We start from the raw sequence: 139,751 nt of genomic DNA, 5'->3' as shown, positions 1-139,751 counted from the left end.
TCCCCAGACAGGGGCCTTGAGCCTTCTCTCCACAACCCTCCAGACCTCAATTCTCTCATTGACGTTTGGCAAATATTTAGGGAACGCCTGCTGTGCACCACATGCCCTGCTGAACCCTGTCCTTAAGCACTGTGAAACTAAAGCTCAGAAAGCCATGGTCACCTGTTCAGGTCACACAGCAAAAAGAATGGCAAAGCTGGAACTGCAAGCCAGGGGCTCTTGCTCCTGCCTCAGGGCCTTTGCACCTGCTGTCCTTGACCCCTCCCAATTAGCCCTGTGTAGATGATAGCTCCTATAAGAAACCTTCCTGAATCCATCAGCTCCCTAACTCCTGCATCACTGCCTTTTGGCCCCCACTGACCCACTGACCATCTCCCCATGTTGGTGCTGTATCCCCTGCCCCCAGCACAGGCTTGCAAACAGCAGGTACTTCTTAGATAAGATGAATAGAAGAGGGTTGCCTGGGTAGCTCAGCGGTTGAGCGTCTGGCTTTGGCTCAGGGCGTGATCCCGGAGTCCGGGAATCGAGTCCCACATCAGGCTTTTTGCATGGAGCCTGCTTCTCCCTCTGCCTGTGTCTCTGTCTCTCTGTCATGAATGAATAAATAAGAATCTTAAAAGATGAACAGAAGAATGAAGTCAGAATTTCTACCCATCCTCCATTTCAAAATTGGTCCCTTGATGGGAGGGGTCCCTTGGTGCCAGAGGTCTACACTGGGATTGAAGGGGATAGGCATGGATGAAGTCCTTCTTTCAGTTTCTGGAATACCCCTGGACTGGGAATTCCAGATAGGGGGTCTCTGTAGGTGTGTGCTGGGTAATCAATCAGGCGGGGAGGGGCACCGGGTGCCCCCAGAGAGGGGAAACTCAAAAGCTCTGGCTGTTCTAGTCACAAAATATGTAGGTGTTGCTGCAGTTGAGGAAGGGCCAGGGAGGCCCCATGGGCGAGGGGGGCCCATTTCTTTTTTTTTTTTTAATTTATTCGAGATACACACAGAGAGAAAGAGAGAGAGAGAGAGAGAGAGAGAGAGAGAGAGAGAGAGAGTGGGGGTCCCATTTCTATTTGGACTGTCCGAGAAGGACTGTCCCAGGCCGCCCTCTCCTCCGAAGGAGCTGAAAGGTAGGAGGGGCTCAGAAGGGGGATGAGGCCCAGAGTGGGATGGGGGTCAGGGAGGGGAGGGGCGCGGAAGGGGGAGGAGGCTCAGGAAGCGGAGGGGCTCGGGGAGGAGAGGGGGCTCAAGGAGGGGAGGGGCTCTGAAGGGCGAGGGGTCTCAGGAGGGAGAAGCTTTGGGGAAGGAGAAGACTCAGTGGGCGTAGTTCTCCGGGAGGGGAGAGACTCCGGGAGGGGCGGGCCCAGGGGCGGGGAAATAGGGGCGGGGCTCAGGAGGGGGCGGGTCGGCGCACCTGCCTCCTGGGTCTCTCCCCCACCCCCCCACCCCCGGGGCCCCTGGACTCTGGGGTTAGGAGTGGATCGTGTCACCGTGTCCGTATTTATAGCGGTAAGGACCCACGTCGCTTTACTTCCGAAAGGGATCGTGTCCCTCGCTCCTGCCTTCGGAGCCCCCACACCTGTTCCCAGCACGAGCCACGCGGCAGGGGGCGGGGCGGCCTCGCTTCTGGAGCCGCGTGGGGCAGGGGCCAGGCCGCCCCCTCCCTCCGAGGCCCCGCCCCCTCGGAGCCCCGGTCCCGAGTCCCCGGCCTCCCCCGCCCCGAACCCCCGTCTGATCTCAAGACCCGCTCCCTGCACACCAACCCCGAGCCGCCCGGTTCCCAGGCCCCCGAGCCCCCCCGGCCCGCCCGCCGCGGTTCTCCTCTGCCCCGCGCTTCGTCCCAGCTGCGGGCGCGGGGGCTGGGCGGGCAGGGGTCCGCGGGAGGGCGGGGGAGGGCGGGGAGGGCGGGCAGGGGTCCGCGGGAGGGCGGGGGAGGGCGGGCAGGGGTCCGCGGGAGGGCGGGGAGGGCGGGGAGGGCGGGCAGGGGTCCGCGGGAGGGCGGGGGAGGGCGGGGAGGGCGGGCAGGGGTCCGCGGGAGGGCGGGGAGGGCGGGCAGGGGTCCGCGGGAGGGCAGGGAGGGCGGGGGAGGGCGGGGAGGGCGGGCAGGGGTCCGCGGGAGGGCGGGGGAGGGCGGGGAGGGCGGGCAGGGGTCCGCGGAAGGCGGGGAGGGCGGGGAGGGCGGGCAGGGGTCCGCGGGAGGGCGGGGGAGGGCGGGCAGGGGTCCGCGGGAGGGCGGGGGAGGGCGGGGAGGGCGGGCAGGGTCCGCGGGAGGGCGGGGGAGGGCGCAGGAGGCGCCCCCCCCCCGCGGCCACTGGTCTCTGGGCAACACTGGCCAACCTCGAGCAAGCAATGCGGCCCTTGGAGCCTGGACCGAGGCGGCGCTGCCCCCGGGAGGGGCCTTAGCTGGGGGACGGGGTCTTAGGCGGCTGGCAACCCCGCTGCCCCCAGATGGAGAGTGGTGAGTGAGCGGGAGCCCTGGGAAGCCTTTTCCGGGTGCTGTCCCCACTGTGTCCCCTTCGGACCCCACACCCGTTTCCCTGAGGCCCCCACAACCTGACTGCTGGATTCTGCTGTGAAGCCCACACCACCCATGGGGAAACCTCTCCCCGCCCTCCCCAGCGTTTGGAGACTAGGCCCTGGGGCAGGGGCATTTGGAGACGGAGCCCTGGGGCAGGGCTGAGGACTAGAGCCCCAGCTCTGGATCCCCCCCAGCACGGCCCCACGGCTCTACTGAGCCTCTTTTCTCGTCTACACAACACGCAGGTAGCAGGACCCATGGGCTGGATTGTTCTGTGGGTCCCATGGCTTCCAGGAGGGAAATCAGACGCTAAGCCCACGCGGGGTCAAACTCGGGCCGCGGGGGGGGGGGGGGGGGAACACCACTTTACTGCTCCAGGCCTTGGTTTCTTCCTCAATAAAATGGGGATTGTCACAGCGTGCACTTCCCCAGATGTTGAAGCAGGTAGTACACACACCCGCTGGCCCCTGGCGACCCCGCGTCAGTGATAACTGCGACTTTTATTCTTCATGTTCCTTTTATTTCCCTCTTAGTTTGGGTCTTTATGAGGCTCAGAGGGGCTCATGTTCCCAGGGCGTCCCAGGCCCCCCGGGCTGGAGGCAGGGGTTCCGGTAGGTTTATGTGGGACTGCTGAGTGGCCGAGCAGGCTTCCACCTCACCCCCTCCCTCCACCTGTCCCTGCAGCCCCCACGGTGGGTGCCCCTGCCAGTGGCCACCCTCCCAGAGTGCATTTTCCCAGTATGGGGGTCAGGAGAACCCCATCGGAGCAGATTCTGGGGGGGGGGGCAGGACAGAGAAGGGAAAGTGGGAACAGTGAGTTTAGACAGACCTCTCAGAATTTGATGATAAAGAGCAGAAAAACAGAGTGGTCACTGGAGAGGAACGAGAGATAAACACAAGGTTGTTTTTTTTTTTTTTTTTAAAGACGCAAAGTGTCTTGAACAGTGTAAATGCTCACGGAGCGGATGCCGCTAAATATACTTTTATTAGATAATAATTAAAATCATTATCCTAATGACGGTTATTACCAGTTCCCGACGCTTTGGGCAAATCCCAGACGGCTCCGAAGTCTGTCATTCCCTTCAGCCCACAGAGGAAGGGCTCAAAGTGACAGCAGGTGCCAGGGGCCCGAAGCCCAAGGTCTAGACCCAAGGGTGTCCATGTGGAGGCGTCGTTTCTATTTTCATGCTTTGGTGGCAAAGCCCAGGAGGCTGCTGATTCTTGCCTCTCTGACGGTGTGGAGCAGTAATGAGGCTCTCCAGGGAGGGTGAAAGCTGGAACCAGCTTCTAGAAGCTGGTCAAGTGGGGAAGGCCCCAGACCAAATCAAGGCAGGGAGCTGGGAGGTGCCAGTGGCCACCTCCCCGCCCCCCCCACCGCTCCCACCGTCCCCACCGTGGACAGTTTGCAGGCTTGCAGGCTATGTCTGGGAGGGGCTACTCCCATAGTTGGGTCTGAATGCTGATACTTTCTGCCAATGCACATTTATTGAGTACCTACTGTGTGCCAGGCCTGTCTGGGGGCTCTGGGAACTCAGGGCCGGTTGTGCCAGGTATTACCAAAGAAGCTCCCAAACACGACACATACAACTGTGACCAAGAGCGTTTTAAGGAATCAGAGACTCACAAGGGGATGAGGGAGCCAGACTGAGGAAGAGACACCTGAGCCAAGAACAGAAGCATGGGCAAAGGTCCTGGGGCCACGTGCCCTGAACTAGCCCATTGTTTTCCAGTCTCAGAACCTCCTCCTCTACCCCATGTGTGAGATGGAAATAATCAGGCCCGCGTGCACTTGCGGCCACCCGTGCCCTCCTGACATGCTCCAACGTTGCCTTTGTTAGGCTTTACCCTCCTCCTCCTGGCCCAGGGACCAGCTTGCCTAGGACACGCATTTGTGCAGGTTCACGTGGTGGGGATGGCCCTGAGTCCACAGGTGGGCGGGGCCCCAGTCCTGGGGGCCGGAGACCCTCTCCGAGAGTAGGGAGGCCGCAGGGCCTCCTCCTGTGAAGCGCAAGGTCCAGCCCTCAGGCCTTCCTTCCTCTCCTAGAGCAAGGGGCCCCCCTCCCACCTGCCGTGGCCTGGCCCCCCGCCCAGCGCCGACCTCGAGAACTCGAGTCCCCCCGGGGATGCGGGCAATCAATTAGAATTGGCAGCCGCTGCCTAAGTAAAAGGCTTCCTTTAAGGAGGAGGCAGGAAGAGCTGCTGTGGGGCCGCAGCAGCGGACTGAGCCGGGGCTACAGGGTCCGGGCTAGGTGCAGGGGCACAGCAGGGCCAGGACGCACGGCCATGCCTGTCCAGGGCCTCACAGTCCCATGGGAGTGACACACATGACACCAGGTAACCCACATGGGGTGTGATGGGAACACACGGGCAGCAGCAGGGACCAGTCGGGACATCAGGGCGGCGGGCTTCCCGGAGGAGGTGATACATAAGCTGAGCTCTGAGGGACGCATAGACGTGAGTCCTGAACGGAGAAGGGAGAAGGCACGTTGTGGCACGGTTAGGAATTATCCCGCGCCTTCTGGTTGTCTAAAGTGGCAACAACCAACTGCGGGTGACAAGATCACGCTCCCCCGGAGATGTCCGTGTCCCGATCCTGGGGACCTGTGACTGGGTTACCTGACCTGGCAAAGGGAGCCTAGGCTGCGGGTGGAATTAGGGCTGCAAATCAGTTGAGGTTAAAAGGGAGAGATGACCTTGGATTATCCGTGGGAGCCCAGTGTCCTCGCAGGGGTTCTTGTAAAGAGGAGCAGAGGAACCCGAGGGAAGCGATGCGAGGAAGGTGCCGGGCCTTGCTGGCTGTGAGGCAGAGGACGGAGGAGGAAGGGCCGGAGCCCAGGAAGCTTGGCCTCCAGATTCTGGAAGAGGCTCCACGGGGTTCCAGAGCCTCCTCCTGGAGGACCCCCTCCCCCCGGGTTTCACCTGGTGAGGTCCCTGCCAGACCTCTGGCCCCAGGACCTAAAACTACTAAATGTGTGTGGTTTGAAGTCATAACTTTGAGGCAGACCTTGGGGGCCCCTGGCTTGTTGCTGTGACGCCCCGGTGTCTGCCCCCCCGTCGTCACACGGCCAAACCTCCGTGTGTCCGAATCTTCCTCGCTTTTCTCAGAGACCCCACTCCCAGCTCACTGGGGCCGGAGATCCTCAGCGGATGGCACCTGCGAGGAGCCTGCTTCCACATAAGGTCTCATTCTGAGGTTTCGGGATGGGGGGGGCGGGGGGGCAACAAACTTGACTTTTTGTCTGCTTCCTCCTGTGAAGTGCCAACCCCAGGAGGGGGGGAGCTCTCCCCCCTTGGATCCCACAGCGTCCCCTATGCCTGGAATACTGCCTGGCGCACAGTAGGCCCTCCGTAAGTGTGCATTCGTTCGGCAAGCGGTTATGAGGCGCCCATGGTGTACGGGGCCTGCGGGCCCTGGGGCTGATCCTAGGGAGCAGGCTACGGGGCCTTGGTCTTTCCACACCTTCTCTGCAAAAGGAGGAAATGTCCGATTCTTCAGTGATGCAAGGGTCCGAGGCAAAGAGTGAGGGCTGGCGAGAGCTTGACCTCTGGGTCTTCTCTGTACAGCCCTGGATATGGGGGACTGGGAGGTGGAGGGGGTGGGCAGGGTGCTTCAGCAGGAGCCCCGCTAGGGGTCGGGCCAGGATTGGGGGGCAAAAGTGGATGGAAGGGGTCTCCCGCAGGAGCTGAGGACAGAGGCTTCACGAGGAGTCCTGGCTTCACTGCAGTGGCCAAGACTATCTGGGGGCCCTGTCTCCATGGGGCTCCCAGTCCTGTAGGAGTGATGGACTCAGCACCAGGGATTTACAACTTAGGATGATGAGGGTCATGATGAGGGACCCCCCACCCCCAGGTATTTTGGGGATGTGGGTAAGGCACCTGGCCCATTCTGGGGATCAGGGAAAGGCTGCCCACAGAGCAAGGGTGATTGAAATTGGGAACTGAAAGCTGAGTAAGAGTAGGAAGCAGAGAGAACCTGGCCCAGGCGGGGGTTCAGCATGTACAAAGGGCCTGGGGTGAGAACCAGAGAAAAGAGTCTTTTTAAGAACTGAAGATGGGGGGATCCCTGGGTGGCGCAGCGGTTTGGCGCCTGCCTTTGGCCCAGGGCGCGATCCTGGAGACCCAGGATCGAATCCCACGTCGGGCTCCCGGTGCATGGAGCCTGCTTCTCCCTCTGCCTGTGTCTGCTCTCTCTCTCTCTCTCTCTCTCTCTGTGACTATCATAAAAAAAAAATAAAAAAAAAGAACTGAAGATGGGGTACGCCTGTGTGGCTCAGCAGTTGAGCGTCTGCCTTCTGCTCAGGTTGTGATCCCAGGTCCCATATCTGGCTTCTCGCAGTGAGCCTGCTTCTCCCTCTGCTATGTCTCTACCTCTTTCTGTGTCTCTCATGAATAAATAAAATAAAATCTTAAAAAAAAATAAGAACTGAAGACAGGAATATAGTAGATATGGTGGTGAGGGTCCACTTATGCAGGGGTGAGTCTGGTTTATTATTTTGAGGTCTTTTGGGGAGATTCATATTTGCCTGGTGAATCTTTTTCTATTCTTTGACTTTTAAGCTTATCTGCATCATTCTATTTTTTTTAACGTTTTATTATGGAAAATTTCAAACACATATAAAAGTAGAGAAAATACTACAAGAATCCCTGGCTGCTCATAATCAATGTCAACATGGATCAATTCATGACTGATCCCGTTTCACCTCTTTTGGTATTACTTTGATGAAATTTCTATTTACCACACAATTTCTCCATACATAGAACAGTTTGTATCTCTAAAAGATAAGGACATTTGGTTAACAATTTAGCAATACATCCCCCCAAGTCATCAAATATCCCATCAGACTTCAAATTTCCAACTATGTAAGAAATATTATACTTTTTCCTCCTACAGTTTGTTTAAGATTTTATTTATTTATTCATGAGAGATGCACACAGAGAGAGGCAGAGACACAGGCAGAGGGAGAAGCAGGCTCCATGCAGGGAGCCCGACGTGGGACTCGATCCCGCGTCTCCAGGATCACACCCTGGGCCAAAGGCGGTGCCAAACTGCCGAGCCTCCCGGGCTGCCCTCCTCCTACAGTTTAAAGCAGGATCCAAATAAGATCCGCACACACACAATTGGTTCATTTAAGTCTCTTTTATTCTATAGATTTCCATCCATCTCTCTTCTTCCTCTACAATTCACTTGTGGATGATGTAGCGTTTGGTTTTAGGTGCCTGCCTTCAAAAAACATAAGAGACGGATTTTGTTTATTTATTTTTTTCCATGTGTCCAATCTGAGAGTCTGGGTCTTCCAAGTGGTGAGTTTAGTCCACTTACATTTATTGCATTTATGGACATATTTGGATATATTTTCATCACCTTCTTTTCCTGTGTTTTCTGTGCAACATGATTTTTTTCTGTTGCTGCCTTTTTATCTCCTCTCTCACCTTCTGTTGAGTTCACTGGATTTTCTTTATTTCCTCCGTATTCCCTCTAGAGATTTGGAAATGATCCATTCTCTTCCTGTCCTCTGGGCAGTCACCCTTGTACCTTTCAACCTGCACTCTTAGTGCATCGTAGCAGAAAGTCGATCAATGTCTCTTTGTATCTACCAGCAAGACGAGGTCTAAGGATTTGTGCCCATCTCTCTCTCTCTCTCTCTCTCATCTCTCTCTCATCTCTCTCTCTCTCTCTCACACACACACACACACACACACACACACACACCTGCCTCTTCTCTGCATGTCACTCTTGTCTGGTATTTGAGTCCCACTGGGGCACCCCCAGTGATGGAGAGGAGAGTGGGGCGCCCACGCGAGTATTCACTAGAATGCCAGAAGTAGAGATGGATTCCGGAGACCCTAACTCTCTGTGTGACTTTGGGAAAGCCTTGCTTTGGGCCTCAGTTTCTCCATCTGTGGGAAAGCATTATGGAGTCCCTCCTGTGCTCACATCTGGATTTTGAGCCCTCTACCGTCTCCTTCGTTTCCACCACCCAGGCAAGAACTGTGTAGGCAACTAGAATGTCATTTTGAGATGAGGGGCTTCAGGAGCTGAAGGAGAATGCTAATGTCATTATTTACTTCACTGAGCTAAATAATCTCGGGAATTGCTCATCGGGGTCTGATAATTCGATTGGGTTTCATGCACAATTAGGCCTTCAGAGCTGAGGCATTTGTACACGAGTTCAGGGAAGAAGCCAGTCTCCCTGCCAGAGAGGCTCAAGGTGAGGGCAAGGCAGTGGCGGCCTCTGCCCGGGCCCAGGAAAGGGTCAGATGTGCAGGCCAGCAGGAGGCCTGGATGTCCCGAAGTCGGCAGGTACAGCTGGAGCTGGAGCAGAGACCAGTCAGGTTCAACTTGTCATTGCTCGTTTATTACCTGACTTCTATTTGGAGAATTTTTTTTTAAACCAAGTCCGAAAAAAACAAAACAAAACAAAACAAAACAAACCAAGTCCGGAGAACAGTATCATGTAAAGACCACCTCAGCTCATGAATATAGGTGATGTGTTGTTGTTTGTTTGCCGGAGGTTTGTGTTTTTCTTCTCATGTGAAAGAATTCAGAAAGATCAATTTAAAACGGACGCCTGGGTGGCTCAGCAACTGAGCGTCTGCCTTCGGCTCAGGGTGTGACCCCAGGTCCTGGGATCGAGTCCCACATTGGACTCCCGGCACGGAGCCTGCTTCTCTCTCTATGTCTCTGCCTCTCTCTCTCTCTCTCTCTCTCTCTCTCTCTCTCTGTGTGTGTGTGTGTGTGTGTCTCTCATGAATAAACAAATAAAATTTAAAAAAATAAAAATCTAAGCCAGATCTATCCCTCCTCTGTCCATAGCCCTCCAGAGCTCCCCCCAAAGGTAAAAACCCAAATCTTCCCCTCACCCGTGCTGCCCTGCTGGACCTGCCCTGTCCCCATCCTGTCCTCCCTGCCTCCCTCTCTCCCCCTCATTCACTTGGCTGTAGCCACATGGGCCTCCTTGCTGTTCCTCCCATATGCCAGGCCTGGTGCTGCTGCCCCAGGACCTTTGCACCGGGTGTCCTCTCTGGAATGCCCTTCCTCTAATCTTTTTGTCCTAGAGATTGGTCACCTATCCATCCTTTAGTGCCTCTGCTCTGAGTCCCTTTGGGTGGGAGATGCAGCCTTCACCCTTCCACCCAAAGCAGAGCCTCCTCTCTCCCTCCGCTCTACACAACCCTCCCCAAACAGCTCCAGCTTCCTTCCACCCCAGCCTGGGCACCAGGGCCAGAGAGTGGTCAATGGGGGAACCCCCTGGGCATGAACACCTGCCTAGGCACCCAAAATCTCTGAAAGAATCCCGGACAGCAAATGAAACACGCATGATCCAATGTCACTGTGCGCCTCTAAGGTGGCCCCGGCTGTCCCGGATCCCTGCGCGTCTGTCTGCATCACCCCTTATCTGTGCGTCTCTCTCCCCTCTGTCTCAGCCCCTCCCTCGTCTGCCTCCCTCTCTGCCCTCCCCCATCTCCCTCCTTGTCCCCCTCTGCCCTCGCCCACGCCGGGTGGGCCCCCACACCCTCTATCACCTCCCTCCATCAGCACCCCCTCCTCCCTCTTTGCCTCTCCTCTCTCCCCTGACGGTCTGTGGTCTGTTTCCGTGCTTGTTCACAGGGATCTCAGATGTGCAAGGTGTCTCCTTCTCTGCTGAGGTGGAGTCCCCCCCTCTATTTCCTCGTCCCTCCATCTGCTCCCCGCCTCCCCAGGTACTCAACTTAGAGCTGGGAGGCGGAATTGAAATGTATCCTGTGGCCTCACCTTCTCCTTTGCCAGGGGAGTGGGAGGTGGAGGGACCAGAGAGGGAAAGGAGCCTCCCCAAGGTCACACAGCAACTGGCCTGAAACCCCCTGTGCCACTCCCAGTGTCCCTGCTTGCTGTGTGACCCACCCCCCCACCTCAGTTCAGCTTCTTCATCTGTATGGGGACAGCAAGAGGGACACCGCACTGGGGACAATCAAAGGAGCCAGGACAGGGAAAGTGACTAAACATGTGAAAGATGGTGTCATGGGGACCTGTGTAGAAGGAGACATTCCCAGGAAGAGTGGCTGGGGGTGCACAGGCTGGGTGCTGGCAGGCAGACGGGGGGAGCTGGTCGGTCCTCCCCAGATGGGAGTGTGGACTGTGGGGGCTGGGCAAGCCAAGAGCATTGCGTTGCCTGGCAACGAAGATGAAGCTGACAGACTGGGTCAAGACCATTGCTGTCCCAGCATCGGGGGGTGGGGGTGGGGGCTTTTAAGAAAAGGGGGTGGGCATTTGGGATTCCGCTGGGAGGGGCTGACATTAATCAGAGAGAGAGAGAGAGAGAGAGAAAGAGAGAGACCAAGAGAATTCATTTGTGCCACCCTTATGCAGCACCGACTGTGTGCGAGGTGATGAAAACACCAGAGTAAACAAAAGACACAAAAGTCTCTGCCCTCATGGGATGGCTATTTACGGGGCCAGGGATGAGTAGGGTGGACGTCGGGGAGGGGGATTTTTATTTTAGACCGAGAGTGGTCAGGGAGGGCCTCTCTGAGGAGGTGATGTTTGAACATAGGCCTGGAGGAGATGAAGGAGGAGGCCATGCAGAGAGACGGAGGAGGAGCCTTCCAGGCAGAGGGCACAGTATGTGCAAAGGCTCCGAGGCAGTTACTGGATGATAAGGGATGACTATATATATATATATATTTTTTTAATAGTAACAGGATAATATTCTAAATCCAAAATCCTCTATCACTTTTAACTGCTGCATAGTATTCCATGGCATGAGCATAAAGTAACATCCTGAATAAAGCCCTGATTCTAGAAGGGCCCTCTGAGGACGCCCACCTCCTGCTCCGTCACACCCTTGGGTAATCCCCTCCCATCTGGTTCGGGAGGGGGGTGGTGGCCTACGACTCATTTCTAACCAGTAAAACATAGCAGAAGTGATGGCATATTACTTCTTTTTGTTTTTTTTTTAAGATTTATTTGAGTATTTATTTATTTATTTGACAGAGAGAAAAAGAGCACAAGCAGGGGGAATGGCAGGAAGGAGAGGGAGAAGCAGACTCCCCATGGAGCAGGGAGCTGGACGTGGGGCTCGATTCCAGGACCCCGGGATCATGCCCTGAGCCAAAGGCAGATGTGTCACCGACTGAGCCCCCAGATGCCCTGGAATGTTACTTCTGAAATGAAATAGGTGACAGATATTGTAACTTCTGTTTTTCTGTTTCTCTCCCTCCCTCTCCCTCCATCCCCCTTCCTTCCGCCTCCCCCACTTTCTCTCTCTCTCGCTCTCGCTCTCACTCTCAACTCTGCTTACCTGCTTCCCCCGATGGAGAAGTCCACCTGGCAAGAAACCAAATCCTGCCAACATGCATCGGGCCTACTTGAAGCTGAGCCTGCCCCGGTCACGCCTTCAGATGAGACCACAACCCGGTTCTCCCTGGAAGGTGGCCTAGTGAGACCCTGAAGTGGGACGCTTAGGTAAGCCACACCTGGGCTGTGGACCCACAGGAACCATGAGTAGTCATGTGTGTTGCGTGAAGCCTCTAGATTTGGGGTCATTTCTTACGCAGCCAGAGATGATAAAGGCAATAGGCAGGGTTTCTTCCTTGGGGTCTGTTTCTAGAAGGGGTGGGAGCGAGGTGGAGTGAAAGGCAGTGGCAGAGGCTTACAGGTGGGACAGGCCGGGAGGGGCTTGTCTGGGGCTCCGAGAGTAGGAGTTTGGGCTTGGGTCGCACGCAGGGTGGTGGGAGCCACGGGCGATCCCGCGGTAGCGTGGGATGGGATGAGTCTGGCTTTGGGATTGGCCTCTCTGGTGGGGGCTGTGTGGGGACTGAGGTGGCGGGGTGAGGGCAGGCCTGGCGACCCCAGGAGGCCCCCGGCCGGCAGCCCCACTCTGAGATCGGCTCTGACCACATCTGCCTCGCCCTCCAGCTACCCCCAGCTCGCCCTGCCCTGCTCCCTCTCCTGCCCGTGAAGGAGAATGGAATTGTATTTTTATAGCTTGTGTTGTTTTTCCCCGAACTGAGTTCCATGTGCACTGGGCTAAATTTAAAATCAGTTGGATGTAGGGTGATCATGTTCGCTGTCGCTCCCCCTGGGGAGAAAAAAACAAACGCCTCCATTCAGGTGCTGTTTCTCTCTGGGCGAGGGGTGCCTCTGGCTGAGGAGCTCCAGGGCGGAGTCTGGGACGTTCACACCTGGACCCCAGCTCCCTCCTCCCTGAAGCCTGATGCTGACCCCCTCTGTCTGAGCCAGGGGCCACCTCTGGGGTCCCCAATAACAGTGCTGGTCACACCCTGTCCTGGAACCACCCATTTATATGTTTGTCACCTCCTTGGGAGTTTCCCTTTGCTGTCGCTGTGCCTGGCACACCTCCGCTACACGTCCTAGGGCTGGCTCACCCTTCGATCTCAGCTCCAGTGTCCCCTTCCCTCGGAAGCCCTCCCTGACCACCTCAGCTCAGCAAACTGTCTACTCCCATTCTTCTTGCATTTTTTTTTTTTTATACATTTCCCTGGAATTCTCTTAGGCTCATGACGGCAAGTCATTAGGTACAATTACAGGAACTGGACTTTGCCCATCCCCTTTGACTTCTGGGTCGCCCTCCCCAAATAATTCATTTACCACTCACCAAACATGTTTTTTTTTTTTTTTTTTAAATTTTTTTTGTTTTATTTATTTATGATAGGCACACAGTGAGAGAGGGAGAGGCAGAGACACAGGCAGAGGGAGAAGCAGGCTCCATACACCGGGAGCCCGACATGGGATTCGATCCCGGGTCTCCAGGATCGCGCCCTGGGCCAAAGGCAGGCGCCAAACCGCTGCGCCACCCAGGGATCCCCCACCAAACATGTTTTAAGTGGCTACTGCACTAGACCGTGTATTCGATGATTCCCAACCCTGTGCACGTGTTAGAACCAGCTGGGGAGCTTCTAACTCTGTCCCCCTCCCTTCCACCTGCCCACCCCTTGCAACGTGAGAGATTGGGAATTGCTGCGCCTGGAGCTGGGAGCTGGGGTCATGATCGGAAATGTGCCACCACGGGGTAGAAGTTTCCAGGCTTCCTCCTCCCCCACAAGGCCATGCTCACTGCTGCCAGAAGGTCTTCACTGAAGCCAGCCCCTTTGCCCGACACACTCTCCCACTTCTGCCCCCAGCTATTTAAATCGTCCACAACTTTCTCTCTTCATTATAATAATGTATTTTTAATTTGGGAGAAAAAAATAAAACTGACGTGTAAAGATGAATTTAGCAGACACCTGTGTGTCTCCCAGCCAAGACGGAGGATGAAGGGTTAAGGCCTGCCCTGGTTGCTGCAGGTCCTTTTCACCTTAGAAAGGAGCCGATTAGGGATCCCTGGGTGGCTCAGCGGTTTGGCGTCTGCCTTTGGCCCAGGGCGCGATCCTGGAGGCCCGGGATCAAGTCCCACGTCGGGCTCCCGGTGCATGGAGCCTGCTTCTCCCTCTGCCTGTGTCTCTGCCTCTCTCTCTCTCTCTCACTGTGTGCCTATCATAAGTAAATAAAAATTTAAAAAAAAAAAGAAAGGAGCCGATTAAAACCTTAGAACTAAGGGGGGGTGTGTCTCGATTTGAGCCCCACCTTCATGTGTGCGCACCTTCAGGCCCTCAAAGTGAGGGTTATTTCGTGCATTAAAAATGCATGTTGGTTCGTGTACTCACATGGTATATAGCATTCTGCAAGTAGCTTTTTTCCTCCCCCCCCAAAAAAATGCTCTTTAAAGATTTTACTCATTGGAACACCTGAGTGGCTCAGCGGTTGAACAGCTGCCTTTGGCTCAGGGCGTGACCCCGGGGCCCCAGGATCGAGTCCCACATTGGACTCCGCATGGGGAACCTGCTTCTCCCTCTGCCTGTGTCTCCCCCTCTCTCTGTGTCTCTCATGAGTAAATAAATAAATCTTTTTTTAAAAAATTAAGATTTTACTAATTTATTTAGAGAGTGCGGGTGAGCGGGGGAGGGGCAGAGACTCCCTAAGCAGACTCTGCGCTGAGCGTGGGGCCTGTTGCCAGGGCTCAACGTCCGGACCCTGAGATTCATGCACGACCCGAGTCAAAAATCAAGAACCAGACACTTCACCTACTGCACCCTCAGCTCAACTCTGTGACCACACCCTGCCCCTCCGGTAAGTGGCTTCGCGTTTGTTCAGGGACCTTAATCACCTGCCATTTCATTATGTACTTTATTAGATAGTGTATTGTCGTCCCCATGAGGGCAGGGGACTTTTTGGTCTGTCTTTCCGCCCTGCTGTACCCTCGGTGCCCACGACAGTGTGGGTGCACAGTGGACACCCATGAAGCAGACGCTGCCGAGTGGGCATCGGGCTGCGATGTGGCTCTGTGGGGTCCTGACGCTTCTCTTCCCCAGGGTTCCGGCCCGCGCTCCCTAAGCGGTGGTCTAGGAGTCCGCAGGATGGCCCTCCTTCTGGAGGCTGCACAGGAGAGCCCATTTCCTTTCTCTTTCCAGCTTCTAGAAGCTTCCTGCACCCCTTGGACTTTGCTTCCGTGGTCGGTTCTTCTCAGACTCTGGTGCTCCCGCCTCCCTCCAGTAACAACCCTCGTGCTGCCCTGGGAATCCACCCTCGCCTCCCCCTGCTCCGGGCTCCTCATTCGATCCCATCTGGAGGCCCTTTAGCCACCAAAGCTTCAGGGGATTAGGACTCCGAGGGGGAGGCTACAAGGAGACTGGACACGGATGCATTCATTCAAGCTGCAAACACTTATTGAGCACCTCCTGTATGCCAAGCTGCTCTGAGCGCTGGAGACACAGCGGGGAGCAAGGCAGTGGTTCTGGCCTTCGTGCAGCACAGATTGTAGGGACAGGAAACACAACCGGCAGAGCGCAGTGTCTGTGGTTGGCTGTCAGCGAGGCTCGGCCTGGGAGGGTGACAGCTTGGCGCCCGGCCCTGGATACTGGCGGCAAGTCTTGCCCACAGTGCCACATGCGCCTGGTCGCACGAAGGGCAACTTCGAGGCTGCTTAGCGGGGCATGAAATAACTTCAAGGTCTGCCTGCGAAGACGCCCCTTAAACGTCATTTCCATCCTTCTCAAGTCTCCTGTGGGGGTGGGGATGGGGGGAGGCTGTGACGCCTCTCCCACCTGCCGACCCCGCCACCGGCCACAGGACCCGTGTCTGCAGCCCGCCGCAACCAGCCAGATTCAGATTAAATTGTATTTCCATCAAAAAATTAAAATTAAAAAATTAAATAAATTTTAAAAATTGTATTTTCAGCGAGCTCCCATCTACGACACGGAGGCTGGTTTTTCTCCCATCTCTGTGGTTCAAAAAGAAAAAAAAAAGGCTTTTAAAAACCAATGCATGTATTCATGTTCCAGATGTGAGTGGGGTTCAAGGAAAATGTTAATTAAACAATCGTGGCTATAGGGAAATGTAAAAGGGAAGAAGCCATCGACACAGGATTGGGACGTGTGATCTGTCTGTTTTACAGCTGGGGACACAGAGACTCCGGGAAAGGGAAGGGCTTCCCGTGACCACCAGCCACTGGTGGACTAAAGATCTTTCTCCAGGAGGAGAGGAGAGGAGGGGAGCTGCGTGTATTCCAAACTCCCCACCCCCTCACCAATCTTTGAGCACGAGTCTCCCCCAACCTCCTCACCCTCAGCTAATGAGAGGATGATGCTCTGTGATGATGTCCATGCAATAAGCTCGTGCAAAGGCCCTGGGGCAGAACCCACCTGCCAGGATGGAGGGACAGTGGGGAGACCCGTGGCTGGAGCAAATTGAGGGAGGAGGATAGAGAGGGAGGTGGGGAGGGCAGAGATGGGACGGGGCAGGGCCTTGGGGACCACAGGGTGGATTGGGGCTTTTATTCCCAGGGAGGTGGGAGCTCTGGAGGGCCTTGGGCAGAGGAGAACGGGACCTGACTCGGAGGCTCAGTAGCCCGAAGGGTAGGGCCATGGTTGAGGGGAGACCAGTCCTGGCTCTGTGTCTCACTCGCTGTGTGTCCCCAGGCGAGGAAATTCCCTCTCTGTGGGCTCAGCTTTCTTCTCTGGTAAAGAAGGAGCTCCCAACGCCTCCCTCCAGGAGCCTCGGCAGGGACTCTGAGATCACGCATGATGGTGCCCGTTGCCCTAGATTCTGGCTTTATGGTGTCAGGGCTCTGCTCACACACCCTCCCCAAGGTGGGAGGATGAGGTCAGCCGCACCCCCAGCTCAGGCCCCGATGAAGTCACTTAGAGGGGTGGGTGTGAGGACAGCCACAGAAATAGACTTCCCACCTGTGCCCTGGGCCTCTGGGAGAGGTGAGGATGAGCAAACGATGGGAACGTCACCCCTTCACAGGCTGTCGGGCGCCATCCCCAGCACAGCTCACACTGCCCAGGAGCTCCCTCCTGCAGGAAGCCCTCCCAGATTGCTTTGACCCTTCAGGGGTTTTGCCTGAAGCTGTTGGGAGGACCTGGCAGGGTGGGGGGGAATAGCGGGGGCCCCAGAGAGGACCTGGCGGGGGGGAAATAGCGGGGGCCCCAGAGACGGTGACAGACCAAGCTATGAGAGGGAAAGGTAGCCAGAAAGGACAGCAGAAGTGCCCAAAGGGCGAAGGAAAGTGCTGAGCCGGACAGGGAGTCAGGCAGGTGTGGGTCTGTATTTTGGCTCAGACCCTCACTGCCTTTGTGACTCTGGAGGAGTCTTTCCTGGGCTCCGCTTTCTCAAGTCTCCTTAGCAGTCGCCCCCTCGGGTGACCCCCCCGGGGAGTGAATGGTTCTCTGTGCAAAGAGGCAAGGAAGCGTGGCGGCGGCAGGTGCAGCCCCGACAAAGGTGAGGGAAGATGTGAGAGAGAAGTTCTGGAAGGCTCAACCCCCCTGGAGGAGAGCCCCCCCCCACCCCGGCTGGGACTGCTCCAAGCCATTGGGCAGATTACCCAAGAAAATCCTCCCAGGGGCGTCTGGCTCACAGCGGCAGCCCCACTAGGTGCTCGTTTTACCAAAGACGATGTTGAGGCTCAGAGAGTACAAGTCATTTGTCTAGAGGAACACAGCAGGTCACCTGCAGAGCCGGGATTTGAACCCATCCAGTAAAGTCTTACTGATGGAATAAGTGATTAGGGTTCATAGTCGGGCTCGACATCCACTGGAACTCCTTGGTGGCTGCCTTTTGTGTTGGGATTAAGGCTCGGGTCCTGGGATGTCTGGGGGCTCAGCGGCTGACTGTCTCCTTTTGGCTCAGGGCGTGACCCTGAAATCCTGGGATCGAGTCCCACATCGGGCTCCCCACAGGGAGCCTGCTTCTCCCTCTGCCTCCGTCTCTGACTCTGTGTGTGTCTCTCAGGAATAAATAAATAAAATCTTAAAAAAAAAAAAAAGACTCAGGTCCCAATCTTCACAGTCCCTCGGGATCCTCCGACTCGAATTCCATCTCTCACCTGCCCACCAGTTGCTGTTTTCATACCTCTGAGCCTTTGCTGTGGTATATTCCCTCTTCCTGAAACACTCTCCTTCTCGTTGCCAGACTACTTCTTCCTGGAAAACTCCTATTCAACCATCAAAACCCAGGGTCCCTCCTCCATGTAGCTTGCTTTACTGGGACCCTCCCAGGTAAACTCTTTCTCCCTTCTGCTCCCTGAGCTCTGGGAACTCCCTGTGCTCTGAGCATCTGTGTAGAGCTCCGTTTCCCCAAGACCTGAGGCCCAGCTCTGGAGGATAAGGTCCCTGGGTCCCTGATCTCCCAGCACTTTGTGCTGGGCACTCAGAGGGCTGGGGGGGTGCAGTTGGGGCATAAAACTGATCAAGAACCACAATCTTAAGGTGTTTTTTTTTTAATTCTGTGTGAAGGGGGATCCCCGGGTGGCTCAGCGGTTGAGCACCTGCCTTGGGCTCAGGGTGTGACCCCAGGGTCTGGGGATCGAGTCCCACATCAGGCTCCCTGCATGGAGCCTGCTTCTCCCTCTGCCTGTGTCTCTGCCTCTCTGTGTCTCTCATGAATAAATAAATCTTTAAAAAATAATAATTCTGTGTGAAGCTATGGAGCTTCTTTCCTGACTCGGAGCAGTCCCTGCGCTCCGCACACATAACCCCTGCACGCGTGCTGCGAGGTGCTGTGGAGGTGTCCTTGCTCGAGCCACAGAACCAGAAGCTGGAAGTTGGGGACTTCAGGCACAGCTTGATCAAAGAGCCTGGGAACTCACTCTCGGTCTCCATCAGAACTCAGCTTGGCGGGCCCCCGCTGGCTTCTGGGGCGAGAGCACCCGCCGGTCAGACCGGCCCTGAGCACATCCCAGCTGGTGTTGCCCATCTCCGGCCTCCTTTCCTGTAGTTCTGTCTCAAGTCGCAGGGCTGGCTCCCCCGGGCTCACGTGGAGCGGCAGGTGCTCCCGGGGTGGGGTGGGGGCCCCCATCTCTGAGGCTCTCGCCAACCCTCACAGGGCTCTGCCTCGGCGCGCTCCCTGCCTGGAGCCCACGTTCCTGGGAGCAGCCCTCCGCTCATCTGCTCAAGGGTTGGAGGAACCTCCAGCTCCCTCGCCCTTGGGCTGGAGCAGTGCTGGGGCCCAGGCAACCCCATCCCCTCCCGGGGGGTCCTCAGCACAAATGATGAGCCCCAAGAGTCCTCAGTGGCAGCTGCCCCACCGGCGAACGACATGCCACGTCCTGGCTGCCTTGCCTTCCCGCGTGGCTTTCCGCTCCCCTCCCGGGGCTCAGCAGCCCCCAAGGCAAGTCAGGGCTGCAAATACCTCATCCAGGAGGTTGTGGTGTTTTTTTGTTTTTGTTTTTGTTTATATTTTATTTATTTATTCCTGAGAGACACAGAGAGAGAGGCAGAGACACGGGCAGAGGGAGAAGCAGGCTCCCTGCGGGGAGCCCGAGGTGGGATTCGATCCCCGGACCCTGGGGTCACACCCTGAGCCCAAGGCAGGTGCTCAACCACTGAGCCGCCCTGGCATCCTGGTTGTGGTGGTTTTAAAACACGCCCACAAATTCTGTGGACACCCCCCCCCCCTTGGAGAAGTGACGTCTGACTCCCCTCCTCTCGCATGCGGGGCTGGGCTGAGTGACTCATTCCCAACAGAAAACGGCAGAAGCGACAGTGGGTGACTTCGAGGTGGAAACGTGCAGGCACCAGCCTCCTCCTTGCTCTCCTGCTCCTTGTCCCGCTCATCGCCCACGCGGGGGAAGGCCGGCCACCGTGCTGGAAGGACGCTCGAGCAGCCCGTGGAGGTGCCCACGTGGCAGAGGCCTGAGCACCGCCCCCCCGCCCCCCAACAGCCGTGCGCGGGAGGCCGCTTGGAAGCACAGCGCAGACGTGGGCACATGCATGCCAGCTGCCCGAGGGCACATGCACGGGGACACACAGGCCACATCCAGCCTCGTAACCGCCCTGTCGCAGAGATGATTGAGGTATTTAACAACCAAAGGGCCGGGCATCGACTACCCGGGGCAGGGGCTTGAGGGGCAGGGTCTGGAGGTCCCAGAGGAGCACCTGGCATTGAAAGGACTTGGAATAAAGGGAAACTGCCAGGGAAAGCTTTCCCTGAGCATCGAGAACACGTTGTCTACCTCACTCTGGTGCCACCCACCCCCACCTCTCTGGCTTCCTTCACCCAGGCCTCTGTCCCTCAGCCCAAGGGGAACGCCCGACCCCAGGAGGCTGCAGACCCCCACCCGCCATGGAAAGGGCTCCCGCCACATTATCCTTCCTTCCGTTGCACACACCATGGTCTGCCTCACCGCAGGACCTTTGCACATGCTATTTCCCCATCTGGAACTCTCCTCCTGCTTCACCTCACCTCACTGAAGCCCACACAGCTGATGACTCTCAGCTTTAATGCTGCCTTTCCTGAACACCCACCTCCTCATCCCCAACCACGTCGGCTCCCCCTGTTTTTTTTTAAGATTTTATGTATTTATTCATGAGAGACACAGAGAGAGAGAGAGAGAGAGAGAGAGAGAGAGGCAGAGACACGGGCAGAAGGAGAAGCAGGCTCCATGCAGGGAGCCCAATGTGGGACTTGATCCCTAGACCCCGGGATCACGACCTGAGCCAAAGGCAGACACTCAACCACTGAGCCACCCAGGCGTCCCAATTGGCTCCCCCTGTTAAAAGCACTCAGAATTCCCAGTTCTTCACCTTTCTCCCTCTTTGGGGGCGATTTTAGATTTACAGAAAAGTCACAAAAAGCCAGCTCTCGACTCCTCACCCAGCTTCTCCTAATGTCAGAACCTTACACAACCACCGTATGTCTGTCCAAACCAAGAAGCCAACCCCGGGCACCATATGATGGATTAAAACTCCGGACGCGTCGGGATGCTTCCCGCCTGCCCACCAGGGCCCTTTCCTCTGTCCCAGGGTCCAGCACGGGGCCCCGCACGCCCGGGCCCTCACTGCCTCTCCGGGCTGCATCATTATAACTTGTAAATGATTGCCTCGGCCCCGTTTCGTGCCCCCCACCCCAGACTCGGCTGCACGAAGGGGCAGTTTGCTCCCAGCTGGACCCCGGTGGCCACTGGTCACTTGGCACGAAGCTTGTGCTCAGTAAATTCCTATGTGGAACACATGACGGCCCGGGGGCGGGGTGGGGGTGCCCCGGGTGGGAGAGGCCAGCCCCCAAAGTCTCTGCGGGGGCTCCCATGGACACCTGGTGACGCACTGCAGGGCGTGGCACCGGCCCGCATGGGCTACCCCAGCCGGTCCCCCGATTGCCCTCAGCTCAGGTGGGAGGGACACGGAGGCCGGGGGCTGGGAGAAGAAACGGGCTGAGAGACAGATGGAGCCGCGGCGGAGCCCGAACCCGTGCTGCTGCATGTGGCTCAGGAGCAGAACTGGCTCCTCCTCGGAGCAGCCATCATGCTCCTAAACTGAGGTGTGCGAGGTGGGGTGAAGGGCTGGGGGAGCTGAGGTGTGGCAGCGCCTTGAGGACCAAGGAGAACGCTTTGGGTGGGGGGCACTGCAGGCTTTGGAGCAGGCTCCCATCCGAGCGAGCGAGCGAGCGGCTGGGACCTTGGCAGTGTCTCAGGCTCTCCCTGAGTCCGTCTGGATCCAGGGTGGGGGGGCGGGAAGGCAGCTCCTTGGGGGTGGTGCAGTGACATGGCCCTGTGGGGAAGCAGGTGTCCTGAGGGGATCTGCCTGGAGAGACAAGGCTACCCCACCCTAGGGAGTACCACTGGGACAGGCTTCACGGGGTACCCCCTCTTTCCCTACACCCCTTCCTCCCTGGCCTCCCAGCTCCAGTGTTGCCCACTGCTGGCTACTAGAGGAATTTCCCAATACCCTAATCTCTCTCGGGCTCTAATACCCTCCATGGCTCTAATACCCTCCATGCCCTCAGGATGAAGGCTGGATTTTTATACCCAGCCTTTGCTGTCCTGAGGGTCCCTGTGGTCTGATCAGGACACACACTGTTTCCTGTTGGCGTCCGGAAATTCCCAACCTCTGCACACTTGCTCGGGCGGCTTCCCTTTCTGGAGCACCTTCCCTCCATCCACACGTCCGTCCTTTCCGCAATGTCCTTATGCTACTTCTCACAGCCTGGGAGTGGTGGGCCAGAGGAAAACCCTTCCCCCAAATAATAATAGCTGGTCCTCAGGGAGGGCACTCACAGCGGGTTAAGGGTTTTCCTGCATACTCTCTGCCAGTTTTTGCACCCGCCCCAAAAGATAGGTCATGGGTCTGATTTACAGATGTGGAAACAGGCTCAGAGAGGACCCATGGTCTGCCAAGAATAAGCCAGGAATAAAAAGGGCCCTCCTGGGATGCCTGGGTGGCTCAGTGGTTGAGCGTCGGCCTTCAGCTCAGGGTGTGATCCCCTGTCCTGGGATCGAGTCCCACATTGGGGGGCCCTGCATGGAGCCTGCTTCTCCTTTGGCCTGTGTCTCTGCCTCTCTCTCTCTCTCTCTCTCTCTCTCTCTGTCTCTCATGAATAAATAAAATCTTTTTAAAAAGTCTCAGGTCTGGGATCCCTGGGTGGTGCAGCGGTTTAGTGCCTGCCTTTGGCCCAGGGCCCGATCCTGGAGACCCGGGATTGAATCCCACGTCGGGCTCCCGGTGCATGGAGCCTGCTGCTCCCTCTGCCTGTGTCTCTGCCTCTCTCTCTCTCTCTGTGTGACTATCATAAATAAATAAATAAATAAATAAATAAATAAATAAATAAATAAATAGTCTCAGGTCAGTTGTCACCTCCCCCTGGAAGTCTCCCTGGATTTCCGGTGGGGTCAAGGGACCAGCCTGGGCTTGTGCTCCCCACACAGCCCTGTCGCTGTGGAGGCGGTCCGTGGAGGCACAGGTGCCAGGGCTCTGCTGAGTTTTGCACACCTCTGAATCTGTTGCTGCGACTGCCCCCATCTTCCAGATGATGCGCCCGAGGCTCCAGGAGCCGCAGAAGGAGCCCCGGATCAGGCCACGCCCTCGGGACCCGCCCGCACCTGCGCGCACCTGCGGTGGGTCCCCGCCCCCGCGCGCCTCCCACACGCGGGCGGCCGGCGTGAATCCTCCGCTGCGCTGCTGGCGCGGGGGTGGCGCGGGCCGAGAACCCAAGCTGCTGTCGCTCCTCCCGCCCCACCTTCCTTCTCCCGCGCTGGGGGCCCGGGCCAGGTCCGCCCCCTCCCCGCGTGGCTCCCGGGCCTGCCCACCCCCGTGGGGGGCCTGTGCGGGGCTAGAGCGCGGCAGGCGGGCGGGGGGCGCAGGTGGACCGCGGCCCTTGGGAGCTTTTCCCCGGGCTGACGGTGTGGGGGGCTTCTGGCCCCCGCGTCCGGTCTCCCGAGGCGCCCAGAGGTGGTGGGGAAGCCGCGGCGGGGCGGGCCAGGAGGGCCTCCTGGAGGAGGCACGCTGCCCCCACCACCCCACGCCCCGCCACCTGGGCCCACCGCGCAGACGCCAGGCAGGCGCCCAGACAAGTGGGTTGTTTGTTCTGGGTCGCACAGCCCAGCGGGGTGTGGGGCTTGGTCTCGGGCTGCAGGTGACGCTCGATGCCGGTAGGTGACTTGGACCTAGCACCCTGCTCCTGCATGAGATGTCAGAGGTCACGAGCCCCCGCCACCCATCCCGGGGAGAGCGGAGGAACCGCGGCCCCGCAGCACGCGCAGAGCACGCCCCCTGCCGGCAGCGGCCGGAACCCGCGCAGCCGCGACCCCGCACCCGCAGGGGAGCCCGCGTCCCGCTGGTTCAGAGCGGAGAGGGTGCAACTCTTGATCTCAGGGTTGTGAGTTTGAGTCCCACGTTGGGTGCGGAGGTTACTTTTTTAAAGATTTTATTTATTTATTCATGACAGAGCGGGAGGCAGAAACTCAGGCAGAGGGAGAAGCAGGCTCCATGCAGGGAGCTCGATGCAGGACTCATCCGGAGACCCCAGGATCACAACCTGAGCCCAAGGCAGATGCTCAACCACTGAACCACCCGGCGTCCCTAGAGGTTACTTTAAAATAAAATCTTTTTTTAAAAAAATATATTTTTTTATTTATTCATGACAGACAGAGATAGACACAGGCTCCATGCAGGAAGCTCGATGCAGGACTCGATCCGGAGACCCCAGGATCACAACCTGACCCAAGGCAGATGCTCAACCACTGAACCACCCGGCGTCCCTAGAGGTTAATTTAAAATAAAATCTGTTTTTTAAAGATTTTATTTATTTATTCATGACAGACACACACACACACCACACACACACACACACACACACACACAGGCTCCATGCAGGGAGCCAGACATGGGACTCGATCCGGGATCTCCAGGGTCACACCCCGGGCTGAAGGCAGCGCTAAACCGCTGGGCCACCTGGGCTGCCCCAAAATAAAATTAAAAAAAAAATTTAAAGGGACACTTTGGTGGCTCAGCTAGTTAAGCCTCTGACTCTTGGTCTCAGCTCAGGTCTTGATCTCAGGGTTGTGGGTTTGCCCGCATTGGGCTCCATGCTGGGCATGGAAAATATTAAAAAAAATTAAGAATAAAATAAACCCAGCTTTATAAAAAAAAACCATGTAATTCATACACTACACAATTCACCCATTTGCACCTACAATTCAGCGGTTTTGGTATATTACATTATTCATTTTCTAAAATTGTGGTAAATATATAACAAAGTTTACCCTCATAACCATTTCTAGGTGTACAATTTAGGGTCATTAAGCACACTAACACTGTTGCAACCATCCTCATCATCACCTCCAGAAATTCTCCATCATCCCCAACACAACTCTGCGTTAAACACTAACCATCCTCTCCCCAGGGCCCCTGGTCACCTCTTTTTTTTTTTTTTTAAGATTTTATTTATTTATTCATGAGAGACACAGAGAAAGAGAGAGGCAGAGACACGGGCAGAGGGAGAAGCAGGCTCCCTGCAGGGAGCCCCATGCGGGACTCCAACCCAGGACTCCAGGATCATGCCCTGGACTGAAGGCGGTGCTAAACCGCTGAGCCACCCGGGCTGCTCCCCTGGTCACCTCTATTCTACTTTCTGCCTCTATGGATTCCCCTGTTCTAGATCCCTCAAGAAAGTGGAATCAAACAGCACTTGTCCTCTTACGACTGGCATCTTAAACTTATGTTTTCAGGGTTCATCCACGCGGCATGAACCAGAACTTCCTTCTATGGCTGATAATATTCCAGTGTAGCCACTTCTGTGTATATGTTCGTCTGTTGTTCCCCACCTTTTGGCTGCTGAGAGTAGTGCTGCCGTGGACACTGTGCAAATATCTGTTCCAGTGCCTGCTTTCAGCTTCTTCGGGTAGATACCTAGGAGGGGAATTGCTGGGTCACAGGGTCATTTCGCTTTTTTGAGGATCCACTGAACTTTTCTACAGTGGCTGCACTTTTTTACAATCCCACCGACGATGTACAAGCGATCTGGTTTCTTGGCATCCCTGTGGGCGCTTTATTTGTCCTCATTTGCGGACCCGTAGGCCTTCCTAACCCCATGCCACAAATGCAGACAACTGATGCTTAGGGAGGCGAACACACGCGGGGAGATCATGAAAAAGCTGGGTTTGAACCCACCTTGGTCACACTCCACCCACACCTACCCTGGACTCATAGAACCAATTTACTGTGGTTTGATGAGATGCTAAAAACAGTTTGCTCTGCCTCTGTGGTCTCATTAGCTACCACCCCGACCCAAAGAAGGGGTCTTCACCCCCTGGCGCAGAGGCAAGAAGCGACAGATGGCTAACAGCGGGTCTCAACGGGGTGATTCTGCCCCCTAGGGGACACTTGGCAATGATTAGAGACTTTTTTTTTTTTAAGTGACCACAGGTATATGTGAGGGAGGGAAGAGTACATTGCCTTTTTTTTTTTTTTAAGATTTTATTTATTCATGAGAGACACAGAGAGAGAGGCAGAGACACAGGCAGAGGGAGAAGCAGGCTCCCGGAGGAGCCCGATCCAGGACTCGATCCCAGGACCCCGGGATCATGACCAGAGCCAACACCACAGGCTCAACCACTGAGCCCCCCAAGTGCCCTGAATTAGAGACATTTTTAATTGTTGGGACCTGCAGGGGGGGTGGTGGTGCTGCTGGCGTCCTATGGGTGGGGCCCAGGGAGGCCCCACAGCAGGATCTGGATGCCAATAGCGCAGAGGATACACAGCCCTGGACCCGGGAGAGGGCAGGACCTGGCTGAGGGCAAGAGGAGGTGGGACCAGCACACCTGGGCTTCAATCCTGGCCCTGCCCTGTATGTCTGTGTGCCCTTGGGCATGTCACTGGCCCTCCCTGGGCCTCAGTTTCCCTCTCCAAAATGGGATAAAGACACGTTTCATTTATTTTTGCCTCACGAGCAAAACCCCGTGGCAGGCTTGTGTGTGCCCCGTGTGCACACAGCAGGAACTCCACAAACACTTGTTGTCTGGCCTGCTCTGGCCTCCCCTGGCCCTGGCTGGAACTGGGACCCAGAGCGGGGCTGCAGGGAGGAAACCGAGCAGCAGGGGAGCTGGGAGCCGCTCCTGGGCCCAGTTCCCAGGACTCACAGCTGCATCCTCCTGGGGGGGCCCCAGCTGGCCCAGCCACCTCACTCGCTGGCTCCTGCGTGTTCTGCTGGCTCATTCCCATGGAAATCGAGTCTGGATCTGGGAGTCCTCTGGTGGGGCTTCCAGGATCCGTCCACCCAGCGACTGTCTCAAATCTCACCTGAGAATTTACCTGAGCCCAGGAAGATCTGTCTTCAACCTTGGGTCAGATTCAGCCCATCTGGGGCTACAGGAATCTGCATTTTCTAAAGGGCTCTCAGGTGATTGTGATACAAAGGGTTCCTCCGGGCTGTACTTTAAGAAACACGCTTCAGCTTACGCAGGTGGGTAAACTGAGTCCCGGAGGGAGCAAAGGGGCTTGCCCAGAGCCAGAGTTGGTCTGTTTTTCTTTTGGGCTCTTTAGCCTCTTTCTCCCTGCCCCCTCCCCACCGGGTCTCTGTTTTTGATTCTGGATCTCCTTCCTCTCCTTTCTTTCGCTCACGCCCCCCTCTCCCCCCCAGTCAACAGCGCATCCGGCCCGTTTCACCATTCCGGAGGAATCCCCCGAGCCTTTGGCCCCGCCCCAGACCCCGCCCGCTCCCGATGGCGCACTCCCATTGGCCTCTTCGTACGCCGCCCGCCCTGCCATTGGCTGATTCCACGCCCGCGGCCCGCCCCCCTCCGCTGCAACCTTTCCGCGCGGGCGGGGCGGAGGGGGCGGGGCCGCGCCGGGGGCGGGGCGAAGAGGGGGCGTGGCCGAGCTTCCCGCCCCGCCCTGCCCCGTCCCATCCCTGCTCAGTCCTCCCGCGCGAGTCCCGCGGCCGCCGCAACGGCCCCTCGGAGGCGGCTGGACGGAGCCTCGACGGTCGGACCGACGGACAGGCCGCGGAGAGCAGGTGAGGGGGCGATGCCGGGGCGCCGTCCACCCGGGCGCGCCTCGGGGGCCGCCTGGACGCCCTGCCTGCCTGCCCCGGTGCCCCCGCGCCCCTGCCCGTCCGTAATCCTGCGTGTTTCCCTCCGTGTCCCCGGCACCCTCTTGCTCTTGGCTTAGGGGACGGCAGATTGGGTCTGAACTGCCCTCCCGAGCGTGCGGCTGTGTTGTGGGACCAGCGTGCCCCCACCCCCACGGGGACTCATGGACTCTGCCCCTTTCACCGTGCAGGGTGCCAGGTGCTGGGGCCTTCTGCCAGAGTCGGGAGGGCCTTCCAGGTGGTGGGCAGCCCGGCCAGAGGTGTGGTCACGGGGATGTGTGTGGCTTCTGGCTGGTCCAGGCTGCAGGAAGCGCCACTGCCAGGCCCACCCAGACTGGCCACCTGGGAGCTCCCCGGTGGCCTGAAGCCTTGGCCTCAGTGTTGTCGTCTGTGAACTGGGACTGTAGCTGCCGAGGTAATTGGCAGGTGACCTGACCCAGATCTGCATGCATCAGGACGTCCTCTGTCCTGGGGGCTCTCCAGGAGGAGGGACAGCCCCAGCTGCAAACAGGCCTCTGGGCTTGCTTCCCCAGCATATCTGAGTCCAGCTGCGGGACTCGGACGCCCTGGGGGGCCATGGTGGAGGGAGGGCAGTTCAGCCTAATGGTTGGGGAGTTCAGACCCTGGAATCAGACAGATCAGCTCCTGCTGCCCCACTCCCGGGCTACCCAAAACAAGTCGGGATTCTCTGAGCCTCATGTCCCTTTTTCCTTTCCTTTTTTTTTTTTTTTTAAATTCATGAGAGACTGAGAGAGGCAGAGACACAGGCAGAGGGGGAAGCAGGCTCCCCACCAGGAGCCTGTTATGGGAATCAATCCCAGACCCTAGGATCGATGCCTTGAGCCAAACGTAGATGCTCAACCCCTGAGCCACCCAGGTGTCCCTCATGTCCCTTTCCTGAATGGGAAGGGACATAACTTCTGAGGGGGTGGGTGGGGGGAGAGGGCTGTTTCCAGGTTAAGTGCAAGAATGTGGGCCCTGCCTGTCTCCTCCTGGCCATCCCTCTGCCCCTCCCTCACCCTGCTCCAGCCCTACCAACCTCTACGTCCCCCAACGCACCAGACATGGTCCTGCCCCAGGGCCTCCACTGCCACGCCAGGTCCGTGGGCACCAACTTTAAAGCATAACCAGTTGCTAGATGGGCTGGGCCACGGCCTGCCAGGCAAGGGCTGGGCGGCTGGGAGGAGCGGAGAGGGGCCGGCCCAGGGACACTGTGCCTATGGAAACCAGAACAAAGAGTTGTCGCCCCAGCCACGCAAACACCTGGGCTCTGCTTCTCCCCCTTGGCAGGCCTGGTGGCCTGGGATGCTGCTAGTGGGTGAGTGCCCAGACCCCTGGGGGGGGCAACGGCGGTAGTGGGGGGCTTGAGCCCTGCTCGGATGAGGGTGGGAGGTCCCCAAGTGAATAGATGAGTCAGACAGGTGCAGACTGGGGGCTCTGTGGTGTCCCCTCCTGTGGTGTGGTCTTGGGCAGGTCAGATGCCCTCAGGACCTGTTCCCTCATCTGAGGCCTGGGTACAACTGGGGCCTTTTGGTTGCTTGGTGATCTGATGTGGTGGGTTTGAGAGGCTTCAGCGTCCCTGTCTGTCCAATGGGCGGGGAGAGGGTGCCTGAGGACAAAGCTCCAGCTGTTGTGGGGGAAATGTCCCCGCCCAGAGGCAGATGCTGAATAATGGCTGAGGCTTGTCTGGGTACAGCCCCAGGTGTTAGGGAGGTGGGGGAGGGTCATAGAGATAAGCAGCACGTGCACCTCCCCTGGGCACCCCTCACCCCCACCTCCCACCGCGAGACAGCTCCCTGAGATCCCCCACCTGAGCTTTCCTGGAAGCTCCTCTGGCCAAGACCTTGGGATCCTCTAAGACTCCGTTCTCTGGGCCTCATTTTCCACTTCTGTCCAATGGGCTAGTGGAAGTTGGGGAACATTTACCTGGGGGAGCCCCCACTCCAGAGGAGCTCTTGTTGTACTACTATGTGACCTTGGGCTATCTCTGTCTCTCTCTGGGCCTCAGTTTCCCTGGCTGACAGTGGGGCCTTTGGATGAGCTCTCAGACTCTATGCCCCTCTGGTACTGGGAGGTCATTTCTTCATTCAACAGGTTCTGAGCACCTACTGTGAGACAAAGCCTGGCGCAGGGCGCCGCCGACCCAGCACTGACCAAGGCCGCGCCAGCGCCCTCCCTCGCGTGGCTTACGGATCAGACTTGGGAAACATAGGTGTTCGTGCGGGAACATCATTCTGCTTAATTGTAATGGCTTGAAGGTGAGGGAGAGACAGATGGATGTGGAAGTTAGCCTGGGGCATCTGGGAGGGACTCCTGAGGAGGTGACATTTGAGCTGAGGCCTGCAAGACAAGAAAAAACAGCCATGTGGAGACCTGAAGGGAAGGGTCTTCTAGTCAGAAGACACAGCTGGTGCAAAGGCCCTGAGGCAGGCCGGGGAGGGGGGGCGGCACCTGGAGTTTTGGAGGAATAGTGAGGAGGCCCATGTGATTGGAACCGAGTGAGTGAGGGCAAGAGGGTGCGGGGCAGGTCGTGTAAGAGCCTGTGGGCAATGGGAAGAATTTGGGCTTTTACCCCAGAAAGGGGAGTGGTGGAGAGCTGAGGGCCGAGGACCTGGGTCCTGCCGCAGGTGCTCACTCGCGCCCCCTGGTGGCTTCTTCGGGGAGGACGGATGGGGAAGTGTGAGAGCAGGAGCCCCGAAGGGAGGGCCCAGGTGTGGGGGGGGACTAGGAGGACTCAGGCAGGGGAGAGGGGAGCGGTGGGTGCAGCTGGGGCTCACCTGGGGCTGCGTTCCTGCCGTGGGACCCCGAAGCCTCCTCCACTTGCTGCTAAACATCTGCTTGGCCTGAGCCTTTTCCGTGGGCTGTGCTCCCCCAACATTCACGCTTGGCCCCCGAGCCCCGCTTCAGTGGAAGGAAGGCTGACCATAGGTGACTGTCCCAACTCTGAGACAGGTGGCCAGACCCTGCTCGTCCTTGGGGTGGCCCCCCCAGGGCTCTGGAGAACCCAGTTTGAGACCCACTGGTGCCCCCGAGCCCCTCAGACAAGCAGGTTCCTCTTCCTTTCGCCACATCCAAATCGGGCACCGACTGTGAGGTCCGAGCGGTGGTTAATGAAAATGGGATGCAGGGGAGGCCCCGGTGTCGGCAGGGGGTATCCCATGGGCACAAGGACGGTGGGGGCGTTTGCTGCTGTGGCCAGAGGCCTGGGGCCCCTGAGGCCACCCCGGGCCACCACGGCCAGGGCTCGGAGAGGTGAGATGGAGTGGCGGTCCCGGCCCTGCTGAGCTGGTGCATCAATTATTGACACCCTTTGTGTGGGACATGAAGAATTCATGCGGTGGGGACGGGCTGCCCGCGGAGGACGCCCCGGGGCTGCTGCAGCTGCTCGGCCTCGCGGAGCCACCACCGCTGCCTTGTCAGGAACTTTCCGGGCGGGTTGATGAACAGCCATGATTACAGATGACAGGCTATGAGCTTAGGTTATATTTAAAATGAGGATATAGACTATTATTTGGCCATAAAAAGGAGCGAGGAGCCCACACACGCCGCCACAGGGATGGAGCCCGAGCCCACGACACTGGGGGGGGGGGGCGGGGAGCAGACAGGAGAGGCCCCAGGGCGTGTGAGTCCCCGGGTGGGACACGTCCGGGACAGGCTCCTGCATGGACAGGGAGAGGGCCTGGGGGGGCCCGGGGGAGGGGGCTGCTGCTGTGGGATGGGGTTGCTTCTGGGGAGACAGAACAGCCTAGAGCTGGACAATGGTGAGGGTTGCACAGTCTGAGTATTGAGAGGCCACTGGGCTGTACACTTTGAAAGGCCACATTTTATGGCACGTGAATCACACGCTGATAAGACTCGGAAGAAAGCAAAAGGTCATGAATGGTCAAAAATCCTAGCTTTCCCCTTTCCCTGCCATGTTTTACTACGATCTGTGCTCCCGAGGTCGTTTTCGCCTGTCGCGTGTTTGGTGGGAAGGGTGGGCGGCTGTCCCCGGCTGTCCCCGGCTGTCCCCGCAGCCTCCGCTGACATCCACGCGGAAGGCTGTGCTGGCCGGGGCGCCGGGGGCCTTCCCGCTGGGGGCCGGGCCACCGCTGCGCATCCGGGCCTCGTTTGTTCTGCTGAGCACCTGGCCCAGGCGTTGGCCAACTTTTTCTAGGAAGGGCCCGAGAGCAAATATTCTGGGGGCCCCGTGAGCCGCCCGGTGTCCGCCCCGTCTGCTCCAGGCTGGCGGCGTCGCGGGGAGACAGCAAGACTCACCGCGGGCACCTTGCAAGAATCGGTGGCCTGGGTGGCATCTGCCCCAGAGGGTCTGGGTGGCTTCTTATGTTTGCAAATTGGGTGGCACACCCCCTGGAACTCAGGATAAACACGCGGATGTGCGTGTCAGCGTCTGTTTGCTTTTCTCTGGAGACCGGGCGGTTTATACACCGATTGGGCTCGTGGGGAGCGGGATGCGGCACTGATGGGGCCCCTGGGGGCTGAGGACCCTGGGGAGCAGGATTTCCTGCCCCCCATCCCCCCACCCCCGATCGCTGTCACCCCTGAGCCAGTGTGGACAACCAGGAATGAGGGTTGGGGGGGCCCCCCGCGGGGCGGCTTCCTGGGAAGGTGCGAGGACCAGGGCTGGGGGCGGGGTGCGGGTGCTGTGCTCCCTTGGGATGGGGGGGCAGGGGGGTCTCCCACCCCCACCGCCAGGGCCTCCCCCTCCGGGGCCGGGGCAGCTCTCCCACTTCCCGCTGGCGTCGCCGAGTGCGCTCGGGAATCGGTTAGTCACTCAGCAGTCACGCAGCGAGGCTCGGCCGCCGGCGCAGGGCTGGGTACTGTGCACCCCGGGCCTGGCATCGGAACCTACGTCCTGCACCAATGGGCCGCACAGGGGACTGTCACAGACAAACAGGGCGAGCGGGAGGGGACTGGGAGTGAGTGATGTGGGGTGTCGGGGAGCCCCTCGGAGCGAGCCCCCTGCTCCCAACCCCCGCAGAGCACCCTGAGTGCGGGAGCCCGCTGAGCCACCGCCGGCCTGGAGGACGGGTCGCCACCGTCACCCGGGAGAGCTTGGACTGGCTGCTGGGTTTGGGGGCCGAAGGGACTGGAAAGAACAGGGTCCACAGGGTGGGGGGATCTTTCCTGCTGCGTGCTCCTCACCTCTCGGGGGAGGCCCAGGGACGGCCCTGCCTCCTGGCTTTGCCCCCGCAGGTGGAGGATGCTGGGGCAGCGCAGAGGGCAGCTGCCAGGGTGTTTGGGAGCTGGAGGGGCCAAATGGGGACAAGGACAAAGTTCCTGGTCCCAAAAGGTGAAGTGGGGTTGGCAGGGGAGGTGTGCGCTGGGCTCCACAGTCCTGGGGAGGGGCAGGGCACGAGCCAGCAGGGCCAAGGACTCTGTACCTGGGCACCCAATTCTCAGATGGGAGAGCTGTCCCCAAGGGCATGGAGCCTGCCTGGGGCCCCTGTGGGGAGATGTCAGGGCTGCAGGAGGACAGGGACAGTGGCCTTTACTCTCTCGCTGCTCCCCTAACACACCAGGCGCAGTCCTGCCCCAGGTCCTTTGCACCAGCTGTTTCCTCTGCCTCACTCACCTCTCCCCCAGGCCTCGTCCTTCCCGTCCCAGCTCCGGCAGCTCCACCTCAGTGAGGCCTTCCTGACTGTCCCAGCCAAGGTCCCCTGCTGTCCCTGGCTGTCACCCCCCGCCCTTGGCCCTCATCTCTCCCCGAAACTGTCCTGTTTGTTTTTTGTGTTCACTAGTTTCTGGTGTCTCCTCCTGCCAGCAAGGAAGACGCCTCTTAGGGGGCTGCTCTGGAAATCTGGAGGGCTCTCTCTCTGCTCGCCGTGACAACAGGATGTCCCAGCGTCGGGGGCAGGGAGCGGGGACACTAGGCATCCAGCCATGAGCCTGGAGTAGCCCCTGACCCCACCACTTCCTAATGTGCCACCAGAAACATAAACTGTTGAGCAGGGTTTTGCACGGTTTGAATATTCAGTGACTCTTCCAGAAACGCAAGTCCTGGGTAAGTTGAGGCAAAGGTGGCCCTTTGTGATAGGAATTGCAGCTGCTTGCTCACTGCGGCGCCGCACGTGTGACCTCTGCGAGATGCACTCTATCCTTGTGCGGTGGGCGCGAGCTGCTAAGGTGGGAAGTTCTTTCTGGCCAACCATACGTTATCAGGCACCCACTATGTGCCTGCCCAGGTAGCAGTGATTCGCGAATCCCACCCTGCGTGATCCTTTTATTTCTGTTTGTGCTACAGTTTGGGCCAAATCCTGATTTTTCAAATGTTAAATTTGTTGAACATTGTAAATGCGAGGCATAAAAAAATGAGGCATAAAACATAAAGGGCATGGGGGTATAAAAATATATTTTTTGTTAAAATATTTTATGTATTTATTCATGAGAGATACAGAGGGAAAGGCAGAGACACAGGCAGAGGGAGAAGCGGGCTCCCTGCGGGGAACCTGATGTGGGACTTGATCCCAGGACCCTGGGGTCACGCCCTGGGCCGAAGGCAGATGCTCAACTGCTGAGCCACCCAGGCGCCCCTAAAATACCTATACTTAATGTATACATAGGGAGTGTTCAGCTTGATGACATATGACCCACATACCATAGAATTCACCACTTTAAAGTATTCAACTTCCAGAACATTCCCTCTCCCTAAAAAGCAACCCCACCCCATCAGGTGTCACATCCCCTCCCCTAGCCCCCAGCCCACACAAGCCTCTTTCCCGTCCATGGAGGAGCCCGTCCTGGACATGTCACACGCACGGACTGACACCCATGGGGCCTCCTATGTTTGGTCCCTCCCTGAGTGTCGTGGGCTTGGGGTCTGTCCCCAGGGTGGCATGTTGCGCTTTGCCCCTGTTGGCTGCCAAGGGACGTGCCCGTGCATGGAGCAGAGGCGTTATGTTTGTCCCTTCACCGTTGATGGACACTGGGTTGATTCCAGTCTGGCCGTATGAACCATGCTGCCGTGCACGCGCGTGTACAAGTTTTTGTGTGGATCTGCGTTCTCATCTCTTTTGGGTGGCTACCTGGGAGCGGAATTGCTGGGTCACATGGTGAGTCTGTGTGTTGGAGGAGCTGCCAAAAAACTGGCTTTCACAGCAGCTGCCCCACTTCCCGTTGCCCACAGTGGGGCTGGGGCCGCGGTTTCCACCCGGCCTGGCTGGTGCTCGTGACGCCCGTTGCTGGGCCAGCAGCCACCTTCATGGCGTGAGGCAAGGCCCTTATGGCGTTGACTGGCATTGCCCTAGTGGCCAGTGATGTTGAGCATCTTTCCAGCTGCTTCTTGGCCATTTATGTCTCCTTTGGAGAAAGATTCAATTTTTTTTATCGAGATATAATTCACATTCCATAAAACTCACCCTATGAAAGTGTACAATTTGCTGGATTTTAGCATAATCACAGAATTGTACGGCCAGTTAGCTTGATGGCTTTTTACATGTGTATAGACCTAGAACAAGATGCAAAGTGTGGGATGTTCCAGACCCCTTCCCTGGTCTGCTTGCCTCACACTACCACCTTTATACATTTACTTGTTTTTAAATATTTTTAAAAGATTTTATTTGAGAGATAGAGAGAATGAGTAGGGGGGAGCTGCAGATGGAGAGGGAGAAGCAGACTCCACGCTGAGCAGGGAGCCCAATGAGGGCTCGATCCCAGGACCTGAGCCATGACCTGAGCCAAAGGCAGACACCCAACCGACTGAACCACGCATGCGCCCTTAAAGATCTTATTGGGTGTAAGTGGGGTTAAGTGCGTTGGGTGTAAGTAATCTTCACACCTGACATGGGGCTTAAACTCACAATCCCAATATCAAGGGTCACACGCTCTACCCACTGAGCCAGCCAGGCACCCCCTATTTTGTGTTTAAGCTGATGGGTGCAGGCAGACCGTGGTGTCTGCGATGCCATTTCATTCAACTGAATGAATTGGGACCCAAATCATTGCGTAATAACTAGGTGGCTTGGGTCTAGAAGGCTGGAGCCCCCCAGAAGGCAGGGACAGGATCTCTTTGGGTCATTGCAGTGTCCCCAGTGCCTGGGACACAGTTGGTGCTCCATAAATGCTCACTAGTGACTGGATCTGGATGAGTGTTCTAGCCCAGCCCTGGACCCTCTGCCAGGCTCCTTTAGCTTTGACGACAGTGGGACGCTCAGGCACTGGGTGGATGGGGACCAGGGACGCTGAGTGTCTGGCCCGAGCCCCTCGGCGGCTCCTGGACGGCCGTGCCCCAGAAGGGCTGACGTGGCGCAGCCTGGCCACCTCCCGGCTTGCCGGCCCTCAGACCTGGGCGAGTGAGCAGGAAGGAAGGAAGGCCGGGGTTTATTTTCGTCTGCGGCCTGCTCCCCCGGGATGGGAGTCATCTCCTTGTCTGCCTGCCTGGGTGGGGGGTTTCTGGCCGAACAATGGGTCGGGGGGGGGGGGGTCATGCAGCTGGGCTGGCCCAGGTGTTAGCAGGTCTGGGGCCCGCTGGAGGGGTTAGGAGTGCAGAGGCCCGGGGGGAGGCTGCAGCTGCCTCCACCCCCCCCCACCCCCTGGCCTTCTGGGCGCAGGAGGGGGGGCCTGCTGGGGGCCCAGCCCCCCTCCGGAACCAACACACTCAACTTGCAGATTGGGAGGCCAAGGCCCTGAGAGGGACAGAGCCGCCCCGGGGTCACCCAGAGGCCAAGGCAGGCAGCAGGCCCTGGGCTCAGGGGGGTCCGCTTCCTCTCTGAGCCTGTTTGTCCATCTGTAAGCGGGGGAGGCTGAGCCCAGGGCCCTGGGGGGTTTGTGGACATCCTTTCCCTCACACATTCAGTGAGCACTTACGGAGCGCCTGCTGTGTACCGGGCCCTGGGCTGACCACCGGAGGCGCCGTGTGAACAAGGGAGACCCAGCCCCGGCCTCCCCATCAGGCGAGGGGGAGAACAGCGAGATCAAGGTGTGCAAGGCCAAGATGGAGCATGGCCAGGGTGCCATGGGAGCCAAGGGGCAGCTGGCCCAGCCTGGGACACCCAGGACGGCCTCCGGGAGGAGGTGACCATGACGCTGGCACTTGGATGAGCAGTTAACAGGATGAGTAATAGGGAGGTGCTGGGACAGGGAACAGAACAGAACTTTCTAGAGAGAGTGGTGGGAAGGCATCTGGGAGGCCTAGGTACTCCTTGTGCCAAGTGGCCAGCCTGAAAGTTAAATCCAGGCAGGCCACCCAGCCCCTCGCCCAGGGAGAGCTCACAGCCTGGGGGGCATTGGGGTTGGCCGCATGCTCCGGCCCCAGGACAGTGTTAGTTTGGACTTTCCCCCATTTTACAGATGAAGAAACTGAGGCACGGTGTAGTCGTGGTGCTTGACCAAGCGGTCAGATCTGGGAGCAGGCCCTAAGTACTGGGGACCTGGCACAGAAACAGCTCCCGGCCCTCGAAAACTCGAGCCGATTTGCAGGCATCACGTGGGGAAGGGGAGACAGGCACACAGAGGCAGGCCGCTGCCACCGCCGTGTGGCCTTGGGGACGTGTCTCAGCCTCTCTGAGCCTCGGTAACTTCTTCAGCAAACTGGCAGCCAGCCTGCTACCTGGTGGAAATGACGAATCGGGCACCCGCTGCCGGCCCAGGCCTGCCACGTGGTGCTGAGTCAGCGGCAGCCCGCTCTGGCCCAGGCCCCGCGCTCCGGGGGCCCGCGTGGGAGGCACGGAGGGCGGCCCCGTTATCCCCGTGCCCACCCCGACCTCTGAGGCCAGGCCACGGGGCAGCCCCGGGGGTGGGCCTGGTCTCGGGGCGGGAGCGCTTACAAAGACGGGCTTTGTAGGGGCTCTGGGGGCTGGGTGGGCACCCACGTGGCCTTCCTGGGCTGACCGGCCTGGGGCCCGTGGGTGAGGGGGGTGGGTGGGCCTCAGGCTCGCCTCGTTCGCTTTCCCGACGTCTCCAGGACACGGTGGGTGAGGAAGCAGGCCCCTTGCCTCCCCTGTGGGCCGGGCTGCTGCAGGCCAGGTGGGGAGAGGGGCCCGCTGGAGGGGGCAGGGCAGCGATGGGGGTGCCTGGGTGCCGCGTGGCCAGGGAGCTGCCCCATCGCCGTCGGGTCGTTCATGGACGGCCTCCTAGAGGAGGTTGTAGCCAAGCCGAGCTGGGGAAATGAAACTTCGAGAAGAGGCAGGGGCTGAGGGGCCGGGGCTTTGGGGGATGAATAGGAGTTTGCCAGGGAGGCTGCAGGCCCCCGAATGAGGCGTGGGGCGGGGTCCTGGGAACTACGGGAGCTGCCAGCGGGCACCCGGATGCGCGGGCGAGGAGGCAGTCGGGCACCGCAGGAAGGAGGCCGGAGGGGCGGCTTCAGAGCCCGGGCCCTCTGCAGGCGGGCCGTGGAGACCGGTGAGAACACAGCCCGCAGCCGGAGGCCCGGTCACGGCGCCCGAGAGCTGGCCTGCTGAGCCAGCCCTTCCTGGGCGGGAGCTGTCCCTGGTCAGGGTCACCCTATTGGGAGGCGTCGCTGAAGCAGTGTTTCTAGAAACCTCACGCGTGGCCCCCCAGCCCAGGCGGCTGCCCACCTGACCCCTTCCGCGTCCGCTGTGAACTCCAGGGGAGAGTAAGGCCGGGGGAGCGGAAGTAACGGGGCTCGTCCACACTAACAGCCCCGGGGCTGGGACCCCGTCCTACTGAACTGCAGGATGGCGGCTGGGGAATGACAAGCTGGACTTGGGGGGCATGGAACCTGCCCACGATAACTCGCCCTGAGCCCCTCCTTGGCCCACAGCTACGATGTGGCGGGTCTGGGGGGCTGGGGCCAGGGCCTGCAAGTAGTTGGCTTCAGAACGTGCTGCCCAGGTTGCACCGTTCACCATTAGGCACTAACTCCTTTGACTTAATCCCACCTTCCTCTTCCTTTTTTCTTTCCTTTTCCTTCCTTCTTTCAGGAACGAATTCCCTGAGATCCCTTAGGGCCCCTGGGTCACCGTCTTTTCAGTGTGACTGTGATCTTTCTCACAAGCCTTCTTCCTACGTAGGTGTCCTGCCCGGATTTGTGCTCTGCGCTCAACTACTCAGAGCTTCCCTCCTCCAGGCCGCCTGGGTGGGCCCTCCGCCCACTCTCACCTGTCCCTCCCTCCAGGAGGCCGGCCTGCGCCCCGGCACCTCTGGGGTGCCCCTGCATTGGCGTCTTGTCGCTTGAGGGTACAACGTGTCACGTGTCCCTGACCCACCCGGGCCCCGCACCCAGCCCTGGCGCCCAGCAGGTGCTTCCCCGCAGGCTCCCGCCCCTGGGACCGTGGGGACTGACGCCCGTGCGCCTTTCCTCCCGGCAGGGCCGATGGACGCCTTCAGCACCAAGAGCCTGGTCCTGCAGGCCCAGAAGAAGCTCCTGAGCAAGATGGCATCCAAGGCCACCGTGGCCGTGTTCATCGACGACACGAGCAGCGAGGTGCTGGACGAGCTGTACCGCGCCACCAAGGAGTTCACCCGCAGCCGCAAGGAGGCCCAGAAGGTGCTCAAGAACCTGGTCAAAGTGGCCGTGAAGCTGGGCGTCCTGCTCCGCGGCGGGCAGCTGGGCGGCGAGGAGCTGGCGCTGCTGCAGCGCTTCCGCCACAGGGCGCGCCGCCTGGCCATGACCGCCGTCAGCTTCCACCAGGTGGACTTCACCTTCGACCGGCGCGTGCTGGCCGCCGCGCTGCACGAGTGCCGCGACCTGCTGCACCAGGCCGTGGGCGCGCACCTGACCGCCAAGTCCCACGGCCGCATCAACCACGTGTTCGGCCACTTGGCCGACTGCGACTTCCTGGCCGCGCTCTACGGGCCCGCCGAGCCCTACCGCTCGCACCTGCGCCGCATCTGCGAGGGCCTCACCAGGATGCTGGACGACGACAGCATATGACGCCGGGCCCGGGTTTCCTGCGGGGCGGGGGCGGTTCGAGGATCTCCTTTCTCCCATCCCATTCTGGCCAAGGCCTCGGGACACGTCCCCTCGGAGAGGATGCGGATCCGCTGGAAGCAGCTGTGTAAGGCCCCGGGTCCCTTCCGCCCCAATTCCGGAGGAGCCCGGCCCGCCCCTCCAGCCACTGGATGCCTCTGAAAGCTGGCGCTCGCCACTTAACCACGTTAACGATGTTGCCTGTTCCTTCCGACAGGGTAACGATGAACCAGAAGCCAGGGAGTGTTAGGGGGTGAGCTGCATCTCCCCTTAGTCTTTGAGGTCCTAGCCCCCAGGATCTCTGAATGTGACCTTATTTGGAAATAGGGTCGGTGCAGATGTACGTCTAGTTAAGACACCACCACGCCGAGTCCAGCTGGGCCCCTGGTCCTTGTAAGAAGGGGGCGTTCGGACGCAGATAAGGCCGTGTGAAGATGGGGGGGGCGCTGCAGGGTTGTGTCTACAAGCCAGGGAACCCCCGGGACTGCCAGCAGCCTCCAGAAGCCAGAGGGACGCCTGGAGCGGCCGTTAGGAGCCAGCCCCGCTGACACCCTGACGGCTGACTCTGGCCTCCAGAACTAAGAGGGAACACATTTCTCTTGCTGCGCCTGCCCAGGGGGGCAGCGGGGTACACTCGGTTCCAGCAGGGAAGGTGTGTAGGGAGCCTAGAAAAGTGCTGGGGTGGCTGCTATCGGTAAGGACGCCTCAGTGGGGTTGGAATTGCAGCCCTGACTCCCACAGGGAGGGGACGGTGTGCCCCCCACTCAGGGCTCCAGCGTAAGGCCATCTGAGATGCACGCCCATTTTAAGATTATTTCATTTGCGTTCAGTCGGCCAACTTTTTTACGAGACCTCAGAAAGCAAACCTCAACAGATTTTGGCTTTGGGGACACCCAGAGAATGCAGGGATTCTCAGCTCAGGTGCAGATGGACACATGGGGTGTGAGCGTGTATTTGTGATTCTTGTCTGTCAGGAGGGGCGTGTGTTTTAGCAGGCCTGCGGCAGGTGGGCCGAGGCAGGGGTGGGAAGGTTATTCAGGGCACCCATGGGACTGGGGGGGGGGGCATGACGACGTCTCCTGACAAGTTTTGCAGACCCAGGTCTGTTGGGCAAAGCTTTCACAGAGCCCTGCAGGCCTTTTTAGGCAAGACGCCGGGACTGGTCAGCCCTGTCGCCCGAGGCAGCGGCATTATTCAAAAGCAAGGACACTGCGTACCAATCCAGGTGTGGAGCTCGCCTCCAACACTCGCCTGAGCCCGCACCGCCTGCTGGTGCAGCCGCCTGGCCGCTGCCCCTCTGGCCGCCGCAGTCCCCACCACACCCTTTCGCCTCTGCTGCCCCCGCTGCGCTGACGCAGCGCTACTGCCCCCGCGGCAGGACGGCCTTTCTCTGGTTTCTGCTTCCCCAAGGAAGCCAGAGTTCTCCTGCCCGGGAGCCAGCTGTCCCACCTCTGCCCCACCCCAAGGAGAACCTGCCCCCCCCATCTTGTCAGGAGACAGATCTTCACGTCCGAGAACAAACGTGCACTCTGAGCACCCGAGAGGCCCCAGGGGCTTGGAAAGCCTCCGTCCTCAGCTTGGCACACCGAACGCATCAACGTGCGTAACACTTTGTTCTTGTGTCCTGCTGGGCTGTCCAGCCTGTCTTGGCTCTTCATACGTTTGAAATTTAATTTAGAAAAACCAAAGCGCTACAGAACTATTTAAATAAAAGCACGTATCTTCCATTTGCATTATGTGGAACTAGCGATTAAATTGCTGGTGCCGCCTGACAGCTTTCCCTCGCCCTCCAGGGGCTGCTGCCTCTCGACTGAGCTCGTGGGTAACGTCACGCGCCTGTGGTCCCTGATGACAGGTTCAAGTCCTGCTCCCCGGGGCACCGGGGGGAAAGACTCACGGGCCTGCAGAGCTGGAGCTCGGCCTGTGCACGCCCAAACCAGGTTCGGTTCAGCTCCCCATCATGACTAAAGCCCGCGGGGCCAGGGTGGCTGCCTTCTTGAGTCTACCCGAAAGCTACCTAAAGACGCGCACAGATGGCTGGTGTGGGCACGGGCCACTGTGTGTCCAGATGTCCTGCCGCGTCCCGGGACACAGCACCCACGGGCTCTGCATCCTTGATGGGCCCCTGGGATTCAGAAGTGGTAAGTGGTTCCAGGCTGACCGTCAAGGGTCGGGCCCATGTGCCCCTCAGCACCCCTGGACATGACATCACTGCTGCCTTGTTTCCGCAGGGGGCCCCGGGCAGCTAACCACCTCCGGGGTGCTGTGGAGATGCACTGGGTTCTTCAGTCCACTGAACCCCAAAGCCAGGAGCAGCAGAGGCTCCTGGCCCTCAGTGGGGTGGGTCCCTGTGCTCACTTGACCTCAAAGTGCATCCGTTCCTGAGTGGGATGAACACCGCCCCACTGTGGACGTGTGTGCCCTTGACAACTTCTCTCACTAGATGGCATGGCATGTGCACGCGTGCTGGACAGGGAAGGCAGGCAGACTCTTTCCTCTCAGTATCTCCAGGGCCGTGGGGGGCTCTGAACTTGTTATGTGCTGTGAGGACAACTGTTCTTCAGGCTCCCGAGTCAGTAGCTGCCACAGGTGTGGATAGGGTGCAAGTCCCACTCCACTTCCGACACCCACTCCACTTCCAACAGGTGTGCAATCTGGAGCAGGAACCCTAACACCTGCTGCTTCTCTGACAAGTGGGATCACCGCAGGGCCCTGGTCCTTGGGCTGGCACGAGGGAGGCCAGGGGAGGGAAAGGGGAGGAGAATCCCCCATCGATCCAACACTCTGATGAGCAAGGACTCTGGTTCACAGCTGAGGGCTTCACAGTTTCTTCTCCCTTCATTTGCTTGCAAGAAGGTCCGGTCAGAGGGCAGGCCAGGGTCAGACGCCCAGGCTCCGCTGTGGGGAGACCAGGGCCCGTCTCAGTGGCTGGGGCATTTGGGAGTTGTATTTATTTATCTTGTTTGCCTCTGGGTGTTTGTGGTTGGAGGTGTCTCAAGTCGCCATGTGCAATCCGGCTTCAAAAAGATAAGCCAAGCCAGCCAGGTGCAAAAGAGGTCGGCCTTGGAGCGCTCACCCTGTGCTGGGGCCACCCGTGTGACCTGCTGGCTGTAGCCAGGCCTGCCCCACGGGCTCAGGGAGATCCAGGCCTTGGGACCCAGTGCTTCTGCGCCTGCAGACTCCAGGTGCCTGCGGTGGCACAGGTTGGCCGTCTCCAGCAGTGAAGGTGCGTGCGGGCGGCCAGCCCCTGCTGCTGCCCCTGGGCCCCCCGCCCCGAGTACCCAGACAGGCAGGCACCAGTGCCAGTTGCCAAGTCTGTGTGGTTGCTTTTCAACCATCTTATTTAAATGTGAAAGAACATTTAATTTCTTCCCAGTTAGTCTGGAAGAAGGTCCCCTGGGAAAACTGTAAGAAAACAGTTGGCTCGGGGTCAGGGCAGCAGGATTCCTCTCCCTGGGAGTGACCTGGAGCCTGGCCTGCTCCACAGGGAGACAACGTACTGGCTTCAGAGAAGCTGCGATTCCCCCCGGGAGCCCCTTCACAGGCCCCAGCGCCTCTTTTGACAAGAAAGACGGGCAGTGGGTCTCAGACCCTTGCTCCATGTTCTGAGAACATCAACCAGTCCCCCCTAGAAAACCAGTAACATGCCAGCTCTCCCCAGGCCCAGCTCCTTCAGCAGAGATGAGGAAGAGCCGCCCCCGGGCGGGGCTCCTGGTCACAGCTCACTGCGGGCTGCCTTGGCCACGATCACCAGCTTGGACAGCTCGGCCTTGAACGCCCCAGGCCTGTGGGACACTGCAAGAGAAGAAGCGCGCGGTCGGGCCCTCGCTACTCCAGACGCTCTGGGTCCTGGGCCGGGCCGGGGAGCAGTCCCCAAAGTGGACTCGACCTGGAAAGGTCCCCAGTCCTGAAAGTCTTATGGGTGAGGGACCAAAGAAAAGAGACGTTGGCAGGCCTGTCATGAGGGCAGCAGGAGGCCTCAGGAAAATTGAGCGTGGACAAGCACTTCTGCCACGAGGATGGGTGGGGGTCAGGGTGGGGCTGCGCACCTCCTGCTCCCACTGGCAAACTCATCTGAGGCCCCAATGGCACCTTTCCAGCAGGACCTGGGAATGCGGCCCCCACCTGCCGTTCCCCAGGGGCTCAGCCCTGCCCCTCTGCTGCGCACCCTGAACTCAAGGCTCTGCTGGCCACCCTATCTCCTGTCCTGGGAAACTCTACTTGGAACAGTCCCCACACCCCTGCGGACCTGCGGGGGGGCAGGGCTCCTTCCAGACCCAAGGCCCCTCCTCCCAAGAGCCCCGCTCACTGCACCCCCAACGCCATCCCCATGCCTGGTGATGCCCACAACCACAAGGATCCTTCACCTCAGGACCCCCAGGGCTCCCCGAGACATGGCTCCACTCCCACGTCCATCATCAGAATCACTCACCACCCCCTTGCTCTCACACAGAGAGCCTCCCACCCATCCATCTGCTCAGCATCTGCCTGGCAGGGCTGACCATGGCCCCCCAGACTTCGCAAGCATCGGAGCTGTTCCTAGTCACAGAACCCAGGACAGCCAGGCTGTGTGGATGTCACAGCCCCCTCGCCCCCTTCCAGGAGCAATCCTGCTGAGCGTCCCCAAGGGCCCCAGGAGATTTCACGCCCGCAGGTCCCTGGCAGGAGTTGGCAAAGTGTGGCCTGCGCCACGAGGTAAGGGTGGTTTCTACGTTTTAGATAGCTTTAACCAAAGTCAGTACTTTGTGACATGTAATTCTCCTTTCCGTGGTCATAAAGTTTTATCGGAATGCAGCCATGCCCATCCGTGACCTGTGGCTTATGGCCTTGGCCCTCCCAGGTTGAGTCGTCTCAGCAGAGGCTGTCGGCCCCACAAAGTGGCAAATGTTTACCAGGGGCCCTTCACAGAGTCAGTTTGCAGGCGCTAGAGGCCATGACCCGGGGCGCCGGCCCTCTAATGGGGGTGCGGTCCTTCCGTGCCTGACGACCCAGGGTCCATCTCCATGCCTTCCTTACATACCTGCTGTCTTGGTCACTTCAAATTCCTCGCTTTTCAGGGGGACATCGCTTTCTCTTTCAAACGCAGCTTTAGACTGAAAGACAACAAGCAGAAACTTCTCTACTTGGGAAAGAACACGATTCGGCCGCTCTTCTGCTCCGGGGGCAGCACAGGCTCCAGGGACATGCTTCTGCTAAAGGAGCACGCGATGTTCTCCTACACACTAAGAGAATCCAGCAGAAGCGGTGGTTAATCCACTTAAGGGATTGTCAACTGGCTTAAAGCTCCATGCCCGCGCTGCCGATCCCCGAGGAAGCTATTTTCCCCTTCAGCGAACATATGGGAACGACACGGGCAGGGCAGTCGCTGGAATGCAATTTTTAAAAATCAGAGTCGTGTCTCTTTCAAATCGGCTAAATATGAACTCTACAGTAAGACGGGAGCCCAGAGCACCAGCAGATGAGGGGTGTGGGGGTCGGCGGCGTGAGGGCTGGAGTGGCCACACTCCCCTGTCCTGTAGGCAGGCACCCGCTGGGGGGAAGGGACTCTGCAGACGTGACAAAGTCCATCAGGAGCGGACTTTCGGGAGGTCATCCTCTGTGACCTTGGTGGGCCTGATGCAATCAGTGGGAAGGGCCTTCAGAGCAGAGCCAGGCTTCTGGGAAGGAGAGGTGCCCCTAGGGGCAGTGCCCCCACCTCCCCCTTGCCGAGGGGCCTGGCTCGGGCTGTGGAACGGCCCTGCCAGTCCCCTGGGGTGAATCTAGTTCCTGGCAACAAATCTCTTAACGCCTATCCCTACGGTTCTGCTTCTTGGACTGATAAAGTAGTTTCCAATCAGTTTCTGACCCAAATGCAGATGCAGGGCCTGGGGGAGGGGCCCTGCCCTGTGGCAGGATCCTGGTGCGGGCCATGGGGGGCCAGAGTGTGGCAGAAGGTGCTGCGGGGGCTGTGAACCCTAGGTTATGGGAGCCAGCCCCCCCCACCCCCCGCCCCGTGAACAGGCTGCCTGCACTCCTGGGTCCCCTCCTGCCCTTGCTGTCAGTGCTAGTGTCCTGGGGCCCCTCCCCTCTGCTTCCTGCTGACCTTGTAGCAGGGGGCACATGTGCGAGGCTGGCAGGTGGTAGGACAGGGAGCCAGGTGTTCATCTCCTGCTCCGCCTGCCAGTCTCTAGGGGTTGGCTGGGGCCCACTCTGGGCTCGGTGCCACCCCAACCCTGGCACCTCTAGACCCGGGGTCTGTGTGGTGTCCCACGTCCTCTGTCACAAAATCCTGCTCTAAGGCTTGGTGTCCATCTCCTCACTTCCCCAGCCTCCCTGCCGCTGCCCCAGGGCTGCCCCCCTTCCACGCACGCCCCACACTCACGTAGGCCATGCCGTACTCGATCTCGGCGCCCCGCACCTCCGCCTTGAACTGCGTGAAATACAGGTAGGACTTGCCCTGGGGCCTGCGAGGGAAGGGCAGGCAAGGGGGTCAGCCCTAGCCTCCTCGACATCATCTCTTCTTCCCTCTTTACTAGAACATTCTCTTGGCTCATTTACATTCGTTGCACCTTCTGAGTGCAAGCTATTCTAGGACAGGGACCTCGGGGTCACTCACGGGATGCTTTTTCCAGTGCCAAAGACATTCCAGGTTTTGTGCCAGGGACCAGGGAATGGCAACATCCCGGGGGGGGGGGGCAGGAGTACAGGAGTTATCTAGGCAGAGGAAGGACAGAATTGTCCTTGGAGGAGGGCAAAGGTCCTGTGGAGAGTACCAATGGGGGCATTTAAAGAACCACCAGGTCAGGGACCCCTGGGTGGCGCAGCGGTTTGGCGCCTGCCTTTGGCCCAGGGCGCGATCCTGGAGACCCGGATCGAATCCCACGTCGGGCTCCTGGTGCATGGAGCCTGCTTCTCCCTCTGCCTGTGTCTCTGCCTCTCTCTCTCTCTCTCTCTCTCTCTCTGTGACTATCAGAAATAAATAAAAATTTTAAAAAAAAATTAAAAAAAAAAAAAAAGAACCACCAGGTCAGCATGGCCAGGGCAGAGTAGCGCTGAGGACGACGACTGGTGGCAGCAAGGGGATGACCGTGTGCGCGGTGGGAGCCCCATGTGGCCACATGCAGAGAGCAGTGCTGGAGGCAGGGGTGGGAGGCACCAGGGAGACAGGAAAGCCGTGCTTGGGGTGCCTCGGGGTGGGGGGCAGGTCGAGGGAGCCTCCTAGACCTTCTAAGCCCCAGCAGCTGCCCTGGGCCTGGTCAGTGAACAACTGAAACTGGGAGAACAGCCCATATAGGCATGACCTCCGCTGAGCAGGTGGCCCTGCAGTCAGCAGGGATCTGGGACTGAGCATGGCCTGAGGCCTGTGTGGCCTGGGTCTGTCCACCAAGAAGGCTGGTGCTCATGTGCCCCATGATTAGGGCGACCCCAGGGGCTCCCTGCCTCCAGGGTGCTTCTCTCGGTGGCCAGGGGTCAGCAGACAGGGTCTCCTCTCTGCGGGGCTGGGAATGGCCCGATTGAGATGCCCTGCTCCTGGCCCCTGGGACCCCTGCCTGCTGCCAACAAAGGCCAGTCCACGGAGTGGATGAGAATGTCCCCCAACACCGCCTAGGAAGAACCTGCTGTTTATAAAGCAGAAGACTGGGGTGGTGCCTACAAGTAAGATGAGAACGTGTGTGTCCTTTGAGTCCAAGTTGCTGCCACGGTCTCCAAGTGACCTGTCCCCTTATGCTGATCCCGACCCGAGGGTGGAGCCACGGCTTAGACTTCTGTGTATCCCTCAAAATGCCTGCACTATGCCAGATCCACACCCAACGCTGGAGGACTCGGTTCCAGGCCGTGGAGCCCAGGGGAACGGGGATATGATGTGACACTGCTGCGGTGCCCACCTCCCCCCTGGGCTGGGCACCCCCTGTCCTCTGTCCCTTCTCGGGTCCAGCGCTCACTCATGCCGCACTCCAGGCGGTGAGGCGATGACGGCTGGGCAGGGAGGCTGAGGTTGACGACGTCAAGGAGCCCGGCCCCTGCCCCTGGTGCTGCTCCCACTGCCTGGACAGCACTCCTCACCTCCCCCCACCCCCCAGCAGTGTCATACCCCCTCTCCCACCTGCACCTGCGTGATGTCTGCCCCAGGCTGTGCCCCTCAGGGATGCGGGACCCTGTGCTGTCTGGCCCCCTCTCCTCTGCTGCCTGGGGGTACCACGAGCAAACACCCCAGCAGACGTCATGAAGCGCCACCTCCAGTGGCGGTCCAACCACTGGGACCCCAGGCTCACCTCCAGATGGTACAGGTGAAGTGCTGGTGGTCTTCGCTGGTCCCCAGACTCATCTGCCACTTCTGGGAAGAGAAGGAAGATACAGGTCTGCCCAGGACCTGCAGGCTCCCTGAGAGGTTCACGTCTACTTCCTTTCCTGGGCCTCCTGGCTGGAGCCAACCTCAGGGCTGGGGAGACTACTCTGCGTGACACACAGTGGTGGGTACGTGTCCTCATACATCCATCAGAACCCTCAGGGGATGCGGCACTGACCGTGAGCCCGAATGTCAGCTACAGGCTTGGAGCAGCCATGACATGGGGTTCAGCGACTGTCACAAACGTCCTGCTCTAGATGGCAGCTGTCAATGACAAGGGGAGGCTGTGTGTGGGGACCCAGGGGTATATCAAAATTTGTGCCTTCTGCTCACTTATGCAGTGAATCTAAAACTGCTCTAAAAAAATCAAGTCTATCAAAAAAAAATAAACACTAACATTAGATATTTAGGTGTTTTTCTCTTTCAGAGATATGAACGTGTTAGCTTTTTAAAAAACAAACTAAAAGGATTAAAACATTCAAAGACTTGGGGCGCTGGGTGGCTCAGCTGGTTAAGCATCTGTCTTCGGCTCCAGTCATGATCCTGGGGTCCTAGGATGGAGCCCCCCATCGGGCTCCCTGCTCAGCGGGGAGCCTCCTTCTCTTTCTCCCTCTGCCCCTCCCAGCCCTGCTTGCGTGCTCTCTCTCAATAAATAAAATCTTAAAAAAAAAACTTTTAAAGACTGACTTACTTGAGAGAAAGCGCGCATGTGCTCATGAGCAGGGAGAGGGAGAGAGCATCTCAAGCAGACTCCCCGCCAAGTGTGGAGCTGGATCCCACAACCCTCAGGATCATGATCTGAGCTGAAACCAAGAGTCGGAAGTTCAGCTGAGCCACCCAGGTACCCCAAAACGTTAATACGTTTTTTTTTTTAAACTTTTAAGTGATCCCTGAACATACCACTACCAGTTTCTTCTCATTTTCAAAGCCTCTGAAAACCTGGCGAATGGAAACAGACAGCCACTGTGGGTTCTGGGGTGCCTCAGGCATCAGCATGATTTGCTAATAACGTGAGAGCGTACAGTTCCCTCCCTGGAGTAATCATATACTCCTGGCACTGGTACCCCGGGTTTAACATCAGAGCCTCTTTTAATAAGAACAAAACCATTTTTAGGTTAATTACAATGGGAGTAAATGGTCACCTAGATGCTGTCTGCCTGCAGCACAGATGTGGGAACCAGTGATTCTAGAATGACAAAGGGACGGATGAGAGCCACACCCGCACACTCAGATTTTTTTCCCTCCCTGTCTAAAAACACCTGTCTGTGGCTCCAAGGCCTGTGAGCACCTGGACACAGTTTTATGCTAGGAGACAGAGGAGAAGTTTTTCTACACCTCTGAAAAAGTTTTTTACAAAAAAAATATTTTATTTTATTTATTCATGAGAGACACAGAGAGGGAGAAAGAGAGGCAGAGAGACAGGCAGAGGGAAAAGCAGGCTCCATGCAGGGAGCCGGACACGGGACTCAATCCCGAGTCTCCAGGATCACGCCCTGGACTGAAGGCGGCGCTAAATCGCTGAGCCACCAGGGCTGCCCTCTGAAAAAGTTCTTGAAAATGAGGCAAATATTTAAACGTTGTTTAAAAAATGACGAATGCAAACAGATTTAAAACCGAGAGTTTCGGGATCCCTGGGTGGTGCAGCGGTTTGGCGCCTGCCTTTGGCCCAGGGCGCGATCCTGGAGACCCGGGATCGAGTCCCACGTCTGGCTCCCGGTGCATGGAGCCTGCTTCTCCCTCTGCCTCTGTCTCTGTCTCTGTCTCTCTCTGTGACTATCATAAATAAATTAAAATTAAAAAAAAAAAAAAAGAGAGAGTTTCTTAGCAATAGGGTCAACATCCCTCTGAGTGGCCTTCAGTTACATGAACTTGAGTGTGGTCTCGTGGCTGCAGGGCGTGGTGGCAGATGGTAAGGCTCAGGTTCGGGCATCAGACACTCATGTGAGTGTGTGTTCTGGGGCCATCCTGAACCCTCGGGGAGCTTGGCACAGATGACACGTAACTGGTAGCTACGATTAGTTCTTATTAAGATATAAATGACAGTGGGGAAATGCGCCCGTTCTAGTGACCATTCTAGGAGCTCTGACAGATGCTTCTAGTTGCACGTCCACCACCCAATCAAGATACACACCAGTTCTCTCTCCCTGAATCCCCGGCCCCTTCCCTTTGCAGTTAACCCCTTCCTGCAAATTCCTGGTAAGTGCCGACCTCATCTCAGTCCCCAGCGTTGTGCCTTTGCAAAACTGTCACCAGAGTGGAATCAGACGGTGTGCAGTCCTCCTGGGGGTTTTCACCTAGCGTGGGGCACTGCTGCTGCCTATGCCCACAGTTCATTTATTCAAAAGCTTCACTGAAAAATATTTATATCTACACAATTCACCCCTGCATAGTATACGATTCTGTGCTTTCTAGTGTATTCAGAACTCTGCAACCATTACCACCATATAGTTCCCGAACATTCCAACACCCTAGAAAGAAGCCCCATCCCTTCCCCTCCCCCAATGCCCACAAGCCCCCTCCCCATCCGTGGAGCCTATCCTGGACGTGTCACACACATGAACTCGCACACTGTGGGGCTTTCTGTGTCTGGTTCCCTCCCTGAGCGTCATGGACTCAGGGTCTGTCCCCGGGGCAGCACGTGTGGGAGCCTTTCTCCAGTTCACGGCTGAGGGACGTGCCCACATGTGGGGGATACACTGTGTGTGGCTGTTCACCTGCAGGGCTGTTTCCACTCGCTGGCCACTGCGATCCTGCTGCTGTGAACGATCACATACAAGTTTTCATGTGGGTGAGTTTTCGTGACTAGTGGGTAGACGCCAGGCAGTGGAAGTGCAGGGTTATGTGGTCAGGGTATGTTTAACTTCCTAAGAAAGGGCCAGTTTGCATTCCCACCAAGCACGGCCAAGCTTTCCAGCTGCTCAGCCTGCTAGCGGGCACTGAGAAATCATGAGTAACCTTGTGCCTACTAACGCCTGACGGCACTGGCTCTCGGCTGACCCTCTGCAGAAACAAACGATTATCGAAGGAGCAAGAGAGGCTGCTCTCCTTCAGAGGCCCTGGCTCCAAGCTGTGTGAGTGGCACACCCGCACACCCACACCGGCCGCAGGTCGTCCTGGGAGCCGACTGGGAGCTGGGGTTTCTCCTCTCTGATGACAGCTCTGCAGAAATGCCACCGGGGCCTCTCGGGACTTCTCTTCCGGATGCTCCGAGGGCCATCTACGTGATGCCTCCCTGTATGTCTCCAGGTAGGAGCCACAGAACGTCTCAAACCCTCCCTGCACATTCACTGAGAACCTAGCCTGTCATTTGCCTCTGAGAAGGCAACAGGGAAGCGGCCAAAGAGCCCATGGGTTCCGGGCGCCCCGTCAGGCTCCCGCAGCACCACATGCCCCAGCAGTCAGCTACCTGTGGTCTCTGTCACCGTCCTGGATGGCTGCTGCCAGAGCAAGGCTGTGCCACAACATGTCTGCTTTTCTTAGGTGACATCCTCAGGATGAACCTCCTCTTCCAAAACAAACGAATCCAGTCTCTTGCGGGAATTATGACACAACTGCTATTCCGAGACAAGGCCCCAGCCTGTAGTCGCCCCAGCCGGTGTGAATGAACTTGGCTCTCCCTCCCGCATTGCAGCAGCAGACGATCCACCTCCAAGTTTAGTCCGGGGGTGGGGTGGGGGAGGGGGTGTTCAAAGCTGCTGGTGACACTGGGTTAGGAGCAGAGCAGTGGTTAGGGGTCTGTGCCTTGGTCACTTCCCAGCTAAGGGAGCTTGGGTCTCCGTATCCTCATGTATGAAATGGGGTGATGCCAGAACCTTATGGCCTCTTGGGTTGTGGAGAGGGAGAAATGAGATGTGTGCATGGCTTAGCACAGCGCGGGGCACCTGATAAACATCATGGTAGTGCTGCTATTCGGTTTACTGTCCCATAAATCTATCTACACAGCAGAAGAGGCATCCAAAGGCAGCCAAGCGGAAGAAGGTGTTGGGACTGGTTCTGGGTGCTTGGGGGAAGGCTGGACTGATGGGCTCATGACCAGGACCATCATTTGGCTTCATCGGATAACGGAGAGGACTATCTGGAGACACGGTGAGGCCTGGAGTTGTGGAAGGACGGTGCAGACAACTGCAGGACGCCTGTTGTCCTGCCGACGGGCAGGGCTGCTGTCCCTGGCACTGCTGCCAGGGGTCATTGGCTGTTTTGCTACATTTTGTTAAAATACTGTCACCAGGAACCACTTACTTCCAAACAAGACGTATCTAAAACAAGTCACTCTTGCCCAGAGGTTTCCAACTAGGGACAATCCTGTTCCTCAGGGAACACTTGGCAATGTCTGGAGATGTTTTTGGAAGTCATGACTGGGGTGCTCCTGGCACTGAGTGGGTGGGGCCAGGGAGGCTGCTCCAGGCCCCAGAGTCTGGGACAGCGGCCTCAGAGAATGGCCCAGCCCCAAACTCGGACGTTAACGGGGCCGAGGAGGGAGAGAGATCCGCTCTCTGTCCATTTCAACATGCTGTCCTGAGTGGGAAGAGAGAAGGGTATAGAACTGGCCTGAAGTTCTAAGCACATGAGAGGTTCCCAAGCAGCCTCCATCTCTACAACTCTACACTGTCAGGCCACACAGACTGTTCTGGAAAGAGAGCAGCATTTTCTAAAGTCTGGTTGTGGGAAAGCAAAGCACAATTAGGAACAAAAAGATGGGGGGGCAGCTCCTGGGGGGCTCAGTTGGTGACATATCTGGCCTCAGCTCAGGTTGTGATCCTGGGGTCCTGGGATCGAGTCTTGCCCTGGGCTCCCTGCTCAGCGGGGAGCCTGCTTCTCCCTCTACCCCTCCCCCTGCTCATTCTCTCTCTCTAAAAGATGAAAAAAATCTTCAAAAAAAAAAAAAAGATGGCTTTCACCGATTTTTATAGTGATGAATTCTTTTCATTTTTCTTTTATTCTTTCTAACAATCTTGAGCAGGAAGTCCATTTGTGCATCTTCCCAAACACTTGCCACTTCCCCTTCTGATAAGACCGGGCAACAATTATCGAGACAGAACTCCACGCCAGCACTTTACTCTCAGAGCACTTCGTAATGGTGCGTCACTGCTGCGGCGGCCATCACACCATGAACCTGCCACATCACCACCACTACTATGTCTTCTCTCCCAATTCTGGAGGCTGAAAGTCCAGACCAAGGTGTCCCTGGGCTGGGCTCCCTCCGAAGGCTCTAGGGCAGGACCCCTCCTGCCTCTTCTGGTTTCTGATAGCTCTGGATGTCCCTTGGCTTGTGGCTGTGCCCCTCTGCCTCCACATGCCTTTTCCTCTGTTTCTTCTCTTTGTCTATCAAATCTCCCCCAAGTGTCTCTTGTAAGAGTAGCTGCCACTGGATTTAGGGCCCACCTGGATAACCCAGGATGATCTCTTCAAGGCAAAATCCTGAACTTACATCTGCAAATATCTTTTCTCTAAATAAGGTTACGTTCAGAGGTTCTAAGAATTAGGATGTGAAACCATAACTTTCAGGGAAGGGGGGTCCCGTTCAAGTCACTACCCTGTGTGATAAATGGCCACAAATTTAGCAGCTCAACTGCCCACTAATCAGCCTTCAGTCCCCGAGGTAAATGCTGGCCATGGCGGGTCCTCTGCTCAGAGTCTCACAAGACTGGACTCAAGGTGTCAGCAGACCACACTCACTCCCGCCTGAGGCTCAGGGTCCTCTTCCAACTCATGTGCTTGTAGCAGAACTCAGTTCCTGTGATTGTAAAACAAGCCTTGCCACCAGCCACGGGCTGCCCTCAGCTACGAGAGGCCACCTGCGCTCCTCACCACGAGGCCCCGCACAGCCACCAATGGGGAGTTATGCTTTTCTTATGCTTCGGATCTCTCTTATTTCCTCTCTGCCACCAGCTGCAGGAGAAAACAGCCACCAAGAAATGGGGACCTCAGTCCTACATGGGAAGGAACTGAATTCTGCCAACAACTTGAACAGGCCCGTAGATGAGAGCCCCGCCTGTTGACACCTTGATTTTGGCTTTATGAACCATGCAACTGAGCTGACTGGCTTCTGACCTCCAGGATTGTGAGATAACAGACGGGTGTTGTCTTAAGCTGCTTAGTTTGTCACGATTTGTCACACAGCACAGAAGGCAAATAAAATACCTGTCACAGAGGCTCATGGGCACAGCACATCCGCATCCCATGTGCCTCTTTCCATCCAGACATTTGTTCTCTCTGTGAAATTACAGGGGGAATCTGCCATCACTAGTTACCCAGAGCCCTATCTTTTACTGGTTAGGCAAGAATAGCTCAACGAGCATAAGTTAATGCAGGTATGACCCATCTCCACTGTTCCCCCGAGAGCACCTCTCCGTGCCATACAAAACCATGTGGAATTTTGAACAACTCACCTCGTTGGTCCCTCCTTGAGAAGCATAGGTGAACGCGCAAGTGTATTTGTCCTGGAGGATGGAAGGTGGAAAAAAGCTTGTTAGGAGGTAATCCTTAGAGCTTTCAGCAGAGGGTCTCAGAATGTCCTTCTACGATCCGAAATCAAGATCTGGCTTGGGGGATCTCAGGGGCAGGAGGCAGAGCAAGACTCCTGGGTGACGGAGGCCAGTCCCACAAGCCCTCCTGGCCTCCCCGACAGTGAGCTCCTGACTCAGGTGGCTTCTGGGGGATGAAGAACAGGAAGGAGCAGGTCCCATCCATCCTCCAAGCACACGGACTCTGGAAGCAGGACACCAGGAGGCCCATCTGTGCTCTGCTGCGGGCCTCAGACAAGTGAACACTTTCCTTTTTTAAAAGATTTGATTAATTTATTCATGAGAGACACACACAGAGAGAGAGACAGAGACACAGGCAGAGGGAGAAGCGGGCTGCCTGCAGGGAGCCCGACGCGGGACTCGATCCCACGACCCCGGGGTCACGCCCTGAGCGGAAGGCAGACGCTCAACCGCTGAGCCTCCCAGGCGTCCCTAGTGAGGCTTCTCTGAGCCTGTCTTTTTCGTCTGCGAAATGGTCCTGGCAAACCCAGCACTTGGCTCAAGACCCGGCTATAAGAAATTCCTCGAGAGACAGCAGCTATTGCCATGGGTCACAGAGAGGGGAAAACGAAGACGGAGGGGAAGGGCTTCTCCCACAAGCTGTGCTGGCCTCACACCTCCACGAAAGGAGGACCTGGAGCAGTGGAGGCCCGTCGGAGCTGCGGCGGGGCCCCGGCAGCTGGGGCCGCCTGGGCTGGACCCGTGCGAGGAAACAGGGGCTGAGGCCGCGGCCCCCGCCCCTCCGCTCCCAGTCCCCGACCCCAGGAGGCCGGGCTCTCCGAAGTCCAGCCGCCCCTCGGAGGGCGCGCCCCCCGAGTCCCTCCCCAGCCCAGCCTCCGCCCCCGACGGTCCGCGCCCCCTTCTCACGACCCGCCCCCAACGGCGCCACCGCTCGGGCTCCCGGGGCGGCGGCGATACGTACCCCCGGGCCCACGCTCTGGGAGAAGGAGTGCACGACGCCGCCAGGTCGCACGTCAAACGCCACGGTCGTGGGCTCGGACACCGCCCGCGCCGGCCTCAACGCCACGGCCGCCAGCAGCAACGCAGCCCACAAGCTCGCGCTCCCGCCGTTCCTCCTTGCGCTGGGCGCCGCCATCTTGGGAACGCTCCGCAGGGCCGGGGCGGCGACGGGACGCGGCGAGGGACACGTGGGGCGTCCGCTAGCGGCCACGTCGACGGCGCCAGGCCACGTGACCTGGCGCGCTCCGCCTCCTCCACGGCTGGGCCGCCATGTTGGGGCGGGGCCTGGACTTTCAGGGAGGGGCCCCGGGGTGAGTGGTCCTGCGGTCCGTCAGTGGGGCAGTTCCTACCCCTGACTGACCCTGCAGCTCTTCCAGTTAATAAACGTAGGAAGTTCCGTCAGGAAGGAGGGAAATGGACGATGACCAGTGGGCAAATAGCTCATTACTGTTGCAGCCGAGATCCCTGGATGGATCTAAAAATTAATAAACGGGACCCTCGTTTAGAATGAGTGGAGAGGCCGGCAGGGAAGGCTCTGCACCCTAGAACTTCCGGTCAGCGGCAGCCCCAACAGAAACCGCTACCTCACTGCCCTACCTGTAGGAAACAAGTTTTCCCCTGCCCAGGCAACAGCGCAGCCAATGAGAGCTCGTCACAGTCACAGCCCAGCCAATGAGGCACAGCCACAGCCACATCCGCAGCCAATGAGAGATAGTCACAGTCCAGCCATTGGGAGACAGTCACAGCCCAGCCAATGAGACACAGCTGCAGCCCAGCCAATGAAAGGCAGCCACAGCCAGCCAATGAGAGATAGTCACAGTCTAGCCATTGGGAGCAGTCACAGCCCAGCCAATGAGGCACAGCCACAGCTGCAGCCAATGAGAGGCAGCCACAGCCCAACCAATGAGAAGCCACCACACCTGGCCCTCCTGGGTTAGGGCAGTGGACTTTTTATTACAAGCCCCTCCCGCCTTCCTTGTTCCTCTGTTAAGAGAGTTGTCCTCTCCTTTGTTCTGCAGATTTGCCTGGTTTGCTGGTCCTAAGATGCAATTCTCTGCTATTCCTAAGTACACCTATTTTTACTGGTAAAATAACTGCAGTGTGACTGTGTAAGGTTAACAGATCTAAAAATTGGTCGTGGAACTTATGATGAAACCCCGGATATTTCCATAGTCTCAAGTATCCACCCCCACCCCCACCCCGCAAAGACGTTCATTAGTTGTAAAGGGAAAAATAGTAATTTTACAACGAAGACACCATCTGTAGCCCAATGACCAAAGTTAATGTCACCAATGAGACAGCAGTAACATGGAGTTGCTTGCAGGTGCCCCAAAGAAGGACATCTGCGGTGGCACCTCTGGACTCCTGCCTCAAGGGCGTGACTTAAGTCTAATTATAATAAGCAAGTATCATTCAAAATCCCAAACTGAGGGACATCCCACAAGATACCAGGGCGGTACTCTTCAGAAACGTCATGAAAGACAAAGGCTGAGGAGCCAGCACAGAATGAGGAGATCAAGACAACAAAACACAGTGTGGGATCGTGGATTGGTTCCTTGTCTGAACTCAGTCCGTTATAACAAAAAAAATACAACAGACCGGGCAACTTATGAACAAACACGTTTATTTCTCACAGTTCTGGAGGCTGGAAGTTCTAGATCGAGGTGATGGTACATGCGGTGGCTGGTGAGGCCTGCCTCCTGGTTCAGGGGTAGCCCTATGCTCAGATTCCCACTGGGGCCTCTCATAAGGGCTCTCATCCCATTCATGGGGCTCCCCCCTCATGACCTCAGCCCCACCCAAGGCCCTGCCTTCCCATACCATCACATTGGACTTGGCTTTCCACGTAGGAATTTTGGAGGGTGGTGTTCACAATCCTGGACCAAAAAATGGCCTCTACGTCTTTTTTTTTTTTAGATTTTATTTATTTATTTGAGAGATGACAGAGTGAGCGCACGAGTTGGGTGAGGGGCAAAGGGAGAAGCAGACTCCCAGTTGAGCGGGGAGCTGGATGTGGGACTCGATCCCAGGACCCTGAGATCATGACCTGAGCTGAAGGCAGATGCTTTTCTAACTGAGCCACCGAGGCGCCCCCAGCCTTTACTTATTAGGTAATAAGGTTGCATTGGTGCTAATTTCCCGGCTTCAATAACCTGATTGCACCATGGTTAACATAAGATGCGAACATTAGGGGAAGCTGGGTGAAGGGTATCCCGGAACTCTACTATTTCTGCAGCTTTTCTGTCAGTCTAAAATTATTCCAAAATATACGAAAAAGAAAATAATCCCTACCTCAGGGAGTTGTTAGGAAAATGAACTGAGGACACGCAGGTGAAATTTCTAGAAGTAAGAATTCTTAATACTAGCTTTGGGGTTTTTTCTTTTTTGTCACAAGTTGCTTAAATTTTCAAGAAAACATCAATGGCGAGGTCTGGAGTGTCAGGAGGTGAGCTTGTTTTCCTAGTCCTTCCTGACTTCAAAGAACATTATCCAGAAAGAAGATCGTTAGGAGCAGCGCTTGGCCACTAATTGGGGCACACGTAACCCCAAAGCTGGGCTCTATCGCAAACTTTCAGGACCTCAAATCACTCTAACCCCCTCGCATACCAAGGATGAAGGCCAATTTCAGGGAGGTCCGGTGGATCCTGACGGCTCCGCAGATAACCTTAACTCCAAAACTGATGCCCTTCTGCTATGGGCAGCCTGTCCTAAATTGGGATACCTGCTCACATTAAAAAATTCCCTTTTCTGGGTTGCCTGGGTGGCTCAGTGGTTGAGCATCTGCCTTTGGCTCTGGTTGTGATCCTGGGGTCCTGGGATCGAGTATCTCATTGGGCTCCCCACAGGAAGCCTGCTTCTCCCTCTGCCTACGTCTCTGCCTCTCTGTCTCACGTGAATAAGTAAATAAAATCTTTTTTAAAAAAGAAATTTCTTTTTCCTTGCAACTGCCTGCTCTGGACCATTAGAAATTGGCTCCATAAACTGGATGATCACAGCCTTATTCTGTGTTTCACACTGCATGGTTCTGTTGATGTCTTTCCCACTACCTCACCTGCTGTGTTTGACCTTCAGTCCATCACTATGAAGGATTCAATTAGTGGCCAAGCGCTCCTGCTAACAAGATATTTCAGTTGTGAGCTGTTTGGGCCTCCCACTGAAGGTTAGATCTGTGTGTGCATGTTTTCTTTTCAGAAAGACTGAGCCCAAACAGCTTTTGTTTTTTCCTTTTTTGCCTAAAAACAAAACAAAACAAAAAAAAACACACAACCCACACTGGAGAAATAAAAAAAAAAAACATCATTCCAAAGATCCTTTTTAATCACGATGTGAAATCTAGCAGTCCTTAAGGAAACTTAATGACATAAATATCAGTAGATCTCTCTCTCTGTTCGGGACGCTACAAATGGGGTGGGTGTGAGATACAACAGGATTGCATAGAGGAACACCTTTCTCAAGAATAAACAGTTCTGGATTAGGGCTGTGATGTTGGTTCCAGGAATCTATACAGGTGACAAAATGGAATAGACATCCACACACATCCACACTCACTGGTGAGGACATGTAAAAGCTGATAAAACCCAAAAAAGGTACGGAGTCTAGTTAGTTGCATTGCACTCAGGTAGGTTTCCTGATGTTGCACTAACAGTGTACTATGGTTAGGGTAAGATGGAAGCTGGGTGAAGGGCCCATGGGACTCTCTGTATTATTTTTGTGAATATGTGTCCAGAGTTTTTTTGTTGTTGTTGTTCGTTGAAATATCATAAACATGTTTGATAGACAAATGACAGACCGAGAAGTCTCTGCACCCAATATGACACAGGCATATGGGGGTTCTTGCCAATTAGGGAAGAGATGAGCTTTTCCAACGGGAAAGCCGGCAAGCATATGCACAGGCAACCTCCAACAGTGCTGGAGACCCCCACTCCACCAGTGGTGGAGAAGAGTGGCCCACGTCACAGCCTGGAAGAAACAAAATGCCTCCACCTGCCGCTTCTGAGACCTTGACCTTCTGCCAACAGACACTTACTGTTTCGTACCTGCCCATCATGCATCCTCCTTCCTGTTGGCACCCCACTTCCATTTCTGGGCCTCATCGTCAGGGTAGGAATGTGACCAACTGAAGTTAGGCCAATGAATGCTGTTTCGTGACAATCTACTGAGTGAGTGAGGCAGGAGTAGAATGTCCTGATGAAGAGCTCCTGCTTTGAGACAAATGCAGGTTCCTAGCTGCCAAGGCTCCTGGAGCAAGCCCAGTGCCCTTTGCCACCTGTTTCTGTCCTCCTGTGACTTGTGACTAGTTTCCTCTTCCTCTTTATTTCACAGTGGTTTAAGTGAAAGACATCTTATTCCCAAGACTGATTTTAAACATTCCTTCGCTGAGCTTCCTACCTATAAGACACACGGAGATTGATGACATTGTTCAGTTTGCAATATGGATGACAAGGGGCTGATTGCCTTCATATATAAAGGGAGTCCACAATTCAATGAGGCCAATAGGTCAAAAGAAAGGTGGGCAATGATTACTAGTAAACAAGAATCTTAAAACATGAAAATATTCCCACACATGGAAGAAATGGGAGTTCAAATGACAGTGAGATGCTACCTTTAACCCCTAAGATTGGCAATGATAAAAATATTTGATAGCAGGCAGTACTGGTTAAGGAATGGGGGGACAGGCACACTTCACCCTTCTTGGAGAAGTTTACATTGAGGTGTTCTCTTTGGAAGGCAATCCGGCAATCCTCTGTGAAACTAAAAACGAATATGCCTTTTGATAATTCTAGGAATTTACCCTATAAACTCAAACATATGTCCAAAATATGTATAAGACTATTTGTTGTCATATCACTTGTACTGGGGGTTGGTCAATTTCAGCCTGTGGGTTAAGTCTGGCCGCCTGCCTGGTTTGGTAAATAAAGTTTTATTGGCACACAGCCAAACACTCATTTACATATCATTTGTGGCTGCTTTTGAACTAGGTGGGCAGAGTTGAGTAGTTGGATTCTCAGGCTATCTGGCCCACAACGCCGAAAATATTTACTGTCTGGCCTTTTACAAAGTAAGTTGGCTGACCCCTGATTTATACTGATTTAAACAAGAGGCTCAGAATAACCGGTTATCCCTTGATAGGTGCCTGGCCAAATAAATTCTGGCACATTCACAAGGAGGAACAGAATTCAGGTGTTAAAAACAGAGACTGGGATGTGATCATCTCTCTGGAGGGAAGGCATCTTTTCTCTATATATCCTTTTAAAAGCACTACAGTTTTATTTGTTAAGCCATTAAAAATAAAAGCAGAACTTCCCAGAGTATGGAGAGGGTGGAGGTGCCAGGAGAGGCCATGGTGCTGTTGGGAGCTTCAGTACCAGAGTGCCATCTGCTCAGGCAGCTTCCAGTATCCCTAGGTGTCGGGTGCTAGGGCAAATGTGAAAAGGGAATGGCCTGCCCTCCTTGGTAGGTGGTCCCTGATCCTGGAACCACAGAGTCAAGCCTCTGGACAAGCAGAGATACAAAGTAAAGGCAGCCAGTGCAGAGGAACCAGCCAGAAGGACATGCACCTTGGCTGATGCTGTCACCCTGAGGAAGCCTGCAGCGAGGACCGGGCCAGCCATGACATCCTGGGCTGGGTCCCTAGGGGACTGACGGGGGCTGCATCGGGTCACCCCGGCATCCTCCCTGAGGCCCTCACAGCCCCAGCAAGCTTAGGGCTCTGGCACCTCCTGGGACCCCGCCAGGTCAGAGGAACCCCCACCCCCAGCCCCAGGCTTGGAAGGAACCTGAGGCAGGCGGCTGCGCTTCCATCTGGAATCGTTTACTGAGTCCACTTCTTACACGCATAATTATAAAAGAATAAGAATCGACAAAAATATTTTCTTTCCATAATATGTAGAGGTGGTTCGTTTCTGGTGGGGTGGTTTTTTTTTCTTTCTTTTTTTTCTTTTTTTGCTTCTTTTCTTTTTCTTTTTGCCCGCCCCCGGCAGAACTCTTGGCGGAAGGAACAGGGAGGAAGGATAACCCTGAGGCGGGGATGGGTCCGCTCCGAGGCGGGAGCCCCGGTGTGTGTGTGGGGGGGGGGGTGGCGTGCGCGGGGCGGGCCGGCCGAACACTGACCCACGGGGCTCAGGCCTGAACGCTGGGGGGCGGCGGGAGGGGGCGGCCCTGTGCGCACCGCTCCCCCCACCCCCCAACTGGGTGCTGGCTGGGTGGAACTCCGCGGCCCGGGAGCGGACCCCATTCTAGGTTTAGGCACCCTATGCTTTGTATTAAATAATCATCAAAAACGCCCCCCAACAAAACACAATATGAAGTGGGCGGGTCTGGAAGGGACGGCAAACGCATGCTTCCCTGTGGCCAGGTGCGGAGGGCCAGGCGCCCCGCCCAGTGTCCTCGGGCCTCCCGGGGTGCCTGGTGGGGTGGAGGCTCCAGCTCCCAGACCTCGTGTAGGGGAGGGGATGGCCTGAGGAAGTGCCTCTTGGATGGGGGACTCATCCCTCCGTCCTGGCAACCGGGAGGCAGCAGGCAAAAATCCCAGGAGCATTACAAAACTGAGAAAAGGCGTGGGGGGCAGCGAAGGCGAAGGCTGGGGGAGGGGGTGCTGTCCAGAGGGGGCCGCGGGAGGAGGTGCCGCAGGCCCTCCCGCCTGCTCCCCCAGTGGCAGCGGCAGCGGCGGCGGCGGCAAAGCCACTTGTGCTCTGAATGTGCAGCCCCGGCGGGCGGCGGGGGCTCAGAGGTATTCCTGTAGAAAGTGCAGCAGTGTGACTTCATAGTGCTCGCCGGACTCGGGGCAGCGGATACTGTGTCTCTCGTTGGGGTAGATCTGGGTGGACAGAGAAGGCAGGGCTGGTGGCACACAGGGACCTGCCCAAGGTGCTTGCCCCCCCCATTCTAACCCCTCCCCTCCATTCTCCACCCCCTTTCCCCCATCTCCCACCCCCCACCCCCTACCCCAGGCTCAGGGCTGCTTCTGGAGGGTTATGGAAAGAGCAGGCACCCTTGCCGGATAGACCTGGGCTCCAAACCCCTCTGCCCCTGACTTGCTTGCTGTGTAACTGTAGGCCAGTGACCACCTCCCTGACCGCAGCCGCCTTCCCTTTTGGAGAATCGGACCTCTGCAGGCCTTTTGGAGGGCTTGCCGAGCTAGTCTCTCAAACACAGAGCACTTGCACATACAGAATGGCACATTCAAGGGACTGTCTCTCCACCCCCCAAGCTAGGAGCCGCCGCCAAACCTGGGGAGGTGCAAGTCTGTGGGACCTTTGGTACTTGTTCACTGGTGCCACTTGCATTTTACCAAAAGGCTATGAGGACTACACATGCCATGGCTCCCATGACAGGCCTCCCACCCCAGGCTCTCAAAAAGTGTTTTCTGGGTTCTCTCTTACCACCTGAGGGGGGATTGTCCCCAGAGAAGACAAATGACTTGCTGGCGACACCCAAGGAATCACCCAGTCCCTGAGACCTGGCTGAGTGACATTTAGGCCCTTGGGTGATGGTAACAGGAGGTCAGGTCTTGCCTCTGACCATGAAATGAGGGCTCTGGCACCCTAGTAGGTCTCAGATAGACACTGGGGGTTCGTCGGTCAGGATTGAAAACCTGCTCCACACTCTCCCAAATTACCCGACCCCAGTCTCAAGCTGCGTGGGGCTGGCTCATATCAGGGCTGGGGGCCCATTCCTTATCTCTTCCGGCCAGCAAGATGATTTGTGAACTAAACCATTCCTTCCTCTCCAGGCCCACGGCCACTGCCCCAGTTCACTCTGGAATACATTCAAGTGCCCAGAGGTCTCTCTTCCTCCTCCTTTGCCTTCTTTAATCCATTTTGAATGAAGCAAGTCTGCAAGGACTTGTCAGTCTGTCATCAAGAACCTGCCTCCTGGGTCCTGCTGCCCTGTAGCCTCCCAGGCCTCACTCCTCCCCACCAGCACTGCCTGGGACAGACCCTTCGCACCACTCTGGGTTCTGGCTGCCTGTTTACTTCTTCCTCCTTTTGGCTGTGAGGGCAGAGAGAGGGTCTTGAGGATCCCTGCCATGCTCTCTGCCCTCAGCCCTCAGGTCCGGGCTGTGAATGGGCTGTGAACAAGGAGGACCTGGGGCCACCAGCCTCCCAGTCCATCTGTTCCAGGGTGCCTGAAACAAAAGGCGGGGTACGCCCCACCTCCCTCACAGGCTGCCCTGCTCCCACCCTCAGTGTCATCTCACCTCCAACTTCTCATGGGGAGGCAGGGGTGCAGGACTTGGGGCCCGCCCTGTGTGCTAACCCTTCTCCCGAGAGAACCCATTTGGCCCTCAAAGACTCATGGCAGGTAGGAGTTATCCTGCCCGTTTCACAGATGAGGAAGAGAGGCCTGAGGTTAATTGACCTGGCCTATGGCCAGGTGCAGAGCGAGCGGCTCTCCCAGCCACCCCAGCTCAGACTGTCTCGCTCATTGGGGACATTTCAGGTTCCATCCTGGCCCTGCTCACCCTGATCTGCAGCTGCCTCTGGCCTGTTAGTGCAAAGCATGTGTGGCTGGGGGGCCTCCATCCTGCCCTGTCTGGAAAGGTCCCTGAGGTCTGTCCCTCCTGCCCTGTGACCCTCAGTTTCTCCGTCTGCTTAATGGCAACATGGTACTCCCCTGAGGGCAGAGCGCATGGAGGCTTCTGGGAGGCAGAAACACTGAGGCTGGCAGGATAAAATTTGTCCCTCCCACCTCTCTCACTTGGCTGGCCCCTTTCCTGCTACAGCTGACTATGGCTCACATCCCACTGGGTCCTCTGGGCCCTTGTCTAGAGGGCATCCGAAGCGAGGGGGACCAGACACCGCACCCTTTGAAGGCCCCCAGCTGCGGCCCCGCCCCCACCGCTGAAGCCTGTCCTTCATCACCAAGGCCCTGCCCTTCACCTCCAGCAGCTGCCCTCATGAAAGACCCACCCCTTTTTGTGGAGCTACGCCCCTTGCCCAACACCACACCCCTGCCCGAGGCCGTGCCCAAGGGGTCCCACCCATTGCCTGGCCTTGGCCCCCCAACTCCTCTCCCTGCTCACTCCATCCACCCTGGCCTCCTGTCTCCGGGCTGCTGCCTCCAGCACTTTCCTGTGCCTGGTGAATACCCCCAGCCCCCCAGCCTCCCACATCTGGGCTGGGCTGGACACCCCCCAACTTTCCAGCATCCTCACCGGTCACCTCCTCAGGGAACCCTTCTCTGATCCCAGTCACCCTGAGATGCTCTCAGCGCCCCATACCATTCCTTCCAGGTAAATTTTTTGGCTTAAGGTAAAATGGTGTGGGCGCGATAATTTCTATAACACTAACCTCCCTCCACCAGGCTGAGCTGGGGAGGGCTGGCCTGGCCCCCAGTGTGCCCAGTGTCTAGGGCACCACCCACGATCAGTACATGATTGCTGACTGGAGGTGGGGACCCGAGGGCCTGGGGAGGGGCCTGGGGAGCCATGGAGGCAGCGGTGCGGGGAGCTGCCTTGGGGGCCAGCGCAGAAGCAGGTGACTCCGCTCCCACCCCCCCCTGCGGACTCCTGGGGAGGCACCACCCACCTGGAGCTGGTAAGGTTTTCCTGCTCGGATCAGCTGGGAGACAAGAAAGTTTGTGTGGAAAAAGTGCACGTTCTCATCCAGGAAGCCGTGCAGGATGAGCAGGCGGTTGGGCCTGGAAGACAAAGTTGGGTGAGGGTCTGAGGTGGGACCCTCTTCTCCCGCCCAGCTCCAGCAGCAGCCAGGACAGGCAGCAGCTCAGCAACGCAGCACGGTGGAGCACGCAAAGCCTGAAGGCTGGAGGTGCCACAAGCACGTCTGGAGACTCCCTCGCTTCCTTTCAGGCAAGGAGGGGAGCGAGGTGTGGGTGTGCTGTGCCATGGTATGCCGAGCTACAGAGAAGCTTCTAGAGCAGTGCTGCCCCACCGCACTGTGGGATGAGGGAATGTTCTAGACTGGTCCTACCCAATGCAGTCACCACCATCATCACCACATGTGGCTACTGAGCACTTAAAATGTGGCCAGAATGACCGAGGAACTGTAGTTTTTAAAAATCAGATTTTTTTTGGTAAAGAGAGTGCACATGTGTGGGAGGAGGGGGAGCGGCGGGGGGGGGGGTAGAGTGAGTCTTGAGCAGGCTCCAACCCCAGCGCGGAGCTGGGGCTCCACCTCACGACCCTAGGGATCATGACTGGAACTGAAATCAAAAGTTGGAAGCTTAACCAACCCAACCACCCCGGTGCCCCTAAAACATTGATTTTTCAAAATAATTTACTGAAATGAAATTCACATAAATAATCTAAAAATACCTCATTGCGGGCTCAGTGGTTGAGCGTCTGCCTTTGGCTCAGGGCATGATCCTGGGGTCCTGAGATCAAGTCCCACATCAGGCTACCTGCAGGGAGCCTGCTTCTCCCTCTATGTCTCTGCCTCTCTCTCTCTCTCTCTCTGTCTCTCATGAATAAATAAGTAAAATCTTTAAAAAATAATAATAATAAAATAAAAAAATAAAAATACCTCATTGCAAACTGAAGGATTTGGGGGCATTTGGTGGATTCCCAATGCTGTGTGACCACCACCTCTACCCAGTTCTAGCAAAGCCCCCTGACGTTAGCAGTCTCCCTGGACCCCCTGGCAACCAGCAGACAGTCTGTGTCTGTCTCGGCCCAGTTATTCCGTCAGTAGCTGTGAACCAGTGTGAGCTTCAATTCGGGGGTCACTATTGCTCCTTGTGCCCAGACTAGATGGCACAGACCCAGAGTGCTGGCTTTCAAGCTTGGCTGTGTCGTGTGTGTGTGTGTGTGTGTGTGTGTGTGTGTGTCCCCATACACACCCCCCCTCAGCATCTCCAGGGAGCCCAGGGCCACACTCCAGGTCACAGAGAACAGCTTCGCCAGGAGAGGGTCCTGGGTAGGGTCAGCATGCATGGAGAGCCCAGCACTAAAGGTGTGGCCCAGGGAAGTCCTTCACCAGATCGAGCCACACCAGAGGGGGGTGACATCGTTCTTTCCGTCAGACAAAGGAGCCCATACCAAAGGCTGACACCGGACGTCTAAGCTGGTCCCACAGACCCAGATGCTACAACCACGTGGACCTGTGCCCTGAACCATTGGATGTCAAAAGCCCACAAAAGAGGGGCTGATCAGGTTCGAGACCCAACAATGGCCCCACAGCTTATTAGGGATTGAGGGAGGCCCGCATGTACAAAGCAGTGAGATTCTAGAGCCTTCCTTCCAACATTCTAAGGGCAGGGCACCCTGGGGGCCTGCTGCTTCCATGAGGAGCACTGACGAGGGAGGGCCTCAAGGGGGTGTGAAGCGCAGGCAGAGGGAGGCTCGGTGGCCACAGGAGTACAGCGCCAATACGGGAGGCCCAGCCTTGCAGGCGGACACAGAAAGGGCAGGGGGACAGTGGCAGCAGGGAAATGGGGGTCATGGCGACCCTGAGGGCTGAGGGCGGGTGGGGGCCTTACTCATTGGGCAGCTTCTCCACGTGCAGAGCTACAGAACCCGCCTCGTAGCCAAGCTGGTTGTTCTCCGGGACGTCCATGTAGCGCTCAGTGTACCCTGTGTCGTAGGCCATCCAGACTGTGACCGGGGCGCCCGCGATGGCCACCTGAGGGCCACAGTGGACAGAGTGGGGTCAGGGAGACAGAGAGAGAGAGAGACAGGGAGAGAGAGGGAGAGAAGGAAGCAGAGGGAGCGGAGAGGAGAGAGGAGAGAGAGAGAGATACACACATGAGTCAGGTCTCAGGAGCCCTCGCTGGCCTGCCGGCTGTCCCGGGGCCTCCCCCGAAGGACGTGAGGAGCGGACATGCACACGGGGACTGGCAGGGGAGGGGCCCTCAGACCGTGTCCCCCGTGGATCGTGCGATGTCGAGGGAGGGCGGGTGAGCTGAACGAGTGCGTTCAGGCCGGGCTCAGCCCCTCCCTGGTCCCACTGCCTTCCTGCCTCCTCCTCCTCATCGCCGCCCCGCGGTGCCCTGCCAGTGGGGCCGGCCTGGGGGCCCCTCCCCCGACGCTCTTCACACCATGCCCCACCTCTGCCCATCCGAGGCCGGGGTCCCGGGCTCAGCCTCCCACAGAGAGCTGCTGGCGGGGTTTTGTGCAGCCGGATGCCATCCTGGGGTCAGCAGTGGCGGGCAATGAGGAGGGGGGCTCGGCCCCATGGGGCTGCTGCGGGGAGAAACAGCCACGTGGCAAGGCCCCTGCCGAGATGCCTCTCCGGGGGGGCGGGCTCCGAGGGGCACAGGCGGGTGCCCGCAAACAGGAGGGGGACGGGGTGGGACCCACCTTGAACACTTGGGGCTTATGGATCAGCCCCATGAGCGAGAGGAAGCCTCCGTACGACCACCCGTGGATGGCAACTCGGCTCAGGTCGATGAAACCATACTTCTCGGCCACAAACTGCAAGCCCTCCACCTGGTCCTCGATCTCCACCTGGCCCTGAGGGATGAGGCCAGGCACCTCTCAGAGGCCTCTTCCGTGTGCGAGCCCTGCTGTCCCACCTCTGTCCCTTGTGTACCAAAAGCAGGTCTCTGGAAGGTACCCATCTCTCCAGACCCTGTCCCAACCTGCTCTCGGGGGGCCAGTGGTCAGACAGGCCCAGCACCAGCCCCGCGCTGCCACCTCCTGGCTGACCTGGAGAAAGTCACATCTCCCCTCCTGGGCCTCAGTTTCCTCACCCCTAAAATAGGACGTCAACATGAATGGGACCACTTTACAGTGGGCATGAGGAGGAAACAAGGTGGTGAGTGTCCTGTACTCAGAGGCCTGGCACATGATAAGGCTCGATAAACAGCAGGTGTCATCACCGTCATCATCCTCATCACCTCCATCCTCACTATTATCACTGTCCTCCACCATCATCTCCATTCTTATCACCTCCATCATTGCCACCATCACCACCATCATCTCCATCTTCATCACCACCACCACCACCATCATGCCCATCATCACCACCATCATCCTCCACCACCACCACTACCCTCCACCATCATCATCATTCCCATCATCACCACCATCTCCATTCTCATCACCTCTACCACCATCCTCCATCATCTCCATCACCACCACAATCATTCCCACCATCACCATTTCTTCTCATCACTTCCACCATCATCATCTCCATCCTCCTCATCACCACCACCATTATTCCCATCACCACCACCCTCCATCATCATCTCCACCCTCACCACCACCACCACCACCAGCATTCTCATCATCACCACTATCATCTGCATCCTCATCACCACCGTCTCCATCCTCACCATAACCACCACCATCATTCCCACCATCATCACCACCTCATCACTTATACCACCACCCTCCATCTTCTCCATTCTCATTACCATCACCACCATCACCACCGTCTCCATCCTCGCCCACAACCACCACCATCATTCCTGCTACCACCACTATCTCTTCTCATCACTTCCTCCACCACCCTCCACAATCATCTCCATCCTCACTACCACCACCACCACCATCATCTCCATCTCCATCCTCACCACCACCACCATCTTTCACCATCATCCTCATCTTCATTACCACCACCACCACCATTACCATTAGTACCACTTCTACAGCCACCAGTCCCTGTCTGTTCCAGCTGTTGGGACTTCCTGCTGATGGCACTTATACTGTTATGTCTGGCTCATCTGGGCCTCAGGCACCAGGTGGGATGTGTGGATACCTGTCTTGCCATGGGCTGTGGCTCAGAGCAGAGCATCAGAGTGGACATTTTCCTTGGTTCCAAGAGTCCACCCTACTAATGCCTGCCATCCGGCCAGGACTGCCCTTGAGGAGGTGTTCCAGAGCTGCCCCCAAGCCCCAGGGCTCCCCTGACCATACAGGAAAGGCCCAGAGAAACTGTGAAGAGATGTTACCATTTGGTTTTTCAGGGCCCCTTCGAACCGAAGCCCTCGCTGACACGAGCCCCTGCCATCGATCACGACCACGGCATAGCCCAGGGACGCCAGCGTGTTGAGCCGCAAATACTTGATTCCTTTGAAGGAGTTATTCACCAGCTGCACCTTTAAGGGGAAAGTGAGGAGAGGACATGGAGCTTTAGGATGGGTGGCAAGGATTCCAGTGTGAGATACCAGGCAGGAGGGGCTGGATGGGCCAGAGGCAGGTGGGATGGGGCCGGGGGTCTCACAGTTTCATCAAGACTCTTGTCCTTTACTGTGAAGGCTATGCGTGGCCCTGGTAGGGTTCTAGCCACCTTGTAGCCTACGTCAGGCAGGGGCCCACTCTGTACCAGGTCTGTGCTTAGGATGGGCTCCCTCCTCAGCCGGGACCTCTGCCATGGGCCTGCCTGGAATTACTCCCTTATTTTTTGAGACACGTTTTGCCTCCTGTCTACTGCAGTTTTCTCTAAAAACATATAAAAACCAGTGGTGGCAGGCAGTTGTGTTCTCGGAGTTAACTTGACTTAAAGCAGTTCCTCATTTTGGCACTACTGATGTTTGGAGACTTATCAGTCTCTGCCATGGCAGGTACTGCAAGGGATTGACTGTCCGAGGCCCCCACTGTGGCCATGAAGACTACAAATGTCCCTGGACACCGGCAAGTGTTCCCTGGGGTACAGAATATCCCCAGGTGAGAAACCGCTATCTTAGATGGTCCCCAACCAATCTGCCTGCCTGGACCTGTCTTGTCTCCTCAGAGAACTGGGCCCAGGGTCCATGGCCTCTGCTGTCCCAAGATCAGTGATCAAGGGTGACAGTGGGTCACTGCTGGGCAGGTGGACCAGATGGGACACCTGGGGGCTAGGGGAGGTTTCCCAGAGGGACAAGGGAGCATCAGCAGGGGGAAGAGAGTTGTATGAGAGGGTGGGGTGTACAGAGACTCAGAGGCAGGAGGGCTAGGACCCCAAGAACCCTGTGATCAGTGGGGAGGGGACCCCCTGCTTGCATTAACCCTTCTTCTAGCCTGGCTGGCACTCAAGTCTTGGCATGAAGGAAGGGGGTGTGTGGGGAGCAGGGCTGGCACCCACCTGGGGGCCTCCATACACAAAGAGGACAGTGGGGTGCTTCTTTCCTGGCTGCACAGCGTGGGGCTTATAGATCATGCCGTAGAGCCGCACGTCTGACCGTGTGTGGAAATGGAAGATTTCCGGGGGCACGTAATCCGGGGGGCAGCCTGTAGAGACAGAGTGGCTATGGCTTTTTGGGCCAGAGTGCCCCAGAGAAGCACATCTGGCTGAAACCCACAGTCCACTGCCTGGCCCTTGACTGCAGAGGGTAGACAGGAGGCACTGTCTTCTGTGCTTTCTGATGGTTTAAATCCGAATCCAAGGGCCACAAAAGTCTCTGGTCCCAGGAGTGTGTGTGTGGCAGGCTGCAGTCCCCAGCAGCCCCCCGACACCTGCTGATCTGATCTCCTATGGGGGTGGCAATGCCTCTGGGATTTGAGTAACAGCCAGTCTTATCATCTGCTTCTGATGTTCACCTTTATTTCTGCCAAGCAAGAACATTGGTTTTCCAATCATGACAGTTTATTTAGGTAAATGGAGAAAGTCACTTTAAAAGAAAATTAAGGGGATCCCTGGGTGGCGCAGCGGTTTAGCGCCTGCCTTTGGCCCAGGGCGCAATCCTGGAGACCCGGGATCGAATCCCACGTCGGGCTCCCGGTGCATGGAGCCTGCTTCTCCCTCTGCCTATGTCTCTACCTCTCTCTCTCTCTCTCTCTCTCTCTCTCTCTGTGACTATCATTAAAAAAATAAATAAATAAATAAAAGAAAATTGGGATCCCTGGGTGGCGCAGCGGTTTGGTGCCTGCCTTTGGCCCAGGGCGCGATCCTGGAGACCCGGGATCGAATCCCATATCGGGCTCCCGGTGCATGGAGCCTGCTTCTCCCTCTGCCTGTGTCTCTGCCTCTCTCTCTGTGACTATCATAAAATAAAAATAAAAAAAATAAAAAAGAAAAAATAAAAAAAGAAAATTAAGTTAACTGTCACGTGGGTTGGGAGTCAGAAAATGTTTTCTGTAAAGGGTCAGCTGGTGAGTTTTGTCTGCATCTTAACTACATGGCTTTGCTGCTGGGGCCCCAGTGTAGCCGTTGAAAGTACCTAAATGACTGGGAGTGGCCAGGCGTGGCACGTAGGCCGTGTTGGCTGACTTCTTGTAGAAGTGGTCTACGAACATGCCAAGACTGGGAGTGTCCGGACGTGGTGCCTCGGTCCACCTGCCTGCAAGTCCAGGGCTGGGCACCAAGACACCGCACTTCCCACCACTGCCCTCTTGCTGGGTGCCTGGGTAAGACCCACCCTTCTCTTGGTTTTATCTGTAAAACTGGGACCAGGGTTCCTGCTCTGTCATGTCCTGTGGTGATGTGGGGAGAGTCCTAGACTGAGTAAGCTACTGGCTGGAGATTTATACCAGGTCTCAGAGGACGATGATGTAACAAGATGCTTTCCAGCCCACAAACGCCAGGGATTCTTATTTCCTAGAATGTTCTGGAAATCTAGCAAGTGGCAACTCTGGGGTCAGGGAAGGGTGTCCTTTTTAGTGCATGATTCCTGTGTGCCAGGCACTGTACGGAGTGTTCAGTTTTCATCCCGCAGACTGCCTGCCATGGGACTGTTTCATAGAGGACACACTGAGTGACGTGCCTATGGTTCTGGAGCCAGCAGTGGAATCTGGGGTCACCTGAGCAGAGTCCAGGCCACCCTTCAGGCTCCAGGACAAACTGGCAAGTTGCCTCCAGTTTCCCGAGGCTGTGCTCATGCCCAACCCCCCTGGCTCCTTCCACAAAAGCACCGGAATATGTGCCCTGTGCAAATGCCCATGGAGACAGCTGCCCAAGGATGAGGAGAGGCCCCCTGTAGGGACTCTCTGTGTCAGGCAGCTGGTCATGAACTGCATCTGTGCTGTGTCACACCGTCCTTAACCACAGCACAGGAGTTAGAGACTGTCCCAGGTGGCAGGGCCCACAGGACAGATGGGGCCACTGGGCCACTTGCTGCCTTGAAGCTGCTAGAACGGCCCCTGCTTGCCAGTGTTTTTTAACAGGGCCACACCCTATTTTACAAACAGGCAAGTGGAGGCTCCCAGGGATGCTGGGCAGGGGAGACTCTGTCAAGGTCCCCAGGGGTGCAGGGCTACTCACTGGCCGCCTCCATCATGCTGGCCCAGAAGCGGGGCTGCTTGTGCAGAGGGTCATCATCAGGGCCGCTCAGCTTATAGACGTGCACGCAGGGTGGTGTGCCCACGCTGCTGTAGTGGCTGATGAACATGTCGAAATTCTGTGGGCAGGACGGGGCGCTGAGCACTGCACGATGCATCCTTCCTGACCTCCCAGTCTGCTTTGGCTCCCTCCGCCCCCATCACCCACAAACCTATGTACTGTCCACCCTGTGTGCTCACTTGTTTAAACTTCAATGCTCTTCTACTCACATGGGTGCTAGTACCCCCCACCATTTCACAGATAAGCAAATGGAGGCCAAGAGGAATCTGTTCCCTGGCCAGGGATCCCCCACTTCCCCTGATCCGTCACCCTCGATGGTAACTGACCAAACCAAGGTCATACCCTGATCCTTCTGATGTCAGAGCCTGCTCATGTTGCTGGTTCTACAGTGCACAAACTGCTATCAAATGCTTGCCCTGGACTGGAAGTAGCCTGGTACACATTCGCTCCTTGACATTCTAGAATGTTCTGACAGGCTAAGGGTGGGTGCCAGAATGGTGCCATCAGGCACATCTAGAGAGTGCCCACCTGGCTCATGGAGCAGCTGTGAGAGAAGCCAGGTGTGGTAAGGCGCACGATCTCGCCTGCCGACTCATAGCTGACCACGTAGAGGTGGTGCTCCAGGGGCGTGTCCTTTGTACCTTGGAAGTACACCAGCTTCGTCTCCTCGTTGACCCAGATCTGTGGGGGCACAGGGGCTCCTCGTGAAGCAGCCCCAGGCCCGGCCTGGCATTTCCCATGCCTTTGCTCCCACGGTGGCTGGGGGAGGAGGCGGACACCCAATGGAGGGACCCAGGCCTTTGTCCCTGTCCCCACAGGGATGGCTCAGAGTTCTCTGGCAAGATTTGATCTCTCCACTGGCTTTAGCCCACTGGCAGGAAGAGTTAGCTGGGAGAGAAGCGCTCCTCAGCCTGGGTGGGGCGGGCGCGGACGGCGATCTAGCTGCGCTCACTGCAGGTCCCCTGGTAGGACTTAAAATCAGAAGGCCAACCCCAGACAGCCCTTCTGGGAGTGCTCAGAGCTACGAGTGCAGAGCAGAGGGCACAGTGCCTGGGACCGAGGCTGACGGAGGGGCTGGCCTGTGCTGGAGGACCCACCAGCCCCTTGCCCTTGGTCACCAGGAGGTCAGCCCACCCTTCTGACCCGGTGCTCGGGGCTCAGAGGCGGCAACTCCTTGTGCCGGCTGCTTCTTGGGTGAACCCCCATCAGACCTCAGTGTGCAGTTATGTGATGAGCCCTCGGGAAGAACAGGAAGGAAACCTGCTCCGGGGATCAGAAGAGCCACTGCCTTTCTGGGGCCAAACTGGCTACACAGAGGTAAAACACTTAAAGTGGGTATGTTCTCTGACGCAGCGATTATGTTCCAGGGAACTGTTCCTAAGGGCTTCGCTCGAGGGGTGACTTCAAGTGGAAGGACAAACATGCTGTGTTCTTATTGTTAAACAAAAGTGATGACTTGAGAATGTCCAAAATGACAGACTGGCTTCAAAATTACAGCCCAATTCTCTAGCTCAGTTGGAGTGTGTGACTCTTGATCTTGGGGTTGTGGGTTCGAGCCCCATGTTGAGGGCAGTGATGACTTAAGTAAATAAATAAGTATTTAAAAAACAAAATAAAAAAACCCCAACATCCTGTGGAGATGTGTGCAAACAAAAACACTCTGCTGGGGTTGTCGCGGGGGTCAGCCACCTCTGACAGGAAGTCTTCGGGAGCCTGGAGTGGGGAGTGAGGGTATCCCTAATGTAGTGTTACCTAGAATGGTTCAGTTTGTACAACAAACGCTATTGTATCCTTTGTTGCTGTCCTTTTAAAATGAATGCAGGTTTTCTAGAAACAGAATGTTGCTGGAAAACCAACCACACACGGTCGCTTGCAGTTTTGTCACAAGGACCACGTGAGAAGATGCACACGTGGAAGGAGGCGCTCCCCAGGTGCCTGGACCCCCCCCTGCACCCCAAATAGTGCAGGTGGCTCAGAGCTGGAGGGGACATGAGAGGCCAGTCTTTCCCCTTGTAACGTTTAACATGTTGCTGTGTTGTCAATGATACTTCAGTTAAGAATTAAAAAAATTGGGGATCCCTGGGTGGTGCAGTGGTTTAGCGCCTGCCTTTGGCCCAGGGTGCGATCCTGGAGACCTGGGATCGAATCCCACACGGGCTCCTGGTGCATGGAGCCTGCTTCTCCCTCTGCCTGTGTCTCTGCCTCTCTCTCTCTCTCTCTGTGACTATCATAAATAAATAAATAAATAAATAAATAAATAAATAAATAAATAAATAAATAAATAAAATGCTGCTGTGGTTTTTTTTTACTTTTGTTTTTTAATGTCTGGATAAAAACCCAGGTGTGTAAGAGTCACAAGGCCCACAGTGGTTGAGAAAGGGCAGAGTTCTAGTTGGTGGGTCTACCAGATGTTACCCTGGGGGCTTTGGGTTACTCTAAGGCAGGGTCCTCATCGGGGCGGTCCTGCCCACCCCCTTCCCCCTCAGGTACATTTAGCAACATCTGGGGACATCTGTGGTTTTTATACCTAGGATGGGTGGGATGGGGAAGGCTGCTGCCCGGGATGCCTAGATGTGGGCAGGCTGAGGGGGAAGAGACTCTGCCGTGAAGATGAGATCAGAGCTCCCCGACCACCCCGTCTGACAGATGAGGAATGGGAACGGGAGCACAGCTACTGAGGGGCAGGGCTAGGCTGTGGGCCCAGGGGTGCCTCTTAGCAAGAATCAACCACAGCAGAGCAAATGAGGAGGCAACCTTTAACCTTTTGGTACCCGACCCTCTGGCTCGCCTCACAAATAGGAGGTGAACGTGAAATCTAACAGAATCACATCTCACACCTTGCTTCTGTTCCAACAATTCACAGGGGCATCTTTCCAAGTCAGTGACAGGGCACTCTGTCAGGTGTGGTTATGCTATACTCAACACCTGGATCTGTACGACCTGGACATACCGAAGTCACTCCTTGAGGGCTCACTCTAGTGTTCACTGACCACTATTTCCCACTGCATAAACAGCTCTGTGATGCACGCATGCGTGCTAACATCTCTAACGTCTGTCTTTGGTCCAGGAGGCATTTATGCAGGTGTGAGGTAGGGATCCAGAAGTCTGATTAAGAGCTCTCTCCATAAAATTTGGAATTTTGTAGAATTGGACCCTGATGAAGAAGTTTTGGTCAGATGCAAGTCCTGCCACATTTTTATGATGGTGCATTTGGGTGAGTGGAAGGTACACCGCTTGTCTCTGCAGCTGCATCCTTGTTCCCAAACCTCCCGGGGACAGACGGGGCAAGGGCAAGCCCCAGTTGGAAGCTGCAGGGCAATCCCATGGTAGGCAAAGCGTCCCAGGGAGAGGTGGTTTCATGGAGTGGGAGGAAGGCTAACGGACTGCAACAGGTGCACAGAGCAGGCCCCACTTCCCGGACTGGGGTTGTCTCCAGCTGGCCAGAACCAGAGCTCTATGGCCCAGGGCATGCTGGAGCAGTGGACGGAGCTGAGTGGAGCAGAGCAGGAGGCAGGCGCAGCCAGGAGGGAAGAGAGAAGCCACAGGCACACAGGGTCTGCAGGGAAGCTGGAGCGCGAGTGCGTGCAGGGCGGGTGGGGAGGGTTGCAAAGAGATTCTGGTACCTTGGAGCCGTGCCTTGCCAAAACCTCCCATTCACCGCTAGTCAGCGCGATCTCCTCCTTGATGGGGCATTTAAATTCATCTAGAAGTAAGGAAAGGAAGAGTTGAAGGGGGCCCCAGGCAGCCATGAAGGGGACTCAAAGGCCCTGAGGCCAAACTCCATCTGAGCAAACTTGTCAGAGACCCCCAAGCCGGGCCAGGTGGGAGACGAGATTGAGCTGGCCGGGCCCCAGATGTAGTATGGGGCAGGGATGCGCCCCACTGGCCACGGGGGCTGTGTGCAGGTTCCAGCGTCTCCCAGGGAAAACCAGACAGCTGCGCTTTTATTGGAAGCACCGATTTTAGAACCCTGCCGAGGCCAAACCATCCACCTTCTGGGCTCTTAACCTGTGACCTCCTAGAACGTGTTAGGATTTTGGAGAACCAGAGCTTGGTCACAACACTTTGGCTGAGCAAAGGTTCGGCTGAGTTCTTATGTCAGATTTTGGATTGCTGTGTTGTTGTTGTTGTTGTTGTTGTTGTTGTTGTTTTTGGGTAGATCTCACTTTTGAATTTCCGCCAGGTAAAGAACTACGGGCTGCCTGCTGACACACATCACAAATTTATTAAGACAGTTTACGAGTGATGGCTGTTTCATTCTGTACACAAACGACACCGGTTTGGCAGACATGGACTCCTGGTACAAGCATCTGGGCCCAGGGACTGGTCACAGCTGGATCTGGGAGGGTGGGAGGCTCCTCCCGTGTCCCTCACTCACATGGAGGCTGGACATGGCTGATTTGTCGCTCACTCAGATTTTTTGTTTTAAACATGGAACGCTTCACGAATTTGCACGTCATCCTTGCACAGAGGCCACGCTCATCTTCTCTGTACAGTTCCAGCATTAGTGTGTGTGCTCCTCAAGGGAGCACTCGTTCAAATCTGGACCGGCGCTGTTCCATCATGCCTTACAGAAGGTGCAGGGTGGGGAGCAGAACCACATGTGGCCACCGGAAGAGCCCTGCTTCTGCTCGATTCTCCTGCCCCTCCGGGGGGAACCTGGGGCACCCAGCTGACAGCCAGCCGCACCCTCCCTCAGTGCTCCTGACCCTCCTCCCTCTTCCCCAGGCACGCCAATGGGCTCCTTTAAAGGACTCCTGCCTTTTGATCCAAAGTGACCAAGGTCTTGCCTTCTCGGCCGACCAACTGCCACCTAGCAGTCCCAAGCCACAGGACAGTAAGTGCCGGCTGGGAATGCCGGTGGACTCGCACAGGATGGGCAGAGGCAGGAGCTCCACCCAGCAACCACCAGAGGCTGAACGAGGATGTGCCCACTGAGGTCTCCCAAGGTTAGATTAGGTGGTGCCAGCTTAGTCAGATAGAGGGAAAAGCACAACACAGAAAATCCACCTTGGAGATGGCCTAGCTAGCCTGTGTGGACTGCAGGACACCCCAAGACAGCGGTGACAACATCCCAAGACAGCAGTCACTCCTCTAGCTCCTTCTTACTGGACGCCTGGCAGCTCGTGGCTTCGCCTGTTCCTGATCCCTGGGCTTGGCTTCCCTGGACACCACATACTCTCCGGCCTCCATGCCCCGTGTGGCACTGCCTCGGGCTTGTTTGTGGGGCTGCCTCTAAAATGTGGGGCTCCCCTGGGATGATCCTGCCCTAGGGGACACTGGGCAATGTCTGGGGACATCTGGGGCTGTCACGATCACGGGTGTTCCTGGCACTGACTAGGTGGGGTCAGGGTGCTGCTCAGCCCCCCACAGAGCCCAGAACGAGCTGGCCCAGGGTCCGCATAGTGGGGGGAGCGCCTGAGGCACCCTGGGTTGGCTCTCAGCCCACACTGCTTCCTCGCCCAGACTCGGCCTTTTGGTGCTCCGTCCTGTCTGGAGGCTGAGATCCCATCTGTGTGAGGACGCCCAACGCCCACTGCAAATGCATTCTGCTCCCTGGAACTCCAGATGCCAGGACCTGCCCACACAGCATGTCCACTCTCGGGCACTTCAATGTGAACACATCCAAACCCCAACTGGACATTTCCTGAAACTGTCCCTCTCAGGGTCTTTCTGCCCACACTGACCCTCCAAAAACCTTCCAGGCACCTGTGCCTTTCTTCTTTCTCTCTCGCACCCTACAACCAGCAAACTGTGGTGACATAGAGGTCAAAGTTCATTCAGAATCGAATCCACCTGGGTTAGCCCAGCCTGCTGCCACGACCCATCCTTGTCACTTCTCCTGACCCCTCCACACAGCAGCCCCAGGAATGGCTTTAAACTAATAGCAATGGGATAAAAGCCCAAGTCCTCCCTGAAGCCCCCAACCCCCCACACGACCTGCCTGGTTCCCTCTCTGCCTTCCCCTCCCCATCTCTCCTTCCCTCACTCTGCTCCAGCCACAAGGGCCTCCTCACTGCTCTGGCAACACACCAGGCAGCTACTGCCCCAGGACCTTTGCACAGGCTGTGCCATTAACCTGGAATGATCTGTGTGGCTAGCCGCCTCTGCTACCTGTTACAGGTCTCTGCTCCAGAACATGTTATCCAGAGAGGTCCCTTGACCTCCAGCTAGAAAGAAAGCCTCTCACTCTCTAACCCATTGTCCTGTTGCATCTACCATCATGCTCATTACTCTCAATTATTTTTGGATTATTGCCCATTTCCTCCACTAGGGAGTTCCATAAGAGCAGAGATTTCTTTCCTCTTTTTGTAATTATACCCCTGACACCTAGAGCAGGGGTTGGCCACTTTTCCTATAAAGGGCCAGACAGCCAACATTTTCAGCCTTGCAAGATCTATGTCACACTACTCAACTCTGTCATTGTGGCATGAAATCAGCCACAGACAATCAATCCATAAATGAATGTGACCATGTGCCAATAGAACTTTATTTACAAAGACAGGCAGTGGGCTAAATTTGATCTCTGGCCGTGTTGAGCCAACCCCTGGTGCGAGACGGGCCTGGAGCATGGTAGGAGCTAAATAGATACCACTGACTTAACGGACAGTTGGCTATAACAGCCCCCGCCAGACCATGAATGATGTTCGGGAAAGGCTGGCTGTTTACTCTTCCTGCCCCCGCCTCATGGGGCTGGTCACAGGGCGGGGTCAGCGAGCAAGCAGTGCACTGTGCCACAGACGGCCGACTGGGTGAGCAGTGGTGTTAGTCAGGCTTTGCTCACCTTCCCCAGGGCTGAGAGGCTCACTCCAGTCGTAGCCACTGGGCTTTAAGATGGCGGTGACCTTGTACAAGTGGCAGAAGCCAGTCTTGCACTCGTTGGCACGGATGAAGCAGAGCTCATCCTCTCCCTCTGACTGGGGGAAGGGATAGAAGATGTCGTGCACCTGTCCAGGAAGAAGAGAGAAGATGCATCAGAAGGTGGGGCTTTGCCAGTTGGCTGGACTCACATGGAGGGCAATCCAACCACCCCCCCAGGGACTCCGCCCTCCCTGCCCCACCCCATTGAGGATCTGGGGGCCCAGGGAGCATGCACACCCGGCATCTCCCCACCCTTACGTTGATCCACACATCGGTGACCTCCTCGTACACTATGTGCGGCTGGATGTTCCTGGGCACTGCTCTGGCGAAGGCCACCCGCTCCTCCTCGTTCTCGGTGGTGGGGATGAACAAGGCTGGGGGCAGCAGGACGAGCTGGAGCCGCTGCTGGGGCCGGTCCAGGAACATAGCCCAGGCACTGAGAGAGCAAGAGGAGAGAGCAGCCGAAGGCCTCAGGGCCCAGCAGGGGAGCCGGGGGACAGACGCCTCACTTCCCAAACATGTGGGACCAGAACCACCCTTCCTTTGCCACCGTTGTCTACACTTGACCAAGCAACCCCACAGCACACAAAGGTCTCCTGGCTAGCACATGCCCTCTGGAGAGACGTGACGGGCGACAGAACTCTATAAATCAACTATTCTGGAAACATCTCGGTATCATTAGACCTTACAGCAGCATTTCAAGAACTTTGCAATTTCTGCCAAATCCTCAGCCCGCATACGCTATTGTTTACTTCCTGTTGCTCTGAACAGTGTTCTGTCTTTCTTCCTTTCTTTGGGAAATAAATTGTTTATTCTGTTGAACATGAATTCTTAAGGACTTGGGATGGAAGCAATCAGCAACTTAAAAAAAAAAAAATCCTGTTGCGGGGCAGGGGGAGGGCACCTGGCTGGCTCAATCCGTGGAGGGTGTGACTCTTGATCTCAGGGTTGTGAGTTCAAGTCCCACACTGGTGTGGAGATTATTTTTTTAAAAATCCTGTTTGGAGCTACTTTGTCAGGTATATTCTGTCCTCAAAACAACTGCTTTGAAACAGCTTTTAAGGACCGCCTGGGGGGCTCAGGGGTTGAGCATCTGCCTTCAGTTCAGGTCATGATCCTGGGGTCCTGGGATCAAGTCTCACATCCAGTTCCCCACAGGGAGCCTGCTTCTCCCTCTGCCTGTGTCTCTGCCTCTCTCTCTGTCTCTCATGAATAAATAATATTAAAAAAAAAAAAAGCAGAACTTTCAAAAATTGAGAAAAAAAAAGTTTTCTGTACCTTTTTCAACTGTAAATGGACAACCTGTTTGAAACAGAGACCTGTCAGTACCGCAGGTGGGGAGGTTGGATCTCAATATAAAGAGAGAATAATGGAACCCAAACCAGCAAATGATGCCACGGGGACATGCGAGTCCAGCCGGAGCCCACAGCCTGCCAAAGGCAAGGAGGCTCAGTCCAGGCTGCCTCGGGGATGAGTGTGTGGAGCTGGAGAAGTACGCTTTGTCTTTCAAAGGACCAGTGGGTGAACATTTCAGCTTTGTGGGCCACACAGTTTCTCTGGCAATGTCAACCCTGCCAACATAGCATGAAAGCAGCTACAGACAATCCGTACACAAAAAAATGTGGCCAAGAAAAAAAAAAAGTGGCCATGTGCAGGTGAAACTTTATTTACGGACACTGAAATGAGGAGTTTATATCATTTTCACATGTGATGAAATACTCTCCTCCCTTGGATTTTGTTTACCCCTGATCATTTAAAAGCACCAAAGCTGTTCTCAGTTCGTGGGCCATACCAAAAAAGGCATCAGGCTGGATTTGGCCTGCAGGCAGTGGTCTGGGGCCCCGTTTAGAGATCTGCCCTCGATGTGGCAAAAGGGTCACACGGGAGTGACAAGGAAAGCTCCGCTTCCCGCTGGCGACACTCACTACTTGCCGTCCCGGGTCCACCCGGCCCTGGCGATGTACTCCACCTTGGGGAAGAGCACGCTGAAGGGCTGCACCAGCTCCTTCTCTCGCGTCGCCACGATCTAAAGGCAAAGCAGACTTGGGTCACACCCTGGCCTGACCACATGCTGCCCAGGAGGAGATGGCTACTTCTGGAGGGAACACTGTGTCCCCCAAGTCTCAGGGGTGGAGTCCTGGCTCCTGGTTAACTCCCAGTGGGGCCTGATTTGTAAACAGGGTGGTCTCAGGTATAATCAGGTAAGGTGGTGCTAGAATAGGGCGGCCCCTATCCAACAAAAGGAGCGGTCCCCCTGTAATAAAGGGGAAGCGCGGACTCAGGCGCCACATAGGGAGGGTTGCCTCATGACAAAATGCAGGGAGGCAGTGGCCATCTACAGGGCGAGGAGATGGGTCAGGAGGAGACTCCTAGCCCTGCTCACACCTTGCTATCAGACTTTTATCCTCTGGAGCCAGGAGACATACACTTCTGTTGCTTAAGCTCATGACAGCCTGCTGGCTGGAACCCGAGGGCTCTGGTCTGGGCGGTCACTGTAGTGCCAGGTGGCCTTGGGCAACGTGACTTCCGGCTGCTAAGCTGCCGGGGCATCCCGTCCAGAAAACGATGGAAGAAAAGCAGGCAGGGCCTTGGCGTGACCTACACCCACGCCCCCATGTGCCCCTACCAGCAGCTCCCAACTGCCTGGTACCACCCATGCCCACCTCAGGACCCCGCCAGTCCGACGGGCCAGGCACCACTTAAAACAGCTGGTAGGGGTTCAGCAAAGCTACCTAATGTCAGGTGTATGTGAAAATGCCAGAACATTCAGGTAAAGAGTGGAGAAGAGATTTGGTTAAGGCCTAATCATTCCTAAACCAAAACCTAACCCCCAAATCATGAAAAATAAGTGTATCTTATCTTACACTCTTTTTAAAACCTCATGTAGAAAGTCATTCTGACAAAGATGTGCAAGGGTTTCCTCAGCTTGTCTGAGCGTTCAAACCTCCGGCATGTGGCTGTTTCCCTTCTGAGACCTGGCAGCCCCTTGGCCCTTCTCCATCAGAGCCTTTCCGCCCTCCTGGCTGTGGGTTCCTGAGCAAGTGCTCCCTGGGTGGTGAGGACACTTGTCCTGACCCCAGGTGACCAAGAAGTAATTGGAGCACTGACAGTTCCAACGAAGCATATGTGCAGATCTGCCCAAATGCTGGGGAGGGGGAGGGGAGTAGCTGGGTCGGAGGTTGAGTCCCCCGGATGACTACCCAGGGGAGCTCTCTGTTCTGGAAACCCTTATGGGACCTTCCGCTCAAAGGTACTCATCAGTATCACCTCCTCATGTGGAGGCAGGTGAGGCCAAGCTCACCACTCATTTTTGAGACCGAGGCTCAGAGTGATGGGGCTACAGAGGCAGTGCCTTTTCAGGTTCAGCTGTCCGAGAACACCTGCCCTTGGAAAGGGGGAAAGAAGCTTGCTGATGCTGCCCAACTGTCCACCCATCTCCAACACCAACCCCAGCCCCTCCTCTCCTCATCCAGAAGCTTCTCCTGGCCACTCTCACCTTGCCCTGACTATCAGTCTGAAACTCGGCCAGCTTCAAGGCAATCTTGGGATTCTTGCTGCCTGCGGAAATGAAAGGGAGGTGAGTCCAGCAGGTGTCGCCCACGAGGGCTCAGAGCAGGGGTTGGGGTGGAGAATGGGGTGATACCCCAGCAACATAACAAAGCCAGTGTGGGAGGGACGGGGAGGAAGGGACTGGGTGTCCAAAGGTCTCTCCGTGGGTGCGTCACCCCTCTGGCCCAGGCACAAAGTCCCTCAGACAGGCCTTTCTGACTTTGAACCTGGACCTTGTTCCTGATAGTGCCGTGACAACCATCTTTACCATTTAAGAACACAGGCCAGACCCTGTGCTGCGGCGGGAAGGCAGGTTGTAGAGAGACACAAACATCAGGAACATGCCTCCCCGCCTTTGGAGAGCTTGAAAATTGGTGGCAAAGGCAGGACACAACTACCATAAAATCATCATGATACAGAAAGGTGTCCACATGTCCCACATGACTCTGCTGAGTTCCTGAGCTGTCGGGAGCAAGGCGGCTGATTGGTTGGGATGACCAAATGGCACTTTCTAGAGGTGGGTTTGGGTCAGGCTCCAGCTATTTCTGTGATCAATCCCAACTCTAGCCTGCATGGCCCAGCACCTGGGTGCATAGCTCAGCACCTGAGCGCCAGCTCTCCCACCTGTCCAGTGGAGGTGGAGGGGCTGACATTCCCACTTAAACCAGGGGTTGCAAATATCACTGGAAGGATCTATCTCAGGCACAGCACGTAGCAGGTGCCCACCGCATGCTTCCAAGGAGGTCAGAAACAGGCTGGATCTGGCCCCTGTGTGTAACTTGTGCAGCTCACTACGTATTTTTAAATAATTCCAAGAATGTTTAAGCCATTTCCTGGAAAAATCTGGAGATTTGCAGAGAGCAGGTACTATCACTGCTGGCACTGGTTCTGCTGCTATTGTTCTTGAGCCCAGGCCGTGTCTCTGGGTCCTGTGGGTTATCCAGGTTGGCACGTGGCTGCTCTGTGAGGCCCAGACCGCTGCCTGATGCCCTCACCTGTCCTGGGGTACCGGTAGCAGTCTGTCTTCCTTTCTTCTAGTGCGGGAGAGGGCACGTGAATGATCTCCACCTCTGACTCATCAACCTCTTCGTACAGGATCCGTAGTGTCTTACAGCCTTCTGGACCTGGGAAGGGGCAGAGGAAGCTGCTGAGGGTGCTAGGCATCCCTGCTGCCACCCCACACTCCTCTCCTGCACAGCAGGGCCCAGACAAGAGCATGAGCCTCAGGGCTGAAACCCTGGCTCTGCTGCTTACTAGACTGTGACCCTGTCACCTCTCTTCCTGGGGCCTGTTTCCTCACTCTGACGATGGGAATGAGAATTGAGCTATTCCCAGCACACAATACCATGGGAGGTGGCCCTAAGGGGTATTACAGGCTGTGAACTATGTCCTCATTGAATTCCTGTGTTGGGAACCCCCAGAATCCCAGAATGGGGCTAGATTCAGGGAGAGGGCTTTAGAGAAATGACCAAGTTAAGATGAGGTCAGTAGAGAGGCCCTGATCCAGTCTGTCTGGTGTCCTTAAAAGAGATGAAGACAGATGCTCAGAGGAACAACCATGTGAGGACACAGGGAAAAGCCGGCCACGTGCACACCAAGAGCGGCCTCAGGAGGAGCCAGGCCCGCTGAACCCTGATCTGACTTCCTACCTCCAGGACCAGGACAGCGAATGCCTGCTGTTGAGCCGCCCCATCCATGGGGCTTTGTTCTTGTTCTGTGTGCGGCCCACACAGGATAACATGGGACATAGCTCAGAAAGGCTTAGGATAAAAACCATTATGAGAAGTCCGTGAATCACGGGGTGGTGACAGTCTAGACTGGAATGTGGGGCTGGCAGCGCTTACGTCATGGGGAGGGAGCCTGTCGCCAAAGCTTCTGAGGCTGCTGAAAGGGAAAATGCGGCCCTGTGTGCAGTTTCCTGGACCCTCCCCTACGACTCACAACGGATGGACCAGGGATGCCTCCAGAACCAGCAGCCCAGCCACACCCAGCCTGCAGGTCAGGCGGAGCACTGGAGGGGCTGAGTGGCTGGCCTGAGGCCATGTGGTTTGGGACCGGCTGCTCAAACCCAGTGCCTAGGACTGCTGTGTCCATCTGCTCCGCATGGAGGATTCCTGGGCCTCAAACTTTGGCAACCAGCAAGAACATTCTTGGGTTGCCATGGTCTAAGAAAAGCCATGTTCCTCCATGCAAGACAGCACAGGAGGTGACAGTGGGTGTAAGGCCTGGGAGAGGGCCACACCGGAGGGTTGATGGTGGCAGCATTCGGGGGGTGGGGGTAGGGCTTCCTAATAGGGGTTTTTGAGCCACACCAGCATTAGGAGAAAGGACCTTTGAGATCATCTAGGCCATTGGATCTCAAGCAGGGCCATCCGGTGTGGTTGTCAGAATTCAAGTGACACATCAAGCAGAGGTCAGGGACGCTGCTCCACACCCCACAGCACCCCGGACGGCCCCCAGCAGACAATGATACAGTCCCGTTGTCCAGAGTGTTGAGGGAGAGACTTCCTGCTCTTGACCAATGACCTCCTTCTATTGACCAAGACAAAGAGGCCACATGATTCAGGACTGCAGGGCACCACAGATAAATGACCTGACCCGGGGCCCTAGTTCCAGAGGCACAGGCCATAGGGGCACACACAGCATGGCAGTGCAATGAAGACCCTGGGCCAGCCAGAAGGACAGGTCACAGTGCTCTGTCCCATAACAGGCAAGCCGGCCTGGCCCTCAGAAGGATGGACAGGCCTCAGGTGCCTCTCCCATGCTGGCGACCCCTCTTTTTCCTAGGAGCCGACTTCAGTGTATGGTGCTGGCTTCTTTACAGCACAGGATTTAGTGTTTCACTTCTCTTGACGTTAAGAACTCTAAAGTCTTCCTTTTATGTCAATTTAAGGACTAGGTGAGCCGAACTAAAGGCAACAGTGCACAGCAGACAGGGTTGACAGTGGAGGTCGCAGCCTGGTGCCCAGGAAGCACAGCTGTCACTGCCGTGTGCTCTGCCAAAGCTCACCGAAGCATGAAGACCCACAGAGAAATCAATTAGCACAAGAGGGTCTGATGCTACCGGCACAGGCCAGAAACAAGTCCCCCCCCACCCTTAGAAGATGGGTTTGGCTTGACTAAATGCCAGAAGGGATGAGACAACCGCACAGTATGCAGGCAGAGACACAGAGATACAAAAGGACCCACTGATCTGGCTTCTTCCATAAACTGTTGGCAAAACTCATCAAGAATTAAGCCATGTGTAGCTTCAACTCAGCTCTCTCATAGCTGGAACTTTCTCCATGACAGGATTCATGATCCTCGGCACTGCTGACATTTGGGGCCAGATTGTGCTTTGTGGGCAGGGACAACCTGGCCACAATAGGATGCTGAGCAGCACCCCTGGTTCTTCTCCACTCCATATCAGTAGCCTCCCAGTCGTGACAGCCACAAATGTCCCCCAACTTCACCCAGTGCCTGCTGGGAGCAGAACTGTCCCTGGTTAAGAATCACTGAGAAACACCCAGAAAGTCAGGACATATACACAAAGATGTTTGTTGTGGCACTGTTTACAACACAAAGCAAAACCAAAACGAGAATCCAGAAACAAGCAAAGCATCCATCAGGATGGAACTAGTAAAACAAACTGTGGTCCATCCACACCCCAGGGTTCTAGTGGCATCAGAGTTCCCTGTGTGCTGACTGCAAGCACTGAAGGTTCATGCCCCCCAAATTCAAAGGTCAAATCCTGTCCCAAGGTGATGGTATGGGCAGGCAGGGCCTCTGGGAAGGGCTTAGATCATGGAGCCCCATGAATGGGATGAGCGCCCTTATGAGAGAGTAAGTAAGCACACCAGGAAAGGACTGTGGTCCATGAACCAGGAAGCAGGGTCTCAACAGATACTGAATCTCTGGTGCCTTGGCCTTGGATTTTTGGCCTCCAGAATCAGGAGAAATAAATGTCTGTTGCTTATCAGCCATTCGGGTCTGTGGTGTCCTGCCATAGCAGCCTAAATGGCTTGGGACACTAATATCGATAGAAAGGTTGCTGAAGTTTGTTTCAAATAAAAAGAGGGAAGAGCAGAAAAGCAGGTAGACTATGGCTCTGTTAATAAGAAACACACACACACACACACACACACACAAAAGAACACAGGTGAATATGCTTTTATGAATACAAAGGTGCCTACCCTCCCAGGAGGCCGCAGGGCACCACCAGTAGCCAGTGAAACGGTCAAATTCCTCCTGGATGACAAAGGTGGCCACGCCTGCAGACCTGGGGTCATCAAGGACACTGGATGAACCTGGATGGGGAGAGCACCAGGTGGGGTGAGGAACAAAGTGCAAAGCAGGCCTTCACCCCCAAGCACTATAGACATTCAAGGCTGGAACATCCTACAGGTGAGGGGGTCTGTTGCTCTGAGGGATTGACCCACATTCCTGGCCCCCACCCATTCGATGCCAGGAACAACCTCAAGCAGCCAAGGCAGCTAACATCTCTGGATGTGGCCAGCGTCCAAGCTACCTGGGCCGAGCAGCTCAAGTTTAGAGAGAGGGCACTGGGGCTGTGGGATAGGATGGGGGACATGTGGAGGCCACAGCCCGTGGAGAGCTCCACCACACAGGGAATGTGGAAAACCCAGGGAGCACGTGAGGTCTGAGCAGGACCAGGCGGAGTGAAACAGGAGGGTGTGTCAGGGGGAAGGGCCTGAATGAGCAGAGAGACAGAACAAGTGGTTGGTGGGGAAGACAGGCCACCGTGGCCGACTCAAGTAGAGGAAGCCCTAAGCCAGGCAGCTGGAGTTCCTGTGGGGCTGGCACAGGCCACCATAGGACCACATGGCAAATCGTGCCAGCAGAGACCAAGAAACTGCCCACTGCTTGGGGGTAATGGAGCGGGGATGGGGGCCTCTCTAGGAGCTATGCTGGTGGCTCTGACGGCCGTTCACAAGAATGGCTGGGATAGGAGTGTGGCCCCCTGCTTGGCCTCACCTCTGTGGCAAAACGTCAGCCGCCGCTCCTCGCCGGTCTCGATGTTGGCCACCCACAGGTCATTGCTGTTGATGAAGGAGAAGAAGGCAGGGTCGGCAGGGCAGATCTTGGGGTCCATCCGGGGCCCGGTACACTGGGTCTTGATCTCCAGGGGTTTCATGGGGGACACCTGGGGACAGAGAGGCCTGGCTCAGGGGACAGGTGGCTGCCCGGCTGCCCACCCCCTCCCGCTCAGCCAGTGACCAGGGCTCACCATGAAGCCATTCTTGCCCCCATCGCGACAGTGGAAGAGGCTATTGCTGGCCTGGAAGAGGAAGAGCCCGCTCTCGCTGTGGAAGTCATAGGAGGTGATGCCAAAGACCCCCAAGCGTTTCCGCTCCCGAAGGAGCTCCTCTTCCCGGGAGTAGACCCCATGGTGGGGAGTGGCCTGTGGACACACAGGGACGGGTGCTGTGTTAGCAGTGCAGCCAGGGACCCATACCCTGAGCATAAACCCTCCGGCCTGGGCATTCCTGGGCGGTGTCTGCCAATTTGCCTGTGGTCCACACTAGAGAGAACTTTCTGGGGAGCAGACCTGTTCCAGGGAGCTCCCAGGTGGCCGCAGTGGGCCTGACCCTGGGCCATGAGGGTGCTCAGTAGGCTGGGGGTGACAGGGCTGGCTGACAGGTTCTGGGCTCACCGGAGAGGTCTTCCTCTCTTGGCCCATCTCTGGGCTTGCTCACATCCACGTTTCTCCACAGAGCCTCTCCAAGCCTGTCCCCTACCCACCGGCACGGAGGGCTCCCCAAGGAGTACTGTCTCCTGGTCCCCAGCGCCAATCCCACAGACCCCTTCCCTCCTGCCCTGATCACCATCCCGTCCAGCCAGAACTTCCGGTGAAACTGCTCACCGGCACTCATTCCTGCTTTCTGCACATGGGGCACAGGGCAAATTCAGGACCACCTAACCACCCAAACACCTAACACTGGGGGGTCTGGGAGTGTAGACTACTGTGGACACCACACAGCCTCCCTGAGAATTCTGAATTCGACTTGGAGATGCAAGGAATGTTAACGGCATGAAACGCATTTCTTAAAAGCAGAACACAAAGCACAATGAACCCCATGCTCGGTCGGCTTGGGGCCTACCAGGGATGGCAGAAATGAGAGCTGTCACATCGGCGCAGAGAAATCCAGAATGTGCCACTACCCGTCCACCACCCCGTACTGTCACACTGCTTTTACGACCAAAAAGAAGTCAACAGAAATGGACGCAAGAGGCCCCCTTGTCCCTCACCAGCCATCTCCACCCGCCCCCCCCAGGTGAGCTGACTTTGGATGATGTTAATTATTAGCCCAGACCCCATTAATGGGCCTCGGCCTGGGGTTGGTTCCAAGTCTTTGATGAGGCATCGAAAAGGAAGAGATGCTTCTGATAAGAGCTCTTATCAGAGCGCACACTCTGGGGCTTGAGTAGAGTGTGTGGGGGGGGCCCACACTCGTCTCCACAGGCTCTGCGCTACCTGCCAGGCTGGAGCTGCTCGGGGGCTGAGGGCCCACAGAAATGTGTGTGGCCTGGCAGCCTGGCCCTGTGCCGGCGTCCTCAGCCATGGGTGGGGCCCAGGGCAGCTCCTGCCGGAGCCCTGTAACATGCGGCTCACCTGGAAGTGATCCAGCATCTGCTTCCAGGACAGGAGCAGCAGGGCCTCTTTCCGGACCTTCCTGGGAATCTCCGAGTAGAGGAGGGAGTTCTCGCGGCTGCCATAAGGCATCCCTTGGGGGGAAGAGAGAAGAACCAGAATGGGGGACCTGGCCCAGGACAGGGAAAGGGTCTGGGGTAAGGGCCGGCCTCAGGCCAGGACCCTGGCTCCCCATGGCTGGTTCCACTTCGACCCTGTCCTCCCCGCGCGTCCTAGCGGCATGCCCTCCCCACGCACACTCCGACTCTGGGTGCAAGTATGTTAGCAACAGTTACGGGGTCTTCTAGCCCTGAGGTGTGTGGACGGATACCTTGCCCATAGTTACTACAGAAACAGCACGTAAGAGAACAAAGGGGAGGCCAGTGAAACCCACCTCTCAATGCGTGAGGCTCGGGTCTCAGGTGTCCTCTGTTAGAGGCTTTTCCGGAGGCCACAGACTGACGCAGGGTCAGAGTCAAAGCAAACGTATGCAAGGGAGCCAGGAACCGTGTGTCTGAGCAGCCCTGCCGGCCCCCACCCACTCCAGGTCAGGAGCACCTGAGTGGTGACAACCACACGTGTCCCCAGACCCCACCTGCCGATCTAAGGTAACCCTGTAGGAGAGGACAGGAGCTGCCTAGTGAGGATTCTGCGTGAACGCAGTGGGCAGGAGACAGAGAGCACGACCCACGGCGCCCAGGACGCATCACTCGAAGAGACCTGGGCCTGTCTTGGTAGCAAATGGCCATTTCTCACATTATTCCCTCTCTCGGGTGCATCTTATCATCAAAGCTGCTGCTGCGTTCTTTGTGGCAAATAAACTTTTCTGACCACCAGTGTTTTCAACTCGACGGACGACGGCAGGGCTGCTGTTCACGGGTAAACAATGGACTATAGATGCCCCCAGTCCTGAGTTCCCCTGGGAAGAAGACTCGATGGGGCGCTGGCCTCTCTTCAGGCCCGCCTCCCCTATGCTCTCGCTCTTATGAGTGGGGGACAGGGAGACCCCAAGCTCGGTGCTCAGGTGGGCTGACAGGTAATGTCTGTTCCCTTTCCAGTCATCTCAACAGGCCGCCTCTCGACACAGCAATCCAACGGGTTTTCCACTTACAACAACACTGGTGAAGTAATTAGTAAAAGATCATATCTAAAGGAATATACGTTAATAAGATTTCCTCTGGAAACCTTTTTAAGGAAAAATGCAGAGGTAATGTAAATGTACGGGTGGGCAACACTTGGGATTCCACGTCTAGGGACCCTGGACACTGTGGAGTCCCACTCTCTCACCCCAGCTAGAGGCACCGGCGTGACACTGCCTGTCCAGACTGCCCACGGGGCGTTCTTCCTTCTGAAGTTCATACAACAAATGGGGACGGGAATCTTGCAGTGCATGATCCCATTTATGTGCAATGTCCAGAACAGGCAACTTCAGAGAGACAGCACACGGACTCATGGTTGCCAGAAGCTAGGGGTGGGGGGAGAGGGACGATGCCTAATGGGTCTGGAATTTCTTTCTGGGGCGATGGAACGTTCTGGAATTAGTGAAAGTTCGACGACGACATGCATATACGAGAAACCACTGAGTTGTCCACCTTTGAAAGAGTGAGTTTTAGGGTATGTGAATTAGACCTCGTTAAAAAACATTGTCATGGGGCAGTGTGGAAGGCTGGGAGGAGCTGCTGGCTGTCTGCAATACAGCAGTGTGAGCCCCTGTCCTCGGGACTCTCTGGGAGAGCCAGGGTTTTCCAAACAGGAAGTCAACAGTGTGGCCTTGCCAAGGACATTGGAGCCACATCCTCTGCCCAGCAGATTAGTAAGTGATGGCACCAAATGGCACAAACCAGAACATTCCCTGTGTTGCCCTGGCACCTGTGATGGCCAGTGACACTGGGCATGTGAGCCTGGGCTCTGACTTCTGCTGTCCCTGCCTCTCCCCTGCTTTCCCTGACTAGCTCCACCCCAGCACTGGGAACAGCACCCCGACCCCCAACATCCAGCAGTGTGACAGGCGGCCTGGGTCTGCACAAGCACCATTTCTGTACCCGAGTCCTGTGGCCTCACGAAGCAGCCCAATGAGCACATGACCTGCACTGGGCCTGGGCTCTCCTCTATGTCGTGAGGACACAGAGGCCTCTCTTCCTTCTCAGGGATTCCCCAAGTTGTCCCAGAGGCCTCTGTCCTACACGAGACACCCATTTGCAGGGGGATAAGCAAACCCACAAGGAACAGGGGAGCTGCAGTCTGAGCGCTGGAACCGGAGCTGCCACAGTCCCATCTTCCTGGCCACAGAAGCCGGCACATTCCCCTCTGTCCGTTTCTTCTGCATTGGACTTCATCGCGCACATCTGAAAGGGCCTTCCCTGAGACCAGGGTGACTGGCTCCCTGTGCACCAAGTGGCAAGCTTGGCGCCCACGGAGGAGGCAGGGGCTCCCAGGGGAAGCAGAGGGGGCAGGCTGCACACTGGGCATGGCCCAAGGAGGCTGTTTCCATTCCATCCATAAACATCAGCTGGCTGCCAGGATTCCCCTGGGCGCTACACCAGCATAAAGACCTGCCATAAATACTTGGGGGCTTCAGGGATGTTTGTCCCAAGAACTTAGACACAAAGTGGAGCTTGAAGGTACCCCGAAGGTACTAAGTGATACAGATGGATTAGCTCAAGGGTAAGAAATGTCACCCCCAGAGAGGCAGGATGGCTCTGAGATGTCCTAGGAAGGTCCTGGGGTCTCTGCCAAGTCCAGAGCCCTTGGCTAGAGCTGCCCCCTCCCCACTGCAGACTGCAGGGACCTACTCACCCCAACCCCAGCCACATGCACAGGCTGCAGACAAGCATTGAATCCACCTGGTTCCCTCTCCCAGACATTCAGAGAGAGCTCATCCATTTCTGCTGGTTGCCGGAACCTGAGATGGGTAACCCTGGGAGCATGGCAGTGGAAGGAGACCACGTGCAGAGCAGATGCCCAAGCCCCACGAATCTCCAGGTTCTCAGGGTCATGACATGAGGCCCAGGTGGCTCCCTGGCACACCCCCGTGTCCTTCCTATGAGGTGTGCCTGGTGGCTCAAACTAGCTCAGAGGGTTTCTGTGGTTGGCTAAACAGTGGCCCTCAAGTGCTCACGTCCTAATCCCCAGAGCATGACTATGTTACCTTCTGCAGCAAGAGGGACTTTGCAGGGGGAATTAAGTTTGGGATCTGGAGTTGGGGAGAGTAACCTGGATTTTTCAGGTGGACCTGAAATGGAATCATGTGTCCCTCTAAGGGAGGCAGAGAGAGCTTTCAGACACACGGAAGAAGGGGGGCCATGTGGCCCCAGCAGCAAAGATGGCAGTGACACAGCCACTAGCCAAGGAGCGCTGGCAGCCACCAGAACTCGGAAGAGGCAAGGAACCAATTTTCCCCTAAAGCCTCTGGAGGGAGCTCAGTGCAGCCCTGCTGACATCTCGATTTTGGCCGGGAAAACTGATTTTGAACTTCTAGCCTCAGGAACTATGACAGAACACGTTTCTGTTGTCTTAAGCCACCCAAGTCGGTGGTGATTTGTGACAGTAGTAGCCCCAGGAAACTCCGGCAGGGGAAACAACTCCTGGTGTTGGATCACAGTACACAAGTACCCTGCCCAGGACAGCAGCCTGAGCTTGAGTTGGCGAGGGGTCCAAAGCTGTGCTAAGGGTCACAGGATTGTGGGGAAGACCGAAGCCACAGCCACCAGTCCACGTGCCCTGGCTGCTGTGACCCCAGGAGCCACGCCCCTCCAGGTAAAAGACACCCCCTCCCGCCCCCCCCCCAGCCGCCAAACTTCCCTGTACAGTATTTTCAGCTTTGGGGGCCGTATGACCTCCGTTGTGACTATGCTCGGAAGCAGCCCTAGAAGGTACAGAAATGAACAGGTGTGGCTGGGTACCAGTAAAACTGGATTTCCGGAACAGACGGCTATTGCCTGCTGAGCCTGTTGTTCTAGACCACTGCTCTTCTCTTCTAACGCCGTGGTCACCAAACCACCATGTGGTTTCCACGTGCATCTCTACGAAGAGAGTTGCTGCGTCAGCTCTGGGGAGAGCCAGACGGCATCCACGGCAGTCACTGCCAGGGCCCTCAGCGGGGGTCGGCCCTGGGCAGAGGACAACCTTCGGTCACAGGTGTGTGCCACCCCTCATTCAACACTGATGCAAGGCCTGGCCACCGCCAGCATCGTGCCGGGGCTGTGGGTCTTCAGAGGCCGAACGGGCCCTGAATATCGGGTTGAGAGCTGAGGCTGCAGACCTGCCCTGGGTCACCAGTCATGTGTCGTGCTGCTCCCAAAGGAACATGCTCAGCACTGTTCCTGTGGGCCCTGTCAGACCCTCAGGCAAAATAAGGCAACGCCCTTTGCTTGCTCAATAGATAGGTATTCACTGTCCACCTACCAGGAGCCAGGCCCACGTGAAGCTCACAGGGCCCTGAGGCTCTCACCAGGCCGGCAGGGAGCACAAGCCTGCAATTGACTGCAGGTGGTGTAGAAATTTCTGCTCACAAGGCGCATGCCACAGACGGAAGTCACTAGTAGTTCACTGGCTTATCCAGATATCTAGGGCGGGGATGGCACCATGTGGCCAGCCACCCTCTGGTGTTAAACCACAGCACACACAGTACACAATCGTGGCACCTTTCCCTTGAGCCTCGGGATCCTTCTTAGCACGTCAGCCCAAGGCGAGGACTTACCTGTGACTCCCAGTACTAGGAGTCGTCATTCATTGATCCAACCCGGCCCTGCCCTGCCTTGCCCAGATGGTGGGGAAATGACTCAGGGGGGCAGGCCCAAGCCACCTGGTAGTGGAGACAGTGTCAGCAACCCCCCTTCCCCCCTCCCGCCACAGCACTGCTGCAACAGTGGGCCGCCCTCTGCTCCGCTCACCTGCACTCCTAACCCCCACAGGGCACCTTGTGCCAGACCTTCCCTGTAAACAGATGTCCCCATGGGTGGCGTGGCCTCATGGGACAGTTTGCCCTGGGCCGGGCCCATCTTTTTGGACCTTCTAATAGAACCAGCTGGCCTCTGGAGACAAGAGAACTTAGTAACAGTGTCCCAGAAACCCTGCCACGGTCAAGGGGGCCGACCAGGCCTGAGGGCACCTGGGGGGCTTACCCAGGTAGTAGAGGCGGTGGGAGTGGGGGCTCGACTCGTCCGTCTTCTGCACAAACTGGAAGTCGTGTGGAGCCTTGTTGACAATCAGGCCTGAGTTCTTGCGGCTGCCGTGGATGATGTTCCGGAGCCCGTCCCACGAGTGCTTCTGCACCTGGAAGCGGGATGCCGGGTCCTCCATCTCGACGGCGTCACCCCGGTCGGACACTGGTGCCCCTGTAGCCATGCTCTCTGTCCCCTCGGAATTCAGCGAGAAGCTACGAGTGGGAGGGGAGAGCGTGGGAAGAGGATGATACCCAAGTTTCCCTTACGAGCTGCCCCCTCGTCAGACACTCCTGACCTCCCTGAGATGAGCTCCTCCCCCACGCAACTCTCCCAGTCCCCCTAAATATGTCCCAAATTATTCCATTTCTTTCCACCATCATGAACACTTCTAAGATCCAAGCCACTGCCACCTCTGATCGCAACAGTCTCACAAACAGACCCCACACACCCACTGCAAATCTGAACCTACTGTTTAACGCTCTTCCTTGGTTTTCCACAGCCCCTGGGGTAAAAACCAGTCCCTGTCACGGCCTTCAAGGCTCTCTGTCCTCTGACCCCTGCCAACCTCTTGAACCTCAACCTCCCACGCTTTATCAGTCCTCCAGCCAAAATGGCCTTCTCTCAGCTCCTCAAAACAGGCCAGACTCTTTCCCACCCCAGGGCCTTTGCATGTGCTACTTCTGTTGCCTGAAACATTTTCCTCTCACTTTGCTTGACTAACTTCTAATCAGATCCTAGTGTAAATATCTGTTGGGTCGTCAGAAACCTTCAATGACCATCTGCTCCGAGGCCGGTCTCTCCAACAGTCTTTCACTTTCTCTCTCTCACACACACACACACACACACACACACACACACACACACACACACTGCCCATCGTCCCTGCCCTCAGAGCACTCGTCACAACAGCTGTTTGTTGATCGCCTGTCCCACTCACGGCAGTGTCCCTAAAACCTCATGAGGTCTCTGTCTAGCTGCCAGCAGGCCTCCCACAGAGTGCTGTGGAGTGACCATCTTGCATTAAGCCCGCTGGGAGACACAACTCACATGCAAAGAACTGAGCATAAGGAACGAATTGGCAAAGCTCGTCACTCCGCGCCATCCAGCTTGGGTCCAGCAGGGGAAACTCTCGTGTCCCACCAAAGGGGCTCAGAGAAACAGACAGCTGTGCACAGGCAATGTGAGAACCCCAGAGGAGGGGATGGATGCCCCTCAAGACAGCCCCTCTCTTTTCAGCCCCTGCGCAGGTATGGCCGAGGCTCCCTCCCTCCCTTCTCCCACCCTTGCTGTTCAGCACATTTCCTGACCAGACTGGACTGGCCAGGCAAATATTTGTTTTAGGGAAATCTAAACACAGCCACAGTGACCCAGTTCTGGAGCACCCGGGGTCTCTAGTGAGGCCTGCCAAAGTGAGCAGGGCAGCCTCCCCTTCCTCCGTGGGCATCAAAGGCACTAAGGCCTTGCTGGATGCTGGGACTCCTTGCGCTCTGGAATTAGCGGCTTTGCTACAGGATTAGTGGCTTTGCTTTGTGGGTGGAGTTCAGGGTTCGCTGGTCGGAAGTGGGAGTTGCTACTGCGAGACCCAGGGGCAGGGACAGCACAAGCCAAGGGCTTTAGAGAAGCACCAGGCAGAGCTGTGCCCTCCCTTCCCAGAAGACCTTGCCCCTGCCAGTAAGTCACCCCGCCCCCCACCAAGTCACCACCATTAGAGACAGACCCCTGCCTGCTGCTTCAAGAGGCAATGGGAGAGAGACACTTCTGAGAACGGCCTCTGTGGGCTGATTTTCAGAGTCCCCTTTCTAACTTGACCCAGCATCAGATGAGCGGCAGAAATGCCTCCCTTGCTCAGTCCTATGTGACCCAGCCAGGTTGGGGGAGAAGGGTGCGGGGGAGTACACAGCAAGCCGAGGGTTCTTGCCCCCCCCCCCCCCCAGCCACAGAAAGTGCATTCAGTACAGTACTTCCTACAGTGGCTTTGAAGACACAGATCACGGGCCATCGGAGCTTTCAGGGCCCTCGGGTCCCCCAAGCCAAACCAGAGAAGACAGGAGACTAACGTTGCGTCCTGGCCCACTGCAGGGCTGTGGTTTACCTCCAGGGCAGTGCGGGGCACAGGCAGTGTCAGGCAAGGGCCAGGGCAGGGGCTGGGGCTGGGGGCAGGGCCAGAGCTGGCTGAGTGCTGCAGAACCCACATCGCTCGGAGCACTTCTGGCAACAAGCCCAGAAAACCAGGCCAGGGGACTCCTCTAACAGGCCCAGCCCACCTCTCCCCCCTCAACCCCGAAACTGCTGCCACAATTCAAGCCTTGCTCACAGCAGAAAAACAGATCATGACCTTGAGGGTTCCCAAAGGGACCCCATAAGCTAAGAGCCTAGCAGAAGCACTCACAAAATCATGTGGCTAATTTCCATAGCAAAGAACAATGAAAAAGATCTTGCCTCCGGTCACTGCAGAGAGCCCAAGGAGCAAAAATATGATCCAGGAGATGAGAAATGAAATGAAACATCGGGAGAAACTTCTAGGAAATCTTCTAGATGCGGCCAGGCAGCCTGAGCTCCCAGACAGGCCAAGGCTTGGTGCTATGCCCTGGTCCTCCACTCACCTCTCTGTTCCCCCAGAAGCAGAGAGAGACCGCAAAGGAGGTGGCACGCGATGAGGAAGAGGCTAAGTAAACGCTGCCCTTCCCGTCCTACCCCAGGCAGTGCTGGGCTTCTCCACTCAAGAGTTTACACAGCTGGGGAAATGAAAGTGGATTCCAAGCCACTTAGGCCAGGTCCACTGCCACTCTCCTTCTGCCAGTCAGCAAGATACCTCGCAGACCACGAGGCCACTAGCAAGCAGCCTGGGACCTCCGGTGCAGTCACGGTCAGGGCCCGAGGGGAGTTCTGCGATCTGTAAGCTGCTGCTCCAACAGCCAGGACCACTGGTCCCCCGAGGTGTCCACCAGAGACCCAAGCGGGGCCTGTGACGAGGGAAGCAGGCAGAAAGCAAGAAGGAACAGCAGAGCTCAGTGTTGGCTGCAGGTCTGGGAGCGTTTGGCCGACCACAGGGAGTGATAAGGCAGGAAGGAAGGCAGGCGCTAAGGAGGTGAGGGGCGGGGGCCTACTGCACTCCAGGGAGGAAATGCCCGAGTGCCCCGCAGGTGGGGGTTCCCCGGAAACAAAAGGCCAGCCTCTGCCCTACAAGGGCTGCCCTTGGCATCACCTGGGCCTCCTGAGGTCGCAACCAGACTCACAGACTTGGTGTGCAGCCCAGCCTGGCCCACTGGGGACCCAAGGCACGCAACAAGCAGGACTCGGGTCTCCCTCGCTAAGTAACCTCCTAATGCATTTACCCACCAGACACTGGGAGTGTGTGTCTGGGAAATGAATCACTGTGTTCAGTATCACACTTGTCTTCCAGAACCTCTTTTAATGCCCTTCCTGCCTGTCTGATGGCTTGTACTTGCTAAAAGCAAATGACGCCAGGAGTAGTAGACCCTGGCAGTGCAGCAGGCGGGCTCAGCGGAGGACCTGCTACGGTCTTCACCGGGCCTCAGGTGCACAAGTGTGACTACTTCCCACTGCAACCTTGACAGGTGAGCTCAGGGGTCAGCCGCATTTGGGAGGCTGGAAAGAAGGCTCAGCATCACCCCCACAAGGAAGCAGAGGGGAGCCCACATCTGTTGGACCCGAAAGCCACATCCTAAGCACCAGGTCAGGGGTTCTCAGCTAGGGCTGATCCTGCCTGAGAGGACACCAGGCAGTGTCTGGGGTAAGGCTGGCATCGATGGGGTGGAGCCAGGGGTGCTGCTCATCCCTGCCAGTGCCCAGGAGGGCCCCCATGGAGAATGACTTGACCCCATGTCAGCAGTGACCAGGCCGAGAAACCCTGCACTAGCCCACACTGCCTCCTCATGCAAAACAGCCAGAACAGAGTTGGGGAAACACGGAAAGGGGCGGCGGGGGGGCAGATCTATAACACTGTCAGAAATTTGGGGAACCTCTGCTACATCCCTACAGATCAAGGCTCCCGAGACCACACCCCTTACCTTCTCCAATCTTCTGTGTTCTCGTGATCCAGGCGGAGCTTCTTAACCTTCCGCATTAACCACTCTGCAGATCTCAGGAGGGTGGGGAAGCCTGCAAGCAGAGACCCCAGAGCTGCCACTCCCAGTAGTCTGGGAGGGCCCCATCTTGCCCTCCTCCTCCCCTTCCCATTTCTCCAGGCAGCCCCCCATTACTCCAGGGACACCGAATGCCAAGAGCGTTGTGACAAGGCCCTGCCTGGAAATTTGAGAGGGTGCCAGGCATTCGCCAGAAACCAGCATCTTTGTCATGCAGGTGCAGTCCTCCTAAGGCGAGAAGCCCCTGAGAAGAGGGCAGTTCCAAATGACGCCACGGACGCCAATCTTAGTGCTCACTAGAATCTGAATAATCCCAAGTTCCCCACAGTGGCCACTCTCTGATGGCCTTCCTGACCTCACCTTCTCCCCTTGCCCTTGGCCATGACCTCCAGCCACCGTGGCCTTACTCTCCTTTCCCACCTTTCCCACCTCAGAGCCTTGGCACTCACCAGTTCTGCTGCCTGAGACGCCCTCCCCTGCTTTCTGTACGTCCTGCCCCCTCTTCTCTTCCACGTCCCAGTCGCACCTCCTCAGAGGTTGTTCCTGGCACCCAGTCCAAAGTGGCTGCCCTGTCACCCTCACACACCACCTGGTCCTTTTGTACAGCAGTAAGTCTAAGACAGTGACTCTCAAGGGGCACTACTGTGCCCTCCACCCCACCTCACCCCTGGGGAACACCAGGTGATGTCTGGGGACAACTGTGGTTGTCACAACTGTGGGTGCTCCTGGCATGGAGCGAACCGAGGAGGAGGAACTCTGCATTCTTTATTTGGGGGAAAAATTGAGTAAGATCCTTAGGCCGTCACTAGGCACTAGAATAAATCCCTGATGGGTCAGATGGTAAACCCCAGCATCTGTGAGTCACCTCCTCTCTCCCTCCCACTTAGTTCACATATTTAAGTGGTGCAACATCCTAGGACCTCAGTAGGTCAAAAGATTATGGAATATAGAGTCTCTTGGGGGTCAGCTGAGCTCCCCCCCAACCCAGTAAGTCTCAACCAGGGCTAATTCTGCTCCCAGGAGCCATTTCTGGTTGTCACCACTGGGAGGCATGCTACTGGGATGTAGACCAGGGAAGGCTGCATCCCACAGGGCACAGGATGCTCACCTCCACTCCCCACTGCAAGGAATGATCTGGCCCCAAACATCGCCAGTGCTGAGGCGGAAAACCCCTGCTCTGGGTGAGTATTCTTCACTGTGATGTCAGCTCTAGGGGGCCAGGCTCACATCTGTCCAGTTCCTTCTGTATCCCCGGAGCCCAGAACCATGCCTGGCATACACGAAGCACTTTGGGTCGAATTAACAAGTCAACAAGTCCCTGCCCTCCCCTGAATGCTGTCTAAAGTCAAAGGGAGCCCTGGCTTGGTCGGCAACCAAACACCTTCTTGATGAGCCAAGTCCCAGGCAGGCAGGTGTTCAGGGGCTTCAAGAAAAAGAAAGCAGTGTGTGATCCCAGGACTGAGAGGAGAGACAGGAGGCTAAATGTCACCATAAGCAGCACTGGTCTCACTCTCAGGCCTGCGGTGAAAAGAGGGGCTGCTGTTGTCAGAGATGCGGGTTCAAATCCCGGCTCTGCAACTTCTCATCTCCGTGACCTTGAGAAGCTGCTTAACCTCTTGGTTAAATTGTGCCTCAATTTCCCCCTTTATTAACATGCTCCCTATGTCTTGGGCTGCTATCACAATTCCCAGATGTGGCAGGACCCACGTGACAGCTAGTACTGCCAACGAGACAAGTCACTGAAAGTCCTGCCGCGGGGAGAACTGGACCAGGGCTCCGTTTAGAGCCAGGCTCCCCACCAAATGCTGCCTGAGCGCCAGGCACCGTGTCAGGCGTAGGGGAATGCAGCTCCACCTCCGCCAGATCCGGCTACAATCCACATTCCCCCTCCTTTCCCCCACAATCTTCCAGGGGGTGTTCTTACTGGGGCAGCCGGAGGAAGATGCTGGATGGAAAGAACAGTCCACAAAAAGGGCGCACAAAAGCCACAGCCACTGGCCTGGGTCCCAGCCAACCGCCCCGGGGGAGGCCAGTGACCTCAGGATTGTAGAAAACCACTTCCTGCAGCCTTCGGTATCCCAGAGCATGCAAATGAATCCCACCGGCCCACACACCAGCCATCACGGTCACCCCAACTGACCTTCTAAAGGGTCCAGAAAGCCTCCATTCCAGCTGCAGGCGTGGGACAGGACCTGGACAGAACACACAGGCCATTAACGCAGCAGGTTAACGGAAGGGCTGGCTAACAACCGGCTCTCCTTCCGCTCGGGAGTCCTGATTGCCCAGCCTGATTCTCTCTACCCGGCCAGGCTCTGGAGACCCCGGGCAGATGGCACTGTGCCCTCCGCATGCCCCGAGCTGCACCTGGGAGAAAGCCCTCCCATCTGGCCCAGCTCTCCCGGGAACCAGCCAGGGATCGCAGCGCGGCGCAAACCTCCAGGGTTTCGGCCCCAGCTCCTGGAAAGCACGTTGGTTCTTGCCACTGAGACAAGCGACTTCCTCACGTTGGGGTGGGGGGGGACGGGGCACTTCTGACGGCTCAGCTGCAGCGTGGATGGGGAAGTGTGGGGGCTGGTGTAAAGCGGCGGGGGCAGGAGGCGGGCGGCTGGACGCGCCCCGGGGCGAAGCTGAGAGCAGGGGCGCGGAGGGGCGGGCAGGACGCAGGTCCGGGAGCGTGTTTGCAGGGGGAGGGGACCTCCGGGGCCCGCGGGGAAGGAGAGCGCCGTGGGTGCGGCCACTCCCGTTAGGGACCCGGGCCAGGTGGCTCGGCCAGCGACGGGGCGAGCCGCGGGGGGCCCGGCCGGCGCCGGGGGCGGGGGCGGGAGGGGAAGGGGGCCGACGAGGCCTGGGGCCGCGGGGAAGCCGGGGCGGGACGGCTGGAGCCCGCGTGCGGTCAGCGGCAGGGCCGCGGCCGAGCGCCCCCGACAGGCCGGTCGACGGCGGGCCCAGGGTCAGGGCTGAGGTGGGGCCGGTCAATGGCGGGTTCGGGGTCGCGGCCGACGCGGGACGGGGCGCGCGGGCGCTGCTCACCGGGCTCGGGGCCGGCGCGGGGCGGCGGCCGGGCTGGGCAGGGCGTCCCGGGGCCGGAGGCGCCTCACACTAGACGCTCCATGCCCGGGACTGCGGCCCCGGAAGTGGCGGGCGCGGGGGCCGGCGGCGGCGGCGGACACGGGGGAGCCGGCGGCTCAGGCCCCTTTGACCCGGAAGTTGAGCGGCCCAGGCGGCGGCCGCCGATTGGCCACCGCCCGGGAGGTACCAAGGGGCCTGCGGCGCTCGGGGGGGGGGGAACGCCCCGGATCGGCTCTCTGGCGGCTGGAAGCTTGGAATTTCCCTGGGGCGGCATCTTCCGGGGCAGGGAGGGACACCGGAGACGGACACCCCCGCAGGGTTTGGTATCGCCCAGGCGGACCCGTCACACTTCTACTAATAGTGTGTAAGAAGAGAGCGTTTCGCCGGAGCGTTGGTGGTATAGTGGTTAGCATAGCTGCCTTCCAAGCAGTTGACCCGGGTTCGATTCCCGGCCAACGCAGATAAGGGCGTTCCCTTTTCTACTTTCTCTTAACCTAATTACATTTTTCTAATAAAAACGTGTGACGCGCGACAGCTAAAAGCTCGTCTACTAGCCTATAGGCGGGAATAGGCTTTGCAAATCTAGAGAGGAGGGAAAAAAAACGCAGGCCTGTTTCCGCCCGGGATCGAACCGGGGACCTTTCGCGTGTGAGGCGAACGTGATAACCGCTACACTACGGAAACCGGTGGACAGCGCGGCTCCGGGGGAGGCTTATAGGGCTTAGAGCGTCTGGGATTCGCGCCCTCCCGGGGCCCTCGACCTTCCCAGGTGCGTGGTGGAGGCTGCAGCGCGGGCAGGGGGCCCCCCTCGACCCCGAGCGGCGCCCCGATGCACCCCGCTAGCGCGTCAGCGTGGGAGACCAGACTTTTATTTTCTTGAAAGCCAGGAGGAGGGCGGGCAGGTCATGGCCAAGAACTTAGGGTCCCGTTGCTGTAAAATCTGCTCCCCTCTCCTGCACCCCAAGACCAGGATTAGAGCGAGGGGAGCGAGGCAGTGGTCGCACCTGCAGACATTAAGCCCCTCCCCCAAAAAAAAACACCCCGCAATCATCAAGGTAAATGATATTTTAATCCAGTATACTAAAATATCCAATTTGGGGCAAAATAACTCCATAATGAACAACATCAAAACTGTATAAATCGAGGCAGGTTTCTGCCGAGCCATCGTGGGGTCTCAGGAAAGAGCAAAAGTGTGTGTGCCCCTCTCTACCTGTTTTAGCGGATTTGGGGAGTTTTGTGTGTTTGTTGCTTTTAGTGTATTTTTTGAAAGGCTCTTCCTCCCACCCCCCAGAGCATCTTGGTGAAAATACTGGAACTTGAAAGTAGGTGTATTGGGATTCAGAACGTCGAGAACGTATCGTGATGTTGCTTTTCTGCATCAAATGGAAACAAACACGTGGATAAATTTCAACATGGACTTGGGGGGGGGCGGAATTAACCACTGGAAATTAGGGAAGACACCTGCGGGGGGGGGGGGGTCCTTCCACCTGGGGGCCTAGGAGGGCTGCACCGAGCGCTGTCACAGCCGCAAAGCCTGGAGACCTTCTCTGGTGGTTTCCTGCCGCAGCTGCGACAAAGGACCTCAGACAGCGGCTGCAGAACCCCATACACTTGCTACGTCCAGTGCTGGAGACAGGTGAAGGCCAGGTGTGCGCATGGCTGGCTCCCCGGGGGATCGCTTAGGCCGCCTCTCCCAACCTCGGGCACCCACACCACCCCAGCCCCTGGTTCTGTGGCTGCCTGTCCTCCTGCGATTGTCACCTCCTTGCCTCTCTCCCGTATGTCACTATGCAGAGCCCACCCGGATTCGCCAAATCTCTCTGCCTTATTGCGTCTGCAAGGTGGTTTTTGCCGGTGCGGGAGCGTGGTCCCAGACTCCGGGGGTTGGGCCGGGGACGTTGGTGGACGGCATTACTCTTCCCTCCTTATTGGACATCGTTCCCTAACACCCTTTTTGACCGCAGCATAGTGTCTCAATCATTCACTCATTCACTCATTCGTGCATTGCACAATGATTTAATGACCACCTACTACGGGAAGGGGGACGGAGCAGAGGTTCCAGCTGTCCTGGGGATGGTGATGAGTGAGCACATTTGAGGGAAACTTTAGAACCTCCTCATGCCACACTGGCCACAGCTTCCGCCCTACCTCCCTGGACACCTCCTCTCCTAGGCCCTCACCCCTCTTCCCTCCTCACCTGTACCCATCCCGGGCAGCCTCATCCTCCTTCAGGGTTCAAACCGCATCTATGCCTGGTGGACACCCAGAGTCCTGACCCCACCCAGGCTTCCCCTGAGCTCTAGACTGGGGGTTCAGCTGACCCTCAATGTCCCCATACAAGGGGTGGAGGGTGTCATCTGCATCCCAAAGTTAGCATGGCCCAAATGGGGCTCCCCACCTTCCTGGAACCTGCTTGCTGTGGACTGAGCCTTCATGTCCCCCCAAATCCAGATGTTGAAACCTACCCCTCAAGATGATGGCAGGGGAAGGTGGGGACTTGGGGAGGGGCTTAGGTCAGGGGGGAGCTCCCTGAGTGGGATGAGCGCCCTTATGAGAGGCCCTAAAGGGCTCCCTGCCCCTCCTGCCCTGTGAGCACCCAGGGGGAGGACAATGGGCAGTGACCCAGGAGGAGGCCCTCATCAGACATGGGACCTGCTGGCGCCTTGACCTTGGACTCCGAGCCTCCAGAGCCGTGAGAAATAAATGTTCGTGTTTTTAAAAAACAGTCTGTGGTAGTTTGGCCAGACTGACGCTGCTTCTTCCTCCATCGCCCTGACGGAGCTGAGGACGGCTCCTCCTTCCTTCCAGATGCTCAGCCAGAAGCTGGGGGCTGCCCTGGGCCCCTTGCTCCCCCACCCATATCCAATCACTCAACAGATCCAATTAGCGCCACTTTCAACACACCCCAGATCTGATCACTTCTTCCCCACTGACTAGCCATCTCCCTGGTCCACCCCATGACCGGGCCCTGGGCGAGTCCCCTCGCTGCCCTCCCTTCTCTCCCTTTCGCTCAGCCTGCTCCAGCCACAGAGGCCTCTTCACTGTTCCTCCGACAGCCAGGCAGGGCCCTGCCCCAGGACCTTTGCACAGGCTGCGCCCTCTGGCATAGGCATTGTCAGGGCTCATTACCTCTCCTCCTCCAATTCTTGATTTCAATGTTACCTCCTCAGAGGAAACATCCACGTCAGCATCCGTAAATTCCGTTTCAATCACTTCACCATGTTCTTTCAGTGGCTTATTGGTCTCGGAAACAATCCCATCTGTAGATTTGTTTGCTCGTCTCTCCTCTGTCTCCTCCACTGGAGTGTGAACTCCACCAGTGCGGGGTTTGCTTGCCTGCTTGCTTGTTTGTTTAAATCTATTTTGTTACCTATGTGTCACTATGGGGCCACACATTTCTTGAAATTATGAATGATTGAGACTTGGCTAAAGTAGAAAAGGCCTGGGAGCGGGAATGGAGTAATACAGGTGGGCTTCCCGGTGGAGGGGGAAGAGCTCAGAAAACATGTCATCTCCCTTGTGAACCTCATCAAGGCCTGAGAGCTCACTCATGTGCCAACACAAAACACAAAGAAACACAAACTCCTTTAAAATGATTTCTTGGGTCATTCAAACCCACCTGGGGCAGCCAGTGTGCTGTGTAACATCCTGCTGTTCCCTCCCTCGTCTTGGGTGCGACCTCCTCAGCAAGGTCCTGCGGCCATCTGGGGGAGGCCACCATCTCAGAGAGGTGCCCAGGCCGAAAAGGATGATACTTGCTTCTTTCCACCAGGTGTCAGCAGGAACATGACCACCAGGCATCAGGCAGTGTCTCCCCCCCTCCACCGTCCCCCAACACTGCCCCCCCCCCCCCCCCCGCACTGCCCACACCACCCTCCCTTTCAGCCCCACTCAGCCCCAGACCCCAGCATCTCAAGGTCAGACGCTCTCGACTCCCCCAACATACACCCCAGCATTTGCCTGTCACCAAGCAGGCCACCACCACCGCAGGCAGGATTGCTGGCCTGTCCTACCAGGTGTCTACCCATTCCAGGAGTTGGAGGGAGGAAGCAGAAAGGGGAAGAGAAAGAAGGGAAGCGCAGAGGGATTCAGGATTTCGGATCTGGGAAACCTCTGTTGCAAAGGCCGGCTGCATCCGATGCCTTCGGATGTCTGAGAATAACGTGCACGAAATAATGGAAATAGGTACTGGGAAATATTCTAAGGAAATGTCACATGTTAAACTCACTTACTCTGCCCAACAACCCCATGGTACCGGCACTATTAGCAGCAGCATCCCGCTTTTAATGGTGAGGAAACTGAGGCACAGAGAGGTTAAGTAACTTGCCTGAGGTCACAAGGCTTATAGTAATGAGAGTGGAGATCCAAAGGCCTGTGATCTGGCTTCAAAGTCCCCGGCATAAGACTAGGCCACCTTCTACACAGATGAAGTTCAAGGTAATCAGATCCCTGAAAAGAAAAAGAAGAAAAGAAAAGAAAAAAGAAAGGAAAAGAAAAGAAAGGCCGTTGGATCTGAACCACCCATTAGAAGATCCACCCTGAGCCTTATCAGGGTCGTGAGTATCTTAGGACACAGTAGCTTGATGGGTTTCCAGGCCAAAGAACAGAGACAGCCCAAACATGCCCCCACAATTTGGGGGGGAGTCATGAGATGACTGAGGGGACCCTCCATCATCTGAGTTGGGGCGATTTGGGTCCGGGGATGTCCTACCCCACCTTTACAGAGATCACAATCCGAAGAGGGCACAAAGGGATTTAAACCTGTCCGAGCGTTTGCGTGGAACATCCCTGGAGGAATCGGTGAAATGGGTCGCAAGAGTGGCTGGCTTTTGGGGCAAGCACAGGGGGGGGCGGGGGGGGGGGGCCCGGGGGGGGGCACCGACTTTCCACTCACACACTTTTATGCAAGTTGAGTTTCTTCTGTTTCAAACGTGCAGAAAAACGTGTAGGGCAATAGAATGATGGCTTTAACACAACTCTCACCTTTTTTTTTTTTTTTTTTTTTTTTTACAACACATTTAGATAAAGCCTGGTGCACACACACCCCTAGTTTGGCAGCCCTAGGGAGAGAGCAGAGGGAACGTGCTCACGGAGAGAACCCTGCTCTGAGGCATTGCGGGTTTAAAAAGAGTGAACAACACGTGGGGCTGGTTTTTCTCCCTTGCGTGGGCGGACCCGGGAAAGTATTCATGCCCAGGAAAGTGCTGGAATCCAATAGGAGACACCCCTGGGGTAGCTGCTCGCCATCCCCAGACTACACTGCCCTGCGCAGCGGTGAAATTCAAGGGAAAGAAGATAAATGAAAGGCCATTGGGCCTTTCCACATGGATGGGAGAAAAGCTTCTTAGTCCCTTCGGTCCTGTGCAATTTTTGATGAACCAAGTGTTAATTTCGTAATTAAGACCCATTAAAAATACTAAGAACACGAGGTGTTTGCTTCGAGGTGTTTAAAGGACATATTGAGACATTTGTGATGTAGTCATATGCCCTGTGAGCTGGCACTTTTTTCGATGAAAGATTAGTAAAGAAATAATGATAGATTATTTAAATGAACAGATTAGTTAAGTAGTTCTGGTTAAGGTGCCGGGTCCCGAACTAGGTGCTTAATCATTTCTTAACCATAACTGACCCGATGGGAGTCGAGATCCTCCTAATGCCTGTTTTACAGATCAAGAGAGTGAGGCTCAAAAAAAAAAAAGAGAGAGAGAGAGAGAGAGAGAGTGAGGCTCAGAGTCAGGCTCAGTTGTTCATAAACAATCTCACTCGCTTCACCCCCGCACAGGTCCCTGCAACGGTGCTATTTCAATAAGTGGAATTTCTGCTATGAACACTTTAAAATTAAATTATTTGTTTCTTCAGTGTCAGAACAACAATAATTCTGTTTATTGTCAATACCACGGTGACACTTTTTTGACCCCTCCAGGAGGTTTGGACCTACTGAAGACCCTCTGGACGCTGGGCAATCTTCCGATGGATATTGTCCCCACAACAGCACTCTGAGGGTCCCTTTTTTTTTTAAAGATTTTATTTATTTATTCATGAGGGACACAGGGAGAGGGAGAAGCCGGCTCCCTGTGAGGAGCCCGATGCAGGCCTGGATCCCAGGACCCTGGGATCATGACCCGAGCCAAAGGCAGACGCTCAACCACTGAGCCACCCAGGCACCCTGTGAGGGTCCCATTTTGCAGGTGGAGAAACCGAGGCCCAAAGAGACGAGTCACATGATTGGCTAGCTGGGAGTGGGGCTTCTCATCCTGGCACTCTACTTCCAGACCTCCCATTTCTAAACCTCCCCAGAGTTAACCCAGTGCCCGTAAGTACAGAAATCAGTCGAGAAATGTTGACAGAGTCGGCTTGTTATTTCTGCCGTGGGGATACAGGGATGGTAGGTAGAGGCAGAAGCTCTGCGGGGTTGGCAGAGGCTGCAGAGGAGAGAAACTGGGGGACTTGCACTCCCTGCCTCCTTCCTTCCACCGCTGCCCCTGCATCTCGAGGCCATTGCATTGTTCAGGAATTTTCTTAGCTCCTCACAATCAAGCCAGCACGGTCTGAAGGCTCAATGGAGGAAGAGATGGGAATCAGAGGAGGAGAGATGGCGAGACTTGAGAAAGCTCTTACTCCCACCTCTGCAAATCTGCTGGACTTTCCCCCAGGACTGAGTTTCTCACTCATTCTCTCTCATGGATAGCCTGGTAAACAGCCTCACTGTGTGCCACTGGGCAGGTGGCTTCCCATCCCTGAGCCTCAACCTCCTCGCCTGTGAAATGGGGATGACGATAGTGCTACCTCCTAGAGGGCAAGAGCGGGCCTGCATTGACGAAGGGCAAACCACGGGGCTTGGCACATAGTAGGTGCTCAATCCAGAGCATCCGGGGCAATTTTTATTGGGCCCGAGGCCCCTCCAGGTAGAGCCACTGGTGTGAGTTCTGCCATTGATGGGAAGCATCCTCACCCGGACACTTCATGCCGCAGATGCAACACCAGAGTCCCCTGACGCTCACCTAGAGTCCACGACAAAGAGGAATCTGCCACCCAACCATCCGCAGGGCTGAAACACCAGTAGACAACTCCCACTATAAATCTTTCACCGAATAATCGAGTTCTTCCACTGCGTGCTCTCCATGCACCAGACCTACTCCTTGCCCAGCTCACTCCTGGAGGGTCTATAACAAATAAAGAGCACCGAGGCTCCAACAAGCACAGCTTGTCTGCAGCCACCTGTGATATCAGGAAAGCTGGGTCCTGTCCCGACCTTGGTTCTCTCATCTGAAAAATGAGGGTCACGAAACCACCTGCCTCCTGAGCCGTACATGGGCAGTGATGCTGGAGAGGCACACAGGTGGGGCCAGCGGGCCCCAGCTCACGTCTCAGCCTTGCCACTCACTTAACTGTGACAGGAGATCAGCTTCCGTCCCTCTCTGTGCTTCCAGGCTGGTGTGAAGGGTTTAACCAGTTCATTCTCATAAACAGCTGGTGAACCGAGCCTCATGTGCCAACTTAGCTGGGCCATGGGGCGCCCAATATCCCGTGAGCCCTTAGCTCCTTCCTACATCCTCTCTGCTCCCTCCGCTCACCCCAACGACAGCCCTCCCCGACAAGCACGGCTCTGCAGACCAAGTCCCCCTTTCGGAGCATGGCAGCTCGGCCAGCGGGACCCTGATCTCCCTAGAACAACCCCCCCAAACCCCATCACAAAATTTGACCTTGAATCTGAGGCTGAGTAAAGAGGCCAAGTGGGAGAGGAAGGCAGGGCGACCAGAGGGAGGGATGGCACTGATTGGTGTCTCAGGGCACTGGGGAGGGTCGGCTTGAGCAGGGGACACAGGGGGACACCAGTCCTGTAACCTCTTCCTAGAAGGTTATAGGAGCCCTAAAGGGGGCTCCTGGGCCTTTCTGCTCTTTGGTGCCCATCTGCTGGAGGGGGGCAGGGCGTCCTGCAAGGGGCGGGGGCTGCTGAGACAAAGCAGGGTAGGGGTCTGCTCCTCAGCTCCAGCCTGTGTCCCCAGGCTGAATTAGACCAAATGACAGCAGCCAGTCCTTCAGGACAGCGGGCTCCGTGCATTGTTTCCAGAGTGAGCTGGCGGCTGGGAGGGGGTGGAGGGCTGGGCGGGGGGGCCTCTCTCTCCACAATGGAGCCCCCCCCCCCAGCTCACAAGGAGGGAGGCAGGGGAGCTGCGCCCAGCCGGCTGAGCCGACCTCCAATGAATTCAGCTCCAGGAAAGCCAATTAAAGCCGGCAGGGGGTCCAATGGGAGACTAGAGGAAGAAGGGGGGCACCCCGTGAGCCTGGCTGGGGAGAGACACACGATGGGGGCATCTGGACGTCCTCCCCCCAACGCAGAAGGGGCAAAGTTCTGTCCCTGGACCCCCGGCTGCTCCCACCAAGTCCTGATTAGGAAGATAGGGAAGCCAGGGAGACCCAGAGGGTGACAGGGATAAAAAGCACCCCCTCACCCGGGCCCCTTGGTCACCCAGAATGCTGAAGAGGTGGCTGGGTCTCCTTGACCAGCAGGATCAGCGGGTCTGTCCCTTGGTCAGCCACTACTCATGGGGTCCACTCCAGGAAGGAAGGTTGGGAGTAGGAAGGACCCTCCCTGGGGAAAGCAAGCCATGCCTCCTGGAAGCCTTCCAGAAAGGCTGCAGGCCCTTTGCTGGGGATTCTCCAAGGCCGGGTGCCCTCCCCTCAGTCTTCCCCTCTCTGGGCTCCACCTCTGAGACCTCCTTCCCTTTGGCCTCAGACTCCCCCTCTCTGAGCCCCCTCTCACCTGCCGAGTGCCCTCCACCCCTCCTCCTCTTGAGACCTCTTAGCCCCCCAGACCTGGGATTGGGGCTGAAAGTCCTCAACAGGGCTTGGCTTGAGAGGCTTCATGATTCTTACCCAGTCAGGTTTCTGGGATTTGGAGGGGAAAGGGCTCCCATTCATCCCCCTTCTCAGCAGCAGAACAGGGGGTTTGTGGGTCTAAGTCACATTTTGTGGGTGACATGGGATGGAGACTGCAATTTGGGACCACTCTGTGGCTATCAGCTGTGGGTGGGTACACCTGGGGATTTGGTGCATGGGGGTGGGGAGCACAGCTTGTGAATGAGTATGTGTGAGCCCACTCACAGGAGCTGCCATCTGCACACACACACACACACACACACACGCACACACACACAACTTTTGCCCACAGCACTGGTGGCTAGGGAAACCCAAAGACTCAATGATGAGAGACAGATTTGGGGAAAGTTGAGAAGTTGAGAGCAGACACCTGTGTAACAAGAAGCAGCCCTGTGAACATCCTGGAGGAGGGAGAAGCAGGTGCAAAGGCCCTGAGGCAGAAACAAGCTGGCTGGCAGGACAGAGGCCAAGTGATGGGAATGGTGAGTGGGGAGGCCCAAGAGACAAGTAGAGTCTGAGCCTACTTGTGGCTCACATGGCTTAAGAGGTCAGTCTCTGGAGCCACACTACCTGGCTTCAAAGTCAGCTGGCTAAATTTGGCTTCAAGTGACTTACATGCTCCATGCCTCATTTTCCCCACCTGTAAAATGGGTATTAAAGAGTATCTGCCTCCAAAGGTGTCAGGAGGGAGGAGGGGTCAATACAGACAGACTCCTTGCATTAGACCAAGTACCTGGCATATAGTGAGTGCTCACCGCACGTTGGCTGCTGGTGCCGTCATCATCATTATCATGGGTTTGATTTTCACGGTGGTGGAACTCATGAAAAGATTTTTGGTGAGGAGGACAGGATCAGATTTGTCATTTGAAAGACTTCCTTGGAGCCCTCTAGGGAGCCCAGAATGTTCCGTGCAAGCAGCTGGATGGTGTTGCTACACCATCTACACATATGTAGAAACCCATTGAACTGAGCACACAAGACTAGTTCACTTCACCGTGTGCAAGCAGTGTCTCAATCAAAAGTAAAGAAATAGGGGCGCCTGGGAGGCTCAGTGGTTGAGCGTCTGCCTTTGGCTCAGGGAGTCCTGGGATTGAGTCCTGTGTCAGGCTCCCCGCAGGGAGCCTGCTTCACCCTCTGCCTGTGTCTCTGTCTCTCTCTGTGTGTCTCTGTTGAATAAATAAATAAATAAAATCTTAAATAAAAATAAATACCAGAAAAAAAAATAAATACCAGAAAAGTCCCCTTCTGGGGACTGCATGAAAGACAGCAGGGGGAGATGGGACAAGTTTCTTTGAACCCCTCCTCCCATGTCACTGCCCCTCTTGGCCATCTTTATGTCCCCATCCTGAGCTTGCCAGGCATCCAAAGTGTCAGAAACCCTCAGCAAAGAAGCCTGGAAGGCTGAAGCCCTGAAGACTGGCTCCTTCCCTGGCTGTGTTGCCAATGAGCCACTGTGCACACGCTTAGTGTCTCTGCCGGCTCTGCAGCCCTAGCCCAGGCATTTGGCCTCATCGGGGCCAGAGGAGCTAGAATGGGACCCTCACAGCCCTGGCTATGAAGGGGATGCAAGGCGGGACCTCCTTCCTGCCCTTGTCAGTCTGAAAAGGTAACTTTATGTAGCAGGTTCAGTGTGTGCCCCCCAAATTCACAGCCACCTGGAACCTCCATGTGTGACCTGGTTTGGGAATAGGGTCTTGGCCTATGTCATTAGTTGAGATGAGGTCATCCTGGATGTAAGGTGGGCCCCGGATCCAATGACTGGTGCCCTCCCAAGCAGAGGAGAGGACCAGGAAGGAGACACACAAAAGGGGAAGATAAGATGGAAGCAGAGGTTGGGGGATGCATCTACAAATTGAGGAACTCACAGGATTTCAGGCTGCCACCGGAAGTGCAGAGAAAGGCCTGGGTCGCTTTCTCCCCTAAGCCTCCAGAAGGAACCAAACCTGCCCAACACCTTGATTTAGCACTTCTGGCCTCCAGGACCACGAGAGAAGGAATGTCCATGACTTTAACCTTCCGAGTTTGGGGTACTTTGTTACAGCAGCTACAGGAAACAGTGCACCCCATGTTACTTTAGCCCCAAAGTCGAGATACCTGTAGAAGCTTTAGGAAGTATAGAAAGCCATGCCTGCCCCACAGCGCCGTGCTCCAGACTCAGACAGACAAACTGCAGAAAGTGCTTGGCTCTGAGGATGCCACAGAATCTCAGCTGGCAGGAAAAACGAAAAGTCCACAGGTGACAGGGGTGATACAGCTCTGCATCACGTGACATACTTCTTAGACATACATTTTAGCTGTCATTATTATCACCCATAATCAGAGGAAAATAGCCAGTCACTTGTAATTCCACTCCCCGCTGGTAACTTTTTAGTGAACCTCTGTGTAGATTAAAAAAAAAGAAAAGAAAAGAAAAGAAAAAATATATTTGGGCACCATGTGAGGGCTATTTGAATGAACCAGTTGTGTAAAAATGTTGATGAGCCCTGACAGGTTATTCCATTGACATTGAGTGATTTTTTCTTTTTTTTGACATTGAGTGATTATTGCTAGTTGTTTTTTTTTTTTTTTTACAGAGTTGTGATGATGTCGGTATTATACTTTTTAAGAAGAGTCCTTATCATTGGAGACTATTAAAATATTTGCAAACAAGGGGCACCAGGGTGCTCAGCCGGTGAAGCATCTGCCTTTGGGTGAGGTCATGATCTCAGGGTCCTGGGACCCAGCCTCACATAGGTCAGGCTCCCTGCTTTGCCTGCTTCTCCCTCTCCCTCTGTCCCACCCTCCCCCGCTTGTGCTTTCTGTCTCTCTCTCAAATAAATAAACAAAACCTTTTTGAAAAATAAAAATTAATTAATAAATATTTGTGAATGAGATGTCATGTCTGGGTTGGTTCACCAGACAGGGACTCGGGGCCATATGAAATCATATGGGGACTCACTGTTCTGATTTTTTCCCTTGGTGTATGTTTGCAAGTTCCCATAATCCATTGATTATAAAACCCTATGACCCAGCCACTCGACTCCTAGATACTTGCCTCACAGAAAAGGGAATTTGTATTCATGTAAAGGCTTGTTTTGCATGAATGTTCATAGCAGCTTTGTTTGGAATCAACCGCTGTATAATAGACTGTATCTGGTCTTGTCCAGGTTCCTGGACATAACCTCTAACTCCCTGACGTCTCCCCAGTGATAGGAGTGTCTGGTTTTCACCCAGGGGCTGGGCCACACCCGAGTTTATGCAAAGGAGAGGACTCAGGTTGAGGGCTGCTCCTGCAGGAAGCACCAAGTATTTGGTTAGATGTCAGCCTGACCTTGAGGAGTTGGGAATGCTCCAGATTGAGCTCAATCTCATGGATCCAGTTGGATCAGTCCGAAGTATGAAATGAAACATCAATAAAAATTGGATGCCTGGGTGGCTCAGGTGGTTAAGTGTCTGCCTTCAGCTCCGGTCATGATCCCCGGAGTCCTGGGATCAAGCTCTACAAGGAGGCAGGGGGGAGGCCCTGCTCAGCAGGGAGTCTGCTTCTCCCTCTGCCCCTCCCCCTGCTCATTCTCTCTCTCTCCCTCTCTCTCTCTCTCTCAAATAAATAAATAAAATCTTATAAAACAAAACAAAACTCTGGATGCCAAAGCTCTGTGGAGCTTCCTAGTAGGTGGACACATCTGAATTGATGACAGCGTATTTGGAGGCTGTGCCCTTAGCTTATGAGGTCTGCAATAAATCCAAGTGGTTAGTGTCCGAATTTGTAGTATATCTCACACACATGTGCGCACATACACACACATACACTGGAAATGACCCAGATGTCATTTCAGGTGAATGGATAAACTGTGGTATGTCCACACAATGAAATACTATTAGTCAATTAAGGAATCAACTGTGCCTCCACATAACAGCATGCATGAATCTCACATAGTTATGCTGAGTGATATAAGACTGTGTATCTTTAATGAATAAATTTTTTAAAATCTTAAAAAATATGTACAGTCTCGGTGGCTCAGTGGTTTAGAGCAGCCTTCAGCCCAGGGCATGATCCTAGAGATTCCCTACCTGGAGCCTGCTTCTCCCTCTGCCTGTGTCTCTGCTCTCTCTCTCTCCTCTCTCTCTGTCTATCATAAATAAATAAATAAATAAATAAATAAATAAAATCTTTTTTTTTTTTTTTATAAATTAATTTTTATTGGTGTTCAATTTACCAACATACAGAATAACACCCAGTGCTCATCCCGTCAAGTGTCCCCCTCCGTGCCCGTCACCCATTCACCCCCACCCCCCGCCCTCCTCCCCTTCCACCACCCCTAGTTCATTTCCCAGAGTTAGAAGTCTTTATGTTCTGTGTCCCTTTCTGATATCTCCCACACATTTATTCTCCCTTCCCTTATATTCCCCTTCACTATTATTCATATTCCCCAAATAAGTGAGAACAAAAAAAAACAGGGTGCCTAGGTGGCTCAATTGGTTGGGCATCTGCCTTTGGCTCAGGTCATGATCCAGAGTCCTGGGATGGAGCTCCACATTGGGCTCCCTGCTCAATGGGGAGCCTGCTTCTCCCTCTTCCTCTGCCTGCCACTCTCCCTGCTTGTGCTCTCTCTCTCTCTCTCTCTGTCAAATAATAAAGATAGAAAGAAATAAAGAAAGAAAGTAAGAAGTAAAGAAAGAAAGAAAGAAAAATAATAAAATCTTTAAAAAACAAAACAAAAAAACAAAGACAAACCAGCCAATCCAGAGCCCACACTCTCAACACCTCCCTTGTGGGGGTCTCACCCCAGGGTCGATATCTATTGGCTGAAGCTCGACAACTAGGAACAGCTTCTCTGTCCCACTGAAGTTATTCCAACCTGCCAGTCCTAAACCTGCTAACCCTCTTCTTTCTGTGGAAGCCTCAAACAAGCCTCTTGCCTAGTCCCACCCCCACGGCCTCCTGACTGCCCTGGTGCTTCCCCAGGTGGCCCTGTGTCTGGCAGCAAGCCTCTGCCTTTTGGAAACTCTTTGCAAGGGCAGTTAATCTGTTGGCCTTAATATGCCTCAAATTTTCTCTTAATACACTATATTTTATTATTTTTTTAAGATTTTATTTATTTATCCATGAAAGACACAGAGAGAGAGAGAAAGAGAGAGAGAGACACACACACACAGGCAGAGGGAGAAGCAGGCTCCATGCAGGGAGCCCGACCTGGGACTTGATCCATGGATTCTGGGATCACACTCCGGGCCTAAGGGAGGCACCCAACTGCTGAGCCACCCAGGGATCCCCAGTACAATGTATTTTAAACACACACCGGGGGAAAATTTTCATTTAAAAAATAAAAAATAGGGGATCCCTGGGTGGCGCAGCGGTTTGGTGCCTGCCTTTGGCCCAGGGCGCGATCCTGGAGACCCGGGATCAAATCCCACATCGGGCTCCCGGTGCATGGAGCCTGCTTCTCCCTCTGCCTGTGTCTCTGTCTCTCTCTCTTTCTCTCTGTGACTATCATAAATAAATAAATAAAAAATTAAAAAAAAAATAAAATAAAAAATAAAACACACACACCTGCAGAAGTTCTCCCACACATGTGTGCAGCTGTGGTGCAGCTGTATGCAAGATGTCCTTCTGGCATCATTCAAAAGCCAACAAAATGCTCTCTAATAGGGAACTGGCTAAATCAATGATACATCTGAATTCTGGAATGTTGGGGGAAAAAAAGTAAGATCTGTGAAATAGGGAGCTGGAGGTACTCACTAAATGGGTCTGGAAAAATCTCCAAGCTGGATTACTAAGTAAAAAAAAAAAAAAAAAAAAAGCAAAAAACAGGGCACAGATTCTGCAGAGGCATAGAGCAGGCCCAAAGCATCCTTTTTTTTTTTTTTTTTTTTTTTTTTTTTTCCAAAGCATCCTTTTATGTAAAAGGATGGCATGGCCATGCTGTGTCATATGTTTGACACTTACTAAGAGGCTTAAAAGTTCTCACCACAGGGGGAAACTTGGTAAGTATGTGAGGTGGGAGATGTTACCTACAGTTTCTGTGGTTGTTATGTTACAATATACACAAATATGGAGTCGTTAGGTGGTACACTTAAGACTAATTCACTGTTGGGACACCTGGGTGGCTCATCGGTTGGGTGCCTGCCTTCGGCTCAGGGCGTCATCCTGGGGTGTCGGGATCCAGTCCCACATCGGGCTTCCTACATGGAGCCTCCTTCTCTGCCTCTCTCTGTGTGTCTCTCATGAATAATTAATTAATTAATTAATTAATACAGTGTTATGTCAATTATATCTCAATAAAATGGGGGGAGCAAAGGGTATTACACACACATACATCCCTCCAAAAAAGGATATGAAGAGTAAGAATATGTTTTTCTTGGGGTGCCTAGCTGTCTGTGTCAGTAGAGCATGCGACTCTTGGTCTTGGGGTCATGAATTCAAGCTCCTTGTTGGACATAGAGCTTAAAAAATGTTTTTAAGAGAATAGGTTTGGGGGCAGCTCGGTGGTTCAGCAGTTTAGCGCCTGCCTTCAGCCCAGGGTGTGATCCTGGAGACCGGGGATCGAGTCCCACATCAGGCTCCTTGTGGGGAGCCTGCTTCTCCCTCTGCCTGTGTCTCTGCCTCTCTCTCTCTCTGTTTATTTCATGGATAAATAAATAAAATCTTAAAAGAGAGAGAGAGAGAATAGGTTTGGAGCCCCCAGGTGGCTCAGTATGTTGAGCGTCTGCCTTCAGCTCAGGTCATGATCTCGGGGTCCTGGGATAGAGGCCCATGTCAGGCTCCCTGCTCAGTGGGGAGTGTGCTTCTCCCTCTGTCCTTACCCCCCTGCTCATTCTCTCTCTTTCAAATAAATAAATGAAATCTTTTTTTAAAAGTATACCTTCTAAAAATATTCTTTGTTATAGATTATATAAGATATACATATTCTATACATGTTCTATATGTATACATTATATAATCTCTATAAAAAGTATAATACATAGCAATGTGCATCGATTATGTATCACATAATACACACATGCACACCAAAAACATGTATTCGTATATGTATGTCTGCCTTAATACAACTAAAATCTCAGAGGACAAAAGAAACCAGTAGCAGTGGTGGCACTGGGAGAGGCATTTGGGTGACCAGAGAGACGCTTCTCAACATAAACTCTTTTGTGCTTTTGGAATTTGGTTCCATGTGCGTGGATTACTTATGCAAAAATAGATCCTATTTCTAAAAAGAAAGAGATTTATATGCGCTGATTTGGAGTAATGTGGGAGATCAGTTCAATGAAAAATCAGTGAAATGACACTGAGTAAAGCAAATCTGGAGGAGGGAAGGAGGGATGGGCGGGGAGGAGGGAGAGACAGAGAGGGAGGCCCAGAGCAGGTTCCATCAGAAAATGTCCACCATCCTGTTTACTGCATTCGGTCTGTCTGGAAAGTTGCTAGTGGGGACACAGGGGACTCTGGCTCCTTAGTAAATGGGGTGCCTGGGTGGCTCAGTGGTTAAGCATCTCAGGTCCTAATCCCAGGGTCCTGGGATCGAGTCCTGCATCGAACTCCCCACAGGGAGCCTGCTTCTCCCTCTGCCTGTGTCTCTGCCTCTCTCTCTGTGTCTCTCATGAATAAATAAATAAAAATTTTTAAAAAGATTTAAAAAATATAAGGGCTTTAAATGAGAGAATATGATGACCTTATGGCTAATCTATCCCCCGTATGTTCCAAATCTTTGCTAATGAATATCCGTTGCTTCTGTAAACAGTGTTTACGGGGTTTGTAGGGTCCCCTGCAAGAGTTACCGGGTAACACCAACCACGCCACGCATGTGTGGGTTCCCATTCCCCTGAGTGGGTGCCCACCATTTATTGGCAGTTTGTGGATCTCCTTTGGAGATACCGTCTATTCAAGTTGTTTGCTTTCCGAAGTCTTTCTTCTTTAAATTGCTCCTTTTCTCCATCCCTTTAAAGTTCCCGAGCACCCCACCTGGCAAGAAACCTTTTCCTCCCCACTTTACAGATGAGGGCACAGGCCCAGCATCTTGCCCAGAGTCACAGAACGAGAATAAGTCACAGCCAGGACTGGATGCCAGGATGGCGTGACCCTGGTGACAGGACGAGGATGGGGATGGAGGGGCTCCTGGGTGGGTGCCCCACCCATGGAGGAGGGACACAGGGGCGTCTATTCCAGCTCAGGGCAGAAGGCAGCCCCCAAGGCTTGGAGAGACATGGAAACGGAAATGGGGAACACATCTCTCTGGGCAGGCAGAGGCTGGTCAGCAGGGCATACCCCTCCCTAGACCAGCCTCACCCCTACCTGCCCCCCAACGTCCACCCCGTGTGTACACAGAGGCACACACCCGTGTGTTAACTCATGGGTGATGCTGGCATGCGGGCAAAGGCACACAGGCAAATGCAGGCACACGCAGGCAGCCACATGCACGCGCAAACACACCCAGCCATGCTCAAACACACACACTCCGCTTCTTATTCTTCTTAATCAAAGCTTGGGTCAGGTTCCAGCTCAGGCAAGTGGCCTCCCTGCCTCCTCCTGGCTGGGCCTCCAGAGCACTAGTGCAACCGTGTGTGTGTGTGTGTGTGTGTGTGTGTGTGTGTGTGTGTGTGTGAGAGAGAGAGAGAGAGAGAGAGAGAGAGAGAGAAACAGAAAGAGATGGCATAAGACCACAGCAGAGGACAGAGAAACCCAGGGACAGAGACAGAGAGCAGCAGGCGGTGGGGGGGGCGGGGGGATGGAGAGGACGGGAGGCCCTCCCTCTGTTCCCTGGCTGAGCTGGCCTCCTACTGCAGTCCTCAAAATAGGCCCTTGAGATGAGGACTGTTTTGACTGATTTTTCCAGAAGAGAAGGTGGAGGCTTGGAAAGGCCAAGCCCAACACTACTGCTGTGACCTGGGGTCCCTTTGCAAATCAGAGTCTGGGGTCTAGACCATTAGCTCTGCTGGGTTGGGCTGTACACCTTCGTTTTGATTTCTTTTAAGTGGTTTCATGTAAAAATCCAGACCATCAGCTTCTCCGGAAAAATATTTGCAGATCAGGCCAGGCTGGACTTGCTTTCCTGCCAGGTGACCGGCTGCCGGGCCGGCCGTTGTTGCGCGTGTCGTTTGTGATTGTCACATCCGTCCCTGTGCGTGCCTGTGTGTTTGTGAGCCTGAGTCTGCGTGTGTTTCTATGACAAGTTGTGCCTGAGTACGGGTATGAGTACGTGTACGAAGGTGAATTCACGACCCACACGTGTTGGTACGTGGTAGCCACATCCTAGGGGGGCATTTGTAAAGCCAGGGAGCGTGCGTGTGACAGTGTGTTCATTTTGGGAGTGCTTGCCCTCTTAGTTTCTTGTGCGTCCCTGTATCGTGAGGGTGAAGTCCAGTTTGCTTGTACTCTGGGGTGTCAGGATCCCTTGGGCCTGTGCTGAGTGTGAGTGTGGTGTGTGTGCGTGTGTGCTCTGATCTGAGTGTCTGTGGCTGTAGCTGAGGACTCTGTGCCTGTGTCCTGGTGTGTGGCTGTGTTGAAGAGATCTGTGAGTATGTGTGTGCGTGCGTGTGCACGTGAGCATATGTGCCCATGTGTGCATGAGTCTGGATATGTATACACATATCTGTAAGCATGTACATGGACGTGCGTCCCCATGTGTGATTGTGACATGTGCCCATAACCACATGTGTGGACATGTGTTTATGTGTTAGGTCTGCATGAGTGTATGCACGTGGGTTTACATGAGTGTGGACACGTGTCCCTGTCTGTGACTGCAGGTGTGCTTGGCTGAGCTTGTGTCTGGTGTGTGTTGCATCGCTGGGCCAGTCCTGTGCAAAACACCTTTGCACGTGCTCTTGAAGAAACCTCCCCCCTTGTAAGTAGGGCCAGCCCTAACCCAGAGGCAGCCCATCCAGGCGCCTTCCTGAAATTTTAGCAACTAAAAGCATTCTGTTCACAATAAGAAAACCATTTCCCCCCACACCCTGATTGGAATGTCCCTGAATAGGTTCAAGTTGACCCTCTGTGAAATCAACCTGGATGCTATGCGACTCCCGCGGTTCTTTTGCCTTTAGGCGGTTTCTTTCCTTTTGCCTTTAAAAGATTCCTGTAATTGCTAATCGGGGCTCTTTTCCTCCTCGGAGGGGGAGAGCCCGTTTGCGCAAACGTTCAATAAACCCTCTTGCTGATTGCATCTGCCTGTCTGGGGTCTGAGTCTCTGGGGCGTCCACCGGGACACGTTGGCACCCGTGAGCCAGGGTCCAACACTCTCAAGGACTCCTCCTGGTAGGGCTGTGCCCATGGCCCTCTGCCTGCACGTTTGTGGCTCCAGGGGTGCACCTCTGTGATGCTGTGACACAGTGTGTGTCCCAGGAACCTCTCTGAGCAGCAGAAGGGTGCCTGTGACCTCAGGCATGTGTCCCTCTGGGGTGACCCTGAGTGGGAATGTGGGGGTGGTGCTCTCTGAGGTGTGCAAGTGTGTGTGCAAGGGGGCTCCTGCTCTTGGGGTCCAGTCCAGCCTCCTAGCCCCTCTCAAACAGCTCAGTGCATTTTCCCAGGATACCCTGGGGCTGCAGTGGAGATGCGTCCCCCTCCCATCTCACCCCCTCCCTCCTCCTCACCGGCCTCCTCACTCCCCCCTCCCTCCCATCCTCCCCCACTCCCCTCTCTCCTTCTCCCTCCTCTCTTCCCACTCCCAGCTCAGCGAGGAAAGCAGTGGGGAGAAGTGGCCGCAGGCTGCCATCAGCTCCAATAGGCTTAAGTGGCCCATTTCCTGGGCTGGCTGGCACCCTCCGAAGACACCATTAGGGTAATGAGCTCTCAGCCCCTCCCAGCCCCAGTGCCAGGCAACCAAGGAGGGGGTGTCCCAGGCCCACTGGGCTGCTTCCCTTCAGTCTGCACATAAAGGGGAGCAGGGAGCCGGGAGGGAGAGCCCCAGAGATGCACACAGGGTCAGGTGGGGGCAGAGAGCCAGAGCTAGAGAGAGACAGAGACACAGAGACTCAAAAGGACAAAGACAGAGAGAGATGGAGTCAGAGAGAATGAGAGAGCCACAACAAAAGTCCGGGAAGGAGGGGTAGGGAATGAGACAGAAAAGAAAGTATGATAGACCAGGTGGCAGTGGGAGTGGGGCGGGGAGAGGAGAGAGAGACAATCTCCCCCCCCACACACACACACACAGACACACACACACAGACACACGCACCAAACAAGGTGGAAGACAATGTCTTTCATATATATATACATGAGATTATTTCTCCCTCTGATTCCCCTCCAAATATATATATTAAGATTTTATTTATTTATTCATGAGAGACACACGCAGAGGCAGAGAAACAGGCAGAGGGAGAAGCAGGCTCCATGCAGGGAGCCCAACGTGGGACTCGATCCCAGGACTGCAGGATTACGCCCTGGGCTGAAGGCAGGCGCCAAAACCGCTGAATTACCCAGGGATCCCCATATTTTTTAAAGATTTTATTTTTAATTGACCTCTACGCCCAACATGGGGCTGGAACCTACAACCCCGAGATCGAGTCGCATGCTCCACCAACTGAGCCAGCCACACTCAGACACTGTCTGAGACACTGTCTTTTGTAACCTAATCTCCAAAGTGAGGATCATCACCTCTGTGTGGCGCATGTGTGGGTCTCACAGAGGGACCCTGACTCAGGGAGGGAGGAGCCTACCCAAGGTGTAAATCCCAAGGGGTGGGGGTCGTTGGGGTCCACGTTGGAGGTTGGCCACCACATCCACTGACCCGGACTTGGGTTCCCTCCTCTGAGGCTTGGGCTCACCAGCATCCATGACATAGTAAAGATATGCTATTTCCCAGGGCACCAGGGAGGTCTCCTCATTTTTTAAAAAGATTTATTTATTTATTTGAGAGAGAGAGCGCGAGAGCGAGAGAGAGAGAGAGAGAGAGAGAGAGAAAGAGAGAGAGAGAGAGAGTGTGTGTGTGTGTGTGTGTGTGTGAGCAGAGAGAGGAGCAGAGGGGGAGGGAGAAATAATCTCAAGAAGACTCCCCTCGGAGCGCAGAGCCCAAAACAGGGCTCCATCCCAGGACCCTAAGATCACAACCTGAGCTGAAACCAAGACTTGGACGCTTAACCAATTGAGCCACCCGGGGGCCCCCAAAGTCTCTTCATCTTGAGCCAGTTCTCTGAGCCAGTCTGCAAAAGGGTACTAGCATGCTTTAGGGATCTTTTGGTTATACATGAAGGGAACTCCATTCAAACCGCCTTGAAAAAATATGTATTTAACAAAGGGCACTTGCTAGCTTATGGAAGTGGGAAGTGCAGGCTTAAGCTAGCTTCAGACATGGCTGGATCCAGGGGCTCAACTATGATCCCCTCTCTCTTTTAACTCTCCATGCGGTCACCAGTTCCGCTAGCAACTCCAGTGGACACGGAGAAGCTCTCCCATCAGATCCAATGAGAAAGTCCCAGGGAAGTCTTTGATTGGCTCAGCATGGATCACATGCCCATCCCTGCACCCATCCCCGTTGCCAACTGGATGGGATACGCTGACTGGCCAGACTGGATCGCATGTCCCACCCTGTGGTCCTGAGAGTGAAGAGAACCTTAAATAACAGCCCCCCCTTCCCATCCCAAACCAGATGTCAAGAAAGAAAGAAAGAAAGAAAGAAAGAAAGAAAGAAAGAAAGAAAGAAAGAAAGAAAGAAAAGAAAGAAGAAAAAGAACTTTCCAGTCAACCCTTGACATGCTACCAATTATGAAGCATACCCTCTTTCATAGACGTTCAACAAATGTATGGTTTAGAGTCAACGAATGAAGTGTGGTATTGCTCTCCCCGTTTCACAGGTGAGATTGGCGAGGCACAGAAAGGGTAAGTTGCTCTCTGATAGTCACACAGCCAGGACACAGATGAGCCAAGGTTTGAGCCTGGACAGTGTCATCTGGAGCCCCTGTGTCATCCTCCTGTTCAAAGTTCTCTTGGCCCACGGCCTCCACACAAATGGCTTGTGCATCTCAGGACACAGACATCTTTTTACAGCTTTCCTGTGGCCGCAATGCTCAGAAAACGTTCCGTATTCCCAAAGCTTGTTCTAATATTATCAAGTGTGCTTCCCTTGACACTGAAGTGGTTTTTACTTGGAGAGTCCACAGGAGCTCCTACATGGTCTGGCAGCCAAAGACATTTCTTGGACTTTTTTTTTTTCTGGAAGCTTCTCTGGATTTGAGGCATTATACTATAGTGTTTAAATACACTCAGTGGGGATCCTTGGGTGGCGCAGCGGTTTGGTGCCTGCCTTTGGCCCAGGGCGTGATCCTGGAGACCCGGGATCGAATCCCACATTGGGCTCCCGGTGCATGGAGCCTGCTTCTCCCTCTGCCTGTGTCTCTGCCTCTCTCTCTCTCTCTCTGTGACTATCATAAATAAATAAAAAAAATAAAATAAAATAAAATAAATACACTCAGTGTAGAGCCACAGTGTCTAGGATCAAATCTTTTCCTCCACTGCTTCCGAGCTGTGGATCCTTGGAAGATATACTTAAACTCTCTGTGCTCAGTTTTCCTCTCATGCCAAATGGAGTTGTTGTGAGGGTTAAATTAATTAAATCATATCAAATCTTAGAACAGTGCCAATATCCATTAGCATCGGACGTAGTTTGCCTTGGGTAGCATCCTAGTATTTTTTTTTCCTCTGGTGTGAGTTTTATTTCTAGAGAATGCCCCCTCTGCCCCCCATCACCTAAGTTAACCATCGATGCCATCCACTACACATTCTGGTCATTCTCCTGGGTAGAATTGCACTTCCCTGCACCCCGGGAAGTCAGATGGGGGCCATAAGATTTGCTCTGACCCATTAAGTGTGAGCTGAAGTGACGGGTCCCCCTCCTGATGGAAACTTTTAACACAGCTTGTCATAATGCCTCTTTCCTTCAGCTCCTGAAGTGACTGGCCAAGTTTGAGGTAGTGGGGGCTCCATCACCCCATGCGTGTAGGAGGAGTACATGTAGAGTCCTCAGCCAAACCACAAGAGAGGGACCAGCACAAGCAAGAGACACATCCTGGGGTTTGGAGCCACTGAAATTTGGGGGATGCTTGTTACTGTGTGTAACCTTCACCTTCCCTAACTGATACACCCCCTTGGTTTCTGAGATCTCATTGCTCCCACCACAGACACAACCAGAGATTTCGTATGACCTGGTCTGGTACAACAGAGCTAAACCATCGGCATGTCTGCACCTAAGACGATGGAGGTGATTTTTGTGCCCCATGACCTTGACAACACCAGCCACTGTGTGCTCTTTGTTCAAAAATTCAGATATTGAGTCGAAGGCTTGAAAAAAAAAAAAAAACTAACCATTGTCCGTGCCGCAGTCTCCCCTGATTATCTGTACATTTGCCATCCTTTCTCAGAACTGGCTCTTCCCAGACCAGTGACATTTTAAAGCTCTGCCTCTCAACTATCTTGGCGATGACTCATTTTTTATTCCTATTCTAGGAGCAATCCTGCACACAGAGAAATCTTCTCCCATTCCCTCCCACACCTTTCCCCTCCCCCCTCCCCCAGCCACCGGCAGGAAAAGAGCTTCATATGGCATCACTGTGTGGGCCAGCCCTCTGTCCCTGATGGGCTGACTCAGTTTACCTTGCTGCGATTCAATTTTTTTTTTTTTTAAGGGCCATTCCAGCTCTGCTGTTCCATGTGGCTCCAGTATTATTGCTTTTTTGCTTTGGTCGAGGTGGGAACCCAAGGTCATGGAAAATATCTTCTTTCAACGAAACTCCTTGCTTCATTCTGTATAAAACAGCCATCCGTGCAGACTTCGCCTTCCTTACCTCAACAGCTACAATTGTCTGGGGTACAAGTGACAGAAAACCCATCTCCAACAGATTTAAGTCATCAACAACTGCCAACCACAAAATCAGCAAAAATGAATTTCTCTGCCCTGCCTTTTGATGCCCCCCCAAAAATGGTACCTGGACCCTCAAGCCTCTGTTCTCACTGTAACGCTGTGCTCACCAAGATACATATTACGCATGTGGCAGAAACACAGCCTCTGCACAGACTGTTGCAGGACCTATAGTCCATTAAAGTAGTCTAATTGTGCCCAGAGCTCAGCTGCAGGGGATTCTGGGAACTGTAGTTTCTAGGCTTCCGTTCCCCAGCTGGGCAGCAAGTAGGAGAGAGATCCCAGCCTGCGGGCCTCCACACACGGGGATGTGACCGGCTTAGACCTTCCAGCCCAGCCCAGTCGCCCTTCAAATGCAGCTGCGTGAATGAGCCCAGGCAAGAGTCATCCAGCCAAACCACAGAATCATGACAAGTAATAAGGTGTTGTGGTTTTAGCTTTTAAGCTCTGGAGGTGGTTTGTTACACAGCAGTAGGTAACTGATACATTATTGACTTGTTGAGAGAATGCCTTTGAATGAACTAATTGGTCCTTTTTTTTTTTTTTAAGGTTTTTACTTATTTATTAGAGACACAGAGAGAGGCAGAGACACAGGCAGAGGGAGAAGCAGGCTCCCCACAAGGAGCCCGATGCAGGACTCGATCCCAGATCCCGGGATCACACCCTGAGCTAAAGGCAGATGCTTAACTGCTGAGCCATCCAGGCGTCCCTTGACTGGTCCTTTTAAGCAAGCAGACACTGGCTTCATTGAGGCCAAAGATGCTGAAACAGTTTCTCTCTCTGTTTCTCTGGATTTCTCTCTGTCTCTCTTTCTATCTGTCCCTGTCTCTGTCTGTCTCTCTCTATTCTCCCTGGCCTTTGTCTCTCTCCCTCCCTGCCTCTTCTGTCTGCATCTCTGTGTCTCTGCCTCCCTCCCTACCTCTGCCCCCTGCAAGCTTGGAACCCTGGGGTTTGAGGAGAACCCCCGTTGAGGCAGGTGGTCAGACAACCTGACACCCAGGGGGATTAGCTGCTCTGCCCCTCACTCTCCACCGCCCCCTCCACCCCCGTGCCCCAAGGGATTTGATGCCCCAGCCTTTTTCACTCCACCTTGATTAAATTTCCTCATCTTCACCTGTGAAGTCTCACGCATTCACTGTTCATGGTAGCTGGTCCTGGGCTTCACTCTGCACATGTTCCCAGTCCCCTCCAGGTCCTCCTGGGTCACCAGACGGCCACATGCTGGGTAGCACTGCTGCACCTGCCTGGGTCGCAGCATCTGAGCTTCTGATCCCCCACCCCAACACACACACACACACACACACACACACACACACACACACCACCTGGATCTCCATTCTCCATCTGGGAGACTTGGGGCATCAACCTGTTCTTGGTTAAAATTGTACTTTAAAAAAATCATAGGTTGGCTGCTCACATTTTCCCCCTTTTCTCCTGCTTGTTTTGAGGAGACACAAACGTGTGAAATTCGTGTTTCTCATTCCCAGATTTTTTTAACCTTTTATTTTTTAAATAATTATAGGCTCCACAGGAAGTTGCAAAAATAGCACAGCCATCTCTTGTACCCTCTCCCCGCCCTCCCCCATAGTAGCATCTTACATAACTCTAGCACATTCTCAAAATCAGGAAATTGACATTGGTACAATACTAGACAATTTTTACTTTAAGCTCCCCTTGTGCATATATACCTAAGTATGTGTCTACACACTTCTGGGGTTGCACATGCATGACCCACTCGTGTACCCATGAAGATACACCTGCATCCAGGCCCAAGAGTCGCTTACACACAGCATTGTGTGCACATATATGTACAGGCAGATTCAAATGCATGCAGATGTGCACAGTCACGCCCTCAGATGCATGTGGACAGGTGCACACAGCTAATCTCACAAGTGTATGGAAAGGGGCACTTAAACACACATGGGATTCATCATGTGTCCACGCCTAGCTTTGAATACCTATGTAGAAGCCACACACATGTAGTGACATCCATGCACCACACTCACGTACATTCACCTACACAAATATGCATGCACACACACACACACATACCATGCAAATATACACACACGCATGCTGCGTTCCACATATGCTAACCCATGCTGGAAAAATCTACACAATGAGTTATTATTAATATTATCAGTGCCCCCCCAATCATACTGGTCACCATGGTTTCAGGAGGACGTTGCCCACATTTGCCAGTTGCTCTGTCGCTCCCCTGCCCTTTCTCTGTCTCTCCCCTCCCATCCCCTCCCTTCTCTCTGTCTCTGTCTCTGTCTCTGTCTCTGTCTCTCTCAGTGTTTGAAGAAAACATTTGCTGCTTTGCTCTAAGTTCTTCTGGCTTTGAATTTAATCAGTAGAGAAAGATATTGAATGTTCTGGAAGGGAAGAGAAATAAAACTGTACTGGGTCCCACAAGTATAACCCTCACAGACTCCTCTCCAGGCTCTGCCCTAATTCTGGTGTCAGAGGAAGGGATCCTGGTGATGGTGGGGGGGGGGCTACTTAGGGCTGCTCTCTGAGGCCCCAGAGCAGGTGCTCAGGCTGTTAGGCCCCCTTGCCCCTTACCCTGCCTGTCCCTCTGCAGTATTTTTTGATACTCTGAGTTTTTCCTTTAGCCCAGGCTCTCAGCCCCTTCCCATCTAGCCTCTTGACTCCTCCTCATCCCCCCTCCACTAACAGAGACCTCAGTGCATCCAAATCTGAACTCATGGTCCATCCCCTATAAACCTAGCCCTCGGTAAAGCTCACCAGCCTCTCTCCTCACAGGCCAGAATCATGGGAGTCCCCTTGATACTTCTTTGGCTTCCAACCCAAGTTCCACCTCTCCACACCTGGCTTAGACTCAGCTGGATCTTCTCAGTGACATTTCTAGCCAGGATCCTTCTCACTCGCTTTGCTCCACACAGGTCTGGTTGCACCCAGTATGGGCCACATTGCCTCGCACCCCAGGGCCTTTCCACATGCCATGCCCACCTCCAGTGATACTCTCCTCACTGCATCTCTTAGTTGTGCCAATGCATTCTTCAGTCTCAGCTGAGGAAGCTTGTCACCTCAGCTGAGGAAGCCTGCCCTGTTCACTTGGTAAGTGCTCACTCATGTCGCCCTATACTTTTTTCCAACTCCCTGTGTTAAGATGCTTTCTTGTTTGGTGTTTATCTTTTGTGTTCTAGATTATGAGTCCCACGAGGACAGGGACATTTGTCTATCTTGTTCATTGCTCATTCAGAACAATGTCTGGCACACTGCAGGTGCTCAATAAATGTTTGCTGATTGTGCAAATGGATAAAGGAATTTCCAACCATCAGGTCATGCCACCAACAGAAAAATGAGTCAGATAGGGCCCAGGCATCTGATGTGATTAGAACAGAAAAAAGAGGGGATGGAGATGGTCTTACTTGTTTTAAAAAGGGGTTTTATGGTTAAGGACAGAGTGAGCTCATCTTTTGTAGAATGAAGTTCATGAACATGGGTCTGCATCCATACAGAAAAAGTTCTGGTAGGGTGTGCTCCAAACTGTCAAGACAGATTGCACTGGGTGATGGGACTAACTAGAACATTTACTTTTCCTCTTCATGTTTCTCTTTACCTTTATTCACAAATTGCGTTGGGCTTCATAATGAGGTTATCAACAGCCTTGCAGTTGGAGGTGATAGACAACTTGTCATTTAAACATTTTATAATGAGCATGTTTGCTGAAGTGGCATTTCTGCCTCTGACAACTTACCCTTAAAGAAATAAATGTGAACTTATACAAAGACCTGGCCCCAAAGAGCTTGGTTACCCCAAACTTCACCCCTAAACTGTGAATGACCTAGTGTCCAATGATGAGCACTCATTATTTAAACTGTGAGAGAAGTGAATCAGGAGAGAATTTCAAGTCACAAAAAAGATGTTTTCCATCTACCAAGAGGAATAATGTGCTGGATGATTCCCTTTTTTGTAAGCATGTGGAGGAGAACAGATATATTAGGGACAAGTTTGGGAGGGTGTTAGAACCTGCTGGCAGTAACTCCCTCTTGTGGGGTGGTCGTGGGTGACTTATTTTCTTTGTTGTTTTTCTCTAGTTTTTAAATTATCTGTAGAGAACATGCACTCATTGAATAAGCAAAGATAACCCTTTTTAAAATAAGATTATTTTTGAAAAGATGAAGTGGATGCCGTGGCCAGTGGTTGTGCGTGCGTGTGCTTGGCTGAAGGTATGTGTGTGGAGAACTAGCTTTGACCCCTTTCCGTTGACACAGAACAAGGTTCCCCCACCTTAGCCCTATTGACATTTGGGGAATGAGTCCTGCTTGTGGAGCAAGCCAAGGATTATCAGGCTCCATCCTCATCAGTAGAACTTCACTCCCAAGCCCTTCACCTGCTTGGGCCTCCCAACAGCTGCTCTGAGTAGAAACCTGAGCTCCTGTTCTCACGGCTGGCGTACCAGACCTGCAGAGACACAACAGATGATCTGGGGCAGTGCTCTGGGGGACCAGGCAGGCTGGGCAGCAAGTAGTATCTGACCACAGCTTGAGAAATCTTACCCTGTGCAACCAGAGCAACATTAGACTCATTAGCTCCTCTCAGCCCTTAGCTGTGTCAATACGGAGTATTTTATCTAACTGTGGATTCCTCCAATCATCGGCATTCTTTAAAATCACATATCATAGGGATCCCTGGGTGGCGCAGCGGTTCGGCGCCTGCCTTTGGCCCAGGGCGCGATCCTGGAGACCCGGGATCGAATCCCACATCGGGCTCCCGGTGCATGGAGCCTGCTTCTCCCTCTGCCTGTGTCTCTGCCTCTCTCTCTCTCTCTCTGTGACTATCATAAATAAATAAAATTAAATTTAAAAAAAATAAAAAATAAAAAAAAATCACATATCATAGATCAGTGGTCCTGGCCCACGGGTGATTCTTCTACCCAGGCGACACTTGGTGGTCTGGAGACACTTGCGCCTGTCACGGTTTAGGAGAAGGGGCTCCTGGTATCTAGTGGATGGAGGCCAGAGATGCTGCATAACACATTACCATGCATGAGACAACCCCATCCTAGAGAATGATCTGGTCCTAAATATCAGCAGTGCCAAGACAGAGAACCTGAACTAGAGTCACAGAATAATAAAAATCCCACGAGTCAACTTTGTTTACTGTGCATTCGGTATTTGCCAGTCTCGCCATGATACTGGTCCATTGGCTTCTCAGAACCCCCATGAGTGTTAAAGATAGCATCGGCCATATTCTCTACACGAGAGAATTGAAGCCCAGAGAGGGGATACCTGGATGGCTCAGTGGTTGAGCATCTGCCTTTGGCTCAGGGCATGATCCTGGGGTCCTGGGATGGAGTCCCACTTTGGGCTCCCCACAGGGAGCCTGCTTCTCCCTCTGCCTGTGTCTCTGCTCTGTGTGTGTGTCTCTCATGAATACATAAATAAATAGATCTTTTTAAAAAACGAAGCTCAGAGAGGGAACAGGTCACACTATGAGTGAATGGTAGAGCCAGATGTTTGGCCAGGCGGGTTGGAAATTTCAAAGTGTCACTACCACCCATCCACGTGATGCTTTTACTACACAGCTTGGAGGTCCTGTTTGCTGCATGACACCAGTGCCTGGCATACATTAGGCACACAATAAGTGCTTGCTGAAAGAATAAAAGGAATTAGAGAGACCACTGGACAAATCCAAACCAAAACTATGTATGAAACAACTTCTCTGTTGTTTTCAGATGTAATGGAAGACCAAGATAGCCAACCCAGACAGGAACACCAATCACAACATATGATCCTGGTTAGATCCAGATAGGAAGAGAAAAGAGCCATAAAACACACAATGTGGACTGTTGGCCGGATTTGGATATGGAGTATATGTTGGATAGTAACATCAACTCAATGTTAGATTTCATGAATTGTTGTATCTTCTTTATGTAAGAAAACAGCCTTTTTCTTAAAGGTACCAAGTCTCTTAAGGGGCTTGGTGACAATGATGAAGCACATATATGAAAATGATAACATGATAAAAGGGGGGCAGGGTGCAACCAAGAGGTCAAGATACTATTCTTGCGACTTTTGATATTCTTTTCAAAATAAAAATGAAAAATCAATCTATGGAACTACTCATCAGTTAGAAGAAACCAGCAATGGATAACACCCAGCAACCTACACTAGATATCCAGAGAATCATGTGGGATGAGAAAAGCCAGTCCCAAAAGGTTACATGGTGTATGTTTCCATTTATAGAACATTCTTCTTGAAATGGCAATATTGTGGAAACAGATGAAGGATTCATGGTTGCCGGGGGCCTGGGGGACCGGTTGGGAGGAACTTAACAGAGATGCTCCAGGTCAGTGTCCCGGACATGCTGTTATACTACAGTTTTGCAAGGTGTTATCATTGGGCGAACCTGGGTCATGGGTTATTTCTTACAACGGCATGTGACATCTATAATCCTCTCAAAATTAGAAATTTAAAAATAAGTATATAGGGAACGCCTGGGTGGCTCAGCGGTTGAGCATCTGCCTTCAGCTCAGGGCGTGACCCCAGAGTGGGGATCGAGTCCCACATCGGGCTCTCTGCATGGAGCCTACTTCTCCCTCTGCCTCTCTCACTGTATCTCTCATGAATAAAGAAATGAAATCTTTAAAAATAAAATAAAATAAATAAAAAGACAAATATAATACTAAAATTTTTCTGGGCACCTCCTATGTCCCCAGCGTTGGTTAAACATTTCACATGTGGGTTGGGGTTTTTTGTTTGTTTTTTAAAGACTTCAACCTGTCAGGTAGGTCCTTTCACTATGTCCATCTTACAGAAAAAGAAATTAAGTATCCAAGGCACAAAAGGGAGTTTTTGACTAGAGGCACAGAATATCAGAATCTTTGGGGATACATGACGGGGGTATGTAAAGGCTTACAAGAGCGTGCTTACGAGGGTGATTGTCATAAAGGTAATTTCTTGGGTGCAAACTCTGTGCCTGGCAGTGTGTAGTGACCTCCCTGTGTTAATTCATTTTATTCTCACTGCATCTCAAGGAGGTCGATGCTATTAGCAGCCCCATTTTGCAGATGAGCAAACTGAGTCTACCCTGAGCACTATAGGGAGCCTGAGGGGGGCAGAGTAGGAAAGGAACATGGTCAACTTTGCTGACACTAAATGGTGTGAGTTTTCCCTACATGAGGCGATTCCCAGACATCAGCCGGCTGTCCTGAAATTTAACTAGATCCTGACACCATCTACCGGGAGACAGTGTCAGACCCCACAGGTAGGGGTTCCGTTCCACAGGACTGTCCCCTTTCAGACTCCAATCCAAAGTTCCAGGCTATTACTTGTGCCTCTGACACACCAGCTATAGGTCGGAGTTTCCAAGGACTCCCGCCTGGGGGTGGATAATTTGCCAGAGAGGCTCACAAAGTTCAGGAGAAAGAGTTTATTCATTAGATTACCATTTATTATAAAAGGATACACCCAGAAACAGTCAGATGGAGGAGATGCACAGTGCAAGATACAGGGAAGGGTCCAGAGCTGCCAGGCCCTCCCAGTGCCTCCGAGGGCTCACCAACCCCTTTCTCCAAACCCCAGGCTTCAGGGAATTGTTATGGAGACTGCATTACATAGGCTCCATTGATTAAATCACCGGCCACTGGATAACAAAAGACACTCATTTCACCTTTCTTGATCTTTTTTGTTTTTTAAAGGATTTTATTTATTTATTCATGAGAGACACAGAGACAAAGGCTCCCCACGGGGAGCCCTATGCAGAACTCCTCTCTGGATGGGACTGGATCCCTGGACGGGGATCACGACCGGGGCTGAAGGCAGACGCTCAACCGCTGAGCCACCCAGGCATCCCTCCTCTCTGTATTTTCACCCCATAATCCTTTTGCTATCCTTCCCCACGACCCTGACCCTTTGGTGTGCACCTGTAACTCCCATTCCATGACCAATCTTCAATCTTCAATTGCTCCCGGTCCTTTGAGCTTTTCAAACTCACCAGCCGAGGCTCTGACACAAAAAACACTCAATTCTCACACCTATCAGGATAAAAAACCAACCAAACAACCAAAAAACAAAAACAAAAACAACAACAAAAAAAAAACCCAAAAAACCCAAACAGGACTTAGCAAGTGAAGATGTGGATGTGGAGAAACTGGATCCCTTGTGCACTGTCAGTGAGAACGTAAAATGTGGCCACCGTGGAAAATAGTATGGATGGTATAGCTTTTCCTCAGAATTTAAAAATGAAATTATCACACGATCCTGCAGTTCCAGTTCTGAGCATATAACACAAAAGGATTGAGAGCAGGGGCTTGAAACACCCATGTCGACAGCAGCCCGATGCACAATTGCCAAAAGGTAGAAGCAACGAAAATGCCAATCAAAGGATCAATGGACAAAACAGAATATGGTCCATCCACACAGTGGGTAGCATCCGACCTTAAGAAGGAAGGACGTCCTGATGACGTCCCCCTGCATGATGTGGATGAACCCAGAGGAGGTTGTGCTTAGTGAGAGAAGCCAAACACAGAAGGACAAATCTTGTAGGATCCCACTCATAGGTGGTCCCTAGAGTCTCATTCATAGAGACAGGAAGTGGACGTGGACAGTGGGAGCCAGGGTAGGGGAAAGAGTGAGGAGTCAGTGTTCTCACAGGGACACAAGTTCAGATCTGCAAGTTGAAAAAGTTCTGGAAATGCTTCATGACAATAGACTCAGTATACAATATACTCAACAGTCCCAAACCGGACACTGAAAACAATTAAGATGGCAAATTTTGTGATTGTGTTTCTACCACAATAAACAAAATGCATCTGACTTGTCTGCGCCTGTATCAGCCTCTCCAACAGTTCAAAAACAATCACATGTCTGGACAGATATGGAAGCCTCCACCAGCCACGGCCAACACTCAGGGATCCCCACTCTCTCTCTTTCCAGCTCGCTTCCTCCTGCCACACAGCCACTGTGGGATTCCTGGGGCCCAAAGAGAAGCTCACTCCTCCTGCTGGGCATTTGCTCTCTGGCCAGGTTACCCTTCCACAAGGTGTCATCCCGTCGCTGGCTCATTCTCGTCCTTCACCAGCAGGGCCTACTCCACTTCCTTCCTCAGAAAAATCCTTCCTTGACCGCTCCCGAAGTACCCCTTCGTCCCTAAGTCACTGTCAGATACTTCCCCTCCCATGTTCACAGCAGCACGATGGGGAACACACCCCAAAGGTAGAAAACAACCCAAGTGCACATGAATGGGTGAATAAACCAAAGGTAGGCCAGCCTTAGAAAGGAGTGAAGTTCTGATTCACGCTACAACGTGGAGGAACCTTTGGAAACATGCTAAGTAGAATAAGCCAGACACAAAAGAACAAATATTGTGTGATTCCACTTGTTTGAGACACCTAGAATTGGCAAGTTCATGGGAACCGAAAATAGATTGCAGGTCAGCAGGGGCTGAGAGGAAGGGAGGAGGGGAAAATGTTTGCTTAATGGGTATAGAGCATTCCTGTTTGGGGTGATGAAGAATTTTGCAATAGTAGTGATGGCCACATGACACTGTGAATGTATATAAGTATACACTAAACTGTACACTTAAAGTGTGCCATTTAAAGTGGTTAGGGACGCCTGGGTGGCTCAGCAGTTGAGCATCTGCCTGCGGCTCAAGGTGTGATCCCGGAGTCCCCGGATCGAGTCCCACATCGGGCTCCTTGCATGGAGCCTGCTTCTCCCTCTGCCTGTGTCTCTGCCTCTCTGTGTCTCTTATGAATAAATAAATTTTAAAATCTTAAAAAAAATCAAGTGTATATTGTGTGTGTGTATATATACATACATACACAATAAACACAAAATAATGAGATGCCATTTCCATGATCTGCTTATAAAAGACGGTGACTTCCATCTCACTAGCAGACTATTGTCTCCTGGGCTCGTGTGCTTTAATGAAGCAACCCACCCGTTCTGGGGAGGCTCACGTGGCAAGGAACTGAGGGCAGCCTCCTGCCAACAGCCCTCCAAAAGTTGAGTGTTGCGAACAACCGCGTGAGTCTGGAAGTGGATCCTTCCCCAGTCGTACTTCAACCCTGGCTAATGCTTTGAGTACAGCCTGAAAAGCTGTGAGGCAGAGCACCCAGCTAAGCCATACCTCCATTTCTGAATCACAGAAGCTGTGACATAATAGATATTATCTTAGGCCACTAAGATTGGGGGCAATTTGGTAGGCAGGCATAGCTAACTTTATTCATTTGTTTGTTTACATTATTGTAAGTGTTATGAAGTGACCGAGAGAGGTTTATTTAAAATTTTATTTATATATTCACGATATATATATAGAGAGAGATACAGAACGAGAAGCAGGCTCCACGCAGGGAGCCCGACATGGGACTCGATTCTGGGTCTCCAGGATCGCACCCTGGGCCAAAGGCAGGCGCCAAACCGCTGAGCCACCCAGGGATCCCCCCAGAGAGGTTTAATAGACACTAGTGGAGGGGCACCTGGGTGGCTCAGTGGTTGAGCATCTGCCTTTGGCTCAGGTCCTGATCCTGAGGTCCTGGGATCGAGTCCCCCAACCGGATCCCTGCAGAGTCTGTTTCTCCCTCTGCCTATGTCTCTGCCTCTCTGCATCTCTCATGAATAAATAAACAAAATCTTTGGGGGAGGAGGAAAGACACTTTTGGAGATGGAGTCCGTGTCCCCTAGCTGGGTGCTGGTCCCCTCCCTACTAATAATCTTGGTTCCTCATCTGTAGAACGAGGTTAATACAGGAGGGTAATGAGGACACTATGTAGGTAAAGAGCTTAGCTGAGACCCTGCACACGGGGGTGGTCAGGATGATGAGGATGATGGCTGGGAACAGGGACGGTTTCATTTCTGTCTTGTCTACTGTCACCCCCCTCGGAACACAGCCGGTGAACCTGGTGGGTTTTCAGCAACCGTTCAATGCAGGCCCTGAGCGTCGGCGTTCCGCCTGCACACCCTGTGTGCTCGTGGGGTGAGGGGTCCCTGGCACGGGTCCTGTCCCTGCCGGCTGCGTGGGCGCCCTCAGGCTCTGGCTGTGACCACCCACGTGGATGCCACTCCGTGGGGGGGGGGGTCTAGGGCCACTGGGCTGGGGAGAGCTGGGGGAGGGAGGCGGCTAGGCTCGCTCCCCCGATCCCCCCTTCCCCGCCTCCCGCCGAGGCTCGAGACCCTCGCGCAGCCACTTCTCGGCGGCGCTTGGCGGAGAGGACACGCGGCAGGCGTTGCCCCGGCAACACCGGGATGCCCAGCAACAAGTCCGCGCCGCGCGTCACGTGCCCGGCGCGGACCAATCCCGGGGCCCGCGCGGAAGCAGGTCAGCCCGGGCCAAAGTCCGCCTCCCTCCCTCCCCCTCCCGGGCGGGCGGCTCGGAGCTAATTACCGTAATTGCGGAGGGAGCGCTCGCGGTGCGCGGGGGCTGGGGCTGGGGGCTGGGCGGGCCCCGGGATGCTGAGCGCACAGGGCGGGGAGGCAGGACCCTCTCCCTCCGCATCCCCGCCCGCTGCGTGGGTGACCGCCCTGGAAGCGCTCATTAAGCGCCTACTGTGTACACCTAGTGTAGGAGAGGAGGGTTGGAGCGCTTGCAGTTGCGGGTGGGGACCCCAGCCTCGAGGGTGCGTAAATCTGGATTGGGGGTGGGGTGGGTTTGATTGATCCTTAAGATTTGTGGTCTCAAAACTGTTGGCTGTATTGAATCACACACTCGCACACTCCTGTTCCTTTGAGTGTTGGTTTCCTCTGGTACAAAAATATGGAAAGTTTAGCTTTTGAGGGGACTGTAATGAAGACTTTGCCCTGAGCAGATGGGGTTCGAACCCAGTCTCTGCCATTTACCACTGTGTGATTTTTTTTTTCCACTATGTGACTCTAGATGAATCCCTTAATCTCTCCGAGCCTCTGATTTTTCATCAGTTAAAAAACAAATCGGCCACAAAAAAAAAAAAAAAAAAAAAAAAAATAGGGGGACGCCGGTATTTGTTTGTGGGGGTTGTGAGTACTTATTGAGAGAATGCATGTGAAGCATATGGTAGGCATTCGGTAAACAGAAGCTAATCATCATCACAGTCCAGCTCTCAGTTATGAGCTGTGAGAACTTCCAAGGGTTGTTTAATGGCTCTGAATTCAGTTTTTTTCCATAGATAATATAAAGGGATCGGGTAAGAGGCCTCATGCTGAATTGGCTGCCCCTGGAGTCTGTTTCCTCACCCGATGTTTTTGTTTGGGGAGTCTTCATGTAAAAGATCCCTGCAGGCTTTTGAGTTTTTGATTCCTAGGTTGGCTGATCTCTTAAATCCCTTCTGGTTCCTTGCTCTGTTCATTGTTTCTTTCATCAACAAACATTAATTGAGCACCTACTGTGCACTGAGCCCTACTGTGGGTCTGAGTCCTCATTCTCATTATGGAGCATGCAGGCTCCAAGGACCAACTATATCATTGGCCACAGGCAGTGGTCCAGGATCTCAGTGGAGAGGGGGGTGTATCTGGCCTGCTTTCAGTTTCTCCCTTGTTGGTTCCCACCTCTGGGCCTCTGCACCTGCTGTTCCCTTCGTCTGGAAGTCTCTTCCTGATGACTGGGTTTTTCTTACCTTTCCAGTCTCTGCACAAATGGCACAGCCTCAGAGGGACTTCCCCTGACACACACATCTTATTCTTTGCCAGCTATGAATATGCTCCCCTCTATCCCTGTGGCTCCCAGGAATTCTGTTCCCATCCCCTCCCTGGCCCCCTCAGATGGAGAGTCAGAAGGAGGACAGTTGTGGGGGAGGGTTGTACCAGAAATTTTGTCAATACCAGTTTCTAAAGCACCTTGGAAAGCTGAGAAGGGGGAACGCATTGTTCTGCTGTTCTTTCTGCATTCCTCCAGGACTCCATGCTGGAGTGGAAACCAGACCTGTAGAGAGTTGGCTTTCCTCCTTGACTCTGCAGCTCGAGAGCCTACAAGCAGGGGTTCTGGTTTCAAATGTCAGCTCTCTTCACTTCTTTGCTCTCTGTGTCCTGGCCTCCTGGAGGGATGTGAGACTGAAACAAATAACAAGCTGAGTAGGGTTTCAGAAGATTCTGGAAGGTCTGAATCCTGGCACTCACAGCATCATCCGCAAATATCTATCGGGACCCAGTATTTTGCAGGCCATTGTGCTTGGTGCAAAGGCTGCAAGGGAATAAGAGAGAACCAAAAATCAAAACAAAACAAAACAAACAAACAAACAAAAAACAACCCCACACAGGTGAGGGGGTTGGCCAGATGGATTCTAGACCTGGCTGGATCCCTGACATGTTTTGTGAGCTGGACAAATTTGCTTTCCCTCTCTGGGCCTCATCAACATGAGGGATAGGGTCCTCTGTCGCAGGAAGATCTTTCAGACTCCTCTTCCGCCACTCCTTGCTGGGCATCTGTGGTGGGAGTCTCTCCTCCTCTCTGAGCTTCAGCTTCCACACCTGAAAAATGGGATTCAGTTAACATGTTCCAGGGTGAGTGTGAAGAGCAAATGAGATCATTCATTCATTCTTTCATTCAATGACTAACAATTCTATGCATTGGGAAGTACAATGGGCATTAAAACGGGACAGATTCGTGCCCTTACATGATATATAAAACTCTTAGCATATAGTTAATGACAAATAAAAGAGCATCTGTATCATTGTGATTATTATACACAAAGGGCTTCAGAAGGCACTTATTTTTTTAAAATGTTTCCATCTTTATTTTTTTTTAAGATTTTATTTATTTATTCATAGAGACAGAGAGAGAGAGGCAGAGACACAGGCAGAGGGAGAAGCAGGCATCATACAGAGAGCCTGATGTGGGACTCGATCCAGGGTCCCCAGGATCACGCCCCGGGCTGCAGGCGGCGCTAAACCGCTGCGCCACCAGGGCTGCCCCAGAAGGCACTTATTATACCCCAAATGTGCGGGGCTTGGCCCAAAATAGGTGCTCAGGAAACACTAGTTTATATTACTGTAATAATTCCCCTGCAAGGACACACACTGCAAGACTCTTTTCCTCTCAAAGAGTCTGAAGCGTTAAAAGTGCGAGTGATTCTCATTCAGGGGGTTGGGGCCTGAGACCTTCATTAGGGATTCCCTGGCAGCCTCAGGTGGGGAGGGCAACCTGTGTGTGGTCCTATTTGTGTGTTCTGCTCCTTCTGGGTAAATGCCTCCATTAATCTCCCCCTGCCAGGGCTTGAGGGTCAGGTTTCGGGGCCCCAGGCAGATGTTGTCCAGAGTAGCCCTGTTTCCTTAATCCTCAGGGCTCCAGAAATTGTCCTTAGAAGAGAGAACAACAGGCCTGCTGAGGCCACCATCTGTGCAGTCTCGATTTGTAAATGCTCACGAGGGTGGCAGGAAAGAGGTCTCTATAGTAACGGCTGAGGAAGGGGCTGTGTGTGTGTGTGTGTGTGTGTGTGTGTGTGTGTGTGTAAGGCAGAGGACAGGGAGGAAGAATCATCCCAGACCCTTATTCTTAAACCTTTTTTTCTACCATGATGAGCTATTAATTAATACTCACTGCTGGT

At 55.0% G+C, this 139,751-nt stretch overlaps 3 protein-coding genes and 3 non-coding genes across 15 annotated transcripts; 2 read left to right on the top strand and 4 right to left on the bottom strand.

Annotated features, from left to right (window-relative positions):
- Positions 1 to 27,158: 27,158 nt before the first annotated feature.
- On the top strand, positions 27,159 to 40,950 carry TNFAIP8L1 (TNF alpha induced protein 8 like 1). Of its 7 annotated transcripts, XM_055343747.1 has the most exons (4): positions 27,159 to 27,270; positions 27,537 to 27,760; positions 29,440 to 29,603; positions 38,613 to 40,950. In XM_055343747.1, the coding sequence occupies exon 4, from the start codon at positions 38,618 to 38,620 to the stop codon at positions 39,176 to 39,178; it is 561 nt and encodes a 186-aa protein (XP_055199722.1). In that variant the 5' UTR covers positions 27,159 to 27,270; positions 27,537 to 27,760; positions 29,440 to 29,603; positions 38,613 to 38,617; the 3' UTR covers positions 39,179 to 40,950. The 7 variants fall into 7 exon arrangements, with proteins under 7 accessions (XP_055199722.1, XP_055199723.1, XP_055199721.1 ...); XM_055343748.1 differs by lacking the exon at positions 29,440 to 29,603 and having other exon boundaries at positions 27,165 to 27,270; XM_055343746.1 differs by lacking the exons at positions 27,537 to 27,760; positions 29,440 to 29,603 and having other exon boundaries at positions 27,166 to 27,270.
- Positions 40,951 to 42,524: 1,574 nt separating this feature from the next.
- MYDGF (myeloid derived growth factor) lies at positions 42,525 to 55,198 on the bottom strand. Its single transcript, XM_055343751.1, has 6 exons — positions 54,987 to 55,198; positions 53,930 to 53,980; positions 47,467 to 47,528; positions 45,576 to 45,657; positions 44,235 to 44,307; positions 42,525 to 43,009 (listed from the first exon to the last, which is right to left on the bottom strand). Exons 1-6 carry the CDS (start codon positions 55,158 to 55,160, stop codon positions 42,930 to 42,932), a joined length of 522 nt encoding a protein of 173 aa, XP_055199726.1. The 5' UTR covers positions 55,161 to 55,198; the 3' UTR covers positions 42,525 to 42,929.
- Positions 55,199 to 60,267: 5,069 nt separating this feature from the next.
- Positions 60,268 to 101,678, bottom strand: DPP9 (dipeptidyl peptidase 9). 4 transcript variants are annotated; one of them, XM_055343458.1, is made up of 22 exons: positions 101,526 to 101,678; positions 100,636 to 100,687; positions 98,421 to 98,511; positions 94,348 to 94,601; positions 89,207 to 89,319; positions 87,821 to 87,994; positions 87,568 to 87,736; positions 86,766 to 86,879; positions 83,589 to 83,717; positions 82,541 to 82,602; positions 80,970 to 81,070; positions 79,303 to 79,480; positions 78,968 to 79,130; positions 75,807 to 75,886; positions 72,712 to 72,864; positions 72,106 to 72,241; positions 69,991 to 70,136; positions 68,879 to 69,025; positions 67,284 to 67,436; positions 66,464 to 66,606; positions 64,555 to 64,666; positions 60,268 to 61,841 (listed from the first exon to the last, which is right to left on the bottom strand). In XM_055343458.1, the coding sequence occupies exons 3-22, from the start codon at positions 98,474 to 98,476 to the stop codon at positions 61,749 to 61,751; spliced, it is 2,676 nt and encodes an 891-aa protein (XP_055199433.1). In that variant the 5' UTR covers positions 98,477 to 98,511; positions 100,636 to 100,687; positions 101,526 to 101,678; the 3' UTR covers positions 60,268 to 61,748. The 4 variants fall into 4 exon arrangements, with proteins under 4 accessions (XP_055199433.1, XP_055199434.1, XP_055199437.1 ...); XM_055343459.1 differs by lacking the exon at positions 101,526 to 101,678 and adding an exon at positions 100,930 to 100,948; XM_055343460.1 differs by lacking the exons at positions 60,268 to 61,841; positions 64,555 to 64,666 and adding an exon at positions 67,032 to 67,166 and having other exon boundaries at positions 66,470 to 66,606.
- On the bottom strand, positions 76,609 to 76,715 carry LOC129522648 (U6 spliceosomal RNA). The gene has a single exon (XR_008666947.1). It is a non-coding gene; the product is annotated as a U6 spliceosomal RNA (small nuclear RNA).
- Positions 101,679 to 101,952: 274 nt separating the features above from the next.
- Positions 101,953 to 102,024, top strand: TRNAG-UCC (transfer RNA glycine (anticodon UCC)). Its single transcript has one exon. It is a non-coding gene; the product is annotated as a tRNA-Gly (tRNA).
- A 151-nt stretch (positions 102,025 to 102,175) lies between these two features.
- TRNAV-CAC (transfer RNA valine (anticodon CAC)) lies at positions 102,176 to 102,248 on the bottom strand. The gene has a single exon. It is a non-coding gene; the product is annotated as a tRNA-Val (tRNA).
- Between the last annotated feature and the right edge of the window lie 37,503 nt (positions 102,249 to 139,751).

This window comes from Nyctereutes procyonoides, unplaced genomic scaffold, assembly GCF_905146905.1.
Source record: "Nyctereutes procyonoides isolate TBG_1078 unplaced genomic scaffold, NYPRO_anot_genome, whole genome shotgun sequence".
Lineage (NCBI taxonomy): Eukaryota > Metazoa > Chordata > Mammalia > Carnivora > Canidae > Nyctereutes > Nyctereutes procyonoides.
The sequence above is the reverse complement of the archived record's forward strand: the minus strand, read 5'-3'. Positions and strand labels throughout refer to the sequence as shown.

Excerpts from the sequence above, each read along its gene's own strand:
- MYDGF (XM_055343751.1), bottom strand. The coding sequence starts at position 55,160 with ATGGCGGCGCCCAGCGCAAGGAGGAACGGCGGGAGCGCGAGCTTGTGG. Across the intron at positions 45,658-47,466 it reads TTCACCTGTACCATCTGGAG|GCCCCAGGGCAAGTCCTACC; the intron begins GTGAGCCTGGGG and ends CTTCCCTCGCAG. Across the intron at positions 43,010-44,234 it reads TGAAGTGACCAAGACAGCAG|TGTCCCACAGGCCTGGGGCG; the intron begins GTATGTAAGGAA and ends CTTCTCTTGCAG.
- TNFAIP8L1 (XM_055343744.1), top strand. The coding sequence starts at position 28,315 with ATGTGGGCCCTGCCTGTCTCCTCCTGGCCATCCCTCTGCCCCTCCCTC. Across the intron at positions 28,664-38,612 it reads GCCTGGGATGCTGCTAGTGG|GGCCGATGGACGCCTTCAGC; the intron begins GTGAGTGCCCAG and ends TCCTCCCGGCAG.
- DPP9 (XM_055343458.1), bottom strand. The coding sequence starts at position 98,476 with ATGCGGAAGGTTAAGAAGCTCCGCCTGGATCACGAGAACACAGAAGAT. Across the intron at positions 81,071-82,540 it reads AGACTGATAGTCAGGGCAAG|ATCGTGGCGACGCGAGAGAA; the intron begins GTGAGAGTGGCC and ends CTTTGCCTTTAG. Across the intron at positions 72,242-72,711 it reads ACAGCTGCTCCATGAGCCAG|AATTTCGACATGTTCATCAG; the intron begins GTGGGCACTCTC and ends TCCTGCCCACAG.